General features: G+C 40.3%; 1 protein-coding gene across 1 annotated transcript; it reads left to right on the top strand.

Annotated features, from left to right (window-relative positions):
* Positions 1-19,915: 19,915 nt before the first annotated feature.
* On the top strand, positions 19,916-99,037 carry TXNRD3 (thioredoxin reductase 3). Its single transcript, XM_087431702.1, has 17 exons — positions 19,916-20,461; positions 28,819-28,866; positions 51,451-51,511; positions 52,517-52,626; positions 54,363-54,467; positions 55,519-55,591; positions 57,241-57,360; positions 63,260-63,402; positions 65,209-65,324; positions 66,151-66,376; positions 67,844-67,936; positions 76,076-76,152; positions 76,725-76,881; positions 81,263-81,370; positions 95,332-95,427; positions 97,873-98,002; positions 98,211-99,037. Exons 1-17 carry the CDS (start codon positions 19,916-19,918, stop codon positions 98,558-98,560), a joined length of 2,559 nt encoding a protein of 852 aa, XP_087287828.1. The 3' UTR covers positions 98,561-99,037.
* The last annotated feature ends 39,832 nt before the right edge of the window (positions 99,038-138,869 follow it).

Below are 138,869 nucleotides of genomic sequence, written 5' to 3'. Positions count from 1 at the left end.
TTCTATGCTGACCTTATATCTGGCTACACTGCTTAACTCTCTTATTAGTTTGTCAATTGACTGTCTTTAGAATTTTCTAGGTAAACAATCATATGGCCTGCAAATAATCTTAATTTTGTCCCTTTTCCCAAATATTAATACCATTTTTCCCTCGTATCATAGTATTGGCTAGAATCTCCGATAAAAAGGTTGAATAACACAATAATAGTAATATTGTTTCTTTTTATTTCATTATCAATTATGATGATTTCTGTAGAGTTCCAATGCCCTTTATATTAAGAAAGAAACTAATTTGCTGGAAGCTTTGTTTTTTATTGTGAAAGTATGTATGTTGAATATTTTCAAAAGTGTTTTTGTTCTCTATCAAAATAATTACCTGGTGTTTCTTATACTCTAATAAAACAGTGATTTAAACTGGTAGATTTTTTTCTAAAGTTGAGCACATACTTGCATTTCTGAGATGTCTGCTAATATACTGCCAAATTGAAATTGCCTATTTTTAAAAAATAAAAACTCAATCAATTTACTTTTAAAAGATACTATAAAAATGGTCTGTTTGGGGCTAGACCAGTGGCATAGTGGTTAAGGTCGCGAGCTCCACTTAGGCGGCCTGGGGTTTACAGGTTCAGATCCCAGGGGCAGACCCAAGCACCACACATGAAGCCATGCTGTGGCGGCATCCCATATACAAAATAGAGGAAGATGGGCACAGATATTAGCTCAGGGCCAATCTTCCTCAGCAAAAAGAGTAAGGAGCACATTCAATTAATAAAATCATAACATTTGATTATTTTTGATATTTTTACCAATTAAGGGAAAGAAAGAGAGAAGAAGAAAGATAAAAACAAAAGTGGAAAAAGAGATACTTTCACAGAAACATCTGGACACAAAGAAAGAAACAAAAAATGTAAAACTAAACAAAAAAGAAGATTACAGAAATATGGCCAAGAGACATACAAATAAACATATACAGAAAAGATACATCTGGAAAAAATGAAAAATAGATGTATACACAATCACAGAGAGAGAGAGGGAGACAGACAGGGAGAGAGGGAGGGAGAAGACGGAGAGGGAGGAAGAGGGAGAGAGAGAAAGGGAGAGACAGAGGGAGAGAGAGAGAGAGATTGAGAGGGAGAGGCACACAGAGAGAGAAAAATACTCTGAGACTGAAATAAATACATATAGAATGATTCTTAGAGAGTGGCCTTGTTGGGTGACACCCCATCCTCTGCACGGCCCTTCAGATTTCTGTTCTGTGTGGTGTTTTACTTAGGAGTCTTGTGTCTATGTTTATGGGGAAGATTGGCGTGCAGCTTTGTTTTCCTAAGCTGTCCTCTTTTGTCTCTTGAAACATCTATTTCGTTGATCAATTGCATTGTTTTGTTTGTACTTTATTAATTTCTACTTTAATCTTAATTCTATCATCCTACTTTTTTGGAATTTCTAAATGGTTTTTTAATAGTTTCTTGAGTTGAAAATTTAGTTCATTTATCTTCAAACTTTTTTGTTTTCTAATAAATGCATATAAGCCATACTTTTTCCTTTGAGTACTGCTTTGGCAGCAAAACAGAGATTTCGTGATATGGTGCTTCTGTTATCCTTCAGACATAGATAGATTGTTCATTACATATTTTTATTTTCCCTTTAATTCAAGAGCTATTAAAATGTTTTAACTTCTAATTTTATTGCATTTCAATTGGGGAATATGGCCTAAATAATAGCACCTTTTTGGAATTTATTAAGATTTTCTTTATGGCCTTGCATGTCCGTTTTTCAGAATATTCTATTTGTGGTAAAAAGAATACATAATCTCTGTAAGTTGAGCAGAAAGTTCTTTGTGCGCGCATGCACGCGCGCACAAAAGATTAGATCAAGCTCACTAATTGTTTTCGATAATCCTCTTTTTATTTATTTAATTTTTTGAGTTTTATCAAAATTGCCCAGTGAGAGCTCAGGATTTGTTTTTTTCTCCTTATAATTCTGTCAGATTTCTGCTCCATGTATTTTGAAGCTATGAAGAATAAAAGATTATTATTTGTTACCCTGTGATTGTTCTCCTTTTCAATATGGCATATCCCTTTCTTTGTCTTATTAAATGCTTTGACTCTGAATTGTATTTCATCTGAATTTAATATTATCATCTTTCTTTGTTTTATTAACATTTTCATTCCTTCAATTTTATTTTTTCTGGATTTTTTTTTTAAATATGTCTCACATAAAAGGAGTACAGCTGGAGTTTGTATTTTTATCCAACCAGAGTCTTTTTCTTTTCATTGACTTCAACCCATTCATGTCTAATGTGATGACTGATATTATTAGAACTGTTCCTTCCATTTTGGGTTTTTTTTGGTGTATTATGCTTTTGAATTGTTTCTTTCCTCCTTATTTACATTTTGTTATACTTATTGAAGTTTCTTTGTTAAATTTTTTTCACCTTTTAAAAATGTAAAATTAAAGTTATATTTAAAAAACACTATCTGTAGTTAAGTGATCCCCACAAGCAGTCAAGCAACACAGTTCTACTTCCCTCTGCTCCATTTACCACTTTGCTAGAATTTTTGTTCCGTGATTATTTTATTGTATGTTTTCATTAAAGTATAACACACATGTAGTAACATGCCCAAATCTTAAGTATACAACTTGCTGACTTTTCCCAAGGTGAACACACCCCTGCAAACACTACTTAGAGGAAGAGCAAGATACAGAACATGACCAGGACTCCAGATGCCTTTGTTGAGTCTCCAGCCCCTTCCCCCATCACAGGTGACCCACAGTGCTCACTCCCGTCACCATAAACCCATTTGTCCTATTTCTCAACTTTATGTATTCAAAATCATAGTAGCTATTCCTTTGTGTCTGGCTTCTTTTGCTTGCCATTATGCCTCTGAGACTCACCCATCCACACAAAAGTATATAGCACGTGCTTTTCTTGTGCTGTATAGTATTCCACTCTGACTATATCACAAGTTATCTGTTCTACTGTTGATGAATATTTGTGTTGGTCCCAGTGTGTGGGTGTTGCAAATAATGTTGCCATGAACATTCTAGTACCTATCTTTTTGGTACAGATGTCTATGCACTCCCTTTGGATACATACCCAGGAACAGAACTGCTGGGTCATAGAATATGCATATATTTAGCATTTGAGGATTTTCCAAGTAGTGTGCCTGTGTTGTTATTTAAAATTTCTTATTTCAAACAATCAATATTTATTTACTCTTAAAAAATAGTTTTTATTGTTTTGTTTGGTCATCATCGTTTTTTGTACCCTTTTTTGTTTTGCATGTCGTCATTTTTCTTCTTGTTAGAGCTCATCATTTAGTATTTCTTTTTTTTCAGGAAGTGTCTGTGGGCCTTAAATGTTTGGCTTCTTGCGTGCCTGAAAATATCTTTACTTCACCCTCACAACGAATGGTAGCTTTGTAATAGTTAGGCTTGGTATACAGTTACAGGCCAAGCGATTTTCTCTCAGAACGTTGAAGATATTGCTTTGTTATCATGTTGATCTCTTGAGGGGCCCTGTCAATCTCAGCATTCATGTATTTCTTCAGTTTGGAGAGAATTTCCTCTATTATTTCGTAGAAAATTTCCTCCTTTCCATTCTCTCTATTCTTTGTTTCTAGAATTATTATTTGATGGCTGTTGCAATTTCTCTATCTACTCTCCCAGGCCCCTTAACTTTTTTTCATGCTTTCCATTTCTTTGTACTTTTATGACAACTCCTTGGTTAGGTTTTCTAGATTACCAATTTGATCTTCACCTGTATTCATGCCATTTTTCAGCCCATCTACTGAGTTTTCGTTTTTCCAAATTTAGCAGTCAAGTTCTTAATATCCTTACTTTTGCATGAAGGCAATATCCTTGTGCATCACTCTGAAGCCATTAATTATACTTATTCAAAATTCCTGCCCTGCTTTCCCTATTAAATCCGATTCCTCAGATATATTTTTTTGTTGATGGAATTTGGTGACTCTTTCATAGTATTACCTTTTAGAGAACATGGTGGAAACACTTTCTCATTACTCATGCTCAGTTTCCCAAATCATCTCATAGATTTGCAAACAGATCTGAGCAGTTAGGAGCACTGGTGCCAAAATGGAGATGATCAGAGGTGTTCACTACAGCTGTGTCTGGGGAGAACAGTGGCAGCCTTGGAGGCCTACATACCTCTGCCCTTCCACCCTCCTTTCTCTTCCCTTCCCAGGCACCTCTTCCCACTGCTCCAAAATGCTAACTCATTGACCCCTCCTTTACAGGTTGGTTTGATGGGTCCCATTAGGGAATCAGTTAGTGAGTCCTTGGGAGTCAAAGCTAAGTTGAGTTGTCCTCCCTAGGTGGAGAAAGAGGAGGAGGAAAAAGCCAGGAAGTGTGAAAATTCCTCCAAAGTGCCAAGGATTCAGCCAAGAAAATAAGATCAGTTGAGCAATCCAATATGCAGAAGTGGCTGAAAATGGAAAACGGAGCCTAGGTGAAGAATCAATGTGGACACAGATGAATGTGGCAGGCAGGTCAGGAAGTCTGCCCCCGGTGGTTTCTGTTGAGTGTTCACGGCTGGCCTTGCTGGGCCATTGGGAGATTGAGAGTGGATGGGTTGGGTTGGCCCAAAGGTTCTTGGCGGGATGGACAGAAACTTCCAGCTGCAGCCCCTCTCCTGCAGGACAAGTCTTGGAATCCCACTCGTTGGACTCTCGAGTCTTCCTCTTCCTTCTTTCCATAAGAATCAGGCTTTGTGTCTTTTGTTTCCCTGTGACTGGGATAAATACAGAATAACCCCAAATTCACGGACTTTGTAAGTGGAGGAAACTCAAGATCCTCCTCCAAGCCCAGCCTTGATATCTTTGCAATTTAGAATTTCAGTCTTGTGCTTGTTATAAACATCTTGTCTGCCAAACCTAAGAAATTCACCCCTACTCCCTGACTGTTGAGTTTTCCTCCCTGAGTCTATAGATATCCTTCATCACAACTTGACAAAAGAGGGGTGCTTTAAGGCCTGTTTTATAGGTTTTCTAGTCTACAGGTTTGCTGCCCATTACTATCATCTGTCAGATTCATACAGCAGTAGTATGTATACATTCCTGATGGTTGACTTTATTTAGACACTAATTCTTGTAGCCGTTAAAAAGAAAGGAAGGCAAAGATAAGAGAAGCCCACTCAGATCTCCTCTCAGAACAATCTCAGGCATCACAGTTTAGAATGAGAAGTATAAATAATGCTGCAAGATAAGTAAATAGAGATAAAACTACAAGGATTCTAATAATCAACAATTACTGGCCTCCCAAATTAGAAGCTGGAAATTGTAGGAACCAGTCACGTCTCCAACAAGGAACACTCTGTGTCTTTAACCAGCAGACAACACTTCTACGGTTGAGGAATGAAATAAATTCTTGTAGGTGAAATGGTTCCTGCCTGTGAATAGGAACCAAATCAGAGAGGCCAACGTGCTGGCTCCAGCTTTATGAGGCGATTTCCCAGTGCCTGGGAGAAGGGGAAGAGCAGAGACTCTGAGATGCAGTTGCGGGTGATTCCTGCTCCCCCACACTGCCCAGGTAAACAGCCAGCTCTGTCACCTCCTGGTCATGTTCCTGAGACAGCCATTCCAGTGAAATTTCACAGCTGGAAAGCCGCTAAGGCCGCATCAGAAAGGATGTAGCCCCAAAGATATTGTTGACTTCATTTGTTCTTTTCCTCTGAACACTTTCTACAACCAACCAGCATCCCTCCAGCTCCTAAGTGCTAAAAGAATACATCATATTCTAGGAGAATCAGAAGGAGGGGCTGAGACAAAAGAGATGATTGTGCAAACCGCACCTCCAAGGCCCCCCACTCTGCCCTCTCCGCAGGGTCGACCTTTCTGCTGTGTTTCATTTCACTCCTACCACTCATGAGTGTCAGCTATGTGCCAGCATGCGCTCAGGTGCTGATGACACGGTGGTGACACACAGCATGCTTCCCGCCCTCATGGAGTTTGCCATCTGGGGGTGGGGTGGGGCGTGCCACACATTAATGGATAATCACACAAATACAGCTTTATAAACTGTGGTGGACGCAAGGGCTCTGAGAACGGTAACAGTCTGGGCTGGTAGGAGAGTGTGGTCCAAAGCTGTCTGCAAAGGGGAAGGGCCCTGGGCCCGCCTCCCAGAGGGCACAAGGCCTCCCTGCCCAGGCCTCTGGGGAGAGGGGCCATCCCATGCTGGTGGCCTATGGCTGTGGGCTGTGGCAGGGGTCCCATACCGCCCCCAGCAGGCATCCTTTTCCCCCCTTTCCCTGCCCCTCTCTCACTTTAACTGGCTCCCTCCAGTGTCTGGCCCCATCCTCCACCCTACCTGCTCCCTATTCCCATTCTCCATCCCCCTTGGCCACTTACTGAGATGTGAGCTCCAGCAAGTCACAACTTCCCTGGGCCTCAGTTTCCTTATCTGAGAAATGGGGATAATCAAAGCAGCTCTGGGAGAATCAGAGGGCTGTGGTGGGTTTCAACGAGTCAATACACGCAAAGTGGTCAGCGTGCTGTTTTTATTGTTCCGTCCTTACAAGGTGGGCTTTGGAACTTTTCGCCTTTCACAACCGTCAAAATGCCTTCCTGCCCAGGACGGGGTTCTCAGGAGTTGACCCAGAACATTCCTTAAGAGTGGTGTGCCTCGCCTATTCTTTTCCTCAGTGTCCACAACAGGCACCTCTGCCCCAATCTTTTAGAGTTCACATTGTGTGCTCACATTCATTCGTTCAGTGAATCCCTGTCAGGCTCCCGATATCCTTTAAGAGGAAATCAAGACCGGGAGCGGTGGAGGCATTGAGCGGGGAGACGCTTTCCGTGGGGTGCCTGTGGAGACCGACCCACAGTGATCCAGCGACACGTGGGAGCCCCTCCCCCGGCGCCCAGGTGCGCGGCGGCCACGGGGACGCACCTGCGCCCAGGCAGCTCGGGAGCGGGAGACCTGCGCGGCCCGCCTCCCGAGAGGCCCACTGCCACCTAGTGGCCGATCTCGGAAGCGCACGCCGGGCCCCCAGGGCTGCGGTCACTACCGCGTCCACAGCCGGCTGCCCTGCGCCAGCGGGAGGAGCCCACGCTTGGGAGGCTACTCCGCCGGAAGTGGAGAAGGCTCTGGAGCATGGTTCGGAATGCACTGAATTCACGCAAGAATCTTCTAATGATGCCAGGCCCTGGGCCCTGCTTATGGCGGAGGCAGAGAGACGACTAGGGGCTTGTGGCAGAGCAATAACTGCGCCCGCCTTAGCTCTAGGGGATCCCAGGGGACAGGGGAGACAGGCGGAGGGACAGCCTCCACGGGAGGCCCACTGTATTGAGCGCAGAAGTCTGAATGCGAAGAGCTCAGCCAGTCCATCCCCACAGCACAGCTCTTGTCCAATGTTCTGCTTTAATCCTGGGCTTGCTCCAGTCGACAGAGATTCTGCGTTTCGGGCTTGAAACCTTCCCCCTCAAATTGTTTAAGAATCCTCGGTGCTGTGCGGAGACAGCCCTCCCCCCGGGACTCTAAGCTGAAGGTGCGGCTGCAGGAAGGGCCAAAGCCTGGGTGGCACCCTGTGGAGGACCCTGTGGCTGGCATGGCTGGGCAGGCCACCTGCCACCCAGACTCTGCCCTTCTTTCACAGAGAATTACCCTCGAGGGCCGTGGCCACCCTTTCCTGCTGGGGCACCTCGGGGAGGCCACACCAGTCTCTGTGAGAGGGTCTGGTTCCAATAAAAGCAGAGCTCAAGTTCCAAACTCCTTGTTCCAAGCAGGCTGGTGTTCCCTGTGTGAATTTGCCACTATCTCCTCCCTGGCTTTGTATGTTAAGGACTCTCCGGAGGGGAACGCATTTCCAAGCCAAAGAAAGTGAGAGTGCATTTACATTCTTTCTCAAAAAAGAGCAGTGCCAAGTTGCCTTACCTTTATATAACTTAAGGAAACTCAAAAGATAATAAGGCAAATCTGTTCCCAGGTGACTTAAGGTCTCCATTCATAGACAGGGGAGCAGCTGCACAATGTTCAGTTTCTGCCTGAGCAGGCACTTCCATTACCCTCAGAACCTCCACGGCTGGTTTCTGGAAAGATCAGCTCCAGGAGGGAAGGAGGGCACTAGCTTTTCCTTCCCTTGAGAGCCTCAGTCTGACCCTCTGCTGCCTCCAGGCCTTGGAGGAGGAGAGCGAGTCTCCCCCTTCATACTCAGCTCCAGTGGTGAACTGAATTCCACTCTGGTGGTGTCCCTTAGCTCAGAGGAGCCATACTGGGGCTGTCCAAAAGCTTCTCTACATGTGGAATATAGGGAAATAAATACAGCAAAGTCTGAACTACACAGAACGCCTGGAGTTCTGATCCGGAACATGGTCCGTTCATGCCTAGGGCACCGAGGAAAGGAAAACAGATCCCATCTAGGAAAAGAGGTACCATTTTGCTACCTTTTAAAAATCCTTATTTTCTTTGCTCATGGTGGATTGCAAAAGTAGCCCCGATTTTTCACCCTTCCCTGTACCCATGTCCTCAGTGATGTGACTGTGCAGCTCCTCCCATCAAGATGTGCAATGTGTTTCCCACCCCTTGAATCTGAGCTGGCCCTTTGGCTTCCTTTGGTCAACAGAATGTGGCAGAAATGAAGGAGTTCTGTCTCTGAGCCTAGGCCTTGAGAGGCCTTGCATGCTTCCTTTCTCTCTTGGATCTCTGGCCTAGCCTGCTGCGGGATGAGAGACCACCTGGAGCCAAGTGAGCCAGCCCAGCTGTCCTAGCTGAGTCTCCAGACATGTTTTTCTTTTTATTCAATATCTTCTTTCTTTAACAACTTAGTTAAGATATAATTCACGTACCATACAATTCTTCCATTACAAGTGTAAATTCAAGGGCTTTTAGTGTATTCACAGAGTTGTGTATCAATCACCACGATCAATTTTAGAACATTTTCATTATTCAAAGGAATCAATCAATCTTCTAACCCTTAGGCATCACTCCCCATGCCCTCCTATTTTCTCTCCTGCTGCTCAGCCTGAGACAATCAGACTAATCGACTAATTATAATCTACTTTCTTTCACAATATCTCCTTGGCTCTGTCTGTCTGACTTCTTTTATCAGTCTTCAATTAATTAAGAACTTATAAGGGATAAGAGGTGATTAATTAAGCTATCTCCTGTCCTAAAGACATATATAGAAGAAAAGGACAAATATATGTTGAAAATAAAAGGATGAAAAATGATATGTATACAAATACCAACAAACGAAAGTATATTTGACCACAGTAATATTTGGAAAAAGTAGAATTTAAGGACTAAAGAGTTGACTAGGACAAGAAGGATATTTTATGATAAAAGATATAATCCATTAAGAAATTATGAGTCACGCATATGTGGAATATAAACTAACACATGGACAGAGAGAATAGTTTGGTGGTTACCAGGGGGAAGGGAGTTGGGGGGTGGGCACAAGGGGTGAAGGAGTGCATTTGTCTAGTGACTGACAAATAATAATGTACAACTGGAATCTCACAATATTATAAACTATTATGACATCAATAAAAAATGTGAAAAGAAAAGAAATTATGAGTCATGAATTTTTCTTGATTATAGCCCTGAAATATTTTTGTTAAGATGGTTTTCATTGCAGGTAACAAAAAACACAAGTCAAGCTGGCTTAAATAATGAAGGGAATTCATTGGGCCACAACATTCAGAGACAGGGCAGCTTTCAGGTGAGATCCGGTCCAGTGGCTCAGTGAAGCTTCCAAAGACCCCATTTCCTTCTCTCTCTCATCCTTGCTTTCAGGGCATTTATTTCACCTAAAGCAGTCTTTTCTCATGATCAGAGGATGGCTGCTGGTAGCCTCTGGAGTCAATTATTTCATCATTAGCATCTAGTTTGAGGGATATCTCTCCCTTCAACCATCCACCAAAGAAAAATCCTGGGCTTCATGGACCAACTTAGGTCATATGATCATACCTGAACCAGTCTGTGCAGCCAGAGGAATGGCAGCTAGTGGTTGGCTTACACTTGGCTTATGCACAGATTCTGAAATAAACGGAGCAAGGGGGAAAGCGTTCCTCAGTTACATGAGACCATCATGGCCTATCTATGGTGTCATATCAATTATGTCCCAAACACTGGGAAGTGACACAGTATGGAAGACATGGGACAAATCCTAGGGAGCCAACCACATGTTCAAAACTTATATGAGCAAATGGGTTGAATAAGTGACAAATCCACTATAATAGTGAGAGATTTTTAACATTCCTCTCCTGAATTGACATTAAGAAAACAAAAATAAGTAAGGATGCTACAATGTGAATTACACAATCACAAGCTTCTACTTTGTATACAACATACTGAAAATGTACATTCTTTTCAAACAGTCAAGGAGCATTGGCAAAAATTAATTGCTGTCAAACTATGAAGAGAATCTTAATAAATTACAAAAAGTAGAAATCAGAAAAGCCATATTTTTTGACCATAATATAATAAAATTGGAAATTTGCAACAAACAGCAGCATTAACAGTGACAAAAATCTTTTCATTTGGAAATACTAAAACACACCACCTGAATACCTGCTGTGTCAAAGAGAAAATTAAAACCAGAATTAAAAACTATTTAAAAATAAATGACAATGACAGCAAATAGATTGAAACTTATGGAATGTTGCCACAGCAGCATTTAGAGGAAAATTCATAGCTTTAAAATGTATTTATCATGGACAAAAGAAGAAAAAAGAACTTGTAGTCAAAGATGATGAACTAAAGTCAATTCTACTCTCTTCCCTCCCTCAAAATCCACCAAAAATAATGAAACATAGTACAGTGTTAATTCTGGAAAGAGCACTGCACCAGAGGTAAGTGAACTAGGATTCAAGTCTCAGTTCTTCCCCTTACGCTTATGTGACTTCAGGAAAATCTTGCTCTCTTCCTCATCCTTACTTTTCACTCCTGTGAGATGGAGACAGTAATCTCTTTTTTATAGGACTTTTGGACAAAGTCAATAATGACATTTCATACACGTACTTATTCAATGCTAACCATATGCCCATGCTACCCTAAGCACTTTACATTTATTGATTCACTTAAAATCCACACCAACCCTTTGAGGCAGAAACTGTTATTAGTGTCATTCTACAAATGTTACCTCAGACAACTGACTAGTAAGTAGTGGAGCTGGGATTTAAAGCCAGGCTGTGTGGCTGCAGAGCCTGTGTATTTTAGACCTTCATTAAAATACAGATTTTCCTATAAACAGTGTCATGATTCTGAAAAGCTCATCCAATGAAACTTCGATGGATCAACTAGACTTAAGGGCATGTGCAGTATACAAAGTAAAACAAGAAGTACCCAGAAGTGGGGGAGCAGAGAGAGAAATGTGTTACTCTTTCTCTCAGTGGCCTGGCCTCTGGCCAAGGAGACTACCAGAGGCAGAGGATGGGAGAGGAAGTGATGATAACTGAGTCACAGCACACAAAGGTTCGCATGATATCAAGGCCTGATTGTGAAGCTCTTGAATTTTGAAAACTAAGGTTAGATGCATCCTCTGGGCCAAGGAGATAACAAATTTGGCACAAGGGTATTGAGGACAATAAACCTAAGCTGAAGCTGTGGGCAGCCCTTTCTCTGTTTCTTATTATAATATTTTACCAGCATAAAGTCAACTCCATGGAAAGATAAGTGATACTTAGAAAAGAATCTGCAAGGTCCTGTGAGTAAATGGTTAACATCAGGTCTGGACTGGCCTTGGCCTACTTGGGAAAATGACCTCAGGTCACTCATCTCTCAGTACCATCTCCTTGGAAATTATAGAGGTAAGATAAGTATGTAACGTTGTGTCTGCTTTCTTTGCTGTTTCTCCCAGATCTATGGGTCCATACCTGGACTGGGGGAGCTGTGAGTTGGCATCAAGCCTTGGGGTTACATGACCAGAATAATATGAAAAATTGGTGGGAAACTGAGGTGACAGCTTTTGTGTAAGTTTTCCCACGTGTATTTTGTCTCTCTTCTGCAGCAGCTACACATGTCCCGTGTGGGTAAGGGGACATCACAAGCTGTGCACCTGGTAGATGTTGGGACCTTCAATAGGATGAAGAGGTGAGGGCCAGCCTCGATGGCCTAGTGGTCAAAGTTTGGTGTGCTCTGCTTCCAAAGCCCGGGTTTGGTTCCTGGGTGCGGAACCACACCACTCATCTATCAGTGGTCATGCTATGGTGGCCGCTCACATAAAAAAAAGAGGAAGATTGGCAACAGATGTTAGCTCAGGGTGAATCTTCCTCAGCAAAACAAAAAAAGATGAAGAGGTGGTACATGCTGAATATCCTGCCCTGTATCCTTCTATAAAGCTACCTAAACTATAAAGCTATCTAAACATAGTATTAGACTAAAGCTTATTGTGACTTGTGAATTTGATTGCCAATCTGAACCCATGATGACCATTGGTGGCACTACAGCATCTGTGCATAAATACTCCCCAAAAAGGGATGAGGAAAGGAGCATGTAAGCAAATTGTAGATGAAAAGCACACAGCACAGATGAATCAACCCAACGAGACATTGGAAGAATTCACACAAAGAGTTCTTTACAATTTCGAAGAAGCTAGAGAAAAATATAATCTGTCTTTTAAAAAAAGAAGGCAGGAAGCTCAAGAAAAATGGACAAAATTTCAAAGAAGAAATAATAAGCCCACAGAAGGTGACCAGATGATTAAAAGAAAGCTGGCAGAGCCCATAAAATAAATTAAAAAATAAAGGTAATATTAAAAGCTCAATTATCTTCTATACGTATGTAGTTGTGTATGAAACAGCACGTGTAGAATCATCACAACTGAAAACACAGTGAGGGACATGGTAAATAAGCTAGAAGAAACACAAACCAGCACAAAATGAACTGAAAACAGTAAGATTATAAGAATCAGTCTAGAGATAATAAATTTGAAAGCAAAGGAAATCCAACATGTCATAATTGTCTGAACAAAGAAAAACAGAACAAGTAAAATGGAAACGAGATCTAAAGATGTAACAGAAGAAAATTTTCTTAAAATAAAGATTTACCTGGATTTTCAGCTCAAAGATCACACCAAGACATAGCTGAGGGCCGGCCCTGTGGCTTGGTGGTTAGGTGCGCGCGCTGCAATGCTGGTGGCCCGGGTTCGGATCCCGGGTGCTCATCGAGGCACCACTTCTCCGTCCATCCTGAGGCCGAGTCCCACATACAGCAACTAGAAGGATGTGCAGCTATGACATACAACTATCTACTGGGGCTTTGGGGGGAAAAATTAAATAAATAAAATCTTTAAAAAAAAAAAAAAAGACATAGCTGAGTGATGTTTCCAAATTTTAAGGGTAAGTAAAAAAATAAGATAGGCTTTTATATAGAAAAAACAGGACCTGCTCTGTGGTAGTCTTCAAGACAGGCCCACAGATTCTTTGATGGAGTTCCCTTCGAGAGCTGGAGCTAATTCCTTCCCCCTCGAGTGTGGGCTGACTGCGTCACTCATTTCTAGGTCATAGAACACAGCAGAAGTGATGGGATGTCACTTCTGAGGTTAGGTTACAAAAAGATGTGGCTTCCAGCTTGGGTACACTCTCTTTCTGTCTTTTTAATCACTCATTCTAGAAAGTCACCTGCCATTAGATGTTCCAGAAACCTATAGAGAGGCCCCATGGGAGGAGCTGAGTCCTGTCAACACCATGTGAGCGAGCCTGGAGGCAGAGTCTTCAGCCCCAGTCGGTAGCCTAATTGCAACCTCACAAAGACTCTGAGCCAGAATCATCCAGCTAATCTGTTACCAGATTTCTCACCCACAGAAAATGTAAGATAATACGTATTTTGATGTTTTCAGCTGCTCAGTTTTGAGGTAATTTGTTCCATAGCCATAGGTAACTAATACATGATACAAGAAGTAAAATGTTGTTCTCAGAATTTTCTGGGGCAGGCCAGGTGGCAGAGTGGTTAAGTTCACACCTTCAGCTTCGGTGGCCTGGAGTTTGCAGGTTTGGATCCTGGGCGTGGACCTACTCACCACTCATCAAGCCATTCTGAGGCGGCATCCCACGTAGAAGAGCTACAACCCTACAGCTATGATACACAACTATGTGCTGGGGCTTTGGGGACACAAAAGAAAAAGAGGAAGATTGGGAACAGATGTTAGCACAGGGCCACTTTTCCTCAAAAAAAAAAAAGAAAAAAAGAATTTTCTGCCTCCATACTTTATTCCAGAAGATAGGGAACAAAATCTACAAAGTTCAAAGGGAAAGAAAGTATGATCCAAGAATTTCAGAGCTAGCTGAGTTGTTCACGTGTGTATGTAACAGACTGAAATTCTCAAGTACATAGAAATTCAGGGCAGACAACAACAGTGATCCTTTTGGAAAAAAAGTTACTTGAGAGAATTCAAACCAAACATGAAGAAGTGATTAAAATTCTAAAATTCAGGAATACAAAAGACATGGCAAGAAGATTAGTGTTTGACATCAAATCCACTTAAATACCCACTTAAATAAGTAAGACTAAATTGGGAAAGGTATATTTACCACACAGAATACAAAGGTTATAAACTTGACAATGTACAATAACAATATAATTCATAAAATTCATGAGTAAGAAGGACAGATAGGAGAATGTGTGTCCTAATTTCTTCATTTTTCTTACCGAGAATTAAAAATATACAGTTAAAAGTTTGATCGTGTTAAAAATTAATGACCTCGGGCCGGCCCCGTGGCTTAGCAGTTAAGTGCACGCGCTCCGCTGCTGGTGGCCAGGGTTCGGATCCCGGGCTCGCACCGACGCACTGCTTCTCTGGCCATGCTGAGGCCGCGTCCCACATACAGCAACTAGAAGGATGTGCAGCTATGACATACAACTATCTACTGGGGCTTTGGGGGGGAAAAAAAAAATTAATGACCTCAATCTCATTACTCATAATCATTTTTCTTTAAAGAGATCTTTGAGGGGCCCGCCCTGTGGCTTGGTGGTTAAGTGCGCGTGCTCTGATGCTGGTGGCCCGGGTTCGGATCCCGGGCACGCACCGAGGCACCACTTCTCTGTCCATCCTGAGGCCGAATCCCACATACAGCAACTAAAAGGATGTGCAGCTATGACATACAACTATCTACTGGGGCTTTGGGAGGAAAAACAATAAATAAAATAAAAAAAGAAAAAAGAGATCTTTGAGAAATTAATATCCTCTCTGGAAAAAATGTCTAGTAATTCTCACAATTTCACTTCAGCTTTTTTCTTAAAATTTCATTTACATTTTACTTTAATAGTAGCATGACCATATATTATAAAATTATATCTCTCTATATACTTCTCTGTGTTTAAATGTTTACAGAGACATCTGGAATGATGGTCATCATACATTAAAAAATAAATCTTTTTGTTTGTTTGTTTTTTGGTGAGGAAGATTGGCCCTGAGTTAACATCTGTTGCCAGTCTTCCTCTATTTTGTATGTGGGATGCCGCCACAGCATAGCTTCAAGAGTGGTGCATATGTCTGCACCTGGGATCCAAACCTGTGAACCCCAGGCCACCAAAGCAAAATGCGTGAACCCAACCACTACACCACTGGGCTGGCCCCAAAAATCTTTCTTTGTTTTTTTTGGTGAGGAAGATCAGCCTTGAGCTAACATCTAATGCCAATCCTCCTCTTTTTTTGCTAAGGAAGGTTGGTCCTAAGCTAACATCTGTGCCCATCTTCCTCTGCTTTATATGTGGGATGCTGCCACAGCATGGCTTGATGAGCTGTGTGTATGTCCTTGCCCCGGATCCGAACCTGCGAACTGCGGACCACCAAAGCAGAGTGTGCAAACTCAACCACTCCACCACCTGGCTGGCCCCAAAAATAAATTTTTTTATTAGCCTTTGGGATGATTATTATCCTATATTTAGTTTCATTCGTTCTACTTTTATATGTTGCTTGAGATTTTTTGAAAAAAATTGAGAATATATTTTTTTGCTAAATTAATATTTATTTTTATGGAAACAACAAAAGATAAATGAATTAAATGTACGACTTAAGGAATAGGAAAAAATGAAAAATGAGCTCCAAGAAAATAAAACAAAGGTGCTAACAAAAGTTAAAGCAGTTCCTCCCCACATGGGCCTCACTATAGGTTTCTTGAGTGTATGAGTGACTCTGGATGAGCAGGGTAAGAAGGAAAAGGATTTGAGATCCCAGCCTGTCACATGGGGCCAAGACAGGAAGCAAGTTACAGTAATATATATCCTGGTAATTTGTGACATGTTTGAATCACTCATTCACTCATTCATTCATTCATATGCACCTACTATGAGCCAGGCACTGTGATGGACTCTGGGGATAGAGCCGTGAGCTAGAATGATGAAGTCCTTCCCTCATGGAGCTCACATTTTGGTGGTGGTTACAGGGGAGGCAGGCACAGACAATAAAGAAGTAAATCAGTAACTATTGAATATAATGGCAAATAGCAACAAATATGTCATGAAGGAACCAGAACACCTGTGAGGTGGTGAAGACGGGGCTACTTCATTCTGGGTAGACAGAAAAAAGTTCTGTAAGAAGGTACCTCTTAAGCCAATACCTGGTTGACAATGTCAACTTAAACAGCAAATTTGCCTGTTATTTTATCTCAAAATGAGATTATTTGGGAATATCCAAAGGAATTACAATTCGAGATGAGCATGCTATGGTGAACCATAGGCAAATCCAGAAAACAAAGGAGAGGAGCTGCTTTTATAGAGAAAGAGGGGGAAGGAGGGGCTGTTCTAAAGGAAGGTCCCTTGGGGGAAAGCAGCAGCCAGGGCAGTAACGGCTTCTCATTGGCTGAGCTGCTGTGTCTCATTGGCTGGGCTGTTGCCCCATGGGGAGAGACGCCCTCCTTCAGTAGTAGTTTTACTTCCTGACAAAGATGCAAGGGCTGTCTTTTCCCAGTTTGTGTAATTGACAATGTGGGATAGGATGTGAGAGCTCCCCCTACAGGCCTTCCCGACTCCAATTTACTTAAGGTTTCTTTTATTAATTTCCATAAGAAGGAGCTTTATTTGCTGGAGGTGGGAGAACATCCTAGGCTGAGGAAGCAGAAAATGCAAAGACTCTAAGGCAGAAATGGGTTTGACATATCTGAGGGACAAAGAGAAAGCCAGGGTGGCTGAAGCTCAGTGATCCAGAGGGAGAGTTGGAGATGACATCTGGGAGGGACCAGATCATGTCTGCTGGTCTTGTGGTAGAGCCTCTCTCTTTATTGGGATTTCATTCGTTCAATGCAGCGCTGGGGGTGTAAGTCAAGGTGAGTAAGTTCAGCCCTGAGATCCCCCACCCACCCACCCACGTGATGGATACAGGACTCCCGTCTGGCACAGATGATTTCAGAGTCCCTTTGTTAGAGGTGCCTCCAGAATGCTATGTAGTAGCGACTGAGGGGTAGCAACAAAGGAAACTCATTTTAAAACTGCGTTGCAATAGGAAACTGTTTTGTTTTGGGGGGCAAATTATGTTCAGAGACTGAGACTGTCTTTGCCAATATTTTATTTCACACAGGTTCACTGTGGGATATAATAGTTTCATAGGCCAATAGCATACAGGATAATGTCTCTCAATAAGCCAATAAAGAAATAACATAACATACTCCAAAATAATGATAGATTAATCGCACTATTGTTCCAGGCAGGCGGAGATGACAGGAACAAAGTCCACATTTAGTTCAAGGTGTACCTTTTTATACAAGTAGACACTTGGGAGAGATGGTGTGACCAACCGAGAGCTGATGTCCAGCTGTCAGCGCAAAACACAAGTGAAAAGTCCCCTGTTGGTGGAGCACATTGCCGCAGAACGACGCTGCCGGTGTTGGTGGGCACGACGATCTTTGAGGGGCTGCTGCACAGTTTTGCCGCTGCCAGTAAAAGAGTTGCCTTTACCCTGTGATGGTGCTCAGGGCAAGCTGCCCCAGGAAGCACCACTCTGGTATGCGGATTATTTCGAGCTGAAGACAATAAGGATATTTGACCTCCCCCACTAACTGCCTAGAGAATCTGGCATGGTGGCTCATTCCTGGAACAGATCTTCTATCATGATGGCTATAAAGATAATGTAAAATAGATGTTGCAATGGGAGGGGCACCAAGCCCCTTTTATCAAAAAACTCTATCTCTCCCTGACCAAATTATCAATAGATGACCCTGAAAAGAATTGTCCTTCTGCCCTCTGAAGTCCCAGGCCACTACCCACCCCCAACACGTTCCTTCGCCTTTAGTTGCAATACTTAAGCAAGCAGCTTAGACAGAGGGACGAGTTGCTCATTTCTGAGTTTCTCCCATGTATACATGTTATTAAACTTGGTATTATTTTCTCCTGCTAACCTGTCTTGTTGATTATTTGGCCAGCCAGAAGAACCTTAAGGAAAAGGGCAGAGGGTGATTCTCCCTCTTCCCCCTACACCTGGCAGGAGCTAATGCCCCAAGGGACTTCAGAGAGCTTATTTGGGTCAGCAAAGAGCCGCCTTGCCCAGACGGAAACTCTCGGATATTCCTCACAAACTCTGGGTATTTATTGTCTAAATGTCCCCTGCCATAGTTGCTTCTCCACATGTTCTTATCGATAAGCCCCCAGAGGGGCCCCTCAGCAGCTGGGCTACTGAGTTCTTATCAAGGACGACAGATGAGATGATAACATCCTGGCACAACTTACTTCATTCTTATATGATAACAACAACTTTTTTGTTTTTTGTCATAAACAAGTGGATTAAAACAACTTCACTTAAGTCATAAACAAATGGATTTGAAATCATATCAAACCAATACACAACAGAAATGTAGTACTGTTACCAGATACATACCCAGGTTCTTTACCCGCCACACAAGATGGGCCAAGTAAAAACTGGAACGCCAGCCTTATGGCAGGGAAAGAGTTTTTATTTTGGGTGACGTCAGCCTGGAGACGAGAGCTCTTAAATTTGTCCTGTCTCCCCAAAAGATGGGAGGCAAGGGGTTTTAAAGGTTTCCAGGGAGAGCATGTGCTGGGGTTTTAGGTAGGGGAGGGGAGCATGTGCTGGGGTTTTAGGTAGGGGAGGGGAACATGTGCTGGGGTATTAGGTGGGGGGCATGTGCTGGGGTATTAGGTGGGGGCATGTGCTGTGGTTTTATGTAGGGGAGGGGAGGATGTGCTGAGGTTTTAGGTGGGGAGGGGAGGATGTGCTGGGGTTTTAGGTGGGGAGGGGAGGATGTACTGGGGTTTTAGGTGGGGAGGGGAGGATGTGCTGGGGTTTTAGGTGGGCGAGAGGAGGATGTGCTGGGGTTTTAGGTAGGGAGGGGAGGATGTGCTGGGGTTTTAGGTAGGGAGGGGAGGATGTGCTGAGGTTTTAGGTGGGGGAGGGAGGATGTGCTGAGGTTTTAGGTAGGCGAGGGGGAGCGTGTGCTGGGGTTTTCGGTAGGGGAGGGGGAGGATTGCTGGGGTGTTAGGTAGGCGAGGGGGAGGGTGTGTTGGGGTTTTAGGTAGGAGAGGGGGAGCGTGTGGCCTTGCTGGTTGGCATCTTCCCACCAGCCTGTTTGGCGTTGAAGACTGAATTTCTTTTCCTTGACTGTCTGGACTTTTCTGGTTAGTTTTCATCTTCAGCCTGCGGTGGCCTTGTGAGGCTGAATCTTGACGTCTGGACCTTGACTTCCTGGGAAAGGCAGGTCACTCAAATACTAAGGAGGGACAGAAAGACCTGGTAGTTTTAAACAACAGTTGATTATGCTGAATATGCACAGCTGCAGGTAGCCAAGCTTATCTCAAAGTTATTGCTCTCTTCTTCTAGCCCCGGGAAGACTTTTTAACCTCTTCATGCTCGGTTTCAGTATTTTTATTTAGTTTGTGGGATATAAAGTTTAAAATAATAGCCATCTTTCCTAAAGATGGTTTTATTTATTCACACTCTCCGTAAGATCGAGACAGCTATCCTCATTGAAGAATATATATCTTTTTAAGGTGGCTTGAGGGGCTTCTGGAGATGACAAGGCGCGCCAAGACCTCCACAGGGGGCACTGCGGGGCGGCATCATGGAGACTGGTCAGTCGCCGGGCGCGCACACGAAGCTGGGATAACACGGGTCTGCAGCTTAGCACCCACCCTTCGCCAACGGCAGGTGACTCGCGCGGCGGCCCGGCAGCGGCCTAGTCCGCATGCGCGGGGCGGGGCGGCGGTGTGGCGGCGGGGCGGCGTTCGTGGTTCCTCGTCCCACCTCGGTGCCCGCGCCGCTGCCCGCCTCCGCGTCCCTGAGCAGCCCGGCCCGGCCGGGAGCGACGCCGAGGCCCTGGCGGAGCCGCCGCCCCCGCCGCGGGGGCAGACGTCGCCAGGCCCGGTGAACCGCCGCCCGGGCGGCGTCCGCGGCGGGCCCGTGTCGTCGCCGCCGGGGCGCCGGGCCCGCCTGTCGTCCCCCGGGGCCGGCCGCTCGTCCGCCGAGGCCCGCGAGGAGCTGCGGCGCCGCCTCCTGGGCCTGATCGAGGGCAGCCGAGTGATGATCTTCAGCAAGAGCTACTGTCCGCACAGCGCGCGGGTAGGCGGGCGGGCGGGCGGCAGCCGGGGTCTCCTGGACCCCCAGACCCGGGCGGGCGCCGCGGCCCCCGGACGCGCCCCCGGAGGCCGAGCCAGCGCTCGGCGGGCGGGATCGGACCGTTCCCGGGGGTGGTGACACGATCCAGGACCGGATTCTTTTGCTCGGCCCCTTGGCACCGCCGGAGACGCGGCTGCGCGGCCCGACCGCCCCGACTCCCCCGAACTGTTCTGGGACCGAAACCTGCGGGGTTAACCCCTCGTCCCCCCTCCTGCCTGTTAGCCCGATGTTGGCTTATTTATCAGGAGAGAGAGAAGAGATTTCTAAAAAGCTTTTCCCTGAATAAAGAGTAGTGCGAGGAGAAGCCACGACTGCGAGTGGGTTGGAGCCGGGTTCAGATCCCGCTTCCCAGCGCGGGACCTTGACCAGGTTACAGGGCTCCGCGGAGCCGGGGGGAAGGCGTGGGCAGGGCACGAGGGATGGGTCAGTTCCGCTGTATTGCACACTGCCTTCACTTTTGGGGGCTACTGGAAATCCAGCATTATTTTTGTGGGCAAATCTGTTCTGAGTTAAAAATAACCCACTTAGACATGAACTTTTGGAAGATAAATCCATCTATGTGATAGGGACTTTGAATATTTTGAACTATACTTCACATTATCAGAAAGTTGAAATAATACATGGAATATGCAAAAGCATAAACTCTTGGGTTAGGTTCTTAAAATTACAGGCTATGTTTTTCAGATTTATTTAAAGTTTACATTGCCTTATATATTGTTTCATAAAACATGTATATCGTGCATATACATTTTAAAGAATAGTAAAACAACACTAGTATTCTGGAAGCCTCTTTGGATGTCTCTCCCTGATTACATACTGCTCCCTGCCCCCAGGGTTAACCACTATCCAAAATTCCTTGCTTGTCTTTACAGTTTTACCAAATACATTTATATCTTTAAACAATATTTTGTTCCTTTTGGCTTTTTTGGTACTTTATGTAAGTAGAGTCATGCATATGTATTCTGCAATTTTTTCCTCAACAATTATGTTTTAGAGATTCATGCATGTTAGTATCTGCAGCTGTGGTTTCTTAATTTTCATTACAGTTATCCCTAGGATGAATCATACTACAGTTTATCGAGTGTACTGTTTCTGGTATTTTGCTCTTAAAAACAGTGTGGCTATGCCTATTCTTGCACGTATCTCCCAGGGCACATATGCAAGACTTACTTCAGAGTAGATATCTTGAAGCTGAATTCCTGGGCTGTAGAGGATGAACGACTTCTACCTTAACTAAGTGATGCCAAAACGTTTTTCCAAGTGGTTATACCAATTTACCCTCCCACTGGCAGTGTATAACACTTTCTCTTGCTCTGCATCCTTGCCAACAGTTAATATATTTAATTATTGCCATTCTGGCAGTTATGAAATGGTATTTCTTGTGGCCTTAATTTTGCATTTCCCTGATGAAATTTGAACATCTTTTCACGTGTTTATGGGTTACTTGAGTTTCCTTTTTTATGAAATGACTAGGTCTTTTGCTTATTTTTCTATTAGGTTTTATTTATTTATTTATTTATTTTTTGTGTGTGTCTTAAAAAATATTTCCCTTATTTTTTATTTCTTTATTAATTTTTATTTTTTTATTGATGTCTTAATAGTTTATAACATTGTGAAATTTTGGTTGTATGTTATTGTTTGCCAATCACCATATACATGTCTCCCTTCACCCCTCGTGCCACCCCGCAACCCTCTTGTGCCTGGTAACCACTGTACAGTTTTCTCTATCCATGTGTTGGTTTATATTCCACATGTGAGTGAGATCATGTGGTGTTTGTCTTTCTCTCCCTGGCTTATTTCACTTAATACCCTCCAGGTCCATCCATGTTGTTGCAAATGGGACGATTTTGTCTTTTTTATGGCTGAGTAGTATTTCATTGTATATATATACCACATCTTTATCCAATCATCCGTTGAGGGACATTTGGGTTGCTTCCACTTCTTGGCTATGGTGAATAATGCTGCAATGAACATAGGGGTGCATAAGCCTCTTTGGATTGTTGATTTCAGGTGCGTTGGATAGATTCCTAGTAGTGGGATGGCTGGATCATAGGTTATTTCTATTTTTAATTTTTTGAGGAATTTCCATACCGTTTTCCATAGAGGCTGCACCAGTTTGCATTCCCACCAGCTGTGTATGAGGGTTCCTGTTTCTCCACAACCTCTCCAACATTTGTTGTTTTTTGTCTTGGTGATTACAGCCATTCTGACGGGTGTGAGGTGATATCTTAGTGTTGTTTTGATTTGCATTTCCCTGATGATTAGTGATGTTGAGCATCTTTTCATGTGCCTGTTGGCCACCTGTATATCTTCTTTGGAGAAGCATCTGTTCATTTCCTCTGCCCATTTTTTAATCGGTTGTTTGTTGTTTTGTTGTTCAGTGTGTGAGTTCTTTCTGTATTATGGAGATTAACCCCTTGTCAGATATATGTTTTGTAAATATTTTCTCCCAGCTGGTGGGTTGACTATTCATTTTGATCCTGGTTTCATTTGTCTTGTAGAAGCTCTTTAATCTGATGAAGTCCCACTTGCTTATTTTTTCTTTAGTTTCCCTAGTCTGGGTAGACATGGATTCTGAAAAGATTCCTTTATGACCAGTGTGAAATAGTGTATTGCCTATATTTTCGTCTCAGAATTTTATAGTTTCAGGTGTCATTTTCAGGTCTTTGATCCATTTTGAGTTAATTTTTGTGAATGGCAATAGCAGATGGTCTACTTTCATTCTTTTGCACGTGGCTGTCCAGTTTTCCCAACAACATTTATTGAAGAGACTTTCCTTTCTCCATTGTATGTTCTTAGCTCCTTTGTTGAAGATTAGCTGTCCGTATATGTGTGGTTTTATTTCTGGGCTTTCAAATCTGTTCCATTGATCTGTGTGTCTGTTTTTGTACCAGTACCACTCTGTTTTGATTACTATTGCTTTATAGTATGTTTTGAAGTCAGGGATTGTGATGTCTCCAGCTTTGTTCTTTTTTCTCAGGATTTCTTTAGCTATTCAGGGTCTTTTGTTGCCCCATATGAATTTTAGGATTCTTAGTTCTATTTCCCGTGAAGAATGTCATTGGGATTCTGATTGGGATTGCCTTGAATCTGTAGATTGCTTTAGATAATATAGACATTTTAACTATGTTTAGTCTTCCAATCCATGTGCATGGAATATCTTTCCATTTCTTTATGTCATCATCGATTTCTTTCAATAATGTCTTAAAGTTTTCATTGTATAAGTCTTTCACCTCCTTGGTAAGATTTATTCCTAGATATTTTATTCTTTTTGATGCAATTGTAAATGGTATTATCTTTTTGAGCTCTCTTTCTATTAGTTCATTATTAGCATACAGAAATGCAACTGATTTTTGTAGGTTGATTTTGTACCGTGTGAGTTTCCTGTAGTTGTTGATTATTTCTAATAGTTTTCCAATGGATTCTTTAGGGTTTTCTCTATATAAAATCATGTCGTCTGCAAATGGTTTCACTTCTTTGTTGCCTGTTTGGATTCCTTTTATTTCTTTTTCTTGCCTAATTGCTCTGGCCAAAACCTCCAGTACTATGTTGAATAGGAGTGGTGAGAGTGGGCAGCCCTGCCTCGTTCCTGTTCTCAGAGGAATGGCTTTCAGACTTTCCCTGTTGAGTATGATGTTGGCTGTGGGTTTGTCATAAATGGCCTTTATTATGTTGAGGTATTTTCCTTCTATACCCATTTTGTTGAGAGTTTTTATTGTGAATGGATGTTGATCTTGTCAAATGCCTTCTCTGCATCTATTGAGATGATCATGTGATTTTTATTCCTTGTTTTGTTAATGTGGTGTATCATGTTGATTGATTTGCGGATGTTGAACCATCCCTGCGTCCCTAGTATAAATCCCACTTGGTCGTGGTGTATGATCTTTTTACTATAGTGCTGTATTCGCTTTGCCAATATTTTGTTGAGGATTTTTGCATCTATATTCATTAGCGATATTGGCATATAATTTTCCTTCTTTGTATTGTCCTTGTCTGGCTTTGGTATCAGGGTGATGTTGACCTCATAGAATGTGTTAGGAAGTGTTCCATATTCTTCTGTTTTTTGGAATAGTCTGAGAAGGATGGGTATTGAATCTTCTTTGAGTGTTTGGTAAAATTCCCTGGAGAAGCCACCTGATCCTGGACTTTTGTTTTTTGGGAGGTTTTTGATTACTGTTTCAATCTCTTTACTTGTGATCGGTCTATTCAGATTCTCTGTTTCTTCTTGGTTCAGTTTTGGGAGGTTGTATGAGTCTAAGAATTTATCCATTTCTTCTAGATTGTCCAATTTGTTGGCATATAGTTTTTCATAGTATTCTCTTATAATCCTTTGTATTTCTGTGGTATCCGTTGTAATTTTTCCTCCTTCATTTCTAATTTTATTTATTTGAGCCTTTTCTCTTTTTTTCTTAGTGAGTCTGGCTAGGGGTTTGTCAATTTTGTTCATCTTGTCAAAGAATCAACTCTTTGTTTCATTAATCCTTTCTACTATTTTTTTGGTCTCAATTTCATTTATTTCTGCTCTAACTTTTATTATTTCTCTCCTGCTGACCTTGGGCTTTGTTTGTTTCTCTTTTTCTAGTTCTGTTAGGTGTAATTTAAGGTTACTTATTTGGGCTTTTTCTTGTTTGTTGAGATGGGCCTGTATTGCTATGAGTTTCCCTCTTAGGACTGCTTTTGCTGCATCCCATATGAGTTGGTATGGTGTACTTTCATTTTCATTTCTCTCTAGATAGTTTTTGATTTCTCCTTTAATTTCATCAATGATCCATTGGTTGTTCAGTAGCATGTTGTTTAATCTCCACATTTTTGTCACTTTCCCAGTTATTTTCTTGTAGTTGATTTCTAGTTTCATAGCATTATGTATGGTCTGAAAAGATGCTTGTTGTGATTTCAGTCTTCTTAAATTTATTGAGGCTTGCTTTGTTTCCCAACATATGGTCTATTCTTGAGAATGTTCCATGCGTGCATGAGAAGAATGTGTAGTCAGTTGTTTTTGGATGGAGTGCTCTGTATATGTCTATTAAGTCCATCTCATCTAGTTTTTCATTTAAGTCCATTATTTCCTTATTGACTTCCTGTGTGGATGATCTATCCATTGATGTAAGTGGGGCATTAAGATCTCCTAATATATATTATTGTCTTGTTAATATCTCCTTTTAGGTTTGTTAATAGTTGCTTTGTGTACTTTGGTGCTCCTATGTTGGGTGCATATATATTTATAATTGATATGTCTTCTTGGTGGAGTGTCCCTTTTGTCATTATATACTGTCCCTCTTTGTCTCTCATTACTTGTTTTATCTGAAAGTCTGCTTTGTCTGATATAAGTATGGTGACACCTGCTTTCTTTTGTTTGCCATTAGCTTGAAGTATTGTCTTCCATCCTTTCACTCTGCACCTGTGTTTGTCTTTAGAGCTCAGATGTGTTTCCCGGAGGCAGCATATTGTTGGGTCTTGCTTTTTAATCCATCTGCCACTCTGTGTCTTTTGATTGAGGAGTTCAATCCATTTACATTTAGAGTGATTATTGATATATAAGGTCTTAATGTTGCTGTTTTATAGCTTATTTTCCAGTTCTTTTGCATTTTTTTTGTTTCTTGTCCCATGTGTTTTGGACTACCAATTCAGTTTGGTAGTTCTGTCTTATGACTCTTTTAGTTTTCTCTTTATTTATCATATGTGATTCTATTCTGATTATTTGTTTAGTGGTTACTTTGAGGTTTGTATAAAAAAATCTCATGGATGAGATAGTCCATTATCTGATGGCCTCTTATTTCCTTAGACTAAGTTGATTCGATCTCTTTCCTCTTCCCCTTCTAAGTTATTATTGTCACAACTTATTTTATCTTGTGTTGTGGGTCTGTGTTTAAAGTGATGAGGTTATATTTATTTTTGTTGTTTTTCTTCCTTTGATCTTTGATTTTGGTATTTAGGTGGTTGCTAACCTATTCTTATAAAGATCTACTATTTTTCTGATTTTGTCTACCTAGTTTTCTCCTTGCTCCAAGCTTTGTATTCCCTTTCTCTTCTTTTTTTCAGGCATGAGAATCTTGAGCATTTCTTGTAGTGGGGGGTCTCGTGGCCATGAACTCCCTTAGCTTTTGTTTGTCTGAGAAAGTTATTATTCTCCATCATATTTGAAGGGTATTTTTGCTGGATAGAGTATTCTTGGCTGAAAGTTTCTGTCTTTCAGGATTTTGAATATATCAGTCCAGTCTCTCCTAGCCTGTAAAGTTTCTGTTGAGAAATCTGCTGAGAGCCTGATGGGAATTCCTTTGTATGTTATCTTTTGTTTTTGTCTGGCTGTCCTTAATATTGTTTCTTTGTGATTGACTTTTGCTAGCTTTACTATTCTATGCCTTTGAGAGGACCTTTTCCTGTTGATATATTTAGGCGACCTATTGGTTTCACTTACTGGTATTTCCTCTTCCGTCCCAAGATTTGGGAAGTTCTCAGCTATTATTTCCTTGAATAGGCTCTCTGTTCCTTTTTCCCTCTCTTCTCCCTCAGGAATACCTATAATTCTTATGTTACATTTCCTAACTGAGTTGGATATTTCTTGGATACTTTCTTCATTTCTTTTTAGTCTTAGTTCTCTCTCCTCTTCCATCTGCAGCATATCTGTATTCCTGTCCTCAGTAATGCGAATTCTTTCCTCCATATTGTCAGCTCTGTTCTTTAAAGATTCCAGATTTTCCTTTATCTCCTCCATTGTGTTCTTCATCTCCATCAATACTGATTGGTTTTTTCTTGATGATTTCAATCTCTTTTGTGAAAAAACTCCTTGTCTCATTGAGTTATCTGTGTTTTCTTGTAATTTGTTGAGCTTTTTTATGATAGCTATTTTGAATTCTCTGTCATTTAGGTTATGAATTTCTGTGTCTTCAGGGTTTATTTCTGGGTACTTGTCATTTTCCTTCTGGCCTGGTGATTTAATGTACTTTTTGCATCGTGCTTGCTGTATTCGGTTTGTTTTTCCTCATCCAGGAAATATCTGGTTGCAGTTTCCACCTGCCGCCACCGGGTGGAGGTAAAAGGCTGTGTAATCGGAGCCCACTGCCATCCACGGCTGCTCTGACTGATCAGCTGAGCTGCAGTGCGGGCTGTGTGTGTGTGGGGGAGGGGGGGCTTCTGGTTCTTTTCTCGCTGTCTGCTCTCCTGGGGTGCTCAGATGTTGATGGCACCCCCGCAGCAGTTCTGACTCCTCCATGTGGGAGTTTCCCACAGGCTGAGAGAACTTGGAGAGCTACGGTTTTCCTGCCGAGGGCTGGCCTTCCCCCATCTCTGGGAGAACGCTGACCCAAGTCTCCAGTCCGATTGGGAAGGGGAGGATTTCTCCTTACATCTCCCCACTTCCTCCAGGGGCTATAGCATGTCCACTCTCAGATGTGCGGCTGCGTGGGTCTGTCCAATGTCCTTTTGTGCTGTGTGAGTGTCCTTTGTTGGTATGTGAATGTCCTTTTTGTTGCATCTTATCTCCGGGGAAGAGTTTACGGGAAAGCTCACTCCGCCATGATGTTGATGTCACTCTAGGTTGTTTTATTTTTTTGTACTGATTTGTAGGCATTCTTTGTATATTTTGGATACTAATCCTTTGGTGTTGGAAAATCTTCCAGATTTGGCTTTTCTTTTCACTCTCTTTATGGAATCTTTTGGTTAACTGAAGTTTGCAAGTTTAGTATAGTTGAATCTATCACTGTTTTTCTTTTATGGTTTGTGCTTTTTGTGTTTTATTTAAGGATACGTTTCTACTCTGAGGTCATAAAGATACTCTCCTGTTCTAGCTCCTGAATGTTTTAGAGTCTCCTTTTTACACTCACCTTCTTTATTCCATTCAGGTACTCTGCATGTGGTGGTTTTGTCCCTTTGTACCCGGAAGGACTTTTCCTGATTGTCATGTCCTGTGTTGGAGGGAAAGTGCATAGTGGTTGGAAACCATTTAGGTTACATTTGAGCAACAAGGAAAGTTAGGAGGGAGAGCTCTCACACCTCTCTTATTCAAAGTATACAGTTGTCCAAGGTTGAAAGCATTGGAGGTCATTTCAGATTGTTCAGCAAACATCACCTTTTAGGTATGTCATGTTTACAAAGGTTCAACAGGCAGTGTTTAAAAACAAGTACACAAAGCAAGATTAAGAACAATACAACAAGTCCCATTTGTATGATAGTTCTAAACCAGGAGCCTAGACCTGTGGGTAACCAGCTGAATAAATCAAAAGACAGTGTGTTATTGGGTGAAATTTGTTGCAGCCAATATACTTGTCCTCTAATTCTATGTAATTGGGTCTCTATTTCCCCAGAGTTTATTTATCCATGTGTTACTGCACAGACACTTCTCTGCTCAGCAGGTGAGTATCCAGAAGTGCCCTGGCCAATGAGTTAAGCAACCATTGTTGGGTTGCAACTGCTTTGACTGTGGAATATGCCAACTCTTCTAGTGTTAGAGATTCCTGATTATTTGTTCATTGGCACTCACTCTGATCCATGGGAAGAAGGCTCTTCCCACGGAGACAAATCCAGAATCATGCATGCCTCCTGGAAGTTCTCGTTTGAGGTGATTATACGAATTTAGTGGAACTGACCAATGAGAGGCTTCTGATTGGTTATGCAGGGAGAATAGGGTGATGTTTATGGCAAGGGCACACTGTCTTCATACTCTTCAGCTGTCAAGGCAATGAGATGGCCAAGCATAAAGGCTATTGTCGGAGCCTCCACATATGAAAATGTAACTGGGGGTATACGTAAGACTCCTACTTAAGTAACAGTATCCATGGACTCATTTATTGGCATAGAGGCATCACCACCATTTATCCAAGCTTCAGACATTGTGTTGTTACATATTGAGAGGTTGCATAAATATATGCATATATCAACAGGTGTACAAATGGTCTGATTTACAGTGGCCATACTATGGAATTCATCATACAAATATTCATAAGATTTTTTTTTTGTTCCCCAGGTTGGGTTAAAATTAAAGCAAGCAACAAAATTTGATGAGCTAAGTACCCTGACTATAAAATAGGTCTGCAAAATAATTTAAACTTACAATGGCATCTGGAATTCCAGTGAAATTATTTATAGGGTGAACTAGGGGTCATTATTGTTCTAAACAGATCGAGATTTCTGATGGCAAAGCCAGCAATCAGAGAGGTTTCCCCCTTTTGCAAGGGGTTGAGGAATACAGACAAGGCCATTATCCTTCCACAGAAGGGAGGAAGGAAACAAAGTGAGAGATAGCAGTGAAAGAGGTACACAGGCCTGGTCCAGACATCCCTGGAAAGCTGTCTGCCTCGGATGTCGGCTGCTTCTCTTCCAGCTGAATTTGATTTGAGGCCTCCAGGGTTAGTACAGGACTAGATGTCAGGCGGAACCTTCTTCAGCTGTGAGATGTGTACCCAAGGCTCGAGTCCCTGAGGTTTCGCTGCCATCTGAGTAGTGAGGAAGACCTAGTATAGTCCTTCCAAGGAGATTTCAAGGGTAGTAAAAATGGGAAATTTACTTGGGAGATTTGTAGCCAGACATTTAAGGAACCTAGAAGAATTTAGGATCCAGTCCAGCTTACAGGTATATAACAAAACCATAAAGATAATTAATAGGATTAGAATTTAATATCTACAAAGGTGCAAACATAATTTCTTTCTCCACAATTACTCCTATTTTTGTTAAAGATATGGGGCTGGCCTGGTGGCATAGTGGTGAGGTTCACGTGCTCTGCTTTGGCAGCCCCGGGTTCGCAGGTTTGGATCCTGGGTGAGGACCTACACACTGCTCATCAAGCCGTGCTGTGGCAGCATCTCACATACAAAGTGGAAGAAGATTGGTACTGATGTTAGCTCAGGGACAATCTTCTTCAAGCAAAAAGAGGAAGACTGGCAACAGATGTTAGCTCAGAGCCAATCTTCCTCACCAAAAAAGAAAAAAAAAAGGATAATCATAGTAAAACTAATATGTTTGTATTAAACTTGGCCTGATTATTTATATAAATGCAGCAAAAATAGTGATTGACCATATAAGCTCTTTTTAAAGATTGCTTTCTTGGAACCTTGTAAGCAAGGTACTAGGCCAGTTTTTCCAAGCATTTCCTTAAAGCTGGTCATTTCTCAGTCTATGTATATCTTTCTTGAGTATAACATTCTAGTCAAAGCCTTGGTAATGTAGCCAATATTTCCAATTGTGTCTTGTTACAAAGAGAACAAACCTTCATTGAACCCATGTGAAAACATATATTGTCATGAAAAGAATACTTAAGAGTTTCTGAATTCTGGAGGGGTCAGGTAGAGAAAAACATAAGTGTTTTAACCCTTGTTACAAGGATACACTTTGCCGAATTGCTGTAAATTATAAATAGCTTAAAGGAGAGGAGAGAAAGGGGTCCTTTACACCTGGAAAGCAAAACATCAAAGCAATCAGTCGTCGACTCGAGTTCCAGAAATTCCCATCCAGTTGTGTTATGATCTTAAAGTTATCAAAACCTGTATTCCAGAGTATCTGTCCAAGTCTTTCCCATGAATCTCTTTGAAAATGAAACATGTTTGTAAAAGTATCAGAGTAAAACAATAACTGTCTGTAACTGACAAAAGACTTAAAAAAAAGGCAATGGGCAAGTGCAACTGACAAGGAAATTTAGGTATTTTTGTGACATACATTTTGGTAACTAGAAGTACAGATGATAACATTATATTAGGACATATGAAATGTTCAGGAATTTTATACAATTTCTAAAACACTTTTTAGTAACATTTACCCATACAATATAACCTAAAAAGGTTTATTATCACTTATTTGACTATGGTTCTTATGTAATTTGACATACCAAATAAGCCTAATTAGTGTAATATCTCTCTTTTCACAAGCAGAGGAAACAAATCTTTTGAGATGTCCTAGATGCCCTCTGGAAAATCCCAAAGTTACCTTTAGGTTGAAAAGACTTCATTTAAAATTTGAATATTTGGGGAAGCTTGTCAAAAATACCAAAGGTTTGGACACTTGACCAAATAGGATTACAGATCATTATGAAATGGCACTTAAGCATCTGTTTGACCAAAGCAAGAGTAAAAGGTTTCAAATACAAAAGGACACATGGTTGTGAGAAAAACTTAACTCTAATACTGAGAAGACTTAGTTCTCTTAGGTAATTAAAGAGCTGATAAAAACAACGCAGGAAATTGCTTTGATAAAACACAAAATCTCTGTTTTCTAGGCATATTACATAAAGGTAGAGAAGTTTTCACAATCTTTTATCAAAAGCAGACCAATAACTGAAGAAAACCTTGTCCTTTCAACAGAAAAGAAAGCCAGTTTTTAATTTTGCATCAGCTTATTTTGGTATTAAAACTCATTTTAAAAAATTGATTTTAATCTTAGCCAGCTTAACCAAACATTAAAACTCCTTTTCCAAGATTCCTTTCCACACCTTCCACATTCCTTTTTACATTTAGATATTGTCATATGTTTCCCTCTTTCCCATTCCAAAATAACCAGCCTCTCTTTAGGACAAAATTACTTTCTTTTCCCTCAACAAAATGCATTTCCATTCCGTATATCTTTTATCAAAATACACATCCTACTTTCCTTGCATATGGAGATGTTTTCCTTTTATTACATATATTGATTAGAATCCTTGATTCCTAGTGAAAAACTAAGAAGCAATTGTGAACTATGTTAGCATTTTGCAGCTTGGTGAACTTATAAATACCTTTTATAAATTTCTAGAAATGTGCCTTTTTTTTTTTTTTTTTTAAAGATTTTATTTATTTTATTTTTTCCCCCCAAAGCCCCAGTGGATAGTTATATGTCGTAGCTGCACATCCTTCTAGTTGCTGTATGCGGGACTCGGCCTCAGGATGAACGGAGAAGTGGTGCCTCGATGCGCACCCGGGATCCGAACCCGGGCCACCAGCATCGCAGCGCGCGCACTTAACCACCAAGCCACAGGGCCGGCCCAGAAATGTGCCTTTTTTCATAGAAAATTTATCAGCATGTCATAAAACATGTTCACTAATAGACTCAAATACCTTTAGTTTCTATTCCTATTTGCAATATAGGAATAGAAAAAATTCCTATTTGGCAATAAGAAGCCAAAAGTAAATAAACCTATGTTCAGTAATTAATGTTTATTTAATTTGGAAATAATTTAGATACTCAGTGACATCCATTATTTAGTTTAACTTAGTATAAACTTTAATTTTATTTACATTTATTTAAATTACTTGCTTTTGACAATCATGCTTGGATTAGACAGTAAATAGCCAATCATCATTTTAAGTTACTTTCTTAATAACAATTTTTTAACAGAGATAACATAAGCTTAATAAACCCAAATAGAATGAAAGTTGTGTGTCTGCATTATATTCAGCATTGATAACTCCGAAGGCATGCCTGTTTCAATTAAACCAACAGCCTTAAGCTAGCTTTTATTTACAAAAGATTAATCCTAGATCATGTAAACTTGAAAACATTTGGGTTAGTTTCCATTATAATTTCTGACATTTAGGAATACTTAATTTATAACTGCTTAATTTCAAGCCAATTAAACAGAGCTCTTTCTTTTACAAACCAATCTTAGTAATACCATCCAGAGGTAGAAAAATATCACATCTCTATAACTTACATACATAGACAGATGTAAATTCAGATTTTATAGCTTTCATTTTAAAACTTCAGTTATGTCTCAGGTACAATAATATGAAACTTAAAAGAACAGTTGAATCCCAGTCAGTTGAATCCCAGTCGTATTTCTGGCAGATGGACTAAGTTAAGGTTACTTGTTCAGATGGCCAAAGCCTTTTACTAAAGATTTTTATTTGCATGCTGAAAGGATCCTTTTAGGACTGCTTTTGCAGTTATTTTGTCTGTTATCAAAAGTCTAGGTTAATTGCTATTGAAATTTTTCCTTCTACTTTTTTATTTCTTCCAGTTAACCTAGAAATAGCAATTAGGGGCCCAGTATTTGAATCCTCTGAGGGTCTGATTTTAAAGGAGCAGGTTTTCGCAGAGGGGGAGAGAGGAAGATGGCACTGGGGGTGAAGTCGGAGACAAAGGAGTCTGGGAAAACAAACAAGATGGCGCCTGAGACAAAGGAGGAGGAGGGGAACACGAGGCTCCAGAAGCCATTTTGTTCTCCTTCCGTTTTCTAGTTGTTTTGGTTAATTTAGACAAGGTATCTTGTAATGAGGTGTTTTTAGAGCTGTGTGCGCATCCAGAAGCTTCCAAATACCAATGAAAATAGGCATACCATTCATTTTGCTTAATTTTAGAGCTATGGTCTTCCAATTTGGTTTTAAGAAAAGCGAATTTGGGGAGATCAAAAGTTCCACATAATGGCCATTCTAATTCTGGACTGCTCTTGGTCAGTTTGGCCCAGTTGGTTAAAAATGTGCATGTAGGGGACCCAAAGTTCTCAAACGTAAACCCAGCTAGGGTCCCTGTGTTACCAGCACCGGTCAGATCGGTGCGGTGGGGTCCCAGGTTCTTGGTCCACAGACACAAAAGAATTTGAGAGTGGACACACAGCAGAAGTTTTAACAGAGGAAGATTTATTAGCAAAGCGAAAGTACACCCCCAAGGGGAGGGGCGGGCAGGCTCGAGGGAGCAGCTGCACCAAAGTTGTGGTGGTCAGTGGTTTTGGAATGTTGGTCCGGGGGTGGGTGAGGGTCTCAGAACGTGTGCCAGTGGGAGTACTGTTTCTACCTTCACGTCAGGAGGGGGAGATTTTTTCCTTACATAGGCATCTCCAGAACTGTCATGGCGTGGGGGGCGGGGGGGCAGTCAAAACCACAATGTGAATGAGGGTATAATGAGGCTTGGGGCTACTCTCGCTCAGGGTTGGGGTGAGTCCTGCGCGTCAGAAGAGTCGCTGCTCAGCAATTAGGATGCTGCACCTGGTGGAGTGTCCTTGCTCCCAGCTCATATCTAGCTTTCTGCCTATCTCACCCGAAGGAGGGTTTCCCTTAGAACATTTAGATGACTGGGATTCCCATTTCTGAAATTTCCTTTGAGGACCCAAGAAAGTTTCTAGAGTCCTAGCCCTGATCGCTGGAGGAATCTAAAAACAAAAGAAAGTTGTTAGATTCACAGCCTTGATTCCAAAAGAAATCTGAAAACCAAAGAAAACTCTTGGATTTTCAGCAAGCCTGAGTCCCAAAAAGAACTGTGGTACCTTCAAAAAATAACTGAATACTCACCACGGATGATGCCTTGAACCCAAGGACAGAGCCTTGAATGAGGAGGACAAAGTCCCTCCCCCAAGCCTCTGCCGAACCCAAATAAAATTAGAAAGCTCAGAATGCAAGGGGAGCAGAGCTTGGAATCTGAGAGGAGACTCACCAAACTGAAAGTAGGCAGCAACTCACGGAAGTGATGAGCGCAAGGGGCCCAGGGCAGGTACCTCGCTCGATTCACGGGGGTTGTCATCCCTTGGGGGTCACCTCCTTTGGATCCCACTTTCTGAAACCATATATGTCAACCTTAAAAATAAAACAGCCAGTTATTTCCCAGCAAAACGAGTTTATTTGGGAATAGCCAAAGAATTGCAATTCAGGATGTGTGTGCTAAGGCGGACCATTGGCAAATCCAATAAACAGGGTAGAGGAACGATATTTTACAGAGAAAAAGGAAGAAATTGGGAGGGGTTGTTTTGAACAAGAGTCCATTGGAGAAAAGCAATTCAGGGTGGTGATGGTTTCTCATTGGCTGAGTTGCTGGGGTAGTTGATTTCTGTTGGGGGTGCAATGTACATTTCTTCTCTAAGTAAGGATTCTTTCTTGTTGATTTCTGTTGCTGTCTGTAATTGACTATTTTTCCTGTAATTGACCTTGAGTGGTAATGCATGGGAGCTCCCCCTGCTGGCCTCCTGACTCCATTTTAAATGAGGTTTGTTTTTGTTAATTTTCACATCCTTGAGGGATAAGTTGGATGTCTGTAGGTGAGGAAGAGTATCTAGCTAAGGAATTAGTATAAGCAAAGGTAGATGATGATGAAATGAAAATAGAGTGGCTGAACATAGACTATATGAAAAGAAATAAAGAGAGTAAATTGGAAGATAGCTGGAAGTTTAGTTTCAAAGTCATATTGAGGAGATCTTAAAATGCTTGCTGGTAAGTCTGGACTTAATGATGTAGGCAAAGAAAAGTCATCTCAGACTTTTGAGAAGAGGCGTGAAAGGGTCTGACCTGTGATTTGAAGTCTGGTAGTATGAAGGCTAGACTAAGTGGCAGATAGGCTAGTCAGGAAGTTACTGTTACAGTCCGATACAAGATAATGGCCCAAACTAAATAGTGAAGAAAATGCCCTGGTTTTTTTTTTAAACCCCTTCCCCACATTAATTTTAAGCCATGTTTCCCCAATCCTGAATTCATACATTTGTGGATTAAAAATTTATACTTCCATTTGTTAGCTTTTTTTTCCTGTAGTAAAATATACATAACATAAAGTTTACTATTTTAACCGTTTTAAGTTAAGTAGCATTAAGTACATTTACATCGTTGTGCAACCATCACCACCATCCATCCACAGAACCTTTTCTATCTTTCCCAACTGAAACTCTGTACCCATTAAATTCTAACTCCCTAATCCCCCTCCCCCCTGGAAGCCACCATTCTACTTTCTGTTTCTATAAATGTGGCTACTCTGGTTGCCTCATATAAGTGGAATCATGCAATTTTGTACTTTTGTGCCTGGCTTATTTCATTTAGCGTAAGGTCCTCATCTACATCATAGCATGTGTCAAAATTTCCTTCCTTTCTAAGGCTGAATAATATCCCATTGTATATATAGACCACATTTTGTTTATTCATCTGTTGATGAAGACTTGGGTTGCTTTCCCCTTTTGGCTATTGTGAATATTGCTGCTGTGAAGATGGGTGTACAAATACCTGTTTGTGTCCCTCCTTGCAATTCTTTTGGGTATATACCCAGAGGTGGAATTGCTGGCTCATATGGTATTTCTATTCTTAATTTTTTATTTTTAGTTTTCCATAGTGACTGTACCATCTTACATTTCCCACTATCTGTACAAAGGTTGCTATTTTTCCACATCCTTGTCAACACTTGTTATTTTCTGTTTTTTGTTCTATTTTGTTTTGATTATAGTTATGTGTGTGAAGTGGTATCTCATTGTTATTTGATTTGCATTTCCCTAATAATTAGTGATGCTGAGTATCTTTTCATATGTTTGTTGGCCATTTGCTAATGGCCAGTATCTTCTTTAGAGAAATGTCTATTCAAGTACTTTGTCAATTTTTTCATTGGGTTACTTTTTTGTTTGTTGGGTTTTAGAAGTTCCCAATATATTCTAGATGTTAATCCTGTATCGCATATGTAATTTGCAAATATCTCTCTAATTATGGGAGTTGCCTTTTTTTACTCAGTGGATAGTGTCCTTTGAGGCACAGTTTTTAATTTTCATGAGGTCCAATTTGTCTATGTTTTGTTACCTATGTCTTTGGTGTGATATCCAAAAAATTGCAAAATCCAATGTCATGAAGCTTTTGCCCTGTGTTTTCTTCTAAGAGTTTTAGCTCTTACACTTAAGTCTTTGATCCATTTTGAGTTGATTTTTGTATATTGTATTAAGTAAGGGTCCAGCTTCATTCTTCTGCATGTGTATATCCAGTTTTCTCAGCACCATTTGTTGAAAAGACTGTCCTTTCCTCGATGAATGGTCTTGGCACCATTGTCAAAAATTGTTTGACCTTATGTGTGAGGTTTTATTTCTGGGCTATCTGTTCTCTTCAGTTGATCTGTTGTCTATCTTATGCCAGTACCACACTGTTTTGGGTACTATAGCTTTGTAGCAATTTTTGAAATCAGGGCCTGTAGACGTCCAACTTTATTCTCATTTTTCAAGATTCTTCTGGCTTTTCAAGTTTCTCTTGAGACTCCATATGAATTACAGGATGGATTTTTCTATTTCTGCAAAAGTCATTGTAGGGATTTTGATAAAGACTGCACTGAATCTGTGGATGGTAGTATTGATATCTTAACAATATTAAGTCTTCTAATCCGTAAACATGGGATTTCTTTCCATTTATTTGTATCTTCTTTAATTCTTTCAGCAATGTGTTGTAGTTTTCAGTGTACAAGTCTTCTCCTCCTTGGTTAAGTTTATTCTTAAGTGTTCTTCTTCATGCTATTGTAAGTGGAATTCTTTTCTTAATTTATTTTTGGATTATTCTTTGTTACTATATAGAAAAGCAGCTGATTTTTGTGTGTTGATTTTGTATCCTAAACTTGGCTGAATTTGTTTATTAGTTCTAACAGTTTTTTTGTACAATCTTTAGGGTTTCATACATGTAAGATCATGTTGTCACTGAACAGAGATAATTTTACTTTTATTTCCAACTTGGTTGCCTTTTATTACTTTTATTTCTTGCCTTACTTCTCTAGCCAGGACTTCCAGTACTATATTGAATAGAAATAGTGAAAGTGGGCGTCTTTGTCTCGTTCCTGATCTTAGAGGAAATGCTTTCAGTCTTTCACATCAAGTATGATGTTAGCTGTGAGCTTTTCTTATATGTCCTTGATTATGTTGGAGGTAATTTCCTTCTATTCTTAGTTTGTTGAGTGTTTTTGTCATGAAAGGGTGTTAAATTTTCTTAAATGCTTTTTCATCCATTGAGATAATCATGTGGTTTTTTTCTTTCATTCTGTTAATGTAGTGTACTACGTTGATTTATGTTTGTATGTTTGAACCATCCTTGTATTCTAGGAATAAATCCCATTTGGTCATGGTGTATAATACTTTTAATATGCTGTTAAATTCATATTGCTAGTATTTTGTTGGGAATTTTTGCATCAATATTCCTTATGGATATTGGTCTGTAGTTTTCTTGTAGTGTCTTTGATATCAGGGTAATGGTATACTCATAGAATGAGTTTAGAAGTATTCCCTCTTCAAGAGTTTGAGGAGGATTGTTGTTCACTCTTCTTTATATGTTTGGTGAAGCTATCCAGTCCTGAGCTTTTCTTGTTGGGGGGCTTTTGATGACTGATTTAGTCTCCTTACTAGTTATAGGTCTATTCACATTTTCTGTTTATAGATGATTCAGTCTTAGTAGGTTGTATGTTTTTAGGAATTTATCCATTTCATCTGGGTTATCTGATTTGTAGTGTACAGTTGGTCATAGTACTCTCTTGTAATCCTTTCTGTTTCTGTTAAAACAGTAATAATGTTTCTCCTTTCATTTCTGATTTTAGTTATTTGAGTCTTCTGTATTTTTTTCTTAGTCAGTTTAGCCAAAAGCATGTCAATTTTGTAGATCTTTTTAAAGAACCAACTCTTAGTTTCATTGATTTTTCTATATTTTTTCTATTCTCTATTTTGTTTATTCCTGCTCTAATCTTTATCATTCTCTCCTTTTTGCCAGCTTTGACTTGAGTTTATTTTTCTAGTTAAGGGGTAAAGTTAGGTTGTTGATTTAAGAACTTCTTTTTTTCATTTTATTGAGATCATAATAGTTTATAACTCTGAAATTTCAGTTTTACATTATTATTTGTCGGTCACCATATACATGTGCCCCTTTACCGCTTATGCCCACCCTTCAACCCCCTTTCCCTCTGGTACCTACCAATCTGTTCTCTTTGTCCATGTGTTAGTTTATTTTCCACATGTGAGTGAAATCATACAGTGTTTGTCTTTGTCTGGCTTATTTCACTTAACGTAATACCCTCCAGGTCCTTCTGTGTTGTTGTGGATGGGACGATTTTTTTGAATGGCTGAGTAATAGTCCACTGTCTGTATATACCACATATTCTTTATCCAATCCTCAGTCGATGAGCACTTGGGTTGCTTCTGCTTCTTGGCTATTGTGAATAATGCTGCAGTGAACATACGGGTGCATAAATCTCTTTGAATTATTGATTTCAAGTTCTTTGGATAAATACCCAGTAGTGGGATAACTAGGTAGTGTGGTATTTCTATTCTTAATTTTTTGAGGAATCTCCATACTGTTTTCCATAGTGGCTGCACTAGTTTGCATTCCCACCAGCAGTGTATGAGGGTTCCCTTTTCTCCACATCCTCTCCAACATTTGTTATTTTTTGTTTTGGTGATTATAGCCATTCTAACAAGTGTAAGGTTGATGTCTTAGTGTAGTTTTGATTTGCATTTCCCTGATGATTAGTGATGCTGGACCTTTGTTCATGTGCCTATTGGCCAGCTATTTATCTTCCTTGGAAGAATGCTCATATCCTTTGCCCAGGTTGTTTGTTTTGTTGTTGTTGAATGGTGTGAGTTCTTTATATATTTTGGAGATTAACCGCTTGTCAGATATATGATTTGCAAATGTTTTCTCTCAGTTAGTGGGTTGTCTTTTTGTTTTGTTCCTGGTTTCCTTTGCCTTGCAGAAGCTCTGTAGTCTGATGAAGTCCCACTTGTTTGTTTTTTTCTTTTGTTTCCCTTGTCGAGTATACATGGTATTTGAAAAGATCTTACTAAGACAGATGTCAAAGAGTGTACTGCCTATATTTTCTTCTAGGAGGTTTATGTTCATGTCTTACTTTCAAGTCTTTGTGTGTGGTGAAAGATAATGGTCTACTTTGATTCTTTTGTGTGTGGCTGTCCAGTTTTCCCAAGACCATTTATTGAAGCGACTTTCCTTTCTCCATTGTATGTTCTTAGCTCCTTTGTTGAAGATTAGCTGTCTATATATGTGTGGTTTTATTTCTGAGCTTTCAGTTCTGTTCCACTGATCTGTATGTCTGTTTTTGTACCATTACTATGCTGTTTTGATTACTATAGCTTTGTAGTAGATTTTGAAGTCAAGTATTGTGATGCCTCCAGCTTTGTTCTTTTTTCTCAGGATTGCTTCAGCTATTCGGGGTCGTTTGTCGCCCCATATGAATTTTAGTATTCTTGGTTCTATTTCCATGAAGAATGTCATTGGGCTTCTGATTGAGATTGCATTAAATCTGTAGATTGCTTTAGGTAGTATGGACATTTTCACTATATTTATTCTTCCAGTCCATGTGCATGGAATAGCTTTCCATTTCTTTATGTCATCATTAATTTCTTTCAGTAATATTTTATAGTTTTCACTGTATAGGTCTGTCACCTCCTTTCTTAAATTTATTCCTAGATATTTTATTCTTTTTGTTGTGATTGTAAATGGGATTGTGTTCTTCAGTTCTCTTTCTGTTAGTTTGTTATTAGAGTATAGATATGCAACTTATTTTTGTAGGTTGATTTTGTACCCTGCAACTTTGCTGTAGTTGCTGATTATTTCTAATAGTTTTCTGATGGATTCTTTAGGGTTTTATATAAAATGTCATCTGCAAACAGCGAGAGTTTCACTTCTTCAGTGCCTATTTGGGTTCCTTTTATTTCTTTTTTTTGCCTAATTGCTCTGGCCCAAACCTCCAGTACTATGTTGAATAAGAGTTGCAAGAGTGGGCACACTTGTCTTGTTCCTGTTCTCAGAGGGATGGCTTTCAGTTTTTCCCCATTGAGTATGATTTTGACTGTGGGTTTGTCATATATGGCCTTTATTGTGTTGAGGTACTTTTCTTCTGCACCCATTTTATTGAGAGTTTTTATCATAAATGGATGTTGGATCTTGTCAGATGCCTTCTCTGCATCTATTGAGATGATCTTGTAGTTTTTATTCCTTGTTTTGTTAATGTGGTATATCACATTGATTGATTTGCAGATGTTGAACGATCCCTGTGTCCCTAGTATAAATTCCACTTGATTGTGGTGTGTGAGCCTTCTAATGTATTGCTGTATTCAGTTTGCCGATATGTCATTGAGGATTTTTGCATCTATGCTCATCGGCGATATTGGCTTGTAGTTTTCCTTCTTTGTGTTGTCCTTGTCTGGCTTTGTGATGAGGGTGACGTTGGCCTCTTAAAATGTGTTAGGAAGTGTTCCATCTTCGCCAACTTTTTGGAATAGTTTGACAAGGATAGATATTAAATCTTCATTGAATGTTTTGTAAAATTCTCCAGAGAAGCCATCTGGTCCTGGATTTTTATTTTTTGGGAGGTTTTTGATTACAGTTTCAATCTTTTTACTTGTGATTAGTCTATTCAGATTCTCTGTTTCTTCTTGGTTCAGTTTTGGGAGGTTGTGTGAGTCTAAGAATTTATCCATTTCTTCTAAATTGTCCAACTTGTTCACATATAGTTTTTCATGGTATTCTCTTATACTCTTTTGTATTTCTGTGGTATCTGTTGTAATTTCTCCTCTTTCATTTCTAATTTTATTCATTTGAGCCTTCTTTTTTTCTTGGTGAGTCTGGCTGAGGGTTTGTCAATTTTGTTTATCTTCACACAGAACCAGCTCTTAGTTTCATTGATCCTTTCTATGGGTTTTTTGGTTTCAATTTCATTTACTTCTGTTCTAACTTTTATTATTTTCCTCCTTCTGCTGACTTTGAGTTTTGTTTGTTGTTTTTCTAATTCTGTTAGGTGTAATTTAAGATTGCTTAGTTGAGATTTTTCTTGTTTGTTAAAGTGGGCCTGTGTTGCTATGAATTTCCCTCTTAGGACTGCTTTTGCTGCATCCCATATGAGTTGATATGGTGTATTTTCATTTTCATTTGTTTCCAGATATTTTTTGATTTCTCCTTTAAGTTCTTCATTGATCCGTTGGTTGTTCAGTAGCATGTTGTTTAGTCTCCACGTATTTGTCACTTTTCTGGCTTTTTTCTTGTATTTAATTTCTAGTTTCATAGCATTATGGTTGGAAAAGATGCTTGAGATGATTTCAATCTTATTAAATTTATTGAGGCTTGCCTTGTTTCCTAATTTATGGTCTATCCTTGAGAATGTTCCATGCACGCTGGAGAAGAATATGTATTCTGCTATTTTTGAATGGAGTGTTCTATATATATGTAGTAAGTCCCTCTGGTCTAGTTTTTCATTTAGTTCCGCTATTTCCTTGTTGACTTTCTGTTTGGATGATCTATCCATTGATGTAAGTGGGGTATTAAGGTTTGCTCCTATTATTGTGTTGTTAATATCTCCTTTTAGGTTTGTTAATGGTTGCTTTATGTACTTTGGTGTTCCTGTGTTGGGTGCATATATATTTATAAGTGTTATGTCTTCTTGGTGGAGTGTCTCTTTATCATTATACACTGCTTCTCTTTGTCTCTCATTGCTTTTGTTATCTTGAAGTGAACTTTGTCTGATATAAGTATGGCAACACCTGCTTTCTTTTGTTTGCCATTAGCTTGGAGTATTGTCTTCCATCCCTTCACTCTGAGCCTGTGTTTGTCTTTAGAGCTGAGATATGTTTCCTGGAGGCAGCATATTGTTGGGTCTTGTTTTTTAATCCATCCCGCCACTCTGTGTCTTTTGATTGGAGAATTCACTCCAGTTACATTTAGAGTGATTGTTGATACATGAGGGCTTAATGCTGTCATTTTATCATTCGTTTTCCAGCGGTTCTGTATTTCCCTTGTTTGTCATCCTGTGTCTTTCAGACTACCAGTTCAGTTTGGTAGTTCTCTATGATGGTTTTCTCAGTATTTATATTTTGTGTCTCAGTTCTGATTATTTGTTTAGTGGTTACGATGAGGTTTGTATAAAAAATCTCGTAGATGAGATAGTCCATTTTCTGATAGCCTCTTATGTCCTTAGTCCAAGCCAATTCCATCCCTTTCCTCTTCCCCTTCTCATTTATTGTTGTCACAACATATTCCATCTTGTGTTGTGAGTTGTGGTTAAAATGATGAGATTACACTTATTTTTGATGTTTTTCTTCTCTTTATCTTTAGTGTCATAATTAGGTGTTTGCTAATCTGTTCTGATAGAAAGCTGCAATTTTCTGATTTTGTCTGCCTGATTATCTCCTTGCTCAAGGCTTTGTAAACCCCTTTTTTTTCCAGGTATGAAAGCCTTCTTGATGATTTCTTGTGTGTGTGTGTGTGTGTGTGTGTGTGTAGGGGGTGTCTTATGGTGATGAACTCCCTTTCCTTTTGTTTATTTGGGACAGTTTTTATTTCTCCATTATATCTGAAGGATATTTTTGCCAGATAGAATATTCTTGGCTGAAAGTTTTTTCTTTTAGCATTTTTAATCTATCATTCCACTCTCTCCTAGCCTGTAAAGTTTCTGCTGAGAAATCTGCTGAAACCCTGATAGGGGTTCCTTTGTAATTTATTTTCTTCTGCCTTGCTGCCCTTAATATTTTTTCTTTGTCATCGACTTTTGCCAGTTTTACCACTATATGCCTTGGAGAAGGTCTTTTTACATTGATAGATTTAGGAGTTCTATTAGCTTCTTTTACTTGTATTTCCAGCTCCTCACCCAGCTTTGCAAAGTTCTCAGCTATTATTTCTTTGAAGAAGCTTTCTGCTCCATTCTCCCTTCCTTCTCCCTCTGGAATACCTATAATCCTTATGTTGCATTTCCTAATTGAGTCCGATATTTCTTGGAGAATTTCTTCATTTCTTTTTAGTCTTAGTTCTCTCTCCTCCTCCATCTGAAGCATTTCTATATTTCTGTCCTCCAGATTGCTAATTCTGTTCTCCATAATATCGGCTCTGTTATTCAGGGATTTCAGATTTTTAAAATTTCATCCATTGTGTTTTTCATCTCCAACATTTCTGATTGGTTTTTCTTTATAGTTTCAATCTCTTTTGTGAAGAATTTCCTCTGTTCATTAATTTTGTTCCTGATTTCATTGAACTATCTGAATTTTCTTGTAACTTGTTAAGTATTTTTATGATAGCTATTTTGAATTCTCTGTGATTCAGATTGTAAATTTCCATGCCTTCAGGATTGATTTCTGGGTTATTGTCGTTTTCCTTCTGGCCTGGAGTATTAATATATTTCTTCATACATTCATGACATGGATTTGTGCCTTTGTTTAATGATAATATGTGGTCACAGATTCCACCTGCTATCACTGGGGTGTTCAAGAGCTGTGTATTCTGAGCCCGCCGTGATCTCTGGCATCTGTGCTTGTTCTTTGGAATCTGCTGACAGGGCCCGTTTGCGATTGCCAGCTCGCCCCCTTGTGGCTGCTGCTTTTCTAACATATGCATGGGCGCTCTGGCCAACCGGCTGAGCTAAAGCGCTGGGCAGGTAGAGGGGTGATTTCTTTCACATGTGTAATCCCAGGGGTGTTCTCTCCCTGACCTCGCTATATGCTCTCCTGGGGTGCTGGCTTGATGAAGACAACCGCGCAATAGCTTAGCCTCCTCTGTGTGGAGGTTTCCCCTGGGCTGTGAGGGAACTTGGAAAGTGAAGGCGTTCTTATGGAAAGCCACCCCTCTCTCCTCTTTTCTCAGAGCTGCGTGTGGTCCTGCACCCTAGAACACTGCCGGGGAGGGAGAGGAGATCCCTTTACCTCCTTCCATTTCCTGCCGGGGGTCCAGCACCTCCACCTTCAGACGTATGGCTGCGTGGGTCTCTCAGACGTCTTTTGTGTTGTGTGAATGTCTTCTGTTGGTTTATTAATGTCCTTTTCATTGTATCTTAGGGGGGAGAGTCTAAGGGAAGAGCTCACTCTGCCATGATGCTGATGTCACTCATCCCAAGAACAGCTTTTTTTTTTTTTTTTTTTGAGCAAGATTCACCCTGAGCTAACACCCACGCCAATCCTCCTCTATTTTTTTGTACGTGGGACATCTCCACAGCATGGCTGGTGAGTGGAGTAGGTCTGCACCCAGGATCGAACTCGTGAACCTGGGCTGCCAAAGAGGAGTGCACAAAACTTCAACCACTTAGCCATGGGGCCAGGTCCCTACGAACTTCTTTTTTAATGTAAGCATTTACAGCTATAAATTTTCTTCTTATCACTAATTTTATTGCATCCTATAAGTTTTGGTATGTTGTTTTTATTTTCACTTGTTAAGATATTCTCTGATTTCCCTGGTGACTTCTTTTTTGACCCATTGTTTAAGAATGTGTTTAATTTCCACATATTTGTGAATTTTCTAGCTTTCCTTCTGCTCTTGATTTCTGGTTTCATTCTACTGTGATTAGAAAAGATAGTTTGTATAATTTTCATCTTTTTATTAAGACTTATTTTGTGACCTAGCCTATGGTCTGTCCTAGAGTATATTCCATATGTACTTAAGAGAAATTTGTATTCTACTTTTGTTGGGTGGAGTGTTATGTAATAGATCTGTAAGGTCCAGTTTGTCTATAGTGTTCTTCCAGACCTCTGTTTCCTTATTGATCTTCTGTCTGGTTGTTCTATCCAATTTTGAAATTCAAGTATTAAAGTCTCTTACTATAGTTATAGTTCTCTCAGTTTCTCTCTTCAGTTTGGTCAGTGTTTGCTTCATATATTTAGAAGCTCTGAAGTTTGGTGGATATATTTTTATAATTGTTATCTCTTTTTGGTAAATTGATTCTTTTTTCATTTTACAATGTCCTTTTTAGGTTTTTATAACAGTGTTGATTTAAAGTGTTTTGTTTTATATCAGTATGACCCTTCCTGCTCTTTTTTGGTTACTATTTGGTTACTTTTTTGGTTACTATTTCTATCCTTTCACTTTCAACATATGTGTATTCTTAGCTCTAAAGTGATTCTCTTCTAGACAGCATAATATTGGATCCTATGTTTATCCATTCTTCCAATCTACGTCTTTTGATTGGAGAGTGTAATCCCTTTACATTTAAAGTAATTATTGTTAGGGAAAGACGTACTTTGGCCATTTCGTTGTTTTCTGTATATCTTATAGTTTTGTGTTCCTCATTTCATTTCATACTGCCTTTCTTGTGTCTGGTTTTTTCTAGTGACACTTTTGTTTCCTTTGTGTATATTTTTGTGGTTACCATGGGGATTACATATAACATCCTAGAGATATAATCTATCTTAAACTGTTACCAATTTAACTTCCATTGCATATAAAACTCTACTCCTTTACAGTTCTGTCCTCCTTTATGTTGTAAGTGTCAGAAGTTATATCTTTATATATTGTATGCTGTTAGTATAGATTTATAGTTTTTTTATGCTTTTGTCTCTTAAATCCTATAGAAGAGTAAAAAATATAATTATGAACCAAAATTTTCATAATACTGGTTTGTATGTTTGTCCATGTGTTTTCTTTTATTGGAGAACTCTGTATGTTCATATGGCTGTGAATTTTTGTCTAGCATTCTTTCATTTCAACTTGAAGGACTACCTATAGCATTTCTTGAGGGCAAGTACAGTATTAACGTACTCCCTCAATTTTTTTTTATCTGAGAAAGTCTTAGATTCTCCCTCATTTTTGAAGGACAGTTTTTTGCCAGATATAGAATTCTTGGTTGATAGTTTTTTTCTTTCAGCACGTTAAACATATCATCCCACTGCCTCTGGCCTGCAAAGTTTCTACTGAAAAATCCACTGATAATCTTATTGAGCATCACTTGGATGTGATGAGTTGCTTTTCTCTTGCTACTTTCAAGATTCTCTCTTTGTCTTTGGTTTTGACAGTTTGATTATAATGTGTCTTGGTGTGAGTCTCTGGGTTTATCCTTGGAGTTTTTTGAGCTTCTTGTATTGTATATCCACATTGTTCCTCAAATTCAGGAAATTTTGGACATTATTTCTTCAAATAAGCTCTCTGCCTCTTCTTCTGAAACTCCCGTAATGTGTATATTGTACCATTTAATGATGTCTATCAAGCCTCTTTCTCCATGTTCATTTTTCTTCTTTCTTTTTCCTCCTTAGGCTTAATTATTTCAAATGGCCTGTCTTCAGGTTCACTGATTCTTTCTTCTGTCTGTTTAAGTCTGATGTTGAACTTCTCTAGTGAATTGTTCAATTCCTTGACTGTATTTTTCACATTTAGAGTTTGTGTTTGGTTATTTCTATCTCTTTGTTGTTGTTCTCGTTTTGTTTATATATCGTTTTCCTGATTTCCTGTAGCTCTTTGTGTTTTCCTCTTTGAGCATATTTAACACAGTTTTCACACCTCTGCCTAGTAAGTTTGTCAATGCAAATATTCCATAGTCAATCTATATATCAAAATTTGGGGTGAGATTATTATGAGTCAGGTTTCAGGACTGTAACCCAAGAGGTAAGGTGTACAGAGTGGTTATATACCGTCTTGGAACAAAGAGCACACATCACATGTGACAGGAATATCCCTTTTACAACAGTCATGAGATTGCTCTGCTAGCACAGCAGGTCAGTGGTCACAAGGTGAGCACAGCAGGTCGGTAATTAATCCTTAGTTTCCAGGAAGAGATGCTTATCCTAAAGAAATGCCAAAATGGGTGGGAAGCTACATGCCTATCTTTAAGGGCATCATTCTCATCTTTGGGACATTGTAAATGTATAAAGCAGATGTACAGTGCATGCTCAACAGGCCATGTTGGGGCTTTCTGGAAAAACAAGGTTAGGCCAAATTAGTTTTAAACCAAATGGCTTCCTCATATACTCCAATATATCCTATTGCTTTTCATTTATTTATCAAGTATAAAGTCTGTATTTGTTTAGCAACGTTTTGGAGATTTATTTTTTCCTTTGAATGGGCTGTGTTTTCCTTTTTCTTTGTATGCATATGATCTTTTCTTGAAAATTTGGCATTATATAAAACAGCCACTTATCCCAGTCTTTGCAGACTGGCTCCATGCTGGGAAAGACTGATCAGCGAAGCATGACGACTTAAGATCTTCTCAGGCCTTTTCTGGGCACTCGTCTTCCTTGGGCCTCTATGTGTGCTTTTCACCCCTGGGCCCAGTTCTCCTGTATATGTGGTTGCTTTAAAGTGTCTTAAATTCCTTAAGAGTCTCCCCCTTGCTTCTTCTTGCGACCTTAGCTGTTATAGTATATTCTTCTGCTTGTAATTTCTTACCCCTAAGTGTCTGCAGATTTGGTTTTCATGAGCCACATCCCCTGCTTCTCATGACTTCCTCTAGCCTAAGATTCTAGCTACTTTGGGCCATTTGAAGTCGGAGTTAGGCATCACAGAGACCAGTCCCTCAGACAGCCTTCAGACAGGATAGAATGTTGCAAAGTTGGTCTTATCTGCTCTCTTCACTTTGTGGCCCAGGCTGCTGCTCTCCTCTTATTGTGCCATGCAGCACTAGGGATTGGGTGGTGCAAAGGAGGCTAAAAATGCCACCACTTCAAATGTGGCATTTTCTTTATTGAGCATTCACCTGGTTGCTGTAGATCTTTGACCAGCTTCCAGAGCTCATATTAACTCATCTTACTTTGAGATTGTTTATCTTCTTGGATATGTAGATTACTGTTTTTCATCAAATTTGGGACTTTTTTTGGACATTTCTTCAAATATTTCTTTTGTTCTTTTGTTTCTCTCTTTTTTTGGTATTCACACTATGTGTATCTTGGTGTGCTTAATGGTGTCCCATATTTCTCTAAGGCTCTGTCCATTTTTCTTCATTCTTTTCTCTCTGTGGCTTGAGATTGCATAGTCTCTATTGATCTATTCTAATGTTTGGTAATTGTGTCAGTTCAGATCTTTTGAGGCACTCCAGTGACTTTTCATTTTCATTATTGAACTTTTCATTTCCATAATTTCTACTTGGGTCTTTTTTATAATTTTTATCTCTTTATTGACATTTTCTACTAGATGAGACATTATCATCATACCTTTCTTTATCTCCTGAAGCGTAGTTTTCTTTAACACTTTGAGTGTATTTACATTGACTACTTTGTTGTTTAGCATGACACCTGGGCCCTCTCAGAGGCAGGTTCTCTTGCCTGCTTTTTTCCCTGTGTATGGATCCACTTTCCTGTTTCTTTGTAGGTCTAGTAATGCTTTGTTGAAACCTGGGCATTCAGATACTGATCCCCTCCTCTTCTGTCGTGTGTTTTTGTTTGCTTGTATATTTCTTTATAGCAAGTTGGCCGCATTATTTTAGGAAAGTTTATTTCCACCTTAAGGTGGAGCCTCTGATGTCACTCCTCAGAGGGTGCAGCCTTGGGTATGTACACAGTAACTCTGAGGTGACAGGGATTTTAGCATGGCTCTCATTGACTGTATTATATTGTTTGTCTCTGGTGGTGTCATACCCAGACCTTAAGCTCCACTAATTGCAGGCTAGTTGCTCTACTGTTTTTGATCACACCCTGGGGTGTAAATTGCTCCATACTCTGATCCAGTTAAATCTGGGCCCCTTTGCAGGAGTAGCTTTTAAGGCAAGTTTGAGGTTTGTCCTGACCCTAGAAGGGCTCTTCTTAGCTGTTTCTTTCCCTGGTTCTCTCTGGTAAACTAGCCGGCTTACAGGTTAGCTTGTTACTTTAATGGAGCTGCCAGCCTTCTCTTAATTCCTTACCTCCAAAATCTCCGTTGTTTTCAAGAATGCCTTTAGACTTGGACTTCCTCACAGGTTTTCAAATAAAGTCAGTTTCTTTGAGTAGAGCTTTGGAGCTTTCTGATCTTATGGTTTACCTCTTCCCCTGAGAAAAATCTCTGAGACCTTTCTCCAGAGCTGGGGGTGGGGACAGTGCCCTGATTCTCTTGGATTGATAACCCTGCTTTATGAGCAGGGCTCTGAGTGGGGGCAGTAGCCTCCGGTCTTCTTAGCTTGCCTCTCCTAGCCTGGAACCTCACCCTACAAGTGGGCTGGGGTGAGGGTGATCTGGACCCTAATATTTTTGCTTATGACTTGGGGCTGGGTGGAGGAAGGGAGCCCCTGTGTTTTTGGCTACACTCACCAGGAATTTAGCCTTTGCCACTCAGAGCTATGGGGATACTGAGAAATGATGGTGGCTTGTCCCTTCTGGTCACTGAGATTTCAGGCACTAGGAAGCTTCATTTTCTTGGCCACACTCACTTGAAGTGGAGCTTCTGTCAGACTGTTCTACAGCTGGGGAGGGAGGATGCAGATCATGGCTTAAGTGCCTCAGACTCTCACTGTTCTTGTTGACAGGTTTTCTTTAATAATTATATTTCTTCATTTGCTGTGTGCCCTCAGGACAATTTCCGGAGACTTTAAAGGGTTGCTTTTTAGTAATTTTCACCAGTTGTGGGTGTTTGCCAGGGAGCAGGTCTGCCAAGCTCCTCATGCTCCATCCTGGCCCTGGAAACTCTGGGCTTTATCTTGAGGGTTGAGGGCACTGAAGGGTTTAAGTAGTGATGTAAAGTCGGCTTTGAAAAAATCCACTTTAGCTGTAATTTAGAGAACTGGAGGGGCAAAACTGGATGCAGAGAGAATTCTTAGGATGTAACGGAAATTCCAGTAGTACATGTTGGTGGCTTAAATTAAGATAGCAACTGTGAGGCACTAGAAAGATGAACTAGTTCAACATAGGAAGTTGTTAAGGCTTAGTAATTAATTGGACAGGTGGGAAGTTCGTGTGTGGTAGAAAGATGTTGTAAGAGAGAAGCATTAAAATGACTCATCATCAGTGCTTTGCAAAGTTGTCAAATTCAGATTCTCATCCAGGGCCTGATTCTGCATGTCTAGCAAGCTCCTAGGAGATACCCATGCTGTAGGTCCTCCATGCCCTATTTAAGTAACAAGGCCCTAGGGTTTCTTGTTCTCTTCAGGCAACTGGTGAACTGTGGCAGAGTGAAATTGTCAGTTTACTTGTCTGTTTCCCCTACTAGAGGGCAGGGATTGTCTTGGTCATTGTTATATCTGGAGTATGTAAAACAATGGATGACCCATAGTAGGTGTTTGATGGATAAATATTTGTTGAATGATTTAATGACTGTTGAAAGTAAACACAGAAAGAGGAAAAGGTATGTGGAAAAAGATGAATTTCATTTTGGGCATGTTGCATGTGAGATGCCTTTGGATACTCAAGTGGAGAAATATATATTGCCTGTCTTGAGTTCAGAAAAGGGATTTGGGCAAAAGTTATAGATTTGGAAGTTAAAGATACAGATTGTAAAAGAAGGGAAGAGATGGGCTGAGGTTATTCTGGGAAGATATGGAGAGAAAGGGAGAAAAAAACGTAGGCCAGAGCTCATATTCCTGAAGAACATTTATTTTGGACCTCACTTATTACTGTGTCCATATTTCATTACTCTGTTGAATCTTTGTGAGAGTAAAACTTAGGTAAATTTTTGTTCCAGGTTAAAGAACTCTTTTCTTCCTTGGGAGTTGAATGCAATATCTTGGAACTTGATCAAATTGGTAAGTAGAATGGTTAGCACGTACTGTTGTTTCTAATAAATGTCAGCAAAATTGACTTCTGTCCATTTGCTTTGTTCAGCTCGATTTACTCTTGTCTCTTTGGGTTAGATGAGCTGTTTTTGTTTACATTCAGCCATGCAGAAAATGAACCTCTACATGACAAAGAATTTGGTGTAGATTTTTTAATTTATATATTTGTTGTATTTGAAGGGAGGGAGTGGGAGGAGGATGTATAAGCTTGTAACCTTAAAGTACTTCAGGCATTTCAGATACATCTGCCAACTTTCTAGCAAAATAGATTAAGCTGTAATAAATGAAAAGAATCCTCCCCTATTTCCTGATTGTATTACCCACGAGGGGAACCACATTAGTTTTTTAGCTTTATACTTTTGAGTTTTTGTCATCCATGCATCCACTGTCTAATATTAATTGAGCACTTTACATGTGCATGAAAAGTGTGATCTCTACCTTCACAGGGCTTTACCAACTCGTTTTAGCCAAGTTGCTTTAATGAATGAGATGTTTTTGAATCTTTGAGACTTTTCTAAAGAATATACCAAATAGGGTAGTCTTAAGTAGTCATGGCCCAGTTTTATTTTTAGGGATGGAGGATGAATTTTGGACTGTGATCATAAAGATTGTTCAAATCTAATTGTAGGAAATATTTTCTGAGTTATTACTGTTGAAGCAGATTTTATCTTGATATTTGCTCTTTAAAGAGGATTCTTATCTATTGTCTTGGTATCGTATTGAATTATAAATCAAAATCTAATTTAGAAGAGTTTATTTTAAAAGGAATCAGTAGATTGGTCTTTATTCTTTAAGCTTTCCTTTGAAAACCTGGGTATTTTCCCCTCTTGAGTCATCATTTCGTAAAGTTATATAAGACACTGATCTTCCATGGGTGTGTCCATGTGAGCATTTGAGAGTTGTAACACTTTAGTTCAACTCACAAAGTTTGGAACCCTTTTAATGTTTTTATATATTTAATTTTTTATTCTTTAGATGATGGGGCCAGTGTTCAAGAAGTGCTGTCAGAGATCACCAGTCAGAGAACTGTGCCCAATATTTTCGTGAATAAAGTGCATATGGGTGGATGTGACCGAACTTTCCAGGTAATAATAGTATTATATGTTCTTTGATGCTGTTTGTTCAAATTTTGTTTTTAAATAATTAAAAGGGGAGAAAATGGTTTTTAGAAGTCTATTCATTTGTCTTTTGGAAGTTGTAAAATTGAAAAGCATATAGCATGGTTATCAGATAATGTTGATTACTTAAATGAAATTAGGTTTTCTACCAGCTCAAACTTCAGAAGCTAAGAAGGAGAAGGTTTTGAGTGAGGTTGCCAGGACAAACAGGTGGGCCACCTTGGGGACTTTCCTGGTCTCTTCCTCCTGATGGGGAGAGAAACAGGGTTGTTCCCTCTTTAAGTTTTAGTAAAATGAGGTCAACACTAACATTCTTGTCTAGGGTAAGCAGAATTCTTCTCAAGGATGGTAACCCCAGGAGTTTTGCAAAGGCCCATGGCCTTTGATTTTTTGATTCCTAGAATGCAGAAATGAACAGGAATCATTCAGTTAGGTATGATAGATAAAAATTTATTTAAAAAGTTCCTTATTTTATAACTAATTATTTGCTTTTATTAAAATTCTGCTCTTGTATCTTTTATATATGTATACAAATGGTAGTAAGCAGTGATTGATTAAATACTTATATTTGAGATTTTTAATTAAGGATTGTATTTTTGTTGAGAAGACATTTTGTTGTATGTTAATCTATGATTAGCATCGTTATCTAGTAACAACCTACTGTATTACTTCTAGGAGCTATAACCCAATTCACATGGTGGTAAGTATGCAATTATAGCCCCTAAACACCTTTGGAAGTACTGGTCTTGCCAGTCCTAACCTGGAAAATGATGTCAGAGGGTGAATCTGGAGATACAAAGATATCAATTCTATTTCAAGACTGAAAGATGTTTCCTTGGATAGCAGATGTTTAGGAGACAGATTTCCCTAAAGCCACCTAAAAGTAAGGAGGACAAAAGAGTCCTTTCAGGATGTGCCGAAAGCCTCCACGAGCACCCGTTCTTCAGTGGCGCACGGGACATCTGCTGAGCTCCCTATCATGTAGCACTTTCATTGTGCTTCCCAGGATGAGCTGGTTCCATCCTGGTGTCTCTAAAGCCGACATAATTGGATTGAGCAACCAACTTCGCATAAGGAAAACTATTGTTAAATCACGTATTGAACCTGTGGCCCCATCTAAGCTACTTCTGATCACAAGGAGGGCCGAATGAACACGAGAATATGGTCAGAGCCAGCCTCATTGCCACTGCTGAAAGAAAAGCAAAATGTTTGTGTTGTATAGGAAGTTCACCAGTGAGCTGCAAAATTTAGGTCAATTTATGAGAAACCATGAAAAAATTTGAAGTGCATGTCCTGCTGATGATGCATGAGAATTGTTTTCAAAATGAAGCCTAGCTCAGGTGAACAAAATGTAGAGGATCTTGAAAAATGGCTCATGGCTATTTTACTGCACTTGCTTATAATATTTTGATGATTAGACCAAGGAAAATGACCTCGTCTGACTTAGATATAAAGCCATGACCTCGGTCATTTGACACATGCCTAGCTATCAGGTGATAAACAAAAACATGTACTTTGGCATACGTTCTGAGTAGTTGGACCCTATTTGAATAACATCCAGATAAATTTGCAGTTTCAACTTTTCATGAATTATAGATTGTTTCTAAGATTTTATAAAAGAAATCCATGCTGATAAAAATAGCATGCAAAGGAACAGTTTTAAAACAAGTCATACCATATTCTCTCCTTTCATTAAATCATAGGCATATCAGAGTGGTTTATTACAGAAGCTCCTTCAGGGAGATTCAGCATATGACTATGACCTCATTGTCATTGGTGGCGGTTCTGGTGGCCTTGCGTGTGCTCAGGTATGAAAAAAATGAAACTCTGTTACCACACCAGGTCCGTTTTTGCCCGCCGCCCAGAAAGCCAGTCACCGAGATGACAAGATTGCAGAGAGAGAGAGGGTTTATTCATCACAAGGCAGCCAAGTGTGGAAACGGGAGAATGAATCTCAAATCCGCTTCGAAAATAGGGACTCAGGGATATTTATAGGGTAGGGAGCAAGGTCATCTGAAACAGTGGGAGGTGAGGAGAGATGAGGTAATTGATGATCTGTGTTCACAGAATGGCGGTGTTAGCCTGTCCTGAGGGTGAGGTTTTAGTCTCAACTGGCCTGAAGTGGACAAGTGGTTCCAATTCCTGAAAAAGATAGCTCAAACACCCATTACCATGGTGACCCATGCTCCAGGGAGTAGTTATCTATAGGAACCTAATGGGAATGAGATAGCAAATTGCCTAGACAGCACAGTTAACAGTGGGTAGGTTTATCATGCAGATTTAAGTCCTTGCCTTCCGTTCTGATAAGTTTCTAGGTAAGGCCATCCCCCCTTCTTCCTGGTACTGGGAAGAAGATACCTTTACAAGTGGAGATTTCCTTTGCAAATGTAAATGTCTCTTACAAAGAGTAACAAGAACTAAGAATGGGCTTAGCAAGGACTCTCCCAGATACCCAGAGATGTCTGTGGTGATGGCTTGTTCTGGGGGCAGACCTCCCGTCGCAAACTCCTTTGGTCATTTAGTGGGGGTGGGGGCCAAAGTGTCTTTCAGGCAGAGACATATTTTGAGGTGGCCAATTCCGATCCCCCATAGTTACTAGCTGCTTAATCGTCAGTGACTAACTGTTTGCTGGTTTCAACTCGAAGATAATTTTCCTAGTGATTGCTGTAAGCATTTCTTCTGCTACTTGAAAAAAAAGCCAATTATGATGTTACAATCTAAGCTTTTATTGTAATAGCTGGTTTAATAAAGAGAAAAGTCTGTGTTTTGACACAAACCCAGTCTTTTCATCTAGGGGAGAGAAAAGTTGGGGGAGTGTCAGGAAAATGACAAGATCTTTATATGTAGCTTTTTTTGTAGGAAGCTGCCATTTTGGGAAAGAAAGTTATGGTGCTAGACTTTGTGGTCCCGTCCCCTCAGGGCACGTCCTGGGGTAAGCTGTTTTTCTTTGTTGCTGTGATTGTTATTACTCTCTGCTCTTTGTATACTTCCTTGGCTTTGTTCAATCTCGTTTAAGCCTCACAACAGTCTCAAGAGATATAACTAGCCTGTTTCATAGGTGAGGAGACTGAGTCTCAGTGAGGTTAGGTAACTGGCCTAAGATCACATAGTTAACAAGTGGAGAAGTTGGAAAGATAATATAAAAATAATTGAGGAAGATTTTGCAAAAAGAAAAAAATTCCATCACGCCATTGTTCCAACACTTCTGCCATAATAATTTTTGCACGCACACACGAACAGTTTCACATAGTTGTGGTCACAGTGTATATACTATGTCCTGCTCACCTAACTTTGCCATACCGTTTTTCTGTTTCTGCATCGATTTCGTAACTGACTCTACTGGCTGCACGATGGTCAGTCGAGTTAGTGTGTGTGTGATCATGCCAGGTCAGTTTAATAAAGCACACAGTGAGCTCCCTGTGACTTTGCTGTAGAGGAGAGTGCTCGCCTTCCCGTGTTCTTTTCACTATAAAATAGAACATAGATTTTGTGCTGGATGTTTGCTGTTTATGCTTCAAGTCCATTCTCAGGTGTCTGTACCCTGCACTCTGCCCCAGAGGCTGATGAATTGGCAGCCTTGCCCTCTGGCTTCTGGTTGGACGTGGCCTGTTTTCGGTAATAGGAGAAGAACAGAAGGAAGGAGGAGAGAGGAGTTGGGGTCTTCATTCCCCTGGCTCCCTCCCTGAGGGTCGCTGCAGGCTGGGTCTGTCCCCTTGTGGAAAGCCACAGCCCCTGTCATGGCTGTCCCCATTTGGCTGTGGCGCTCACTTCATGTGGGGTTGGTGATGGCCCCACTGTTCTGTCCCTCCTTCTCTTCCTGCCCACAGCCCTCTAATAATTACTCTACAAGCTCTCCTCAGTTACCCAGCTTGAGGGTGTCATCTGCTTCCTGCCAGAACCCTGACAAAATATGACAATCATTTCTTAAAACTCAAACTTACTCAAAAAATTTTAGCCTAGAATTTCACATAGTGAAGCTCACCTACCTTCATTTTTCTCATAATATTTGTATGGTTTGTGTACACTTGTCTTTTTTTTCCCTCCTCCTTTCTCCTTCCCTCTTCCTTCTTTCTCTCCTGCCTTCTCCCTGTCCTGTCCAGAAACAGCCTACTTATCTGGCTTACCAGAGGAGACTGTGATCAAAGAGGGAATCTTTAGACCCATTCTGAGCAGGTGTTACCAGGCAGCTTGCAGTGGGTCTACCGTTGGCTCAGAGAAGGAGTCAGAGTTACAGAGAGTAAAGGCTGGAAACTGGGCTTCTGGCCCTTGGTATAGTACATATCTAATGAATCTAATACAGTTCTAATCCCTTTGTAGGTCAGACTCAAATCAAAGTTTTGGACTCTGTTCAAATACATATTGAACTGTTCAAATACATATCCATATTTTTGCTCATCCTTGGGCCTCCTTCACAAGCCCTCAGTTAAGCAATTTGGATTAACATTGGTGTGTTATTGTGGGGTGTGATGTTGACCCCACAACCATTCAAGTTTGTTGTTTCCACATTTTAATAACACCCACTCTGCACGTGTATAAAACCACACACACACAAAACATTAAAACTATTATTTTCTCTCTCAGGTCTTGGTGGTACTTGTGTAAATGTAGGCTGTATTCCTAAGAAATTGATGCATCAGGCTGCCCTTTTGGGGCAGGCATTAGTTGACTCAAGGAAATTTGGCTGGGAGTATAATCAACAAGGTAGGTAATAGTTTATAAAAATATAGATTGGGAGAAAAGAAGAAAGAATGAGTTTCTTAGAGAAATACTTGCTATTTATATTTCTATAATTGAGTTTGAAATTTGTTTAATAAATACTCCTTAGGAGCCCACTCTGTGCCAGCCAGGACCCGTAGATAATCAGTTTAAACCTGGCCCTGCTCTCATGGGCCTTAGTGTCTAAGGAGGGAATTGTTGCAACTATAGCCATTCCAAACCCTTAGCAGAATGTGAGAGAATAATCACTATTTTCAGATTTCTTTTAAGTATATAGAAAGTAGAATAGCAAGGGTTATTATTTGGATTTTATACATTATTGCAATAATATTTTCTGTTTTATCACTGGTTATGTATGTCTTTGGTTAATGAAAGATGGAAAACAAATTCATCCAATAAACTGTTATTGGTTAGGCTCTGAGGATACAGATATGAGGAAAATCTAGTTCCTGCTCTTTAGCAGCACAGTCCGTTGGAAGAGAAGAGAAGAGAAGCCATTCAGTGCACTATAATTCATGGTGAAGTTTTGAGCATCAACTTCAGGGGCATTTAATGTAGCATTGAGGGTCAGAGGTAGTGGAGGTGACCCTTGAACTGCATCTTGAAGGTCACAGAGAAGTAGGACATTTAAGACAGGAAGCAGCTTGACCTAAACTGTGGAGATGTGAGAAGACATGGTATGTCTGGGGGTAGTGAGTGGTTGGGGTAAAGACTGGGGAGAGATGTTGGGAGAAGTGAGATTAGAGAGATAATCAGATCATGGCTCTTCAAAGCCATCTTAAGCAGTTAAAATTTACCCCCAAAGGTAGTAAGAGAGCTGTTGAGAAGTTTCAGCAGGAGAAGAACATGAACCACAGTTTGGATTCTGGATCCCTCTGATGGCACCAAGGAACTTAGAAGGCTGGAGGCGGGTGGGGAGGGGTCAAGTCCAAAGACAAGGAGGTGAGGTGGGGCACTGTTGCATAACCCAGAGGAGAGATGACGAGGCCTGAGCAAAGACTGAAGTCGGGCTGGAGAGTACAAAATGAATTTAAAAGATTTAAGGCATGGAATTGACAGGTTAGATGTAGAGTAGTGATTCCATTATCACTAGAATAATGTGTGGAGTTTCAAAAAAATTACTCCTTGTCTCTTCCCCCAGAGATTTTGATCCAGTAGATCTGTGCATGTGCATGTTTAAAGTTTCATAGATGATTCTGATACTTAATAGGTGATTCTGCCAGGCTATCCAGGTCATCAGTAGGGTAGAGGGTGAGGGAGAGGGATGAATCCAGGACGAGGGACTGGGTGAAAGTGTAATGCATTCCTTGAGATGGATAACACAGGCAAGTATGGGATAGTGGCTGGGTGTGGTGGACTTTCGCATGAGTTGAGGCTGGACAGATGTTCACAGTCAACTCCATGGTGAGCTTTTGGTCAAACACAGACTGGTGGTAAATAAAATGAGGTCTCTCCACTTGGCAGTTTAACTTCTGGGTAGTCTTCACTTTCAAGAATCCTTTTCCCTGGCTTCTTCGTCTTGTGTGGATATTCCACTTACAGTCCCTTTGGAACATCCTCGTGGAGTTAGATATCTAGGGATGGTTTTTGCTTGAGAGAAGTCTGGGCAAGGCCTGGGTTTAGAGTCATAGCATGGAGGTGATAGTTGAAGTCTTAGGAATTGCTGAGATGGTCTAGGGAGAACATATGGATGGAAAAGAATAGAAGACAGAGACAGAATCCTGAGATATGCTAATACCTAAGGTAAGTGGGTGAGGAAGAGGAGGAAAACCAGGAGACTTGTGTCATAGAAGCCAAGAGGGGTTAGATTTTTAAGGGCAAGATTTAGGACTTAGGGAGTCTTAAAAAAGAACTACTTGAGTGAAACATTGCGGAAAGGCTGAATGGAATAGGATTTGAATTATGTATGTTTTGGATTGGTAGTTAGGTAGTTAAGGAGCCTCTTTTTAAGATTAAAAATGTTCAAACCTTGTTTCTAAAATAATCAAGTCCAAGTGGGGAGGAAACAAGGAATGCCTCTATGGTGGGGAAAAGACCATGAAGGACAGAACTGCACACTCGGCCTGTGACAGAGGGGACAGCCAGGCACTGTGGTGTGTGGATGACACCAGACGCAGGGTTCCCTATGAGCTGATGACTTCTGGATGTGTCAGCCTCGCTGTGCCCACTGCCTCCCACTGTTGGGGCTCTGCGCTTCCAGGGAGGGCACAGTGGAGTATATGCTGGCCCCATTCTGCCACACCTGAGGGGCCAGGTGATATTCTTGAACTCTTCTAAGTGCTTAATATTTCTAAATAACTTTTAATTTCCTTGAGTGGGTAAAATCTTGTTAGATTCCTCGAAGGTCCCCATATACAAAATGCTTCTAAGTTAATTTTGAAGTGGCATACTAAGAAATACCTAGCAAGCCATCACGTGGAATTTGGGGCTTAGCAAGTTTTAGGTGTAGGTTCAGTGAATGACCAAGAGAAGTCAACAGGATCTGAGAGGCAGGAGAAAGGAAGTAAAAGCATGCTGAAATCTTGTTCTGGGAGAATGTTGTAGATACTTTCATTCTTGATGTTGATAGAGAAATATAGATTAAAATAAATTTAAAATGTATACATAATTTCCAGATTAGAAATTGAGTGTAGAACTTTCAAGTAAAAGAAAGGGAAAGGGAAAATGTACGAAGAAACAGCATGAAACTGTAATTTAAAACAAATAAAAAAGACCAACGGGAAATAAGATGCAGACATAAGAGCAGTCTTTTACGTGTTAGAAAAAGCTGAATGGGTCAGATTCTCAGGCTGAGTAAACAGCAAAATTCTTCCACATGCTGTTTACAAGACACACACCTAAAACCAAAAAAGATAATTGCTGAAAATATAGGAATTTTTGAATTTTAAATATATGGGAAAAGCTATATCAGGGAAATGCAAACCAAAGCAATGCCGGTGAATAGCAGATGTTGGACCACAAGGCAAAATAACCCAAGCAAATCCCAGGAATTAACGAGTGAGCATCTCCCCAAAATAGAATTGATAAACAAAACAGAGAGTATTCAAAAATACAAGTAAGCTAGGCAGACCTTTGGCAAATCCAATCAAGGGAATAAGGGGAGAAAATTCTTAGAAATACGCAACATTAGGTGTGAGAAAAGAAGTATAACTACAGATAGAGAAGCAGTAAAATAAATTCAGTAGACAAATTAGTGGTAAGAATTTTAAATATCTCGATGAAAAGGAGTATCTTCCAGGAAAGTATGAATGACCAGAATTGATTTGAATTATCAAAGAAACCATTGTCTAAGAACAACCTGTTCCCCAAAAGACACCATAGATATACAAGTAAATTTTCTCAAGTCTTCAAGAAACAGACACTTTCTCTGTAATTTAACGTGTTCTAAGAACTCAGAAAAAGATCTAGAACTCAGATAACCTTTTTTTTTTGTCTAACAATAATACAGAAAGATAGTATAAAAATAGAAAGCTATAGCCCATAGAGGTACCAAAACTCTAGAAAAAGTATTAGCAAATCCTCTCCAGAGTGGACTAAAAAAGAACGCACTGTAACTTAATGAGCATTCTTTGTGCAAGAGTCTGTCAACATGAGGAAGTCGCAGGAGGAGTGCATAAATCCACGTGATGACCTGGATGGCAGCTCCAAAGGCAGCTGATAAAAATCTTGCATCCATTCTTGCTTTTTAAAAAAACTCAGTAAATCTAAGCAAAGAAATGGACACTTCCTTCACATGATGAGAAAAAGTCAGAAGCAAATATTTAATGGAGAAGAGCATGAGGCATTTTCATTAAAGTCAAGAATCAAACAGGGAGACAGGGTGCCCACGTCCACTGCTAACACCCTCGCTGTTCCGGTGTTTCTGGCCTGTGCACAGAAAGGAAGAGGAGGAAAGAAAAAGTTTACATATTTGAAAAGGAGGAAGAAAAAGATGTTTTAAATTTATGATATGAACTATATACAATATACCTACAATGTGCAAGAGATTGAGCTAAAAATGTTAGAACTAATAAGAGTTCGGTAAGTTGACTGCTCGTAAGATAAATGTGCAAAAATCTATAGGTTTCTTACATAACAGCAACAACAAGTTAATAATAGAATGGAAAATTACAACAAAAATGATAGAATGACTTGGAATAAATTAACTAGGAATGTACAAAATATGTAAAGAAAGACTATAAAAGCATAACAAAAAATATACTATGATCTTGGAGGGAAAGTCTCAATATTGTGAAAACATTATCTCAAAATTAATTTATAAATTTTATGTAGGTCCAGGGAAAATCTCTAAATTTTTTTTCTTTTGGAACTTGACAGATTATTCTAAAGTTTTTATTGAAAAATAAATGTGTGAGAATAGCTTTGCAACCTCTGAGAAAGTACAGAGAGAGTTTTCCCGTCAGTATTAAAAATTATGATATTGTTGTAGAACTAAACAGATTAACAAAATGGTAGAGCAAGTGGCTTCAAAATGCCAGTCCATAGACTTGCAACATCAGAATGTCCTGGGGGAACTTTTTAACTGTGTGGGTCCTGAGCTCCACTCCTGAATCCATAGGTTTTGTGGCATGTCCTAGGATTTGTATATTTCCACATGATTCCCAGGGGGTCCTGATGTGCGGCCCTATTTGGGAACCTCTGATACAGAATGTCTTTTACAATAGGAACTAGAAACAAAAGGACATGTGAAATGTGAGTTTAACTGACAAGGTCCTTGAGATAAATAGTTCTCTAGGGGTTGGAAGAGTAGCTTTTCTTGGGGAGCGGGGAGGATGTATCAGGATAGGAGGCTATGTGCCAGACAGAGAGGGTCATCACTGCTGGGCCGTAACCTCCTGGCGTCACGGGATGGGTAATGTGGTAAGAAGAATGACCCTTCTGGATTGCAGAGTCTTAGGAGACTTGTACTCTGGCATCCTAGGAAGCGTGGTGTGATGTCAGCCATAAACATTTACGTTGGCTGAGCCTCTCAGTGCATTGTGGCCTCTTTCCCTTTCCTGCACTGTAACATCCCACATCCCCTGTAAATGGTGGGACTCATCACTCATGGAGAGTGCTAGATGGGGTGAGTCTCCAGAGGGTGAACTCTCGCTGGGCTGGGTTAGCCTTTGGGCGTCTCATCCAGTCTGACGGGAGGCCAGGGCTGCCCTCTGTGTCTCATAAACAGAGTGCTGCACAGGGACTAGTGTCTCCTTCAGGGTCCAGCATCAATAGATGAGGTGAACTCCAGGAAATAAATCCCACCTAGCAGATACAGGGATGATGAGAAATCCGATGTCATTGAATCCCACCCCAACTTCAACAGGAAGTGGGTAAACATTGTACTATAAATGGTGGGCAACAGTGAGCACTAACCACATTTACTGTAAAGAAACATAGAATATTTACTCTCTGAAACCACTGCCAGGTGAACTGGATGGGAGTGGACCACAGTCTGGTGAGGCAGATGTGCAGTGCTCACTGACTTGAGACCTGCTTCCCACGTGAACATTCCCTTCACATCTGGGAGACCGCACACGTGAAACAGGCCCTCACAGCGTGAAGGTGTCCTGGGTATGCTCCCAAGCAGAGATGGTCTCCCTGCCTCAGAACACTCCGGGCACTGCTCTAGGAGGGCCGGTTTTCCCCATTCTCTCCTTTTTGGATTCTTTTCCCAGTTTTCTTCCTTCGAGAGCTCTGGTTTTTGCATATGTTTTGTTTCATAATATAAAATAGGAAGAAGTATAAACCATAACTTCATAAAAAAGATTTAAGTTGCTAATTATTTTTTGTTCACTTCTTAATTCTTAAAGAAATATATAATATGGATCATGTTTGGTTATATATAATTGACCGTTAAAAATAAAATTCCCTTTGTGCTTTCACTCTGGTTATTTATTTTCAGTCAAGCACAACTGGGAGACCATGACAGAAGCGATTCAAAACCACATTGGATCTCTAAATTGGGGCTACAGGTTGTCTTTGAGGGAGAAGGCCGTGGCCTATGTCAATTCCTATGGAGAATTTGTCGAACATCATAAAATAAAGGTACTGTTTGAATATTTTGTCTTATTCACTGCTTTTCCTTACTATTGCTTGCACTTGCTTTGAACTAAAATTCTGTGTTGTGTTGTGTGTCAAGGGCTATAGCTGGTGTGTGCATGTGCACACGGCTGTGCATGCACGTGTATTCTCCCATTGTTTGTTGATTCCACGTTGGCTAAATTGAAGAAATTGCCTTTTAAAGAACTCTTAAAGTTATTATGTGCCTTTCAATTTCATTGCCATCTTACAAAATATTTAGACTGAGTTCAAAGTTCAAAAGACTAAAAAGATAAAAATTTTAGCAGTGTAATTATTTTTTAAAATGACACTTTAACTAGAACTTTAATGTATATTATTCATAAAAACATTAATAAAAGTATAATCAAAAATGAGTGTTTTTTATAAACTTACATTTGTAATGTTTATGTGTTATAGTGTCAATATGTAAGGAAAATGAGAACATTTTGATGAACCCAAAAATTTTAAACTGAATTTATGAAAGACAGTCAAATATTATCCTCAACATCTAGTTGATTTTTGTACTATGCTTTCATAGCACAGTGTGCGATGATCTTGACAGGATTTGAGGTTATTTTGTAATCATTTGTTATCTCTAGAAAGATGTGAGGTGGTCCATTGAAAGCTGCTCCTTTGAAACCATCCATGGGCCAATTTGAATTACATCATTCATATGAAACATAATAGAAATACAAGTCAGTTCGTTTTATTTCTCAAATTGTAGTATGCCCAGCACGGTTGGTTGAATAAGCCGACCATTGCCAGCCAGACTTGCCTCTTCTGTGCTTCCATGTTTAGTGATAGCAGCGTCTCCTCGGTTGCTCCAGCTAGAGCTTTCGGGTTCCCCCCACTTCACCCCCACAGCATGCACTTGTTTGTCTTTTCAGGACCCTCCTAAGCAGGTACCTGTTTCCAGGCTGCCTTCCCTCCATCCCACTGTTTAAACCACCCTCTCGTTTAAACACCTCCACTGGTTTTTGAATTTTTAAAAATGAAAATGTATTTATGATTTACTTGTATGATTGAAAATAAACAAACAATGAACAACCTTTATTGGTTCCCCATAACCTAAATTTTTAGGACGGCATGTAAGGGTCTTTATGTTTGGCACTGATCTGTCTCACTTCCATGTGACACGTACCCTCCTTTCCTGTCACTTCCTGGACACTTGCTGTCCCCAGATACCAGCTGCTTTCGGGCCTGTGTGTCTTTATATGTCCTGTTCTCTTTTAGGTTAACATTCCTCTCAAGTCGTTTCACATTTCTCATCCCCAGCTGAAATATCACCTCCTTGGAAGCCATCCTTGGCTGCCTTCCCAGTCCCCCTACTCTACCCGCACTCTGCTCTTTTGGTTACTATTTTTATTTTTTATTTTTTGTAAGGAAGATTAGCCCTGAGCTAACATCTGTTGCCAATCCTCCTCTTTTTGCTGAGGAAGATTGGCCCTGGGCTAACATCCGTGCCCATCTTCCTCCACTTTATATGTGGGATGCAGCCACAGCATGGCTTGATAAGCGGTGTGTAGGTCTGCACCCGGATTCAAACCTGTGAACCCCGGGCCGCGGAAGTGGAGTACACGAACTTAACCGCTATGCCGCCAGGCCGGCCCTGGTTACTGTTTTATAAAGACTTCTGTTTTCTATGCTGGTGCTTATCACAGTACGTTATTATTTTTGCATGTCTGTTCCTTTTGAATGGAAGCTCTGTAAGGGTAGTAACTAGTGTGTCCAGGGTGTCTGATACCCTATAGTGTCTGTTGAAAAGGTGAAATTTACTTTTCTTTTCTCAAGGCAACCAATAGAAAAGGACAGGAAACCTGTTATACTGCTGCAAAATTTGTCATAGCAACAGGTGAGAGGCCACGGTATTTAGGAATCCAAGGAGATAAAGAATACTGCATTACTAGGTAAGGTGAAATAGTCTGTTTTAACTGTAAATTGCTGTGTGTTTGTGTTTCCAATTTATTTATTCCCTGTCTTACTTCACAAAAGATTTGAATTGATGAATAAAAGTACATATAGTGCAAGGCACTAAGTAGTTAACATAATGGAGCAAAGAGAAAATAAGGCTAGGTAAATAATAAAGTCAGATTTATGCACAAAAATATGCTGTATGTTTCTAGGTAACTGCTCTGGGAGTTGGTCTGGGAATTTGGCTCTAAACTTCCTAGAGGCCAATGCAAAGAAGCGAATACAGTTAGCTTTAGGTTCTAGTATAGTCTGTATAGTAATAATGAACCAGTTGATCAGGAGAAGCATGGCTGCTCCTAATGTGAAGTTTGATATGCATTTCCTCGACAGTTATAAAGAAGACACTGTGTAATGTAGTACAATGACTTTCAAACATTTTTGACCAGGTGCCCAGTAAGAAATACATTTTTCGTTGCACTGGTGTTCAAGTGAACACACACACACACACACACACACACACACAGATCCAAGACAGACAAAACAATATTTCTTATCACATATAATGTAGTCTAATATTTTATATTCTATTTTATTTTTTAAAAAACTTTGCTTGTGATCCACTAATTTGACTCTGAAAAAACTGAGGTATACTTTTTACTCCACTGTAGACACTATTACAAACTCCAAAAGGCTGTTTCTTTTAGTGTTTCTTCAAGCACTAAATTGCAGTTCAGCCAACAAAAGACCATTATACATGGAAACCTAAATAACTCATTTCATTTTTATTACCTAGGTATTCTTTTCTTTATTTTTATTTTTCAGTGATGACCTTTTTTCTCTGCCTTATTGCCCTGGCAAAACCTTAGTAGTGGGTGCATCTTACGTTGCTCTGGAATGTGCAGGATTTCTTGCTGGCGTTGGCTTAGATGTCACAGTTATGGTGCGCTCAATCCTTCTTCGTGGCTTTGATCAAGAAATGGCAGAGAAAGTGGGTTCCTACATGGAACAACATGGTGTTAAGTTCTTAAGAAAATTTGTGCCTGTGATGGTAAGTCTAGGTGACAGTTGGAATTCATTTTATTTTCTCTTTACTCTCTCTTTTATCCCTCCTTCATTTCATTAAATAAATTAGTCTGTACTCAAGAGGAAACTTTAAAGATAGTTTCCCACCCCAGATCTGTGAAGCCGACCCCCACTTGTCCCTCTTCTCCTCTAATATGGAGGTGTCCTTGCTCCTCTCAGGCTGTGTTTCCTCTTCTCATTGTTCCTTTCACCTTTTCAGGGACGTCCCATCTCCAGTTAGTTGTCTTCTTTCCCCCTTTATCATTCCCTTCAGTGTTGCTCATCCTTTTTTTTTTGGTGAGGAAGATTAGCCCTGAGCTATTATCCATTGCCAATCTTCCTCTTTTTGCTGAGGACGATTGGCCCTGGGCTAACATCCATGCCCATCTTCCTCTGCTTTATATGTGGGATGCCTGCCACAGCATGGCTTGATAAGCGGTGCCTAGGTCTGCGCCTGGGATCTGAACCCGTGAACCCCAGGCTGCCAAAGCGGAGCACGAGAACTTAACCACTGTGCCACCAGGCCAGCCCGGGTGTTGCACATCTTTAAACAAATAAGCCCTCCCTTCCCCTCTCTGCCTTTCTGGCTGGGTCCCCATTTTTCTTCAGTGCTTTACAAGAAAACTTCTATACGTGCTACTTCTGATTTCTTGCCTCCGTTTTACACTTCAACCTTCTCTCAGCTTCTTCCATCCCTGCCACTGCTTTGAAACTGCTTGTTGGGGTCTGTGGCAAACTCCGTGTTGCCAAAGCCAATGGTGACATCCCTGTCCTTATCTTCCTGGGCGTCTGGGCAGCATTCGGTGAAGCTGACATCCCTTCTGTTTGAAACACTCTCCTTTCTCTGCTTCTATGGCCCCACAGCCTTTGGTTCCACATCTATTCAACTGGTAAATATCGGAGCACCTGGTGCCTCTTCACTTCTCTGCGCTTTTTACCTGGGCAGTCTGCTTTAGGCCCGTACTTTATTATCTCAATGCTCTTGGCTCTCAGGTTTATGTATCTTGCTCAGGCATCTCTCCTGAACTCCACACCCATTTATGCTGCTGCTCACCGGATATCTCCACTTGAATTCCTCAAGAGCATTTCAAATTTAACAAGACAAAAATGAAATTCTTGGTATTTTACCTAAATGTATTCCCCAGCTAATCTTTCTGACCTATCTCAGTACTCAGTAAATGGTACTACAGTCCCCACGATTTATAAAGCCAACACCTAGAAAGCATCCTTTAATTCCTCCTTTTATGCTACCTCCAACTAATCCATTAACTTGTTTATGCCTCCAAATTGTATCTTGTATTGTATCAGGCCTCTTTTCTCTGTCTCTACTTAGTACAAAACCTAAATACACACACCCACACATACTGGGATACACTCACACACGTATACACCCTATAATCGATTTATTTCTGTCACCTTTAGATAGAATCAGTACATTATTTATCCTTACTAGGTTCAACAGTTGGAGAAAGGTTCGCCTGGAAAGCTGAAAGTAGTGGCTAAATCCACTGAAGGACCAGAAACTATTGAAGGAGTATATAACACAGTAAGTTTTTATTTTATAAGCAGTAAGTGCTTGAACACACTCATAAATTGGCACAGATGAAGCTTATAGGAAAGTTATACTAGGCTTAACTATTTTGATTCTTTGTAAGAGCATAATAAATATGGAAGGTAGTTGGGCTGTTGACATTTAATAGTTTTCAGGGTACATGAAGAATACTGTGGTAAAATATATGTGCATCTGTAACTATGCACAGAATAAAATCTGGAAGCAGATCTATCCAACTGATAGTAGTGCTTATTTCTGGGGAATTAGATATCTTATACATTTCTGCATTTGAATATTTTTGCAGTAAACATTGAATATATCTTATAATCGAAAACAATAATAAAGATATTTTCTTCAAAAACAAACAATATAAAATTTCCAAATAATGTGACTAGTCCATGGATTGTTTTGGTTGGCAACAGTTCTAATTTAAACTGATGATATTTGGACACAAAGGTTTCTTTTGTAAACTATAGTTTATAGTTTTAACATAAACTATACATTTATATTCTATATGCTCATATACATGATTTTTCTTTAGTTAAAAAAAAGTAAACAATGTAGAGAGGATTAACAAAGCCAAAAAATATATAGCAAAACCAAAAAAGAAAAATCAACCCCTGTTGAGATTTTGATTAAGATTTCATTGGATTTATAAATCAATTGGAAACACTTGGCTTCTTTGCAATATTCAGTCTTTTAATCCATGAACATGGTATATCTCTGTTCTTTAATTAAACCTACTTTAATGATTTCCAACAAACTTAATACATTTCTCTGTAGAGATCAGGAACATCTTCTGTTAGATTTATTTCTAGGTACTTATGTATTTTTATGTAGTTATAATTGATAATTTTTTTAAAAATGTCATTGTCTTTAACTGTTGCTCATGTATAGAAATGCTGCTGATTTGTGTGTTTTGATTTAGTATTCAATAATCTTTGCTAAATTCTTATTTAATAATTTATCCTTAGATTATTTTGGATTTTCTTTGTACACATTCACCTTACATGTGAATAACAACAGTTTTGTTTCCTCCTTTGCATTCTTTTCTTCTTTATTTCATTTTCTCGAATGAGTGCACTAAGAATTCCGGTACTGTGTTAGCAGATATGGCAGTGGCAGGTGTTCTTGCCTTGTTCTCAGTATCAAAAGGAAAATGTTCAGTGTTTCATCATTAAAGAGTAATGTTTTCTATACAGTTTTGTTAGGTATTCTTTATCAAGTTAAATTCTTTTCTATTTCTTGTTTGCTAAGTATTTTTTGGTTATTTGTTTTTTTGTTGTTTTTAAAAAACCATGAGTGGATGTTCAGTTGTAACAATGTTTCTTTTGTAGCTCTTGATCAAAAAAATTTTTTCTTTAATCTGTTAATGTGTTGAATTACATTGATTTTCTAATGTTCAATCAACTTTGTATTCCTGGTATAAACCCAACTTGATAATGGTACTTTTTATATTTTGTTGGATTTGGTTATTTATAATTTTTGCATTTTTATTCATGAATCACACTGGTTTATAATTTTCATTTCACATTTTGAACTTATCAGATTTTAGTATCAAGGTTATTCTAGCTTGTGAAAGAAGTTTGGAGTATGTTCCCTCTTTTTCTGTTTTCTGGAAGCATTTATGCAGTATTAGAATTGGTTCTTTATAGATTTGATAGAATTCACTGATATAACCATCTGGGCCTAAAATTTTCTATGGATATATATATTTGACCACTGATTCAATGTCTTTAACAGTCAGAGGACTTTTAAGGTTTTCTGTATTTTTTTTGAGTTACTTTTGATTAGTTATATTTTTCTAGGAATTTTCATTTTCCATTTCATTTATGTTATCAAATATATTGGTATAAAGTTGGTCACAATATCTAAATTCATAAATTGTTTATTTTTGTAATGAGGGATAATTTACATGCAGTGAAACGCACAGATCTTAGATGTACAATTCATTACATTTGACAAATACACATGTTCAAGTAGTCCACACTCCTTTGAAGATAACAGAAAATTTCTGTGAGTTCAGAAAGCTTTCTTGTGTCCCTTCCCACTCCCTGATCCCAAGCAACCCTGTTCTGCTTCTGTCACCATAGACTGGTTTTGCCTATTCTAGATGTCGTAGAAATGGAGCCATGCAATATACACTTCTCAGTGTCTGCCTTAGGATTCATCCGTGTTGTTGTGTGTATCAGTAGTTAGTTCTTTTTATTGTATGAATTATATGAATATACCGCAGTTTGTTTATTTTCCTGTGGATGGTCACATAGGCTGTTTGCAGTTTGAGCTATTGTGACTAAAACTACTGTGAAGATTTCTTGCGTAAGGCCTTTTATGGACATAGATTTTCATTTCTTATGGGTAAATACCTAGGAGTGAAATTGCTTGGTCATAGGATAGTTTCTATGTTTAACATTTTGAGAAACTGCCAAAGACTTTCCAAATGATTGTATAATTTTATATTTCCACCAGCCATGTATTCAAGTTTGGTTGTTCCATATCCTTACCAACATTTGGAATTATCAGCTTTTTCATTTAAGCCATTTTAGTGTGTGTGTAGTGGTATCTTATTATAGTTTTAATTCGCATCTTCTATGACTAATGATGTTGAGAATTTTTCATGTGTTTATTGGCCATTTATATATTTTCCCTTATGAAATGTCTGTGAGTCTTTGGCCAATTTTTGGTTGGGTTATTTGAAGTTTTATTCTTGAATCGCAAGAGTTCTGTGTATATCTTGGATATATTCCTTTTTCAGATGTATGTCTTGTGAATATTTTCATCTCATCTGTGACTTGCCTATTTGTTTATTTCTTGGCATCTTTTGACGAGAAGTAGTTTAAAAATTTTTATGAAGTCCAATTTATCGATTTTTGGTTTTATGGTTAATACTTTCTTTGTACTCTAAGAAATATTTGCTTACCCAGAAGTCATGAAGATATATATTTTTTTTATCTGAAGCTTTATAGTTTTATCTTTTATGTTTAGGTCTGTAATTCATCTTGAATTAATTTTTGTTTGTAGCATGAGGTAGGAATTAAGGTTCGTTTTCTTCCATATGGATATCTGGTGCCATTTGTTGGAAAGACTTCCCTTTCTCCATTGAATTGCTTTGATGTCTTTGTTGAAGTCATTTGACTGTTTAACTATGGGTCTGTTTCTATACTCTTTATCCCATTGACCATTTGTCTCCTTTCACCAGTACCACATTGTTTTTATTATTGAAACTTTATAGTAAATCCTACGACTAGGTAGAGTAAGTCTTCCAACTTTGTTTAGGTCCTTTCCATTTCCATATAGGCTTTAAAATAGCTTGCCAATGTCTACCCCACAAAAGCCTACTGGGATTTTGATTGGGATTGTATTGATTATATGGATAAGTATAGAAGCACTGACATCTTAACAATATTGATTTTTCCAGTATATGAACTTCATATATCTTTCCATTTATTTATGTGTTCTGTAGTTTCTCTCAGCAGTATTTTGTTTTGCTCTAGAGATTTTCATGTGTTTTGTTAAGTTTATCTCTAAGTATTTCATGTTTTTTAAGCTATTGTAAATGATATTTTAAAAATTTTAATTTTCAGTGGTTAGTTGCTAGTATATAGAAATACAAATGATGTTTTTGTTTTTGTTTTTTATAATTTTATTTATTTATTTTTTCCCCCGAAGCCCCAGTAGATAGTTGTATGTCATAGTTGCACACCCTTCTAGTTGCTGTATGTGGGACGCGGCCTCAGCATGGCTGGAGAAGCAGTGCGTCAGTGCGCGCCCGGGATCGAACCCGGACCGCCAGTAGCGGAGCGCACGCACTTAACCGCTAAGCCACGGGGCCGGCCCAAATGATGTTTGTATATTGATCTTGCCATAGCTTCTTAGGATATGTGTCTACATATAAAACCAGTTTTGTTTTTTCTTTTCAACCTGCATGCTTTTTATTTTTTTTTCTTGCCTTGTTATATGAGTTAAGACCTCCAGTACAATGTTGAATAGAAATTGTGCGAGTCGGCATCCTTGTCTCGCTCTTATCTTAGCACTCAGTCTTTCATCACTGCTAGGATGTAAGCTGTAGGTTTTTTACAGGTGCCTTTTATCAGGTTGGGAAGTTTTCTTTTATTTGTAGTGTGCTGAGGTTTTAATTAAAATCCTCTGGTCAATGAAGAAATCAAAGGAGTAATAAAAAAATACCTGGAGACAAATGAAAATGAAAATATAACATACCAAAATCTATGAGATACAGCAAAAGAGGTACTAAGAGGGAAATTTATAGCAAGATGGGCCTATCTCAAGAAACAAGAAAAATCTCAAATAAGCAATCTAACATTATACCTAAAGGAACAAGAAAAAGAAGACTAAATAAAGCCCAAAATCAGTAGAAGGAAGGAAATAAAACTGAAAGCTGTCCCTCTAAGAACAGGAAAAAGACAAGGATGCCTACTTGCACCATTCTTTTTAACATAGTATTGGAAGTGTTAGCCAGAGTAATTAGGCAAGAAAAAGAAATAAGAGAGATCCAAATTGGAAAGGAAGAAGTAAGAGTGTCACTATTTGCAGATGACATGATTTTATACATAGAAAACCCTAAAGAATCCACCAAAAAACTATTAGAAATAAAAAACAAATACAGTGAAGTTGCAGGGTACGAAATCAACATACAGAAATCAGTTGCATTTCTATACACCACAAATGAAATAACAGAAAGAGAAATCAAAAATACAATTCCATTTACAATTGCAACAAAAAGAATAAAATGCCTAGGAGTAAATTTAACCAAGGAGGTGAAAGACTTGTACACTGAAAACTATAAAACATTGTTGACAGAAATTGAAGGAGACACAAAGAAATGAAAAGATATTTTGTGCTCATGGGTTGGAAGAATTAACATAAAGTGTCCATATTTCCTAAAGCAATCTACAAATTCAGTGCAATCCTTATCAAAGTCCCAATGACATTTTTCACGGAAATAGAACAAAGAATTCTGAAATTCATATAGAAAAGCAAAAGAGTCTGATTAGCCAAAGCATCCTGAGAAAAAAGAACAAAGCTGGAGGTATCACACTCCCTGATTTCAAAATATACTACAAATAGTAATCATAACAGCATGATACTGGCAGAAAAACAGACACACAGATCAACAGAACAAAATTGAGAGCCCAGAAATAAACCTACACATCTATGGACAGCTAATTTTTGGCAAAGAAGCCAAAAACATACGACAGAGAAAGGAAAGTCTCGTCAATAAATGGTGTTGGGAAGACTAGACAGCCACATGCAAAAAAATGAAAGTAAATCATTATCTTACACCATACAGAAAAATTAACTCAAAATGGATTAAAGACTTGAATGTAAGACCTGAAACCATAAAACTCCTCGAAGAAAACATAGGCAGTATGCTCTTTGACATCAGTCTTAGCAGTGTCTTTTTGAATATCATTTCTCCTCACCAAGGGAAACAAAAGAAAAAAATAAACAAATGCGACTTCATTAGACTCAAAACCTTCTGCACGGGAAAGGAAACCATCAACAAAATGAAAAGACAACCTAGCAATTGGGAGAAAATATTTGCAAATCATATATCTGATAAGGGGTTAATATCCAAAATACATAAAGAACTCACACAACTGAAGAACAAAAAAAACAAACAATCTGATTAAAACATGGACAGAGGATCTGAAGAATCATTTTTCCAAAGAAGATACATACATGGCCAACAGACTCTTGAAAAGATGTTCATCATCACTAATTATTAGGGAAAGGCAAATCAAAACCACAATAAGATATCACCTAATGCTCGTCAGAATAGCTATAATTAACAAGAGAAGAAATAACAAATGTTGGAGAGGATGTAGAGAAAAGAGAACCCTCGTACACTGCTGGTGGGAGTGCAAACTGGTGTAGCCACTATGGAAAACAGTATAGAGATTCCTCAAAAAATTAAAAATGGAACTACCATATGATCCAGCTATTCCACTTCTGGATATTTATCTGAAGAACACAAAAACGCTAATTTGAAAAGATACATGCACCCCTATGTTCGTTGCAGCATTATTCACAATAGCCAAGACTTGGAAACAACCTAAGTGCCCATTGATGGATGAATGGATAAAGAAGACGTGGTATATATACACAATGGAATACTAAGCAGCCATAAAAAAGACAAAATTGTGCCATTTGCAACAACATGGATGGACCTGGAGGGTATTATGCTAAGGAAAATAAGTCAGATGGAGAAAGCCAAATACCGTATGATTTTACTCATGTGGAAGATAGAAAAACAATCACCACCAACAAACACATAGACACAGAGAATAGATTGGTAGTTACTAGAGGGGTAGGGGGGAGGGGTGAGAGCGAAAGAAGTACACACTGCACGTGTGTACAGTGGTGGATGACAGCTAGACTTTTGGTGGTGAACACAATATAGTCTTCACAGAAATTGAAATAGAGTGATGTACACCTGAAACTTACATAATGTTATAAACCAAGGTTACCTCAATAAAAAAATTGAACAAACAAAATCCTCAAAGGGTGTTAAGTTTTGACAAATGCTTTTTCCACATGTATTGAGATGATTAAATTGTTTTCTCCTTTATTCAGTTAATATGATGAATTACATTGATTGATTTTTGCATGTTAAACTAAAGTTGTATTTTTGGGACAAACCCCACTTGGTCATGATCAGTTATTCTTATATATTGCTATATTTGATTTGCTAACATATTGTTAAGGATTTTGCATCAATGTTCATGAGGAGTATTGGCTTATAATTTTATTTTAATATCCTTGTTTGATTTTGGTGTCAGATGTTTATGCTGACCTCATAAAAAGCAGTTGGGAAGTGTTCCCTTCTCTTTTTTTTTTTTTCTCTGCAGGGAAGGATTCGCCCTGAGCTAACATCTATTGCCAGTCTTCCCCTTTTTTTTTTTTTCTATTCCCCAAAGCCCCAGTACATGGTTGTGTATCCTACTTGTAAGTCCTTCTAGTTCTTCTATGTGAGCTACCACCACAGCATGGCAACTGACAGATGGGTGGTGTGGTTCCACTACCAGGAAACAAACCCGGGCCGCCAAAGCAGTGAGAACACTGAACTTTAACGGCTAGGCCATCAGGGCTGGCTCCCTCCTCTTTTTTCTGGAATAGTTTGTGTACCATTAGTATTATTTCTTACTCAAGTTTTGATAGACTTTACCAGTGATGTCATCTGGGTGTGGGGTTAATTTATGGGAAGTTTATAAATTGTGAATTCAGTTTCTTTAATGTGTATAGAGTGTTAGTCTGCTAGGGCTACCATAACTAAGTACTGGGTGGCGTGGGCGATGGAAATATAGTTTCCCACAGTTCTGGCGGCCAGAAATCTGAGATCAAGGCGTTGGCAGGGCTGGTTCCTCCTGAGGCCTCTCTCCTTGGCTTGCAGATGGCTGTCTTCTCCCTCTGTCCTCACATGATCATCCCTAAGTCTGTGTTGTCTGTGTCCTAATCTCCTTCTCTTATAAGGACACCAGTCAGATTGAATTAGGGCCCACCCTAATGGCCTCATTTTACCTTATTACCTCTTTAAAGCTCCTATCTCCAAATACAGCCATGTTCTGAAGTATACTGGGGGTTAGGGCTTCAGCGTGTGAATTGGGGGGCGATGGGGGTGTAATTCAGCACGTAACATAGGGTTATTCAGATTTGTCTGTAAGTTTGGTAAATTGTGTCTTTCAAGGAGTCTATTTTGGGGATGTAATGTAGAGCATGGTGACTGTAGTTAATAATACTGTATTGTATACTTGAAAGTTGCTAAGAGAGTAGATCTTAAAGGTTCTAATCACAAGAAAAAAATTGTAACTGTGTGGTGATGGATGTTAACTATATTGTGGTGATCATCTCGCAATATATATAAATATTGAATCACTGTTTTGTGCACCTGAAACTAATATAATGTTATATGTCAGTTATCTCAATAAAAAATAATAAAACACGTATTGCCCTCAAAAAAAGGGGAATCTGTTTCGTCTAAGCTGTCAAATTTATTGGCATAGGGTGTTTCTAATACTGTTATTATCTTTTTAATGTCTGAAAGATCTCTAGTGATGTTTCCTCTTTCATTTCTGATATTGATAATTTGTATTTTTGATCTCTGTCTAAATATAGGTTTTGTTAGCAATTGGTCGTGACTCCTGTACAAAGAAAATAGGCTTGGAGAAGATCGGTGTCAAAATCAATGAGAAGTAGGTACATGTGGGATCATTGCACTGTTGCTGCACAAAGCAGTGTTTTTGCGATCTCCTCTTGGAAATTCTCATTCAATTACTAAGATGCAAAATTTTAATCCTTTAAATTTACTTTACAAGTACTGGCCAGCTCTATATTATCAATTTTTTCATTAATCAATCAGTAACTCTTTATTGTTTGCCTTAAAGAGCTCATGCATTAAACAGTGATTTAAAAAAATAATTGTGGAAATATAGTCACTCACTGTCTGTTTTAGAGTGAATTTTTATATCCTGGGTCAGGCAAGGAGAAAAATTTCAAAGCTCTAAGTGCAACTCTGCAGGGAATCTGGAGATACCCTCGGCATCCACAAAACGAGCCAGGTTTCACCATCCGGAAAGGTGTTTTTCTCTTGAAGCTACAGAAACCCGTGTTATCTGAAGCCATTGGTCTTATAGACAGTTGATGACCTGAGGGGCATGCGTTCTTAGAGGGAGGTCTTTCTCTGGGTATTTAGTCTTCTCCTCTTGCAGTTGCGTTAGTCATCCAGCAGTACAGAGTTAGTCATAATATATTTTTTTCCTAATAGGAGTGGCAAAGTACCAGTAAATGATGTGGAGCAGACCAATGTGCCCTATGTTTACGCGATTGGGGACGTTCTGGAGGGGAAACTTGAGCTCACTCCTGTCGCCATACAGGCGGGCAAGCTGCTGGCTCGAAGACTTTTTGGGGGCCGTTTAGAAAAGGCAAGTTGCTTACTATTGTTTTTGAGATAATATCTAAATCAAAATTATGACTGAAAAATCAGTACAAATAACAGTTGTGTGCTAGTTTTGCAAGTAAAGGGTTCCTCAAGATACATCATTTGCAAGTGACTTATTTACCAGTGGTTTTCAATAAATATTTTTTGAGTATCTGCGACACTCAAGATGTTGTGCTGGGTGACATACATAGATTAGCATGGTTCCAGCCCCAAGGGCTTCCCGGGTAGGTGGGGGTCATGAGTAAGACAGGAGCAGTTAATTCTGACAGAAGGATGGGAAAAGGTGTCCCCGGTGGAGGGTGGCACTGTTGCTAGGGTAGGAGGGGCAGTCCGTGTGGATCGGGCTGCTGGCCCTGGCATCAGAGTCTGCTTGGTGTGTGAACTTGTCAAATCCTTTCACTTCTCTGGGCCTCAGTTTCACCATCTGCAAAGCTAACGGTGTGAATCAGATGATTTCTACAGTCTCCCTCACCTTTCGTAGTTGTGGATCAAAGATTTGGGATGGGCTTTGTAGGATGAGTAATTCAGAACTGAGGAAGCAGAGGGCTTTTCTGGTAAGTAGAGAGTGTGAAGGAAAGCACAGAGCTCTGCAGTGCTGGCCTTGTTCTGGGGACTGTGATTAGTTTCAGGAGTTTCAGCCCAGGGAGGTCTGCCCACTCCATCAGGAGCACTGCATGTGTGCAAGTGTTGGCAGATGAAGGGCCCCTGCGGAGACGGCTCTACCACATTAGTAGATGGGGGTCAGGAATGCTAACTGCACTGTCCCACACAGGACTGTCCCATCCACAATACCTGTAGCATTTGGAGTACATATGGGCAGAGCAGTTGGTGGTACAGGAGCACCACTGGGAATGAGGTTGGAAATTTTAATTGGGTGGCAGATCATCAAAAATCTGTGATGCCACAATAGAGTATTGGTGTGGCCTTCTCTAGCCAGCCCTGGTGGTCTAGTGGTTAAGATTTGGGACTCTCACTGCCACAGCCTGGGTTCCCTTCCTGGTCAGGGACCATACCACATATCTGTCGGTTGTCACACTGTGGCAGCTACATGTCACTGTGATGCTGAAAGCTCTGCCACTGGTTATTTCACATACCAGCAGAGTCTCCCACGGTGGACAAGTTTGAGCGGACCTTGTAGACTAGACAGACTAGGAAGAAAGACCTAGCCCCCTACTTCCAAAATAATTGGCCATGAAAACCCTATGAACAGCAGTGGAGCATTGTCTGAGAGAGTGCTGCAAGGTGAGAGGATGGCACAAAAGGACCGGACTGGATTCCACTCTGCTGTCCACAGGGTCGCTAGGAGTCAGAATTGACTGGATAGCACTCACAGCAATGGCCGTCTCTAGGCAGTGGGAACTGTTGAAGACCTTTATTTCCCCTAAGTTTTTATTTAGAAAGATGTCAAACCACAGAAAGAATAGTAACAGTCACCCATATTAACCTTTCAGCCATATTCTGCGGTTATTCACATTGTGTCATTCTCACTCTGTCTCTTCTTTCTGAATACTATATGCACAATACATATACCTTTTTTGCTGAGCTTTTTAAAGTAAGTGGCAGACTTCAGTGGTGTTCTGCCCCTGAACACTCCAGCATGTATCTCCTAAGAACAAGGATGCTCACCTCCGTAACCACAATTCCATTGCTGTAGCTGAGAAATTCAACAAAAATGCAATAACATTCATATTTCCTCAGTTGTCTGTTAAGTCTGTGTGTGCACACGTTCTGATTCACAGTACGTTTGGCTCTTCTAACTCCAAAGTCTCTTTTAATCTGATACAGTCCCCTGCCTTTATTTACCTGTTTGTTTTATTTTTCATGATTTTGATTTTTTGATGAGCCTAGGCTACTTTTCTTGTAGAATGTCTCACGTTCTGGATTTCTCTGACTGATTTTGCATGATTAGGTTCAGGTGAAGCGTTTTAGGCACATCTTCTTCATAAGGGATGCCGTGTGCTGCTTCTTTCATCACCCCAGGTGCCTCGTAAGGTCCTGAATGAAGACCTTTTGGACACATGAAAGTGTTGGTGGATGAGGAGCAGCTGGGGACGTGGCTCTCTGGCATCAGCGGGTGGAGCCGGGAATGCTAACTGTGCAAAGAATTCTCCTATCCAGACTGCAGATAGCAAATGTATGTGGTAGCGTCAGTTGCCTGAGGCTTTAAGAAGTTCATCGTGGTGGCTGTGGGGTGGAGAGATTGGAAGACAGAGCAGTGTGTTCAAGAAAAAGAGAGGTTGAAGGTACAGGACTGAAAGGAAGGCTGCAGGTGGGGCAAGATGCAGTTGAGTGCAAGGGGAGGAGACAGTGCAAGATGTGGAAAAAGTGCTTTAAGTGAAAGAGGGGAAAGCTGAGGAATTTCCTGTTGATTTTTCTTTTTTTTCTTTCTTTTTTTTTTTTTTTTGTGAGGAAGATCAGCCCTGAGCTAACATCCATGCTAATCCTCCTCTTTTTGCTGAGGAAGACTGGCTCTGAGCTGACATCTATTGCCAATCCTCCTCCTTTTTTTTCCCCCAAAGCCCCAGTAGATAGTTGTATGTCATAGTTGCACATCCTTCTAGTTGCTCTATGTGGGACGTGGCCTCAGCATGGCCGGAGAAGTGGTGCGTCGGTGCGCGCCCGGGATCCGAACCCGAGCCGCCAGTAGCTCACGCACTTAACCGCTAAGCCACGGGGCCAGCCCTCCTGTTGATTTTTCTTAATTGATATGAAACAGGAGACAAAGGCATCTGTTGAAAATGAGTCCTGCCCTGTAAGCCATGGGATATGGGGCCAGTAAATGGATTGACGAGCCTTTGAGGGCCTAAAGGATGTCAGAAGATACTCAGGCAGTCCACGTGGTTGTGTGGTTTTCTCTAGCCATGGTGGAGAAAAGGACACACATGCTTGGCTTCCCGTGACATGCAGGTTAGCAGACGTGAAGTGGCGTCAGAGCACATTAGTTACAGAGTCTCGGCTGACGTGCACTGTGCACCGATTGCCTCACTGATGTAGGGATACCTGGTAGTGTTGTGATTTGTTTTTCTTTTGGGTCACAGACAATAGAAACTCACTCAAACCAGACAAACTGAGGGAGTTTCTTATGAGAGTCACACGGATTGGTAAGTGGAATTGCACAGTAATTAAGAACAAGAACCGTGCTGGGGCTGGCGCTGGGTTTGTGGCTGGTCTGGGGCCCCGGCCCACGGCGGGCTTTCACAGGGTGCTCTCCCTTTAGCCTAACTTGGCTACAACTCTGCAGGTGTGTTTCTTCCTGTCCCACTACCACCTGGGGGATTCTTCCTTTGCTGCCAGTTCATTTTCCTGCAGAAGAAAGAATTTGATTGACATAGTTCATCTTTTTCTGCATAGATTTCTGGGCAGTTATGCATTGGCTTTCTTTGGGTTAGATGTCCACCCTTGACCTAAGCACCTGTCATCAGTTGGCAGGGATTGGGGGGACATGTAGTGCTGTGGGCAGTGAAGCCCCTTGAAGGGGCTCTGGGTGGGCAGGCAGAGACCTTCATCTCTGGTTGTCCCCTCCACCCTTTCTCGGCCCTTGCATACTGCTTTCTCTCCACACACAGTTTTAATGATGCTTCTGCCAACGCATTCCAATTCTTCTCCACACAATCACAAAGACACTGTCTCCTCCCGGAGGGATGCCACGTGGGCTCAAGCTCGCTTTCCCATGGACAAATGCTGGAGCTGCTAGAAGGCTGTGTGTGGGGCTCAGAGTCTGCAGTCTTCCTGTGATGTCCACTTATGCTCTGCCTTAGTCTGATAAGGGCTCTCAAGGGGTTCCATCATAATCACAGGACTTAAGAGATCCTTGCCCCTGTGTTATGTCCCCCTCACCCTCAGTGCACATGTGCCGTCTCCCCTTGATGGTCTGGGACAGTCAGTCAGTCCAGCACTGCTGAGTGGCTTCTTTGCCCATCCTCTCAGCAGCACAGTTACACGAAATGGCCAAGGGTGTTCTCAGCTTCCAATGAAATAGCATAATTCTTGGTCACCCAGTTAAGGTGCTCCAGGGTCCAGAATCGTGGGGATGGAGAGGAAACATTTTAGAGGGTGTCTGTAGGGGCAACAAAGTGGCACCATCTCCACCTCTACCACTTGGTTTTCAGACCTTACGTCCGAAGGTGGGGCTCTGGGGGAGCCAGTCCCATTCGTAGGTCACTGGCCAGTGTGTGGTCTCTGCCCTAGAGGCGGGCCTCACCCCATCTGCTGTAGTGTCACTTAGAATCCCCTGACAGGGTGATGTGGAAGAAGAGGTTACACTGAACTGGACTTATTTGTTTTCTTTTTATAAACATATGTAATATAGTTTTTTGCTGTAAAAAGTGTCACAAATAAGAGAATGTAATTTGTTTATCTTTCAGTGTGATTATATTAATGTTCCAACTACAGTGTTTACTCCTTTGGAATATGGCTGCTGTGGATTATCTGAAGAGAAAGCTATTGAAGTGTATAAAAAGGAGAATCTAGAAGTAAGATTGTGTTTTTATTGTTTACTTTTTAAGAATTTCTCTTTTAATGAACTATTTGTCTTCACAGTCACTTCACAGTCACATAAATTGCCGTTTGGAAGTTACTCTATGGTTATATTATAGGACATCATATTTCTATTTTAGGAAAATTAGAAATTAAATAATGTAAACCCTGCCTCTCTAGCAAACTAATAATAATAATACGGTTGAGGAAAGAGGGACATATACTGTGTGCATTAGGACTTTTGAATTACACATAACAAACGTCTACTTAAGTGAGCTTATACAAGGAAGCACAAGTCATTGTAAGATCTTTTGGAGATGCAGGAATGTATCAAGACCTTAGGAAGGGATAAGAACCAGGAATTGGAAGACCATCTCAATTCTTTCTTTTACTTGCTTGGGGTCTATGTATATGTTTGTGTGTGTGCGTGCAGTTCATTTTTCTGTTTCTGCAGACAGACTTGATTTGCCCCTGGAATGCACATAGCAGCCAAAATAAGACCTTTCTTCTGCTACCAAGTTTATCCAGTAGTTCTGGTCTTTGGAGGAGCAGACTGACTCACTGTTCCTTAGTCTCAATTGCAAATTATGTGAGAGGACATTTGATGCTTCTCAGTTGCGTCAGCTATCCACCCACTTCCATTTGGCGTGGAAGTAGCCAGACTCATCTCGCATCAGCATGGCTCTGGGAGCGTCTACTATTGATGGGCTGGAGGTGGGGAGGGTGTTCAGTTCCCAGGGTTGTTGGCCTATTGTGGGCTGTGGGCTATCAGACTCCCCAAAAGATGTCCTCCACACATGTTTATTTCCACCTCCCCTTCACCCCTCCCCCACAACCATATGCTTATAAATATTTTCTTACATTGTATTTTGGTGAGTGGTTTCAGTGGCTTTGTTCTGCATACCCTCCCAACATAGGAAGGATAGGGAGAAATAGAGTTGGAAGATTATTACTACTTGATGTTTTAAGCAAAAGAGAATTGAAATCTCAGTCCTCTCCCTTGAAGACATTTTAATTTATTACTGGGAATTCCTTTAAGCCCTAGCACTGATGTTTCTAGTTAAATGGCCTAATGACTTACTGAAACTCTTATTTACATTTCTTGTGTTGGGAAAATGTATGAGTAAAGCTTTATAATGTTATTTTAGATGGCTGTTTTCAATGAGAAATTTGTTTTAGAGGACATTATTTGATCAGAGTTTACAATTAACTCCTTGTAATAACGAGCCACCGTTTTTGCAGTGTAAACTTTTACTTGGGTCTTGGAAAATTGACGGTAACAATTATGGATTTAACACTTTGTTCTAAAACTTTCTGAAATTAATGAGAAATTAAGTTAGAAAGGCAGGCTCATGAGAAGAAGAAAGTAGGTCATACCCCAGATAAAAGGAATGTCTTTGTAAGAAAAAAGTTCCCCAAATTTCTGGGATTACTTTAATGTCTTTTTCCTAAGGTTCACTGCAGATCAACTCACCTATTTTATATATATATATTTTTTGCATTTGAAAGGACTAAAAATTTGATCTATTAGTATTTTTTAATATAAAAGAGATTTGAGGAAGTCTCTCAAAAATACATTTTTTTTTAAAGTGAAGAAATCAAGGTGATAAGAAAATGAGGGTAGAAAAAATATGGTGGTGTTAGAAGAAATGTAATTTGTTGGGTCACAAAATTCATGCCATATAGTCCTATAGATCTGCTTTAGGATTAAGCTAAATATTTAATTGAATTCTAAGTTTCCTACTACCTGACTGGAAGGCGGAGAATTGAGAGCTATTTCTTCGAGTTCCTATAAAAGGGTGATTGAGATTTGGTGAATAATATCCTTAAAATAGCCCTTTAGTAAATTCAATAATGGGTTTTATAGAGCTTTTTCTAGGACTTTTTATATAGCTGTTACTAGATCCAGAAATGCAGTCCCATGGCATAACGCCAAAAGTAATTCCTGAAGGGGCCAAAATAGGGCTGTGCTAGTGTATTGCTCTTTGGTGGCCTGACTTAATACCAACTTTTATATTAAAAATGAGTATATAGAACCAAAGTTTTAACCTGTTCTAGTATGAATTCCTTTGAGAATCTAATGAAATCTTTGGTTTCCAGGAAAAAAACCCTATACATGCCAATATACCTGAGAATCACCCTTAATTCCTCCCTGTAGTCACCATCTATGGTCAGTTCACCAGGAAGTCCTATCAGTTTTACCTTCAGCATGTGTCTTGTATGTATCTACTTATTTCTGTTTCCGCCTTCACCATCCTGTTCCAACCCACCATTATGTCTTATCTATACTTCTGCTATATCCTTCCTCCTGGTTTCCCTGCTTTCACTCTCAACCCACTCCAATCCAGTCATCACACATTAGGCAGAGAGATCTTTTAAAAATACAAATCATGTATGCCATTTCCCCACTTAAAACTCTTTAATGATTTTCCCATGCTCAAAAAATACAATCTAAACTCCTTTCTATTTGCCATAAGATGCGTTAAGTAATCAAGCTGTTCATGGTACTACTCTCTGACTTACTCATAATGGTCCAGTCACACTGGCCTACTGTTTGTTCCATAAACTCACCATGTTCTTTCCTGTAGCATAATCTCTGGGCTTCTAGTTTCCTTTGCTTATCACTATAGATGTGTGAAAAAGCAAGGCTGATCAACACACCTGCCAACACTTGGGAAAATGTTCCTCAAAGGAGACGGATAAAAAGCAATAGTATGTTCTTCCTCTGCTGTAGTAGTTCCATACCTGATACTGCCACTTAGGAGAAGAGACAGAGAGGAGAGAAAAAGAAATGTCAGGATTTCTCCTGAGAAAAAAGGCCAGGCTTTCTTCCTGGCGAATACCTGTTACATGGAAGGAGCAACCAGAGATCACCGTGCACTGATTGTTAAGGTCAAATTGAGAGTCAAAAACACTGTTATCACTGAACAAACAAATACATTGGAATCAAAAGAAGCACATGACTGAAAATAAAGTTAGTTATATAGGAAAGGTTGAGATAATTACATTTTAATGTGGAAGAAAAAAGACAAAGAAAAAAGATGATAGGTATGGGTAGGCAAAGATGATCCAACATAAATATAATTCATACCCTTCAGTAGAAAGCCTAACAGATGGTACAGAAGTAGTGTTCAGAAATATGATAAAGAAAACATTCCTAATATTAAAGAAGAACTGAATCTGAAGATTGAAATAACTTACCTTATTGTAGGAGAAGTTGATGAGTGATTGGCAGAGACATGTCCAAGTTAAGCTAGTCATCTACAGCGAGCAAAGAGTCAGCCTGGCCTCAGGGTTTTTCATAGCACATTCAGTGCCAGAAACTTAGAGCGATGTCTATACTTTTGAGGGGAAGGGATCTGCATTTAAAATAAACTCTCAAGGATGGGGAAGATAGGAGAGGACACAAACAACAATGAAATTTCGGGGAAAAAAGCAGATAGATGAATGTTAAGTAACCCAGCAGATCAAAAAAAAAAAAAAAACTTCTAAGCAGGTATGGGAGAAAGTCAAGATACCAACCTGGCTTTACACCAAAGTCATCAAGGCTCAAAAATCAGTGACACCATGTACCTCTGCAGGAGGGCGTGGGGGCAGTTAAGATAGATTCTTTGAAACCATCTAAGAAGCAGCGAGTCTCACCTCTCACCACTCTGCAGAGCACTTTCCACACACTGGCAAATGTCTGGAAGGTTGTTTTGTAGAGAGGGTTAAAACCAAGCATCTCTTGACCAGGGGGCACTGGGTTCGTGTGAGGACACGGGTGCTCTGCCAGTACGGTATTTGAGTGAGCAAGTACACACTGAATTCTGAGACCTCTTCTCCCACTCAGCTCCCAGAACTCTGGCAACCAGCCCTTCACTCTTCTCTGGCCTGAGGTTGGTAGAGTCTTATTTCTCAGGGGACTCGGGCGAGCCCATAGGGAAAGACCTAAAGCTACTGAATAAGGGTCCCCAAATAAACTTCCCAGTTAGGCAATCTGACAGTGGAGCTCAAATTCAGTAAGCCCCAAATACAAGCTCAGAGCTTTCAAACTTTAAAAACTTTTTTTTTAAATTGAGGCATAATTTACTTACAGTAAAATGATTTTTTTAGATATACAGTTCTATGAGTACAAACACAGTTGTGAAACCATTATAATCAAGATGTAGAACAGTTTCATCTCCCCCAAAATCAGACATTTTTAATCTCCAGCACTTAATATGAGCAGACAAAGATGATGAGACCTGAAAGAAACAGATGATGCCAGTATCCCCAGAGATAATGTATTATAATCATGAGAAGAAAATAGGACATACTGTCAAAAGTAACATTCAGAGGACCAAAAGACAACTATCAGAAATACTAAATATTATAGCAGAAATTAAAAACCCAATGGATGAGTATTTAGCCCAGAGAAATGAAAACTTGTGTTGATCTGTATGTACACAAATGTTTATAGAAGCTTTATTCATAATAGCCCCAAACTGGAAACAACTGAAATGTGAATGTGACAACCAAAGGCGAATGAGTAAACTAACGGTGGCACATCCGTACCCTGGAATACTACTCAGCAATGAAGACGGATGAACAGGAGTGACGTTACAGAAAATGGAAGAGAAGAAACCTCTAGGAATCCACCCCACCACCAAGACAACAATTGAACTGGCAATAAGTGTTTGAAGCAATTCTTTTGGAATCCTGGAGTTTAGTCAAATACTTACAGCATCCAGGGGGAGCTTGATGAAGAGGCTGGGAATTTCAGTGTATCCAGTAGCAGATGACATTGTTGTAACCTCCACAAGCTGAAGTGGCTTCCCTGCTGCAATGGGATTTCAAGAGACAGTCCTCCTCCACCCTCCCCATTTTGGGAGTCAGACATTTAAGGAAATCTCATCAGGTCAGAAACCACAGCAACTTCACACAACAATGAATATACACCGTACAAAGACAGTTTGGAAAAGTCACACCCAGATGAATCCAGCTCTCAACAAGCAAAAATCAGCAATCTCTGAGACATGGGAATAAATAATTTCCAGAGTTACCACATTATAATATTCAGAACATGAGGCTCAAGAAAAAATAACAAAGCATATATATTAGTTTGCTAGGGCTGCCGTAACAAAGTACCACAGGTTGGGGGCTTAAACCACAGAAATTTACTGTCTCACAGTTCTAGACGCTAGAAGTCTAAGATCAAAGTGTCGACAGGGTTGTTTCTTTTTTGTTTCTGTGAGGAAGAATCTATTCCATCCCTCTCTCCTAGCTTAGTAAATTGTATCAGCAGTTGTAAATTGAGTCATGAGTTTGACAGCTGGGTGGTTTGTATGTGCTTTTCAGTTTAGCATATTAACAAGTTCCTGTAATCCTTATGTTCGTTTTTGTATTTTTTAAAAACTGAGCACAATGAAATACTCTTTTGAATTCTTTATCTTCTGGATTGTAAAAATACAGGAGGAAAAGTGCTATGAGGAATTGAAAACAATAAATAAATTAAATAAATAAATCTCCTAGCTTCTCATGGTTTACTGGCAATTTTTGTCATTCTTTGCCTTGTAGATCTCTACCTTTATCTTCACATGTTATTCTGTGTGTGTGTGTGTGTATGTACATCCAAAATTTTCCCTTTTTATAAGGAAACCAGTCACATTGGCTTAGGGGACCACCCTACTCCAGTATAACCTCATCTTAACTAATTACATTTGCAATAACACTGTTTCCAAATAAGATCATGTACTGGGGGCTAGGACTTCAACAGGTGAATTTTGGGAGGACACAGATCAACTGATAACAACATACAAAGAAACAGGAAAGTGTGGCCCATTCACAGAAAAAAGAATTCCACAGAAACTATCCCAGAAGAAGCCCAGACATTGGATTGGCATTATTAGTCAGAGATATTACATCAACTGTTAAATCAATGTTAAATATATTCAATGAGCTAAAGGAGACTGTGGACAAAGAACTAAAGGAAATCAGAAAAATGATTTTGGAACAAAGTCTGAATATTGGTAAAGAGTTAGAAAGTATGCAAAGGAACCAAAGAGAGATCTTGGAGCTGAAAAGTACAGTAACTGAATTGAAAACTCACCAGAGGGGGTTCAGCAGCATATTTGAGCAGGCAGAAGAAAGCATCAGTGAACTTGAAGATAAGACAATTGAAATTATCAGTCTGAGCAGCAGAATGAAGAAAAATGAAGGCAGCCCAAGAGACCTGTGGGACACCATGAAGCATACCAGCATATGCATTAAAGGAATCCCAGACGGAGAAGAGGAAGAAAATATTTGAAGAAGTAATGGCCAAAACTTCCCAGATTTCATGAAATACATGAACATACACACCCAAGCAGCTCAAGGAATACCAAGCAGGGTAAACCTAAAGAGATCCACACCAGCACACATTATAGTCATATTGTTCAAACCCAAAGAAAAAGAGATGATTTTGAAAGCAGCAAGAGACAAGTGACTTGTCATCTAAAGAGATCTTCAATAAGATAAATGGTTGATTTTTTCATTATAAACCATGGAGGTCAGAAGACAATAGCATGACATATTTAAAGTCCAGAAAGAAAAAAGCTGTCAACCAAGAATTCTATATACGGCAAAGCTGTGCTTCAAAATGAAGGAGATCAGGCATTTCCAGAAAAACAAGAGCTGAGTGAATTCATTACTAGTAGACCTGCCCCCCCAAAAATGCTATAAGGACTCTTTCAGGCAGAAATGAAAGGACACCAGATAGTAATTGGAAGCTATAAGAAAAAACACAGGACACTAGTAAAGGTAACTTCATAGGCACATGTGATAACCAGTGCTATTGTACTTCTGGTTTGGTTTGTAACATCTCTCTTTTGCCTATTTGATTTAAAAGGCACATACACAAAACAGGGATTATAAATCTACGTTAATGAGCATACACTGTATAAAATGTGATCTGTGACAATAAGAATGTAAAGGAGAGGGGATGGAGATGTATAGAAGCAGAGTGTGTATTATTGAAACTAACTTGGTATTATTCAAACTAGATTATTATAAATTTAAGATGTTAATTGTAATCACCAAAGTAACCACTATGAAAATAACTTTTAAAATATACAGAAAGGAAAGAAGGGAATCCAAATGGCATACTACAAAAAATAAACTAAATACAAAAAAGACAGTAGTGGAGGAATTGAGGAATGAAAAATATATGATTTACAGATAATGAATAGCTAAACGTAAAAGTAAATCCTTCTTTATCAGTAAGTTAAAAGTAAATAGATTAAGTTCTCCCATGAAAAGACAGAATTTCTCAGATTTCATTTAAAAAACTAGGATCCACCTATATGTTGTTTAAAGAGACTCACTGTAGATATAAGGACACAAACATTGAAAGTTAAAGGATAGGAAAAGATATTCTATACAAATAATAACCAAAAGAGAGCTAAGGTGGCTATATTATTGTCAGACAAAATAGAATTTAGATAAAAAACGTTACAGTAGAGAAAGAAGGGCATTATACATTGACTTAAAAATTCATTAGGGCAAGAAAGGGTAATTATAAACATATAGAGCCCCAAAACATATGAGGCAAAAATTAACAGAATTGAAAATGGAAACAGATAGTTCTACATAGTAGCTGGAGACTTTAAAATACCCTATCTTCAGCAATGGATAAAACAATCAGGCAGGATAAGGAAATGGAGCACTTGAAAAACACTATAAACCAATTAGACTTAATAGATGTGTACAGGACACCTGAATAACAACTGCAGAATACACATTCTTCACAAGTGCAAGTGGAACATTCTCTGGGATAAACCACATGTTAGACAAGACAAGCCTTAATAAATTTTAAGAGATTGAAATCATGTAAAGTATCTTTTATAATCACAGTGGAATAAAACTAGAAATCAATAACCAAAGGAAAACTGGAAACTCACAAACGTGGAAATCAAACAAAACATTTTTAAACAATGAGTCAAAGAAGAAATCACAATGGATAATAGAAAATAACTTGAGAGAAATATAAAGGAAAACACAACATGCCAAAACTTATGGGATGTAGTGAAAGCAGTGCTTAGTGGGAAATTTATAGCTGTGAACACATACATTAAAAAAGAGAAAGATCTCAAATCAACAACCCAACAGCATACCTTAAGGAACTAGAAAAGGTAGAACAAATTAATCTCAAAGCTAGCAGAAGGAAGGAAATAATAAAGGTTAGAATGGAGAGAATTAAAATAGAGAATAGAAAAACAACAGAGAAAATCAATGAAACCAACAGTTAATTCTTTGAAAAGATTAATAAAAATGACATACTTTTAGCTAGGTTAACCAGGAAAAAAGAGAGAAGACTCAAATTTCTAAAATCAGAAATGAAAGTGAGAACATTACTTCCAATTTTACAGAATTAAAAAATTATAAAAGAAATACTATGAATAATTTTACATCAGCAAATTGGATAACCTATCTAAAATTGACAAATTCCTAGAAACACACAACCCAAACTAAGTCATGCAGAAAAAGAAAATCTGAATAGGCATGTAACTAGTAAGGAGATTGAGTCAGTTTTGAATCAAAAACCTCTTGTCAGACAAAAGCCCAGAACCAGATTGCTTCACTGGTGAGTTCTACCAAACATTTAAAGAAGAATTAACACCAGTAATTCTTAAACTCTTCCAAAAATTTGAAGAGGAGGGAACATTCTCTAACTTCCCATGAAGCCAGCATTACCCTTATACCATGGACAGACAAAGACACGACAAGAAAAGAAAACTACAGACCAACATCCTTTATGAATATGGATGCAAAAATCTTCAACAAAATACTAGCAAACCAAATTCAGCAGCATATTAAAAGGATTATATATCACAACTAAGTGATATTTATTCCCAAAATGCAAGGATGGTTCAACATATGAAAATCAATGAGGTATACTATATTAATAGAATTTAGGGGAAAAACACATGATAATTTCAATTGATGCAGAGAAAGCATTTGACAAAATTCAATACTCTTTTATGGTAAAAAAAAAAAAAATTCAGTAAACTAGGAATAGAAGAGAACTTTCTCAACATGATAAAGGCCATATATGAAAAACAGAATTTTATTTTCTCATAGTTCTGGAGGCTAGAAATCTGAGATCAAGGTGTCACAGAGTTGGTAACCTCTGTGGGCCATGAGGGAAGGATCTGTTCCAGGTCCCTCTCCTTGGCTTGTAGTAGGTTATCATCTCCCAGTGTCTTTGCTTTGTCTTCCCTCTGAGTGTGTCTGTGTCCACATTACCTTTTCTTGTAAGAACATTAGCATTAGGGCCACCCTAATGACCACATTTTAATTTATTTACCTCTTTAAAGACTCTGTCTGAATATAGTCACACTCTGGGATTTTAGGGGTTAGGACTTCAACATTTGAATTTTTTTTTTTTGAGGGAGTGACATAATTCGGCCCATAACAGAGATACACAAATTCAGCATAGTTGCAGGATATGAAATCAACACACAAAAATCAGATGTATTGTTATATACTTGCAATGATCTGTCTAAAAAGGAAATTTAAAAACAATTACATTTACAACAGCATCAAAAAGAATAAAGTTAGAGAAAATAAAATTAATAATCAGCATAATTTGGGATAGTTACCTTTAAGCAGGAATCTGAGGGCAACAGGTAGAGACATGAAGGAGGATTTTAACTATTGGTAATGGTCTATATCTTAGACTGAATGGTGGATACATGGGTACTCCTTCTGTTGTTCTCTATATAACCTACAAACTTTTCTACTATTAGCAATGTCAAATGGTTTAAGACAATAAAAAATTCTTAAGCTTTAAAAAATATATATTTAGAAATAATTTAACCAAGGAGGCAAAAGACTTGTACACTGAAAACTTCAAAACATTGCTCAGAGAAATTAAAGACCTAAATAATTGGAAAGACATCCATGTTCATAGATTAGAAGATTTAATATTGTTAAAATCTGGGATTAAATTACAACTGTTACATAGAAAATGAAGTCTCTGACAAAACAAGATACTCTTCAATTCCATAGAAAATTAAAAGTTCACATGTATAAAATAATCATAGTTTACCATGTGACTCAGCTGTGAATAGCTTAATTTTTAGAAAATAATAGCTTTACTGAGATATAATTCACATACCATAAAATTCACCACTTAAAAGTGTACAAGTCAATGTATTTGAATATATTCACCAAGTCGTGCAGCCCTTACCACAGTCAAATTTTAGAACATTTTCATCATTCTGAAAAGAAACCCTGTGCCCATTAGCAGTCACCCCCCATTTTCCTCTCACCTTTTGCTCCAGGCACCCACTAATCTACGTTTAGTCACCATAAATGTGCCTATTATGGATATTTCATATAAATGGAATCATTCAATACGTAGTGTTTTGTGGCTGGCTTCCTTCCCTTAGCATAAGCTAGTTTTCACGATTTCGTCCGTGTTGTAGCATGTACAGTACTTCATTTCTTTTTATTGCTAATAGTCCATTATATGGATAACACCACATTTTATTTATCCATTCATCAGTTCAGGGACATATGGATTGTTTCTACTTTTTGGCTATCATGAATAATGCTGCTATGAGCATTCATGTACAAGTTCTTGTGTGGACATAATCTTGTCGTTTCTATTAGGTATACATGTACCTAAGAGTAGAATTACTGGGTCATAGGGTAAATCTATGTTTAACTTTTTGAGGAACTGCCAGACTGTTCTCCAAGGTAACTGCACCATTTTACATTTCTTGCAACAATGAATAAGGGTCTTAGTTTCTCTACATCTTTGCCAATGCTTGTTATTGTTATTTTCTGTCTTTTTTGCTTATAGCTATCTGTAGTGGTTGAGTGATGACTCCCAAAATGATATGTTTGCAGCCTAACTCTTGGAACCTGTGAATGTGACCTTATTTGGAAAAAGGGTCTTTGCAGGTGGAATTAAGTTAAGAATCTTGAGATGAGATCATCCTGGATTTCTTGGGTGGGCCCTAAATCCAAGGACAAGTGTCCTTTTAAGATACAGAAGAGGAGAAGGCCATGTGAAGACGGAAGCAGAGGTTGGAGTTATGTAGGCAAAAGCCAAGGAACATTTGGAGATACCAGAAACTGCAAGAGGCAAGGAGAGATTCTCCTTTTAGAGCCGTTGGAAGGAACGTGGCCGTGCTGACGCCTTGATTTCAGATTTCTGGCCACTAGGACTGTAAGAATATAAATTCCTTTTGTTTTAAGCCACGAAGTTAGTGGTAATTTGTTAGAGCAGCTCTAGGAAACTAATACACCATCCTAGTGGTATCTCATTATGGTTTTGATTTGCATTTCCCTAATGACCAGTGATATTGAAAATCTATTCATGTGCTTATTGGCCATTTGTATATCTTCTTTGGAGAAGTATCTGTTCAGATCCTTTACCGTTTTTAAAATTGGGTTATTTATCTTTTTATTATTGAGTTGTACAAGTTCTTTATATATTCTACATGCAAGTCCCTTATCAGAAAGATGATTCATAAAAATTTTTACCCATTCTGTGGGTTGTCTTTTCACTTTCTTGATGAAGTCATTTAAAGCAGAAAAGACTTTCATTTTGATGAAATCCAGTTTATCTTTTTTTTTGTTGTGCTTTTGATGTCACATGTAATATATCATTGCCTAATCTAAAGTTGTGAAGATTTATGCCTTAGATTCTTCTAAGAGTTTTATAGTTTTTAGCTCTTACATCTAGGTCTGTGATCCATTTGGAGTTAGTTTTTTTCTATGATGTGAGGTAGTGGTCCAAGTTCATTCTTTTGCATGTGGATATCCAGTTGTCTGTGAACAGCTTTTACCTATGAAGGGAACACCGGTATTGATCTAGCTACCAATATAACTATAACTGGGCGGATGGAGGGGTGGAGGGCAAGGGGGATGGGCAGGAAGGGGGCGAGCCGAGTGAGTGGTAGGGGCCCGGTAAGAGAGAGAGCTGACTCATCCTCTTCAACAGAGGCAAGTCAGAAATAAAGCCTAAAGTAGAAGTCAAGGAGTAGGTATATAAACATGTTACTTAGAAACGTGGAGGTGAATAACAAAAGAGGTGAAAGTGGTTGCCTCTGATTGATTGAAATGGGCAGGCAGGGGATGTGGCAGAGATTGCCAGTTTTCATAACAGCTTCAAAAATTTGTAATTACTGTGCATAATTTGATAAAAAATTAAAAGTTAAAAAAAGGACAAGCAAACCAACACATGGACAAAGAACACTGTACTGTGGTTACCAGGGGCAGTGGGGGTGGGGGTGGGCACAAGGGGTGAAGGGAGACATGTATATGGTGATGGACAAACAAAAATGTACAACCCAAAATTTCACAATGTTAAAAACTATTAAAACATCAATAAAAAAAAAGGACAAGCAATAATAGGGAGATTCTGAATGAAAGTCAGCCCTATTAGATATTAAAATTTATCATATAGTTACAGTAATTAAAATTGTGCTCTAGTGGCATACAGATGGACAGAAGGATCAATGGAACAGAATGTGAAATTCAGAAATTGATTCAGATGCTTAGAAGAATTAATGTGTGATAAAGCTGGTATTTTAAATCAGTGGGAAAAGACATTCATCTAAGCATGCTGGAATAAGTGGATAGCCGTTCAGGAAAAACATCAAGTTGGATCCACACTTTACACCCACTTTGATCCGGGAGAGTCAAAGACTTAAGTAAAATAAAATCTTCAGAGTACTAGGAGGAAAAGAACACGCCTAACAAAAACCAGGGAAGGAGTGAAAGGGTGGTGGGAAGAGGCATGAGTGCACTTCCCTCCTCTCTGTGGCGGGAGCGGGAGAGGTGCGGGCGGGGGCTTCCCTCCACCCCTGGCAGGGCGTGGGACATGTCCAGAACAGAAGCTCACACTTTTAGAAATCAAGTTTAAAACCTCAGCGTTTTCACCATCTCTTTTCTTAACCTTAGAGGTGTATTTTAGGAAATAATATCTTAAGATAAAGGAAACATTTATGTTCTATTCCTAATAGCCACATAATTTGAAAAGTTTGCATTAAAATATGCAGAAGCGTTTCTCTTTTGTTAAATACAAGTTAAATGGAATGTTTTTTGTTACAAGTAACTGTGTACTGTGATACCTTTTAAATAAAAATTTTGTTTTGACTACATATGCACCAACAATCGATGCTTCCCTAACATTTAAAATGGTTATTTCTGGATGGTAGGATTCTTTTCTTTTTTTACTTTCGTTGTGATTTTCTGCACTGCATTATTCTTATAATAACCTTCTATCATTTTTATAGAAACAATAAAAATTCAAAATATAAAATATATAATCCTGTTAAAGAGCAAAGAATCCATATTTAAATCCTTCCATCATGGATTATAGTTTAGAATACCTTTCTCGTCCTGGCACCAAACAGTAATTCATCCTTCTGTACGGAGTGATTAGGGGGAACAAGACTGGGAAAATGGAGCCTCGCCACCAGGATGGAGGGCGGTTCTTAGCCGACTGAGCCAGATTGAGGAGCCTTAGAGGAGCACGCAGGGTGCGGGAGTGAGGGCTTTCAAGTAGCAGACGTAATGTTCTTAGTAACTTTTAATGGCTGGAAGTCCTTTATTCTGCTTTTTTTAGATTTGGTTTGAAAATGAACCTTACAGGATGTAAACTGGTTGAAGGCTGGATGTAAGTCAGCCCACATAGGGGCTAGTACTCTAGTACTCACGGGACCTTGGGTAGTAGTACTCTTAGTGTTTGAAAGTTGACTTTAGTTAACAAGACATTTTTTTGGACTAACAGCAGAGCAAAGCAAAGGTGAACACACCTGTGCAGCTGGCATTTTAGGAGCTCTGGTCCAGAGGCTCCTGTGATACATGAGGTTGGGATCATGGGACTTAAGTTTCTGAACGTTGTTATAGAGATTATCGTCTTTGTAACATTGAAGAGCATACCAAGGAATGGTTTTCATATACACTAATCTTGGGCTCCTTCTCTCTCCTTGTTTTCCAGGTGTATCATACTTTGTTCTGGCCTCTTGAATGGACAGTCGCCGGCAGAGACAACAATACTTGTTACGCAAAGATAATTTGCAATAAATTCGACAATGTATGTGATATGGTTGGAGGCTAAAATGCAATAATTTGTAAATGTAGCTTTTATGCTAGTATTTGGGTTTTTATAATTTCTTTAAAGATAGCTCTCAGGGCAAGGCAGAAATCCTTCCAACTGTTACCCAGTTAATGTGTTGCAGAGGTTGAACAAGTGACAGATTGTAATTGAGGCTTACCAACACCTTCCCAAAATAATCCTTGAAAGTTGTCTTTTCCCAGAGTTATCTAACTTGGCAGTTTAGAACTAGATGATCTATGAAAAATTTTGGTCATTAACCAATAAAATATAAGGTGTTGTATGTATTTTGTAAATAGACCAAATGTGTGTCAAAGCCTTTAGAGGGAGATGCTTACACAGAGTGAGAACTCCAGTCAGTTAACTAATTCCCAATGAAGCCTTTCATTAAAGAAGAAGCAGTGGGATAGATAGCCCATTGTCGGGGCTTTCTGCCTTCCCCGTTATTGAGAGAGTGTGAAATTGGTGACAGACTCCCTCATTATCATAGTGTAAAGCACAGCTTATTTATGTCTTGTTTATGAAGAACACTGAGTGTGGAAAACAATGTTAGGACTTAGTTCCTCCCTTTTTAAGAATTTATAATCTATCTGGGGAGATAAACATATAATTAGATAAATATGAACAGCAACAGCTGACATTTATTAGATAAATATGAACAGGAACAGCTGACATTTATATAAAGTTTACAAAGTAACACAGCCATTATCTTGTTTAATTCTCACGTCTCTGTATTCATCTTATTCTCAGTATAACAGAAAACGGTGTTACAGGCTCATGGCCAACTAGCATATGCCCCATTGCCTGAATGGCGAAGGCACTGGCTCTCTAGGACTTAGGCCCTTGGCAGTTGCACAGGTCTACAGAGCAGTGACGGGGATATTGATCAGAATGCCCCTGAAATGCCACAGAGCTGTGACAGGTTCACAGCTGTGCTCCTGAGGGTGATGGTGGTGGTGTGTAGTGTTGTTCTGACTCCTTGGAAGTGAGTAACCTGAGGTTACTATCATGACAGTTGTGGGCGGCCTTTCCAAAGGGAGCAGGTGGAGCCTGCATGCACTGCTGGTCCTGCATGCACTGCTGTCCCTGCATGCACTGCTGTCCCTGAAGTGAGCAGGAGTGGGGGTTGGTTGGTAGAGCCACTGCTGAAGCCAAGATTCACAGCCTTCATTTTATTTCTGACCTCTTGACAGAGGTGTTGACTGGCTTTCGGGCTTGAGGCAGAATTTCAGTCTGTTTACCCACTTTGCCCACCTGCTCTATCCCTTGTCACTCCCTCCACTCACCCTCAGCTGCCCCCCACAGTCCCCAGTTTGCCCTCACACTTGCTTGCTGTCCACGGCGGAGCTTGCCCCTTTCTTTTACGCCTGTCCCAATGTCTATTTCTAGAGTATCACCCTAGTACTTATGAAAGGGAAATATTTTACTGTCCTATATGGTAACAATTTGTGAATGAGGTTCTTCCACTCACGGAACCTGCCTTCATTTTCTTTAGTAAGTGAGCTTTTCATCAGATGTCCTTACTCTCTCGGGCTGCCCCCCTTTTCCCACTTGGCTATATGATGCACCTCGGAGATTTCAATTCAGTAGCCTTCTGTGGGGCCCTGGGAACTCCCCTCTTTGCCCACAGCCCCCGTGGCCTCTGCCTGCCCTCAGAACCTGCTCACAGAGCTCTCCATTTGAGCACCTGCGGGTAGATGTGCATGAAGTGGCTGCTGTGAACTTTGTTCTTTCTCCAGAGTGTAGGTAGGCAGAGATTTCTGCCAGCCCGAGGCCTCTTCTGCCCTTTTACATTCTCTCTTTATCTGTTGTACACTTTTACTATTGAAGATGAAAATGAAGAATAGAGTCTGACGTAAAAACATTGACAAAAGGACAGCCTAAAATGCAGTGTCACCTTGGAAATACACTGAATCTAGCTTCCTTTCTCGGTGGGTCTGCTCAGCACGTGCACCTCGCACCTCCCAACATGCAGTCCTAGGGAAAAGCCCCGCGCTGGGCGCTCCTTGTTCTCTGCTTAGTTACGTTAGGAGCCGGGCCAGGAACCACTGCAATTCCAGTAAAACCTGCTGCCTTAGAATTATTCCAGTGTTGGACTTTAATTCAGATTAATTATGTTGTTGTTGAGCACTATCTCAGCATAATTTGGAAACTTACATCATACTAATGAACTCCTTCGTGCAGTGGGTAAATGGCTTGTTCTAGTAAATTTGAGTGCAAATTAACTCAGGATGTGCATTTACTGGCTCATTTAACAGATTCTCACAGTGGCTCGGTTTCATGGTAATGTTCTCTGCTCAGTTCAACATAAGTTCTTTTTCTGTAGTAGATGCTGTAAATTTTAACTGTGTACTTGCAGTGAAGAGATTCCTATTCAGACCATTAACCTACTGGGCTTCCCCTTGTTTTGTTTCCATATTAAAGGATCGGGTGATAGGATTTCATATTCTTGGACCGAATGCCGGTGAGGTTACCCAAGGATTTGCAGCTGCAATGAAATGTGGGCTCACAAAGCAGCTGCTCGATGACACCATTGGAATTCACCCCACATGTGGTGAGGTGTGGAAACGGGGCTTTTTAAAAATTGACTTCAGTTGATGTAGTTTGAAAACCTATTATAATGCACATTGTCAGAAAGATTTTGTATTAGTAACTACTTTGGGATAATGTAGATTGTGATATTCAGAATGTGTTTTCTTAAAGCAATACTGAAATATTGATGGCTAGATATAAGTGTGTTTTGTTGTCTTCTTTCTGAACAGGTGTTCACAACGTTGGAAATCACAAAGTCCTCGGGACTGGACATCACGCAGGAAGGCTGCTGAGGCTAGTCCCGCTGCTGCTTGCTTTCCTTGTCCTGTTCCCGTTTCTTTCTTCTCGTCTCAGAGGAGGCGGGTCTGTGCTCATGGCGCCTGCTCTGTGGTGCAGGGACAGCGCAGGGCTTTCCCTCACAGAGGGAGACCAGCCAGTAGATGAGGAGACAGGACAGCAGCGGGCATCTGCTCAGCAGGCTCCTGACTGGCAGAGGCAGTTACACTGCTTCCTTGACGTTGTAGCTCGGAACCCCATCACGAGGGGAGCTAAGACCGACGCTCTTCCAAGTCAGAATTGAGCTTCCATCTGAAAGACCTTGTCATCGCACAGCTAATCTAAGTTAACTCTTCTGGTTGCTAGTGTTTTTATTCCCTTGCTTTGTTGTTCCTATGAAAATATTTTCTGTTATGAAACTGACTATAAAGTGGTGATCTTCCCGTGTGTGGGCCTGGAATTTGCACGTGGTCGCTGGTGAGTGCTGTCTGTGGAAATGCCCTCAAGTAGCTGGCTGCAGAGGTCAGGGTGCGTTAGTAGAAAGCTGCGCTCACTGTATAGAGTTTAGTTAGCTGTCTTCTCCTTTGAGTACAGTTTTACCCACAGTCAGAAACCTGCCTCACCCCTCAGCCGCTCCTGGTTTCCCGATGGTCGCCACCCTGGAGCCGTTCTCCTCTTACTGTCTCTAGACTGCGTAGGATATCTTCTGTCAGAGAGAGGTGCTTGAATTTCTTTTTCATGTTGATCTTAAGAGTAATATTAAAAAATTTTCAATATTGTATTATGTGAAATCTAATTTAAAACTATTTCAAGTGATTCAGTCCACAGTCTATTTAATTATAGTCAAGTTTAGTAAATGAACACTGATGTTAGGAGAATCCATTTGAATTTACACACAGTATTTCAAGACGAAATACTAGAAATCAAAAAATGAGGAATGCCTTTGATGGGATCATCAGTAGAGTGGACAAGGCCAAGGAAAGAATCAGTGAGCTTGAAGATGGGTTGATAGAAATGTCCCAAACTAAAATGCAAATAGAAGAAGAATGAAAACAAAAACAAAACAACAGAACATCCAAGAACTGTGGGACAATTTGATTTGGGATTTCAACAAAAAGGGATTGGATCTCAGACTTAGCACTGGACTTCCCTCATTATTGCAGACAAGGAAACCCCAAGCAGGGAAGCTCAAGGGGCCTCAGTGGAGTGCCGACTGAGTCAATGGTCTTGGGCTGTGACTGTGGTGGGTCCCTGCTAAACTTCCTTGGAGCATCCACGATTGTCAAAGCTCACAAAAGGTTACTTAGGAAACCTGTTCGTCATACATGCAAAGCTGGGCTTATCAGACTTAGCAAGGGAGAGCACTACCTTGGCAGAGTCTCAGTATCACCTCAAATGGGAGTTAGGAAAGGATACGATTCAGGGGGCTAGGGTTAGTCAAGGGGTGGTTATACGGCGGAGCTTAGTAAGTGGGTCTGGGCAGCAATTGGTCAGAATTTGTAAACTAGCCTAGTTGCTGAAACAGTGTCAGTGGTCTTTGGAATTTGGGATGTATGAGACCATACTGAGCTCCTGTTACTGTAGTGTTCTCTTGCAACATGGGTCTCAAGGAGCTAGTGTTAAAACAGTTCAAGCTTTGAAAATTCGTTGTAGGATGTACTTTAGTACACTTTATATGTTTTTGAGTAATACAGTTTTTCAAGATGTGGTTTGTTTTATTTTCCAATGGAGAACCGTCTAGGCAGGGAGTGACAAGGAGACTTGTTAGGAATTTATTTCAAGAGATCATAAAATACTTATTGACACTTATGCTTCCAACCATGCTGGAATCACGGGGACTAGACTTATCCCTCCATAAGCAAACTGGAGGAAATGTGGAACAACTGCATTCAGACGGAACAACAGACAGTGCACGACTGTGATGCCTGAGAGAAGGGAAACAAATAAGGTGATCCCTACGATTGCCCTAACTTTCTGCATGGAAGTAATTTTCAGACTACAGACACAAGGGAGAACCCAAACAGCCTGGCAATCTTGCTAAGGTGAGATGGAGATTGGAGTTCAGGGAGGTTGAGGCAGCTGGAAGTTGTGGGGGAGACACAGGTGGGAGCTATGCAGAGAAGAGCTCCAGGAATCTGCAACAGGATCTCCTTGAGTCTTTGCTGAATACTAAGCCACACAACCTCAGAGTAAAATTCTGGAAGGTCAGGCAGGAAATGACAGAGTTACAAGTCGAACAATTGCCACAGGTCTCAGAAGGTGAGGAAAAATTCTACCTCTGACCAGCAGAGGAGAGTCCTCAGTAATCCCCCCAATAATTAAGTGGAGACCTCATAAGGAGTCATGATTTAGTGGTAGGGTAGAACTATCCCTGGAAGTCTACTGTAGACCAAACCTAACAAAGTTTAAAAATAGAACTTAATAGGATCAGTATGACCCAGAAGTCTCTGCCTGCAAAGGAAAGCACAACATTCTTTAAAGGAAGACAACAAACAATGTAATAACCATAAGGTCCAATATCCAATCAAAAATTACTAGACGTGCCAAGAAGCAGGAAAATGTGACCCATAACAAGAAGAAAAATCAGTGAATAGAAACAGACACAGAAATTGATTGAAATAACACAAGAGGATATTAAAACCACTATGAAAACTATGTACAAGTATTTAAAGGGAAACATAAACATAATGAAAAAAATGGGAGATATTTAAAAGAACCAAAGTAACTTGTAGAGATGAAAAATACAATACCTGTTTCAGGGAGTCCCATGATCATTAACTAGTTTGGTAATTTGCTGGAAAGACACATAACTCAACATAAAGTTACACTCGTGCCTAAGGTTTATTGCAACAAAGGGTAAAGTGCAGGAACAGAAAAAACAAACAAACCCATAGGAAATGTTACCTCATGTGCAGGCTTTCAAGTCCTTCCTCTCTCAGAGTCGTGTAGGGGTACTTTTCTCTCCAACTGTGAATTGCAAAGATACGTGATATGTCTCCACCCAGAGGAGCCCACTCAAGTCTTGAAGTTCAGAGTTCTTAAGGGGACTTGTCACAGGTGTGTGAGCATCCATGGTGTGGACCCCAAATCATGCACTAAGTGCAAATTGTAAATCTTCATATTTAAACACTTATAGCCTGGTTCATCTTGAGCCACTGCTTGAGGCATATATAACAATGTCATTAACCAGCAATTATGTGAATATTCCAGGAATTTAGTTCTCAGGGCTTGGCTAGAGATCACTGTTCTGGCTATAGAGTTAAGTAAGAGTGAGTAAAATAGGCCTACTTCATTAACCATTTACTCATAATACCAGAAAAGAATACTTCATTGGATAAAATCAGCAGATTTGACACTATAGAAGAAAAAATTAATGAATTAAAGACATAACAATAGAAACTATCCAAAGTAAAAGACAGAAAAGAGACTGAAAAATATTAAAAGAACTTAGACTCAGTGAACTCTAGAACAACATCAAATAGTTAAACATGTATAATTAGAGTCTCAGACAGGGAAAGGAGGCGAGGGACAGAAAAATATTTTGAGAATTTTATAAATCTGATGAAAACTATAAGCCCACAGATCCAAGCTTCATAAATGGAAAACCTCACACTAAAGACCTGTTTATCTGTTGTTTTAACCCAGTACATCATGCCTGGCTTTCAACAAAAAATTACAAGCCATCCTCTTCAAAGTTTGAAGAGACAGAGCAAGCACCAGAATCAAACTCAGATGTGGCAGAGATGTTGGAATTACCACACCAGGAATTTAAAATGACTATGATTAATATGCTAAGGGCTCTAATGGAAAAAGTGGATAACATGAAACAACAGATGGGTAATATAAGCAGAGAGATGGAAACTCTGTGAATCAAGACGAAATACTAGAAATCAAAAAATGAGGAATGCCTTTGATGGGATCATCAGTAGAGTGGACAAGGCCAAGGAAAGAATCAGTGAGCTTGAAGATGGGTTGATAGAAATGTCCCAAACTAAAATGCAAATAGAAGAAGAATGAAAACAAAAACAAAACAACAGAACATCCAAGAACTGTGGGACAATTTGGAAAGGTATAACATATGTGTAATTTAATACCAGGAAGAAAAGAAAGTGAGAATGGAGCAGAAGAAATATTTGAAGGAATAATGGCTGAAAACTTTCCAAAATTAGTTACTGACACCAAACCACAGATCTAGGAAGTGCAGAGAATATCAAGAAGGATAAGTACCCCAAAAAACGACACCTAGGCATATCATATTCAAACAGTAGGAAATCAAAGACAAGGAGAAAATCTCAAAAAAAGTTGGGTGGGGTAGGGGGGCCTCATCTATAGAGGAACAAGGATAAGAATTACAGCAGACTCTTTGTCAGAAACCATGAAAGCAAGAGGAGAGTGAAGTGAAATATTTTACATGTTGAAAGAAAAACCAACCTAAACTTCCATATCTCTTGAAATTATTCTTCAAATATGAAGAAGTAAAGACTTTCTCAGACAATGTGAATCAATTTAGTGTTATTTAAAAGTTAAAAATCTGTATTGGAAACCCTCGCGCAATCACTAAATTTCAAAAAGTGGTATAATTAACATGCAAAGAGAGGAGCTAAAATGGAATCATATAAAATGCTCAGTCAAAACCAGAGACAACAGAAAAAGGGGGCAAAAAGCAACAGAATGGATGCAACAAGAAGAAAACAGTTACTAACATGGTGGATATTAATCCAAGTATATCAATAATCACTAAAACTGTGAATCAAAAAATGTCCATTTTTTGATGTATGCTAATGGCTTCTAAGCCTTACCCCTCCATCTTTCCCTTCCGTTCACATCTGGGCAAGCTGATGAGAAAGCCCAGGTGTTCTCTTTGTTGCCATTGGGAAGTTCAAATCATGCAAGTCCCAGCCCATGCATGGGAATCCTCTCCTCAGTTCACAACCTAACCCTAATACCTCATACCCTTTTGAGCTGTATTCAAAGTCATCAGTCTCAACAACTGAACCACATTTTGGGTGGAGGTTCATCCTGTCTCTCTGAGGTAGCCATCCCCATAATTGGTGCAGCAAGCAGAGTGTCTAGACAGTGATGACAGCCACTGGGGAGTTTGTTTGCTTTGGCTTGCTAACTGGCTTTGTTATCTACTGGTGAGCATGTGCTTTGAGCTCTTGCTTGCTTGTAAGCTGCACGTTGAGCTGTGCTGCTTTGTGATGCATTTGCTTAGTTCTACCTAGCCTCTGTTAAAGGTTTAACTGACCTAAGTCAGAAGTTCTGATAATTGGAATTTAGGGACAAGAGTATGGGAGTGGGACTCTCCTTAAAGCAGATCTGGATCTGTGTATTTCAGATTAAATCATATGTCTCACGCATAAGCCATAACTGAAGCTAGACTCAGGCGAATGACTCTTAACTTGTGACCATTGGTTGTGTGTCTCAAGCAGGCGTTAGCCCCCATTCTATAGAGCGCTCAGTGGAAAGACTGATACCTTTTGCAATATATGGGCCCATCGATTGGTTGCTTGTCTGGAGGAAGAGCAGTTACTGTGTGGCATCTGAGGTCACACTCACACACTACAAAATGCATTTGCTGCTGCTGCTTCTCTGCCTCTATTACCAAAAAGGATCTGATCCTCAACATTATAGGAAAAAATCACCCATGGCACACGTGTGGCACAGCCAAGGGGTTAATTCCATCATTGCTACACACGAGGCCCCAACCCTAATGATACTGATTGAGGGTCTTTGGAGGAAGAAGTGTATAAATATGAGCATGATAGGGAGGACCCCATTACTGAAGTATAGCAAGTAACCACCATAAAGAAAGAGAGAGAGGGAAGAAGAGAGGGAGGAAAGAAGGAACCTGAAGGAACCTTCCCTGAAGGGAAGAACAAAACTGAACCAGAGATACAAAATTTGAATCAATTGGAAATCTAAAGTTTACTTAAAAAATATACAACAAAAATATTCAAGGGCATTGATTGGCTTTTTTCTTTTACCATTTTCACCATTTTAAGTGTGTAATTCAGTGGCATTAAGTATATTCACAGTGCTGTGCAACCATCACCACTACTCATTTACAGAACTTTTTCATCTTCCCAACCAGAAACTTTGTACCCAAAAACAATAACTCCCTATTCCCCCTTTCCACCAGCCCCTGATAACCTCTATTCCACTTTCCATCTCTATGAATTTGCCTATTTTAGTACCTCATACAAGTGGAATCATACTATATTTGTCCTTTTGTGTCTGGTTTATGTCATTCAGCATAATGTGTTCAAAGTTCATCATGTTGTAACATGTATCAGAATTTCATTCCTTTTTATGCCTAAATAATATTACATTCTATGGACATACTACATTTTGGTTATCCATTCATCTGTTGATGGACCCTTGAGTTGTTTCCACCTTTTGGCCATTGTGAGTAATGTTGCTATGAACATTGTTGTGCAAGTATCTGTTTGAGTCCCTGCTTTCAGTTATTTTGGGTATATACCTAGGAGTGGAATTGCTAGATCGTATGGTAATCTATGCTTACCCTTTTGAGAAACTGCCAGACTATTTTCCACGATAGCTACGCCATTTTACATTCCCACCAGCAATTCACAAATGTTCCAATTTCTGCACATCCTTACCAGCACATGTTATTTTCTATTTTTTTATAATAGCTATAATGGGTGTGAATTGTTATCTTATTGTGGTATTTACTTGCATTTCCCTAATGACCAAAAAGTCTAATAAGAAAAACATCAGACAAGTTGCAACAAAGTACATTCTACAAAATACCTGATCAGCACTCCTCAAAACTGTCGTGGTCATGAAAAACAAGGAAAGTCTGAGAAACTTTCCCAGCCAAGAGGAGCCACCTAAGGAGACATGACAAGTAAATGTAATGTGATAACCTGGAGGGGATCTTGGAACAGAAAAAGATGTTAGGTAAAAAATAAATCAATCTGAATAAGGTATGGACTTTAGTTTATAATAATGTATCAGTATTGGTTCATGAATTGTAATGTGTACCAGACTAAAAAGGAAACTGAGAGGGTGTATGAGAACCCTGTACTACCTTCTACTTTTCTTTTTTGTAACTCTAAACTGTTCTAAAGTAGAAAGCTTTTTTAACAAAAAAGATCCTACAGACATTAAAAACATAATAGAATATTTTGAACAACTTTATCCCAGTAAATTCAACAACTTAGAGAAAATGGGCAAATACCTGGAAAGACTCAAATTACCAAAACTGATTCTAGAAGAAATAGAAAATCTGAATAGCACTGAAAGAAACAGAATTTATATTTTAAAACTTTCCTACAGTGAACAATCCAGGACCCGTTGGCTTTGCTGTCAAATGCCATCACACATTTAAGGAAGAAAAAACAAATTCTACACACATTTTTCATAAAATAGAAGAGGAGAGAACACTTCTCTACTCATTTTATGAGTCCAGCCTAATACCAGCTTGCTGGTACCAAGCACTGACCAAGATTTTGAAAGAAGAGATAACTATAGACCAATATCACTCATGAAAGTTGATTCAAACCTTCCTAGGAAAATATTATCAAATTGAATCCAGCAATATATAAAATGGATGATACATCATGACCGAGTTTATCCCAGGAATGCAGAATTGGTTCAACATATGAAAAAAGAAAACAATATAGTTATCTCAGTAGATGCAGAAGACAAAATTTAATTCCTATTTATGATATAAACTCTCAGCAAACTAGGAACAGAATAAAACATCCTCAATCTAAAAAGGACATCTACAAAGATAAACTACAGCTAACATCATACTTAATGGTGTAAGATGATTGAGAACATGGCAAGGATGCCAGCTTTCACCATTTATATTCAGCATAGTAGTGGAGGTCCTAGGCAGTGCAAAAAAGCAAGAAACATAAATAAAAAGCAAACAAATTTGAAAGGAAGACATAAACTGTCTTTATTTGAAGATGACATGATTGTGTATATAGAAAATCCTAAGAAATTTACCAAAAAAACTATTAGAACTTCTAGGTGAATTTAAGAAGTTAAACAATAAAAAGTCAATATACTAAGTCAATAGCATTTATAAGCACTAGCAACAAACTATTGTGAATTGAAAATAATATTATAACAGCATATAAATACGAAATGTTTAGGAATAGATTTAACAAAATATATAAAATGTTAAGACCTGTATACTGAAACTATAAAGCATTGTCGAGAGAAATTAAAAACCTAAATAAATAGAAAGATACCATTTTCATAGATTAGAAGAGTCAGTATTGTTAAGTCATTCCTTTCTCCTCAAATTAATTTTTAGATTCCCTGCAACCACAATCAAAATCTCAGCAGGCAAGAAATCCTCTCAATTTTCTTTCATCTGAGAATGTCTATTTCGTCTCCATTCCTAATGGATATTTTTGCTGGATATAGAATTCTGGGTTAACAGTTCTTTTCTGTCAGCATTAGAAAAAGTTCTGTGCCAATTCCTTTTGGCTTCCATGGTTTCAAATGAAAAATCTGCCATAATTTGAATTGTTCCTCCATAGGTAATGTGTTGATTTTCTCTAGCTGCTTTTAAGATTCTTTCTTTTGTCTTTAGTTTTTAGCAGTCTGAGTATGAGACATTTAGATATGGATTTTTGGGGGGCGTTTAACCTGTTTGGAGTTCACAGAATTTCTTGACTCTGTATGTTTATATCTTTTATCAAATTTGGGAAGTTTTCAACCATTATTTCTTCAAATATATTTTCATCCCTGCGCTCATTCTCCTCTCTTCTGGGGTTCTGAAAACACAAATATTAGATCTTTTATTATTGTCCCACAGTTCCCTGGGGCTCTGTTCATCTTTTTAAATCTTTTATTTTTTCCTCTCAGTTGTTTAGATTGGACAATTTCTGTTGATCTCTCTTCAAGTTTACAGACTCTTTTCTTTGTCATACTCATTTTGCTATTGAGTCCAATAAATTTTTATTTTGGCATATTTCAGTTCTAAAATTTCCATTTTTTAATGTCTTCTATTACTTTCCTGAGAATTTTTTTTGTGTGAGTGTGAGGAATATTCGCCCTGAGCTAACGTCCAATGCGAATCCTCCTCTTTTTGCTGAGGAAGATCAGCCCTGGGCTAACATCCGTGCCCACCTTCCTCTACTTTATATTATATGGGACACCACCAGAGCAGGGCTTGACAAGCGGTGCGTTGGTCCGCACCTGGGATCTGAACCTGCGAACCCCAGGCTGCTGAAGTGGAGCATGCGCACTTACCTGCTACGCCACCGGGCTGGCCTCTTCTGAGAATTTTTTTTTATCTTTTTATTCATTTCAAGAGTGTTTTCTCTTACTTGTTGGAGCATATTTTTAAATTGATGTCGTAATAGTTTATAACATCATGAAGTTCCAGTTGTACATTATTATTTGTCAGTCACCATATAAATGTGCCCCTTCACCCCTCATGCCCACCCCCCAGCTCCCTTCCCCCAATAACCACCAAACTGTTCTCTCTGTCTGTGTGTTAGTTTATATTGGTTGGAGCATTTTTATAAGAGTTGTTTTAACATCTTTGTCAGCTAATACCACTATCTTTGTTATCTAGCATAGGCATCTATTCATTGTCTTTTCTCATGCAAATACAGATTTTCCTGGTTTTTCATATACTGAGTTATTTTGTATTGTATCCCAGACATTTTAAGTATTGTTTCTTGAGCTTGTTTAAATCTTACAGAGAAGATCGACATTTTTGTTTCATTAGGCAATTCACCTAATTGGGTTCAGTCTGCCTGTTTGAACCAGCATTCTGTGTTGTGGTTTCAACATCAGTTCCTTTCCCAATTCTCCTGCTACTATTTACTTTCCAGAAGCCTCATATTGCTACTCTGCATTCTGTCCAGGTTTTATAGCTGCATTCAGTGGCAGGGATGTGGTGTGGGCTAGCTTTTTCTTGCCTAGAACTGGAAATTTCCTGCAGTCTTTCTTTAAAAATAAATTATGAAAAACTGAATTTAAGATTTATATGAAGATGCAGTGGATTTCTAGATAGCTTAAACTGTCTTGGAAAATAATGGTTGGAGGACTTACATGACTTCATTTCTTCACTTACTATAAAGCTGCAGTAATTAAGACAGGGTGGTATTGGAATAAAGATACATAAATAGATCAATGGAAAAGAGCAGAGTCCAGAAATAGACCCCTAAATATTGGTTAACTGATTTTTGACAAATGTACCAAGGTAAATCAATGGGGTAGTGATCATCTTTTCAACAAAATGAAAGGTGTTGCTGGAATGATAGGGCATAAGGAAAAAAGATGAACTGTGACTCTTTCCTCAAATCAAGAGCAAAAATGAACCGAAATGGATTGTAGTAAATGCTAAAACTGTAAAACTTCTAGCAGAAATCATAGGAGAAAACCTTCATTATCTTGGGGTAGACAAAGATTTCCTAGCTTACAAAAAGTATGAACCGTAAAAGAAAATAATAATCAATTGTACTTCATCAAAATTAAAAATCTCTTTGAAAGATAGCATTTAGAAAATGCAAAGGTGGGCCGGCTCCGTGGCTTAGCGGTTAAGTGCGCGCGCTCTGATGCTGGAGGCCCGGGTTCGGATCCCGGGCGCGCCCCGAGGCACCACTTCTCCGTCCAACCCGGGGCCGAGTCCCACGTACAGCAACTAGAAGGATGCGGACCTATGACGTACAACTATCTACTGGGGCTTTGGGGGGAAAAAAATGAATAAATAAAATCTTTTAAAAAAAAAAAAAAAAAGAAAATGCAAAGGTAAGCCACAGATTAGGAGAAAAATACTTAAAATTCATATATCTAGCAAAGGACTTGTACTGAGAATATATAAAGTTTCCTTACAAGTCAATAATAAGAAGAAAAACAACCCAATAAAAATACAGGCCAAAGATTTGAGCAGACAATTCTTCACACTTGGCCGACAAGGTGCACACTTGACCCAAAAAAGTAACATAAAAAGATGCTTTACATCATTGGGTATAGAGAAATGCAAATTGGTGGTGGTGGCTACAGGATTTGGCATGAATTTGTCAATTCATCAATCAGTCATAAGTCAAATATGTGCATTTTATTGTATGTAAATTATACTTCAAAATTGATTTTTATTCAATGCTCAAATACAGTCATGTGCCGCATAAAGAAGTTTTGGTTAACGAAGGACTGCATATTACAACAGTGGTCCTATAAGATTAGTACCAGATAGCCTAGGTATGTAGTAGGCTGTCCCATCTAGGTTTAGTGTAAGTACACTCCATGCTGTTTGCATAACAACAAAATCGCCTAACAACGCATTTCTCAGAATGGAGCCCCGGTGTTAAGCAATGTGTGACTGTATTTATTGAACATTTACTAAATGATAGGCACTGGCTGGGTGAGAAAAATACATATAGCAAGAGGGACCAAGGATGTCTTGAATGTTTCTAGCTAAGGTGGCTGAAAAGAGGATGAATGAAGGATGATAAGAATCCAGGAAGAGGGGCAGGTCTGAGGGGTATGTGTGTGTGTGTGTGATCCTGAGTTGGCATCTGTGCTCAGAATTTGCCCATTAGTAGACTGGTAGTTTTATGAACTCCCCTGATTAGTCAATATTGTGTGGCATTAGTACAGACAGCCTGCCTGGGGTTTAACTCTTCAGTCCCAGTGTGACACTGGCCCCTGTGAACGGCATCTAGGAGAGACGTGTGGGATTAGCACCCAGCTCTAGTGGCGGCTTTATTTCTGCTGTTTGCACCACCTGCTCTGAGCTCCTATGGACTAAACCAGGTCACCCAGATTACTTCCTTCCTTCCACTTTCCCCCCAAATTTAAAAGTGATATGCGATTGTCACAATTCAGGGAGCAATGAAATTTGTTTCACTTCTCTTTTGTCAGGCCACCTGCCAAGTAAGTGGAAAAAAAATTAAATTTATTGTGGCTTTATCAAGAAGGAGTTTCTACCTCAGAGGTGAATGCAAGATGACAGCTTTGTACTTGTTTGCTCAGTGATGTAAATCTTGAGGTGAAATCACTGCTGGATGTTAGTGATGCTGTGCAGTTGGAGTGGGCAAATGCACTTAGTGCACCCACTCATGGCAAACATGCTGCGACTCTATTGCCCCAAATTGCCTTCTTAAAACACAACTGTTTCCTCAGTAGGTTTCCTCTGTGTGATATTAATGACCATAGACTATTGAGTCAGCTCTTCCCTGGAGGCTGGCTGATTATACTAGGTGGAAAAATTTTCTGCAGTGTTTAACTTGCCTTCTTCCCCTTGTAAGGCTAACACCCTTCAGAAGCCTGTGATGACTTTATACGGTGGTATGCATACGACTCTCTCAACTTAAACTCAAAGCCAGAGAATTCATTTACTGCTATTGACAACCGTCAGCTAGTCCCATGGACTTGCGAGGTTAGGTGATCTGTGTAACTACTACAGTGTTGTTACATCACCCTTGTTTGTTCAGCCGCGGATGGGGCACGTTGTGGCTTTGACCCAGCGTTGCAAGGGCTTAGACGTGGTCTCCAAAGAGTTTACAATCGAGTGGAGATACCAGACACAGATAATAGTCAACTGTACAAATTATTTTTGTCATCTACAGGGAAGGGAATGACTATTAAGTTCTACAATAAACCAGAGTTATGCGTGGTTCATACATTTACCTAATGTAATCATCTCAGTAACACTACAAAGGACAGACAAGGAAACCTGTCCACAGGGAGAGCAGCCAGTGGAGCCAGGTTTCACATCTAAGCATGACTCCAAACATACTCTTTTTCCACTGCATCAAAGCAGCAGGAAAGAATGTTAATAAATTCACAGATTAGGGCTCTGCTTATGTGTAGTATGAACAGGAAATTTTACCTTTTTTACAGGGAGGGGCATAATTTGTCTACTATCTTCCACTCATTAAAATTGCCATGAAAAATAAATACTTAAGTTTGAAAAGTATGCACATTCAAAAAGACTCATCCTCACTTAGAATTTCTTCTGCTGATGCAAATGGTAGCATCTCAGCGTGATCAGAGACCATGCTGTGGTTTTCAAGCAGTTCAGACAAAACCCTCAGCTGCAGTTGCTCGGCCGTCAGGGTGCTCGCGGCCATCCACACCAGCCCAGCTGTTCCCCAGTAGGGTAAACACAGCTTCTTTGGGAAAACAGGTTTGTCTCATCTGCTCTTGAGCCATTTCATGCCGCAGGCAACTATTTGACTCTATCTGTCTCTCTTGGGAACTCCTGGACCTCAAATTGCTCCCCTGCTGCTCTCTGCCTGGCTCTCTGGGCCACCTCTCCTCTCCACACCTCTCCTAGGGGAAGGCCACACACCTCCAAACTAGGCTCTGGGGCCCACATTTACATATTCTGATTTCTAGGAAGTGAAGCCATTTTCCATTTGTGTTGCAAGTGAAAAAAAATCTGACTCAGTTTTATCTGTCTTGGAGCTTCTTTTAGCATTTCTCACAGGTCTTCTAGAGACTAATTTCCTCAGTTTTTGTCTACCTATAAATGTCTTTATTTGAATTTTGAAGAATTGGGTGGGAATTGATTGCTTTGATGTTTTGTTTTCCAGATGTAAAAGACCCCTTTTTCTCCTCTTGTATCTTTTTCTCTCTACCTTATCTCTCCAGAATTTGGAATATCCCAAGTATTTTTTTATGACAATGTATGTATTTGCATGGGTTCAGTGAATGTCTGTTCTCCTTAAAGGGGACACAGTTGGAAACACGGGCTACATTCCCAAGGCTTTGATTAGAATGTCATATTTAAGAAAGATGTATGTAGACTCAGAAATGACCAGACAGCTGTAACTGCTTGAAAAATCAGCCTAGTACCTTGCTTACAAGGTTCCAGCAAAGCAACCTTAAAAAAGAGCTTACGTGATCAATCACTATTCTTGCTGCATTTATATAAATAATCAGGCTAAGTTTAATACAAACAAATTAGTTTTTCTAGGATTATCTTTAATAAACATGGAGGTTATTGTGGAAAGAGATATTGTGCTTGCACCTTTGTAGATACTGAATTCTAGTCCTATTAATTGTCTGTAAGGTTTTGTTATACCTGCAAGCTGTACTAAATTCTTCTACTTTCCTTAAATGTCTGGTTACAGTACTGCAAACTGACATTTCTACTTTTACTGCCCTTGAAATCTCCTTGGAAGGGACTATATCAGGTCCTCCTCACTACCCAGATGGCAGCCAAACTTCAGGGACTCGAGCCTTGGGTAAACATGTCACAGCTGAAGAAGGCTCCACCTGACGTCTGGTCCTGAACAAACACTGGAGGCGTCAAATCAAAGTGACCAGGAAGAGAAGCAGCCGCCATCTGAGGCAGACAGCTTTCCAGGGATGTCTGGACCAGGCTGTACACCCTCTTCCCACTGTTGTTTCTTACGTTACCTTCTCCCTCCCTTTCCTGGAAGGGCAGTGCTCTTGTCTGCATTTCCCAACCCCTCACAAAAGGGGGAAACTCTCTGATTGCTGGATTTGCCATCAGAAATGTTGGTCTGTCCAAGACAATGATGACCCCTTAGTTCACCCTATAAGTAACTTCACTGGGATTCCAGAAGCTGTTGTTTGTCTAAATTGATCTGCTGGCCCCTTTTACTGACTCAGGATGCTAAGCCTGCCTAAACTCATTCCTTGCTTTAATTTGACCCCGACTTGGAAGAGGAAAACAAGACCTTCTGAATATTTATATGAAAAATCTCTGTGGGGCCACCAATGCAACCCTGGACATCTGTAAATTTCCTGATATACTCATGTATTTAGGCAAGCTCTCAGTATGTAACAACATAGTGTCTGAGCCTTGGTTACATAATGCTAACAACTCTTTGCCAATGAATGAGTCTATAGATGATATCACTTATGTGGGAGCCTTATGTGCACCCCATGGTTACATCTTCATCTGTGGAGGTTTCAGTAATGGCCTTTATGCTTGGGCAACTCATTGCCTTGACAGCTGGAGAACACAGGGACGGTATGCCCTTGCTGTATTCACTGTCCTGTGCTCTCTGTATAACCAAACAGAAACCTGTCATTGGTCTCCCATTGACTCTCCATAGTTACCCTAAATGAGAACTCCAGGAGGTGTATGTGACTCTGAATTTGCCTCTGTGGCAAGAGTTTTCTTCCCATGGATCAGAGTGAGTGCCACCAAACAACAGGAATCTCTCCCTGATATTAGAAGAGTTAGCTGACTCCACAGCCAAAGCAGTTTCAGCTCAGCAACGATTCCTTAACTCACTGGCCAGGGTAGTTTTGGATAATTGTACGGCCCTTGATTATCTACCTGCTGAACAAGGAGGTGTCTGTGCAGCGGCAACACCTCCTGTTGCACATGGATAAATGCCTCTGGGGAAGTAGAAACCCAATTACATAAGATTAGAGGGCAAGCACATTGGCTATAACAAATTGCACCTCACAATCTACTGTCTTTTCATTTATTCAGCTGGTTACCTTCAGGTCTGGGCTTCTGGTTTAGAACCATCCTGCAGGTTTGGCTTATAGTATTGCTCTTAATCTTATACTGTATACTTGTGGTGAAGTTCTGTATCTATCGCCTGTCAAACTTCTGTAAAAATGAAGTACCTAATAAGGTAGCATTGACTCAAAAGTTTGAAATGATCTCCAAAGCCTATGATCTTGGAGAAATATAGACTTTAGATGGCAAGTGCCTGAGAATTCTCCCTCTGAACCTTCCTTGTTACTCACATGTGGCCTAAATGGTTTCCAACTGCTATGTACTTTCCCTCCAACACGGGACATGACAACCAGGAGAGGTCCGTTCTGGCACCGAGGGACAAAACCATTACATGCAGAGAACCTGAATCTTAATCAGCGATACTTTCAGAGAAAGATCTTGATCAAAAGGGTAAATGTGGAAATTAATAAAAGAAACCTTAACTAAACTTGAGTCAGGAAGGCCTGTGGGGGAGGCCTCACACCCTGTCTTACATAGTCAATTACACCAAACAGGAAGAGAGGGAGGCTTATGTGTTGGACAGGAAGTACAACCACTTTACTACTAAAGGAAGATTTCTCTCCCCACCCGGCAACAGCCCAGCCAATGAGAGATGCTGCAGCTCAGCCAATGAGAAGCCATTGCCACCCTGAACTGTTACTTTCCCCCAGCGGACTTTCCTTTAGAACAGCCCCTCCCTACTCCCTCTTTTTCTTTATAAAAGCAGCTCTCCTCCTGTGTTTTCTGGATTTGCCTATGGTTTGCCACAGCATGCACATCTCAAATTACAATTCTTTTGAATATTACCAAATAAACTAATTGTGAGGATAAAATAACAGCAAATTTGCTTTTTTAAGTTGATATTTCTTACACCAATTTTGGAAAAATTCTCAGCCATTACCTCTTCAAATATTTCTTCTATCCATTCTCTTTCCTCTCCTCGAATTCCAATTATAGATGCATTAGACTTTTTATTGTCCTACATATCTCAGACTCCCAGTTTTTTTCCTCCTTGTATTTCAGTTTAGATCATTATAATTCAGTTGGGATACTGACTTGTCTTCAGGTTCACTGATTCTTTACTCTGCTGTGTCCAATCTACTGTTAAGCCCATTGAATGGATTCTTAAGTTTACGATTGTATTTTTCATGTGTTCACACATAACATCCATCTTTTCCTTTAGATCATTTACCGTATTTACCATAGTTTTAAGGCCTCTGTCTGTTTCTAACACCTGAGCCATCTTTGTGTCTACTTTGATTGAATTTTATGTCTTGTTGATTGGTTACATTTTGTTGTTTCTTTGCATGTCTTCCAAATGTGTAGGTTGGGTATTGTGTATGAAAGAACAGTAGAGGCTGAAGTAAATAATACTTAACCTCAGAAAAGAGTACTTCTCTTCTGTCTGTCTGTTAGTGTGAGAAGCATCGTCAATCTAAATGTAGTCAAGCTGGGTTGGGCTTCCTTGTGGCTCTAGTTAAATTCTCACAGCCTCAGAAGTGATCAGGGTGTGATCAGGACTTAACCCTTTAGTAGGGCTTAGGGTCTGAGCACTGGTGAGACTCCAGAGATCTCTTTATATTTCACAGCCTATCCCCTCTTTCTGAACCGTACGAGAGCTCTATCAGCCTTACAGACTGGCTCTTAGCTTTTTGGGTTGCTGAGGCCTTCTCCCTCCTCTCCAGTCCTGCCTCTGTCATTCCACACCCTAAGAGACCTTTTTCATCCTGCTATGTGGCCTCCAGCTTTCACATTTGGTGACGGCCTAGAGTGTCTCAGAGGGATTTCTTGCAGACTTTGGCATAACTACCCTGTGCTTCAGTGGAGGCTCATAGTGGGTAGGTGTAGGCTTGCCCTGTGGCTAGGGCTCTCTGGGATTCTAATCCATCACACAACTCCCATGTGACCTTAAAATTCTGTTGAGAGTTTGGCTGGCTTCTCCTTACCCTCATCTAGGTGGAGTCCTCTGTGTCCCACCACTTCACCTGGGGGAAAGCAGCTTCAAGTCTTCTCTCCTAGGAAGGGATTGTCACTTTCTGGAATTTATTTTAGTTAATTTCTTTTACACTCTCAGCTCTCTGGTGCATTAAAAACACACAAACAATCATTTTGTAGCTTAGGCAGATAGTTCCTGTTGTTAGGGTAGAAGTGGTGGTTTTTGTTACTTCCTGCGTTCAACAAATATTTATTTGCCAAAAGTATCCTATTTTACATAAATTGTTCCTTACAGAGCACTGGATTTTATAGCAGAATCTTAGCCCTTTGATTTCCTATCTGTGTGTCCATGGTAATTCACCTCCCTTCTCTGAGTCCTGGTCTCCCCTTCTGAAGAAAGCAGGCAGTACAAATCAAGCATGAGTCCTGGGCTTTGAGCTGTTCTCTCAGACACTGTTCTGCTTGTGGCAGGGATTACCCCAAGTGACCTGGCCAGTGCTCCTCTGCTAGCTTACCTGCTGAACGAGCACACAACCTGCATTTCCTCATCATGGTAAAATAGGAATGGATCACACTTATCACAATATTTTAAGGTGAAACACTAGGACAATTCCTATTCAACGACACAATAATAGCTGATATTTATTAAGCTCCATGCCAGACACTTTATGTGTTTATCTCATTTAACTTCATCACAACTCTATAAGGCAGGTACCCTGTTTATCATCCCCATGAGACACACAAGGAAACAGATTCAGATTTTTAAAACTTGCTCAAAGCTCAGAGTTAGTAAGTGGTGGAACTGAGGTTTGAACCCAGGCAGTCTGTTTTCTGATCCCACATTGCCAACCCTTGATCAAGGACCCTCCCCACCTTAGCTCTGGTCCCTGTTTGTGGGAGGACAGGAGATGCCACCATCTAAGGGAGTGGGAGAGGATGAAGAAGAGCATTCCAGGTGATCTCGAGAGCCAGAGGCGGGATGGGGAGCAGAGCCTCAGTAGCCAGGTGTGGCCTGTGAAGGGCAGGACGTGGGGAGGGGTGGTAGAGCCTTCCACAGGCACTATCTCCGGTCAGTCCCTTCTCCTGTAAAGGTGATATGTATGAATCTCATTAAGACTATGAGGAAGGGACTCAGAGAAAGCAATGTGAAACAAGACTGTGAGCACCTGGCAAAGGTGTTCAGGGGCTGGAGCCCTTTCGGCAACTCATTTCCTGCTCCCACCCCCCAAGCTGGACTCTTCTGAAGGCACAGGGGCTCCGGAACCCTCCTGAGTGCAGGAACAAGGGTTCCTGGGGACGGCATCCCACACTCTGAGGCCCAGCGAGGGCAGTGTTCTCCCCTCTCTTGTGTTGCTGGGTGACTGAGCTAGAAGGCGCTGAGCTGGGAACCATTCTTGCCTCCTTTAATCTCACAACAACTCTGCAAGGTGGTACAGAGTGTTCCTGATCTCCATTTGAGAAAACTGAGGTCAGGGAGATGAAGGACTTCTCAAGGTCACACAGCATGTAAGTGGCAGAGCCTGAGCAGACCCTGTGCAGGCCCAAGCCCGGATCTAGTCCTCCAGCTGCCCACGGGGAGGCCTTTTGGGCCCCAGAACTGGACTGTGCTTTGTTTAATTTTTATGCAGAGCCTTTTGCCTCTGACCAGACCAGGCAGGGAGGGCCCACTCCCAGGGCCACCAGGGACAGGACCTGGAAGAAAAGGCTGAGGACAGGGGTGTGGGCTGCCTTTGTGGAGTGGTGGTCCTGGTTCATAGCTAAGGGGTTGGGAGTGGGAGAGGGTGGAGGGCTGCATCAGGCCTGATGATTGTGGGAGGGGGCTGTGGGTGGACTGGTGCTTTGGGGATTGACTTCTGAAGACGGAGCTAAGAGGCTGGTGGGTTGAGAGCCTAGAGCACCCCGTGGGTGGCGGGCTGGCCTCAAGGCCTGGAGCAGTGCTTCTCACCTGGGGGGAGGGTGGGGTGATTTTGCCTCCAGGAGATGCTTGGCAGTGTCTGGAGAGTTTGATTGTCACAACTGGTGAGTGGGGAGCTGCCACTGGCATTGGGTCGGTAGAGGTCAGGGATGCTGCCAAATGTCCTACAAGCACAGGAGGGCCCCCACAACCCTGGCCCCTCCTCACCCCTCAGTCCTCTCTGTACTGCCCTTCCCAGACCACCACCCATGCCATGGCTCCCCTTGTTCACCCATTTCAATCTCCAGTCTAGAGCTGAGCCAAGAGCTACTACTGTGAATTAATATTGAATGGCTATAAAGAAATACACTGTGCTAACAACTCCTCCTCCTCTCCCTCTTCCATCCCCCCCCTCCCCTTCCACGAGAGGTGCTGAGATGCTGCACCAACCGCTGGGCCTGGCAGCTGTGAGGGTGTGTGCTCTGACTGTGCTTTTACAGAGAGCCACCTGGGCACGAGGAGGTCAGGAACGCGTCCAAGGCAAGGCCACACAGCAGGGTTGACTCCAGGCCCTCACACCTCTCTGCCCGACCAGGTGCAGCTAGTTGTCTTAGGGTGATGGGTTAGGGGATGTTTTAATTTCTCACATTCTATAGTATCCCGAAGTTCTATACTGACCGTGTGTCGCTTGAAAAAAGAGTTTTAATAACCCTGTTTTGCAGTCTCCCCTTCAGCTGAGGTATGCTGCCACCTGGTGCAGCAACGTCCCTAAATGTCCCGCAGTCTTCCTCCTAAGCCCCGAGACACCTGCACTGCACACGAATCGTCCATGCTTTGTTATAATCACATAGACTTTTTAATCTAGGCAAGGTTAAATTCACATCCAAGTCGATGTTTTTGAAGCAAACATTCTAACAACTTTATTGAGGTATAATTTACATGCTATGAAATTCACCTTGTTTTCAGTGTACAACTTAATGATTTTAAAGAAATTTAGAGTTGTGCGACCATCACCACAATCCAGTGTGAGAATCTTTTCATCATCCCTAAAAGATCCCTTGTACCCATTGGCAGTCAATCCCTGTTCCCACCCCAGCCCAGGCAACCACTAATCTGTCTTCTGTCTACAAAGTTTGGCTTATTCTGGACATCACATATAAATGCAGTCATATAATATGTAGGTATAATATGCAATGTATAATATGCAATCATATAATATGTAGTTTTTATGCATTTGGCTTCTTTCACTTAGCATAATGTCCTCGAGGTTCATTTGTATTACAGCATGTGTCTGTACTTCATTCCTTTTTATGGCTAAGTAATATTCCATTGTCTGGAATATTTAGTAGCACATTTTATTTATCCACTCATCAGTTGGTGGACATTGGGTTGTTTCTACTTTTGGCTATTGCTAATAAAACTGCTATGAACATTCACGTACAAGTCTTTTTGTGGACCTGTGTTTTCATTTCTCTCCCGAGAAATGAGGAGAGGAATTGCTTGGTTGTATTGCCAGTTTACGTTTAACCTTTTAAGAAACTGCTAAACTGTGTTCCAAAGTGGCTGGACCAATTTATGTTCCCACTAGCAATGTATGAAATTTCCAGTTTTTCCTCATCCTTGCCAACAATTCTTTATTATAGCCATCTAGTGGGTGTAAAGTGGTATTTCACTGAAGTTTTAATTTATAGTTTTCTAATGACTAACAATATTGAGAATCTTTTCATGTGCTTATTAGTCAATCTAATACCTTCTTTGGTGAAAATGTCTATTCAAATATTTTCTCCATTTTCTAACTGGGTTGTTTGTTTTCTTATTATTAGATTGTAAGAGTCCTTTATATATTCTGGGTACAAGTCCTTTATCGTATATATGGTTTGAAAATATTTCTTCCCAGTTTGTGGCTCATCTTTTCACAATGGTATCTTTGGAAGCACAAAAATTTGTAATTTTGATGGTCTAATCTATCAATATTTCTGCTTATGGTAGGTGATTTTGGTATCTTATTTAAAACCTGTGCCTAACCCCAAATCATGAAGATTTTTCTCCTATTTTTTTTCTAGAAGTTTTAGCTCTTATATTTAAGTTTATGATCCATTTTTAGTTAATTTTGATGTATGCTGTGAAGTAAGCATCCAAATTCATCCTTTTGCCTATGGATGTCTGCTTGTTCCAGCACCGTTTGTTGAAAAGACTACCCTTTGCCCAGTGACTTGCAAGGCATCTCTGTCAAAAATCAATTGGTCATAAATGTAAGTGCAGAAGGGCTCTCAATTCTGTTCCATTGCTCTGTATCTACCCTAATGCCAGTAACACACCGTCTTTTTTAATGTTATATTTTTTAGATGTAATTAACATATAATATTATATTAGTTTCAGGTGTACAACATAATGATTCAATACTTGTATATATGGTGAAATGATCACCACAATAAGACTAGTTAACATCCATCACCACACAGTTACAAATTCTTTTTCTTGTGACAAGAACTTTTAAGATCTGATCTCTTAGCAACTTTCAAATATGCAATACAGTATTGTTAACTATAGTCACCATGCTATACATTACATCCCCATGACTTATTTATCTCATCACTGGAAGTTTATACCTTTTGACCCCCTTCACCCATTCCTGCCATATATATCTCTCTCTCTCTCATTTTCTGTATCCATTCACCTGTTGATGGACACTTAGGCTGTTTCCATATCTTGGCTATTGTAAATAATGCTGCAATGAACAGGGGGGTGTAGATATCTTTTTGAGTTAGTGTTTTTGTTTCCTTCAGATAAATACTCAGAAGTGGAATTGCCGGATCATATAGTAGATCTATTTTTAATTGTTTGAGGAACCTCCATACTGTTTTCCATAGCGGCTGCACCAATTTACATTCCCATCGACAGTGCCCAAGGGCTCCCTTTTCTCCACATCCTCGCAAACACTTGTTATCTCTTGTCTTCTTGATAATAGCCATTATAAAGGTATGAGGTGATATCTCATTGGGGTTTTGCATTTCCTTTCCCAAAAGTGATGTTGAGCACCTTTTCATGCATGTGTTGGCCATCAGTACGTCTTCTTTGGAAAAATGTCTATTCGGATCCTCTGCCCATTTTAAAATTGGATTGTTTGTTTTTCTATTGAGTTATACGAGTTCTTTATATATTTTGGATGTTAACCCATTATCACATATATGATTTGCAAATATTTTCTCCCATGCCGTAGGTTGCCTTTTCATTTTGTCAATGGTTTTCTTTGCTGTGCAGAAGCTTTTTAGTTTGATGTAGTCCCATTTGTTTATTTATTTATTTGTTTGGTGAGGAATATTAGCTCTGAGCTAACATCTGTTGCCAATCCTCCTCTTTTTTCTGAGGAAGATTGGCCCTGGGCTAACATCTGTGCCCATCTTCCTCTACTTTATATGTGGGACACTGCCACAGCATGGGTTGATAGGCCACGCGTAGGTCCGTGCCTGTGATCCAAACCTGCGAACCCCGGGCCGCTGAAGTGGAGCACACAAACCTAACACTACACCACGAGGCCGGCCCTGCCATTTGTTTATTTTTGCTTTTGTTGCCTTTGCTTTTGGTGTGAAATCCAAAAAATCATCACCAAGATCCTATGTCAAGGAGCTTACTGCCTATGTTTTCTTCTATGAGTTTTATAGTTTCAGGTTTTATTTTCAAGTCTTTAACCCATTTTGAGTTGATTTCTACATATGTTGTAAGATAGTGGTCCAGTTTCATTCTTTTGAATGTCGATATGCAGTTTTACCAGCACCATTTTTTGAAGAGATTATCCTTTCCCCTGGTACACTCTTGGCTCCTTTGTTGTAAATTAGTTGATCAGCACACTGTGTTGATTACTGTAGCTTTGCAATAAGTTTTGAAAGTGGGAAGTGTGAGTCCTCCAACTTTGTTCTTCTTTTTCAAGATTGTTTTGGCTATTTTATATTCTTTGTATTTCTATATAGATTTTAGGATCAGCTTATCAGTTTCTGTAATAACAACAACAACAATAATAATAATAATGCCTGCTGGGATTTTGATAGAGATTGCATTGAATATGTGGATCACTTTGGAGAGTATTTCCATCTTAACAGTAGAGTCTTAGTATCCATGAACATGGAATTTATATAGATCTTTAATTTCTCTCAGCAATGTATTGTAGTTTTCATGGTACAAATCTTGTACTTCTTTTGTTAAATTTAGTCCCAAATATTTTATCTTATTGATGCTATTGTGAATGGAATTGTTTTCTTAATTTCGTTTTTGGATTGTTCATTGCTAGTATATAGAAATATAGTTGATTTTTATATATTGATCTTGAGTCCTGAAACCTTGCTGAACTAGTTTATTAGTTCTAGTAGTTTTTCTAATGAATTCTTTAGAGTTTTCTACATACAGGATCATGTCATCTACAAATAAAGGTGTTTTTACTTCTCCCTTTCCAATCCAGATCTCTTTGTTTCCCTTTCTTGATTATACTGGCTCTAGTACAATGTTGAACAGTGGTGGTGAGAACAGACATCCTTGCTGGGTTCCTGGTCTTAGGGGAAAGCATTAAATATTATGCTTTCCCCTAAGATCTCTCGTGATGATTATTATCACGATGATAATGATGATTATCTCTCATCATTAAATATTATGTTAGCAGTAGGTTTTTCATTGATGCCTTTTATTGAGTTGAGGAATTTTCCTTCTATGCCTAGTTTGTTGAGAGTTTTTATCATTAAAGAGTGTTGGATTTGGTCAATGCTTTTCTGTCTATTAAAATGATCATGTGGGCTTTTCAAAACAAACAAATTTAAAGATTTAGTTAGGTATCGTTTTTTACTTTCCTAATGATTACAAAACCATTGAATTTCAAAGATATAAGAAACCTTAAAATTCACTAAGCCCTGTGTTTTTACAACTGTCACTCATAATTTTTGCCATGGTCACTTTTCATGTGTACTATTTACTTAGTAATGTCTTTATAAATCAACTCACATTTTATAAATATATACTTGTCTATATATTTAAAAAGAAAACTTCATATTATTACCACAAATGGAAGCTAGTCTTATTTGCCTTAATTATAAAGTAATTATAATAGTAAAGACACTAAAAAGAAAAGACATTACAGCATAAAAATAAAATGGGTGTCTGGGTTAAGATGGTGGATTGAAAACAAATGTAATAATAGCCCCTACCCAAAGCTCTCTCAGAGTGCAGTAAAGGGATGCTTTACTGAAGCACAGACTCACAGGGAGGGGACCAGAGAGCCCAGTCCCTGCTGTGGGAGAGACCGCCAATGGGTAAGTGGTGCCTAACTCGGCTGCCTGGGGTACAGGGGTCTCTGGATTCTCTGGCCAGAGCTGGAGACACCACGGGCCCCAAAGGCTTGGGAACTGCCATCCTGGGACAGGGACTGGGCATGGAGGGCACTTGGAGAGGGCTGTGGAGAAGCAGTTACACCCTCAGCTAGCCCCCAACACCCCGCATCACTAGATGGTTAACCGCTGGTCCCCACCACTGTGGATGTGTGCTCTCTGGAGAGCATAGAACAAAAGGGTTTTGGATGGGGGGATCACCAGCCCCTGAGGAGGGACTGAGAGTCAAATCCAGATCTAGGCGATGAAGGCTGAGACCCTCTTCAGCTGCTCAGCTCCAGGCCTTTACCCTCCAGCCAGGAGACTGGAAAAGGTCTGAGTCTGAGCAGCTGGAAGGAAAGGCCTCGAGAAGCTGATTCTGCCCCTGGGGTAAAGCAAGGGATTAGAAAGGATGATACTTGCTCAGGTGCAAAATGTAAATAATGAACATTGATTTAAGCCAAAGTTCTCATGGAACTATTTTGGGGAGCTGAGAGGTGGCGGAGGGGAGCCTGTTTGTGGGAGCTGAGTCCTGACCGACAGATGGTCACTGAAGAGAAGAACTGAAAGAGCACCATTCCCAGATGGCTTAGCTGATGTAGACATGCTGGAAGCAACAGCCAAACCAGACAGCAATCGCTGCTCTGGGAAGGGGCCTTGGGGAAAAGGGGAGGGTTGTGCAGAGAGCTGTGGTATTTTGTGTAAGCCTTTGAGGGCTACTTGACTCTTTAAACTACATGCATGCATTACTTGTACAGAGTAATGCACCACATACAAACAATGAAACCCAAGAGCTGAGTCTGAGATTCACAAACACACATCATGGAAAATCATTCTCTCAGCGAGAAGGATGCAACTGTCACCATTAGCCAGTGAACAAGGGGCATTTAGCAGAATGTTGCCTGAGATGGTCTACAAGGAGACCTGCTGAGAGAAGTCTGGGTTTTATTTTGAAGTTGACCAGCAGGGAGAACCCCGCCTCACATGTGTAACGGAACACAGGGTGAAACACATCTGCCTTTCTGCTGAGAGTGAGTCCAGAAAAGCAAGTCCCTCAGCAAAATGAATGTGCTGAGTATTCTGTTTGCCCCTCCAGACCCTTCTCCGCCTGCTCTGTGCCCTGGGAGGTGACCTCTGGACCCCATCACTAGGAGCCCAGCCTCGGCTTCTGGCTGGGTGCAACCAGTGGGAGGCACGAGCAGGAGACATGTCAGAAACTAGAGGGGCTAGGAGCCTCGCAGGACTCCCCAAGTTGGTGGGGGCCGTGGCCCCTCAGCCTGCACCTCATCCACAGCAGCAGCCACCCCCCGCCCCCTGCAGTGCTAACAGCTCCCCACTGTGACCTCTCGGTCCAGTCCAAACTGCACCACCTTCATGAGTAGTCCCCTCCTGGAACTATCCCAGCCCCCTGGAGCAGGTGCCTAGTGTTTCCTGCCAGCACCTGATTGACAGGAGGGGAGAGCCTTCAGCTTGATGGTGTTTTAGTTCAAGAAGCCCTGTAGGGTGAGCTCTGGAATCTGTGCTTCCACATGTGTCCAGTTCTTTGGTAATATTTGCAAAGTGATGGAGAGTCCCTTCCAAGGAGATTTCAAAGGCAGTAAAATTCAAAACATCAGTTTGGAGAGTCATAGCCAGACATTTAAGGAAACTAGAAGAATTTAGGACCAGTCCAGCTTACAGGTATAACAAAACCTTAAAGACAATTAATAGGACTAGAATTTAATATCTACAAATATCTAAGCAAATTTCTGTCTTCACAATAACCCTCATTTTTATTAAATCTAATCATAGTAAAACTAACTTGTTAGTTATATAAATGCAGCAAAAATAGTGATTGACATACAAGCTCTTTTTTAAGATTGCTTTGCTGGAAACTTGTAAGCAAGGTACTAGGCTGATTTTTCAAGCAGTTCCTTAAAGCTGTTTGGTCATAACTGAGTCTATGTACATCTTTCTTGAATATAAAATTCTAGTCAAAGCCTTGGTAATGTAGCCAATATTTCTAATTGTGTCCTATTACAGGAGAACAGACCTTTGCTGAACCTATGCAAATACATATGTTGTCATGAAAAGAATACTTAAGAGTTCCTGAATTCTGAAGGGCTCAGGTAGAGAGAAAGAGATAAATGTTTCAACCCTTGTTGAAAAGATACACTTTGCCAAATGGCTGTAAGTTATAGATAGCTTAAAGGAGATGAGAAAAAGGGGTCCTTTACATGTGGAAAACAAAACATCAAAGCAATCAGTCCTCAACTTGACTTCCAGAAATTCCCATCCAGTTCAGTGTTATGATCTTAAAGTTACCAAAACCTGTATTCCAGAGTATTTGTCAAAGCCTTTTTCATGAATCTCTTTGAAAAAGAAACATATTTGTAAAAGCATCAGAGTAAAACAATAACCGTCTGGAACTGACAAAAGACTTTTTAAAAAGGCAATGGGTAAGTGCAACTGACAAGGAGATTTGGGTACTTTTGTGACATACGTTTTAGATAGTAACTACAATTACAGGTAATAACATTATATCAGACTTTTAGGAATTTTATACAATCTCTGGAACACTTTTTAGTAACAGTCACCCATGCAATACAACCTAAGAAGGTTTATTATTACTTATTTGGCCATGCTTCTTATTGGTAATTTGACATACCAAATAAGCCTAATTAGTGTAATATCTCTCTTTTCATAAGGAAAGGGAATAAATCTTTTGAGATGTCCCAGATGCCCTCTGGAAAGTCCCCAACTTACATTCATGTTGAAAAGACTTCATTTAGAATTTGAATATTTTGGGAAGCTTGTCAAAAATATCAAAAGTTTTGGACACTTGACCAAATAGGATCACAGATCATTATGAAATGGCACTTAAGCATCTGTTTGACTGAAGTAACAATAACAAGTTTCAAAAGCAAAAAGGAAAGGTTACATACTTGTAAGCAAAACTTAACTCCTTTAATACTAAGAAGACTCAGTTCTCTTAAGTACTTAAAGACCTCATAGAAACAACACAGGAAAGTATTTTGACAAGACACAAAATCTCTTTTCTAGGCATATTGCTTAAAGATAAAACACTTTCACAATCTGTTTCACCAGCAGACCAATAGACCAAGAAAACCTTGTCCTTTTAACAGAAAAAAACCCATGTTTTAAGTTTGCATGAGCTTATTTTGATATTAAAATTTACTCAGTCCAATCTTAGCCAGTCCTGACTGCTCATAGAATTCTTATCCCAAGATTCCTTTCCATAAACCTTCTACAACTTTTTACATTCAGATTTTGTCTTATGTTTTTCTTTTTCCCATTACAAAATAACTAGCTTCTCTTTAGGACAAAATTACTTTCTTTTCCTTCAGCAAAGTGTATTTCCATTCCTCCTACCTTCTTTTACCAAAACACGCATCCTGCTTTCCTTGCATACAGAGATGTTTCCCTTTTTGTTTCTAGTAGGTTTAGTTACATATATTAGAATTCTTAACCCTTGGAATCCCCAATTCCTAGTGAAAACTAAGAAGTAAGCAATTGTTGACTGGCATATTTATAAATACGTTTCATAATTTCGAGGAGTATATTCCCTTTTGAATAGTGCAATCTTTCAATGTGACACAAGACATGGTTACCAACAGACCCAAATTTATGTTTAGTTTCTTTGCATTGGAAGCCCAAAGTAGATAAACCTGTGTTCAGTAATCAATGTTTTAGTATTTTATCTTGTTTGGAAAATAATTTAGGTATTCGATGACTATCCCTTATCTAGTTTAACTCAGTATAAACTTTGATCATATTTACATTTATTTTAATTACTTGCTTTTAACAATCATGCTTGGATTAGACATTAAATAGCCGCCATCATCTTACTTTCTTGCTGACAAATTTTTAACAGAGACAGCAGGGGCCTACTTGGCTAGTTAACCCAGGCAAAGGAAAAAGTTGCACATTTCCATTACACCCAATACTAACAACTCTGAAGACATACATGTTTTAATTTACCTCAACAACCTTAAGTTAGCTTTTATTTACTAAAGATTAATCCTAGGTCATGTGAACCTGAAAAGCATTTGAGTTAGTTTCTGTTGTATTTCTGAGATTTAAGAATACTTAATTTATAAGCACTTAATTTCAAGCCAATTAAATAGAGCCCTTTACACATCAATTCTAGCAATACCATCCAGAGATAGAAAACTACTGCATCTCTATAACATGCATACATAGACATACATAACATACAGAGAGGCACACAGAGATCTCATAGCTTTCATTTTAAAACTTTTACCATTCCTCAGGTATGAAACTTAAAAGAATAGTTGGATCCAAATTGTATTTCTGGCAGATGGACTAAGGTAGGATTACCTAAGTCTTTTACTAAAGATTTTTATTTGCATGCTATAAGGATCCTTGTAGAGCTGTTTTTGGAGTCATTTTGCCTATTATCAAAAGTCTAGGGTAATTGCTATTTAAATTTTTCCTTCTAGTTATTTACTTGCTCCAGTTAACTTAGAATTAGTAATGAAGGGCTTAGCATTTGAATCCTGAGAGAGTCTGATTTTAAAGGTGACGGGTTTTTGCAGAGGGGGAGGGAGGAAGATGGCACTGGGGGTGAAGTCAGAGACAAAGGAGTCTGGGAAAACAAACAAGGTGGCACCTGAGACAAAGAAAGGAGGAGGCAGGGCCAGCCTGGTGGCGGAGCAGTTAAGTTGGCGCGTTCCTGCTTCAGTGGCCCAGGGTTTGGCGGTTCGGATCCTGGGTGCGGACCTACTCACCGCTCATCAAACTGTGCTGAGGCGACGTTCCACACAGAAGAACTAGAAGGACCTACAACTAGGATATACAACTATGTACTGGGGCTTTGGGGAGAAAAAAGAAAAAAAAGGAGGAAGATTGGCAACAGATGTTAGCTCAGGACCAATCTTCCTCAAAAAAAAAAAGAGAGAGAGAGAAGAAGGGCGAGGGGAACACAAGGCTTCAGAAGCCATTTTGTTCTCCTTCATTTTTTAGTTGTTTTGGTTAGTTTGGACAAGGTATCTTATAATGAGGTGATGTTAGAGCTTTGTGTGTGTCCAGAAGCCTCCAGGTGCCAATGAAAATAGACATACCATTCATTTTGCTTAATTTTAGAGCCATGGTCTTCCAATTTGGTTTTAAGAAAAGCTAGTTTGGGGAGATAGAAAGTTCCCCATAATGGCCATTGTAATTCTGGACCACTCTTGGTCAGTCTGGCCCACTTAGTTAAAAATACACGTGTAGGGGGCCCAAAGTTCTCAAACATAAACCTGGCGGGGGTCCCTGAAGGAGGGTTTCCCTCAGAACATTTATTAGATGACTGGGATCTCATTTCTGAAATTTCTTCTGAAAACCCAAGAAAGTTGCTAGACTCCTAGCCCTTATCCCCGAGGGAATCAAAAAACAAAAGAAATTTGCCAGATTCCAGCCCTGATTCCAAAAGGAATCTGAAAACCAACACACGTCTGGATTTTCAGCAAGCCCAAGCCCCAAAGGGAGCTGGGCTACCTTCAGAACACAACTGAATACTCACCAAGGATGACGCCTTGAACCCAAGGACACAGCCTTGAACCCGGGGGACAAAGTCCTTTTCCTGAGAGGACAAAGCCTCTTCAGATCCCAAATAAAGCTGGAGAGCTCAGAACGCCAAGAGAGCTGAGCTCAGAATCCGAGAGGAGACTCACCAAACTGAAAGCAGCTGGCAACTCCCAGAAGCGATGAGCACAAGGGGCTCTGTGAGTACTTCACTCGATTCCGGGGGGTCACCATCTCTTGAGAGTCACCTCCTTTGGATCCCACTTTTCTGACACCATGTATGTCAACTTAAAAGACAAATTTGCTAGTTATTTTACCCTCAAAATGAGTTTATTTGAGAATAGCGAGAAGAATTTCAATTCGGGATGACCATGCTATAACGAATCACAGGCAAATCCGGAGAACAAAGGAGGGAAGCTGCTTTTATATAGAAAAAAGGGGAGGAGCAGGGCTGTTCTAAATGAAAGTCCATTGGGGGAAAGTAACAGTTCAGGGCGGCAACAGCTTATCATTGGCTGAGCTGCAGTGTTTCTGATTGGCTGGGCTGTTGCTGGGTGGGGCAAGAACTCTTCCCTCAGTAGTGAAGTGGTTGTACTTCCTATGGGAGATGCAAGTGTAGGTCTCTTCCTATTTGGGATAATTGACAGCGTGTGACAGGGCATGAGAGCTCCCCCTACAGGCCTTCCCGACTCCAATTTAGTTAAGGTTCCTTTGATTAATTTCCACAGGGGCAAGGTACCAACCAGCATGCCTAGCCTCAGGGCCTCACTCAGCCATTGAGCCCACTGCCTTAGAAGGCTGAGTCAGAACCGGCAGCCACAGCCCTGCCTCCATCACCCCAGACTGCTTTCACCACTGGGGTCTTGGCTGCGGGCTATTCTGCTCAGCCATCCATAGCTTCTCTCTGTACCCTCCCTTGCTGGCCTAGCATCTTGGACTACCACCACCACCAAGCCAAGTGCAAGGATGACCCAACTGTCCCTGCTGGCCTCAGAAAACAAGCGAGGGCATATCCCAACCCTTTCAAGGGCCACCTAACTCTGGTGTGTTTGGGGAAAGAGGTCGGACTCCTGTCTTCACATATGGCTGGCTGTCTCCGTAGCTGGGGCCCTGGTTCTCATCACTGCCATGATCAAGAGGCAGGGTCTTGGAGCCACCATCCACCCCAGGGGATGCAGCTCCCACCACAGGCCCAGGCTGCACCAAGCACTGTGAACGCAGACCCAAGTTTTGAGGCCACAAGAGGACTTCATACAGGTAAAATGTCAAGAATATCAAACGTCCCTGCTCCTGCAGTCACAAGTCAGACCCCAGTTTGGGAGGGGTTCTCCCACTGGCCCCAGACTGCTGCCCATGGGACCCCCCTGCGGCCCCCCTCTGACTGCAAACACAACGTTCTACCCCCAAAGTTGAATCTGGGTCTCTGTACTTAACAACATGCAGTTTGAGTTTTCTCTTCGATGGACTCTCAGGCCTCAGATTCAAATTTTGGACAGGATTCAAGGTCCCAAGACCAGGTTGTGCTTGCTCCTCCAGGAGCCTTGTAGGTGGGGGGGGGAGGGGATGGTTGAATTATCACTTTAGATGTAAAACACATATAGGTTGAAAGTAAAAGAATAGAAGGAAATGTTCCATGAAAATAGTAAGCAAAAGAAAGATGGGTAGCTATATTAGTGTCAGATAAAACAGACTCTAAGTCAAAAAGGTTACAAGAGACAAGGAAAAGTATTAAATATTGATAAAAGAGTCATCCAATCAAAAATATATAAATAATATAAACATATATACAGTGAACAACAGAGCCCCCAAATTAACCAAACTGAAGAGAGAAATAGACAGTTCTACAATAATACTTGGAGACGTCAATACTCTACTTTCCATAATAGATAGAACCAGACAGAAGAGCAAGAAGAGACGGAGCACTTGAACAGCACTCGAAACCGATTAGACCTGACAGACAGACAGACAGAAAATCCCACCCAACAACAGCAGAAAATACATTCTTCTCAAGAGTACATGGAATGTTCTACAGGACATATTAGGCCACAAAACAAAGTCTTAATCAACTTAATAAATTTTAAAGGATCCAAGTCATATGAAATATATTTTCTGACTACAATGGAATGAAATTAGAAATCAATGATGGAAGGAAAACTGGGAAATTCACAATTATGTAGCAATTGAACAACACATTCTTAAACAGCTGCTGGGTCACAGAAGAAATCACAAGCGAATTTAGAAAATGCCTTAAGACAAATGAAAACAAAAATACCACATATCAAACTTAAAGAATGCAGTGAAAGCAGTGCTAAGAGGGAAATTTACAGATGTAAATGCCTACTTCCAAAAGAAAAAAGATCCCACATTAATAATCTAACTATACAGCTTAAGGAACTAGAACATGCAGAGCAAACTAAATCCAAAGCTGGTAGAAGAAAGAAAATAATAAAGATTAGAAAAAAAAAAATAAGGAATAGAAAAATAATATAGAAAATCAACAAAACCAAAAGTTGATGTTTGAGATGATCAACAAAACTGGCAAAACTTCAGCTAGATTGACTAAGAAAAAAAGACTGGAGATTTAGATTGCTAAAATCAGAAATGAAAGTGGGGACATTACTACTATTATACAGAAATATAAAGGATTATTAGAGAATACTATGAACAATTGTATGCCAACAAATTGAATAACCTGAATGAAATAGACAGATTGCTAGAAACACACAACCTATTAAGACTGATCACGAAGAAATAGAAAATCTGAATAGAGCCATAAATAGTAAGTAGACTAATTCAATAATCAAAAATCTTTTGAAAAGGAAAAGCCCTGGATCAGATGGCTTCAACAGCGAGTTCTATCAAACATTTAAGGAACTAATATTAATCCTTTTCAAACTTTTCCAAAAAAATTGAAGAATAAGGAACACTTCCTAACTCATTCTCTGAAGCCAGCATTGCCCTGATGCCAAAGCCAGACAAAGACACTACAAGAAAAAAAACTACATACCAATATCCATTATAAATATTGATGCAAAAATCTTCAACAAAATACTAGCAAACTGAATTCAGCAGCATATTAAAAGAATTATACAGCACGACCAAGTGAGATTTATATCTGGAATGCAGGGATAGTTCAGCACATGAAAATTGATCAATATGATACACCGTATTAACAGAATGAAGTGAAAACACCAAAAGGTCATCTCAATTGATGTCAAAAAAGCATTTGACAAAATTAAACACACTTTTCTGATAAAAAACATTCAACAAACTAGGAAAAGAAGAAAACTACCTCAACATAATAAAAGCCGTATATATGAAAATCCCGCAGTTAACATCCAACTCAATGGTGAAAGACTGAAAGCTTCTCCTCTAGGATCAGGAATAAGGCAGGGAGGCCTGCTTTTGTCATTTCTATTCAACATAGTACTGGAAGTTCTAGCCAGAATAATTAGGCAAGAAAAAGAAAAAAATCATCCAAATTGGAAAGAAAGAAGTAGAATTATCTCTATTCACAGATGATATGATATTATGTGTAGAAAACACACACACACACACACACACACACACACACACACACAAAGTAATAAACGTTAGAACTAATAAATGAGTTCAGCAAAGTAGCAAGATACAGAATCAACACACAAAAATTATTTGTCTTTCTATACACTAACAATGACCAATCTGTAAAGGAAATTAAAACAATTCCATTTACAATAGCACCAAAAAAAAAAAAAAAGAGAGAGAGAGAAAACTTAGAAATTGACTTAACCAAGTAGGTGAAAGAATTGAACAATGAAAACTACAAAATATTGATGAAATAAATTAAAGAAGACCTAAATAAATGTAAACACATCCCATGTTCAGGAATTGGAAGACTTAATATTGTTAAAAATGTCAATACTACCCAAAGCAATCTACAGATTCAGTGCAATCCCTATCAAAATCCCAACTACAATTTTTGCAGAAATAGGAAAATCCATCCTAAAGTTCATATGGAATCACAAAGCATCCTGAATAGTCAAAACAATCTTGAAAAAGAACAACAAATTTGGAGATCTCGTATTTTCTGATTTCAAAATTTGCTACAAATCTTCATTAATCAAAACAACATGGTACTGGCACGAAGATAGACATATAGATCTATGAAAGAGAATAAAGATCATAGAAATAAAGCCTTACATATAAGGTCAAATGATTTTTTTTACAAGGCTGCCAAGACCATTCAAGGGGAAAGGACAATTTTGTCAAGAAATGGTGCTGGGGAAACCGGATATCCACATGCAAAAGGATGAAGGTAGATCCTTGCCTTACACCATATGTAATAACTAACTTACAATGGATCAAAGACCTAAAAGTAAGAGCTAAAACCATAAAACTCTTTGAAGAAAAACATAGGGCAAAAGCTTCATGGCATTGGATTTGACAATGATTACTTGGATATGACCAAAAGCACAGAAAACAAAACAAAAAATGCATAAATTAGACCTCATGAAAATGTAAAGCTTTCGTGCATCAAGGACACTATCTACAAAGTAAAAAGGAAACCACAGAATAGGAGAAAATATTTGCAAATCACATATCTGATAAGAGGATAATATCTAGAATATGGAGAGAACTCCTAAAACACAACATAAAAACAAACAATATGACTTTAAAATGGGCAAAGAACTTCAATAGACATTTGTCCAAAGAAGATATAGAAATCACCAATAAGCACAGGAAAAGATGCTCAACATCACTAATCATTAGGGAAATGCAAATTGAAACCACTACAAGATACCGCTTCATGCTCGTTAGAACGGTTATTATCAAAAACAGATAACAGGTGTCGGCGAGGTTGTGGAACCCTTGTACACGCTGTGGGGAGTGTAAAGTGGTGCAGTACTGTGGAAAACAGTATGGCAGTTACTTAACAAATTAAAAATAGGACTATCACATGATCCAATTCCACCCAATTCTGGGTACATACCCAAAGGAATTGAAAGCAGGTCTCAAGGAGATATTTGTACACTCATGTTCAAAGCAGCATTATGTATAATAGCTAAAAGGTGGAAGCAAAGTGTCCATTAATGAACGAATGGTTAAACAAAATGTGGTCTATCCATACAATGGAATGTTACTCAGCCTTAAAAAGGAAGGAAATCCTGACACCTGCTACAACATGGATGAGCCTCGATGACGTTATGCTAAGTGAAATAAGCCAGTCACAAAAGGACAAAGACTGTATGATTCCACTGATATGAGGTCCCTAGAGTAGTCAAATTCAGAGACAGAAGGTAAAATGGGGGTTGCCAGGGGCTGGGGGAGGGGGAAGAGGGAGTAAGTGTTTAATGGGAACAGAGTGTCAGTTTGGGAAGATGAAAAGGGTTCTGCGGATGGATGATGGTGATGGTTGCACAACAAAATTAATGTACTTAGTAGTACTAAACTGTACACTTAAAAATGGTTAAGATGGTAATTTTTATGTTATGTGTATTTTATCACAATTTTTAAAATGCATTTTATTGTGTTTGCATTAAGGTATTACATTACACCTTAATAAAGGCGATTTAAAAAAAAACAGCAAAGAAAAGCCCAGGAGCAGATGGTTTTACTGGTGAATTCTACCAAACATTTAAGAAGAATTAACACCATTCCTTCTCAAACTCTTCCAAAGAAATTGAAGAGGAGGAAACACTTCCTAACTCATTCTGTGAGGCCAACATTACCCTGATATCAAAGCCAGACAAAGACCCTGCAGGAAAAGAAAACTGCGGGTCAATATCCCTCATGAGTATAGTTGCAAAAATCCTCAACAAAATACTAGCAAACTAAATTGAGCAGCATATTAAAAGGATTCTATGACATGACCAAGTGGGGTTTATCCCCAGAAGGCAAGAGTGGTTCCTAATAAGAAAATTAATCAATGTAATATCCCACATTAATAGAATGAAGGAGAAAAACCACATGGTTATCTCAACTGACGCAGAAAAAGCGTTTGACAATATCCAACATCCTATGATAATAAAAACGCTCAACTCCTCAACATGATAAAGCCATATATGAAAAATCCACAGATAGCATCATACTCAATATTGAAAGACTGAAAGACTTTTTTCTCTAAGATTAGGAACAAGATAAAGACGCCTGCTTTGCCCACTGCTATTCAACATAGTACTGGAAGTTCTAGAGAGAGCATTTAGGCAAGAAAAATAAATAAAAGGCATTCAAACTGGAAGGGAAAAAGTAAAACTATCTGTACAGATGACATGATCTTATATGTAGAAAACCCTAAAGAATCCACAAAAACCCTGTCAGTGCTAATACACGAGTTCATCAAGGTTGCAGGGTGCAGCGGAGAGTGGCTCTGGGCACGTGGCACAGGTAGGTTGCCGCACCACCTCCGGTTCAACGCCTCCACCTGCCCGTTCCTCACCCCTCAGTCTGCCGGCCGTGCCTCCACAGAAGCAGCTCTGCGTGAAGCTGACTCGCCCTTATTTTTTAGTACTCACCTTGGTGCACTCACTGAAGATAGTCAATTACTGCCGATACACCAGTGACACCCAAACCATTATTTTAAGCCCAGAACTCACCCGCCTGGATGTCAGCCCCGGATGTGGACCTGCCTAAGCAGAGGGACATCTCCTTCTGGATGTCTCAAAGGCATCTCAAACTCACTCTGACCGAGACTGAACTCATGGTCTCCCTCCAAGGCTTTGTCCAGTCCCATCTAGCGGCAATGAATGAAGTGCGGCATTGTCTTCGACCCTCCCATAGCCTCCCTCACCACACTGTTAACTTTATCTCCTAAACAGCCCTCAGATCCACCCGTCTCCCTCCATGCTCCATCACCACCTCATTCCAAGGCACCACCATCTCTCACCTGAGTTTCTCTCTTTGCTGGTCACCTGGCCTACTTGCACCCAGGCTTGGACCCACTCACCTTGTTCTCCACACTGCCACCAGAACAGTATTTTCACAACACATATCTAGTCTTGTTGCTTCTCTCTTTGGGCCCTTCAGTGACCTTCTAGAACAGTCTGTAAGACCTGACTCATCAGACCTTGGGACCCACCACTCTAGCCTCATCTTGCCCCACTGTGCTCTCGACACAGAGGCCTCCTGTCAGCTCTTTAGTGTTTGATAATCAGGCTGGAAAGGGAGGGAAAGATGTGTAAAAAGCAAAGATAATTGAGCCCCCCAGCTGGCCCCACAGGTTTGCCACTTCTTGGAGCAAAGCTCTTGTCCTGTCAGCATCTGTGACATTGTGCCACTGTGATGCAAGGAGCTTCGGAAAGTCCTCATCTCTATTCCACAGAGCCACCTGGCTGAGGGACTTTCTCTTCCTTTTAGAGATTTGGAAATTGAGGCTCAGAGAGGGTCATTGTTTGCCCAGGGCCACACAGCAAGTCGGGCAGAGGTAGTGTTCTCACCTACCTCTCCCCATTGCAAGTCTAGCCTTTTCACAGCCCCACCCACTAAGAACTCAAGGGGATCCCGTCTCCTGGGCAAACTCTCAATGCCCTTGGCCCCTACCAGTGCTGATAGCACCAGACACTTTCCTGCTGCTCATTTTAAGCCATTGTCCAAGGAGCTGGCAGAATGCTCTTGCCCAGAGAAGAGTCAGGGAAAACCTAAATTTAGGCTTAAGAATTTGGGCAGTCTGCAGTTCCTGCATAGCCCTGATTAGGTGCCCCGCAATATCCCACATCCCTTCCCTTGAAAACCTCCTGAGTTTCCTGACAGCGCAGCTGTCTCCCCAGGCCTCTCCCTCCCTCTCACTCACTGTCCCCCTCTCTAGCTGTTTCTACTTTATATTAACAGCAAGCTTGGCACCCCGCCCAGCCCCCCTTTACCAGGCTGGTGCGCCCAGCCTGCTGCCGTAAGAGACGCTGATAACTCCTGTTGCACCATGGAGGTGACACCCGCGGGCCCTACCCTCCTGCCGCCCAAGGTGGACAGCCCCAGGGCATAACAGGCCACCCGCCTCAGGGCAGGAACGGCTCTGGGGGCAGCTCCGCAGCAGAGCTCCCCAGGGACAGTGTCTAGCGCAGACTGCGTCCTCGCCCGGTTCTTCCCTGCACTGTCCTGTGTCCCTCCCTGCCCCTCTGCTGAGCGCCCTCCCTCAGCAGGGCACCTGACTAGAATCCCCATCTCGAGTCCTGCTTCTGGGGCCCAGACCTAACACAGGCTGCCCTACACTCGCACTCATGAATGAAGTCCCAGGACGTCAGGGCAGAAAGAGCTCTCTATTTTTACATCATTTCCTCCTTCCCCCACGTCTGAGGCCGTGGTCCTGACCGGTGAGGCTCTCCACCAGCTGTTCAGGCCAGCGTCCCCACACTGTGGAGGCCAGCAGGCCAGCTGCGACTTGGCCGGTTCTTAGCCTTGTGGGGCCTTCATGGGCACCAGGATTGTTCTGAGCACTCGACAGGCAGTACTCATGGTATCCCCTTTCAGGTGGGACTCAGGCACAGAGAGGCTGAGCCACTAGCCCGAGGCCACTCAGAAGGCAGGAAGTCAGCCTTTGGAGCCCTGAGCCCTAAACCACCACATTCGCCTGGGCTCAAACCCTCGCCCAACAGTTCCTAGGCCGTGACTGGGACTCTGCTCAAGGTCAGTCAGAAAAAGGAGCTTTTCTGCAGCCAAAGTGAGACTATAGCTATTTCTGGCCTTTCCTGTTTCCAGCATCTGAGTGGGGTGAGATCCCTGCTGTAGAACATGGAGATGTGGACGCTCCTGTCCAGTGTGCTTGGACCTGGGATGCCAGCCAGCCCTGGCCCACACACTGCTGCCTCTACAGCCACTCCCTGGGCCAAAGGGGCTTCAGGCCAGATTCTGAGCCACATGGCTCAGTAGCTGCAGTGTCACTGATTGTGACCTCATGGGCCTCTGATATTACAATGAGCCTGTAGGCTGGGCCACTGGAGCCCTGGGGCCAGCACTCCTGTGGTGGCGTGGCAGCCAGGACAGTGGCCAGCTTCTGCCCCTCTGGCATCACACAGGCCAGCCGGTGAGTCGCCTGCAGCTTGGGTGGGTCACTCGCCCCTCCTTTCTGGCTGGAGGCTCTGGGTACCGGGGCCTGGGCCTCTCCATGTCCCTGAGCCTTCCAAGAGAGCCCTGTAGCCAGACCCTGCCTCTATGAGTCCTCACCCTGCTGGGATCAGCCTTGGGCCAGGGGCAGTGGCTCTCACAGCCAGTGTCTTCCTGGGTAGGGGCAGTGCCAGGGCGCTCTGATCCACGCTCTGCTCATTGTCACTGCCAGGATTCAGGGTGGGGCAGCCTGTGTGGCTGCGAAGGAAAGTCCTACATCTGCTTGGGAAGCAGCAGTGGGATGGTGTTGGGACAGATGGCTGTGATGTCAGCGGGCTGCCCTGGGCCCTGCAGTGGCCTTCCCGCCCCCATGGGAAGCAGCCTCAGCAGGTTGCACCCACGGCTTGCAGGTCTGCAGGTGGGTATGCGGTGGGTGTGAGGGGCGTCCCACCCCTGCCTCCTCCAGACCCCTGGGTTTTGTGGCACTGCCGCTTCTTCAGGTCAGTCCTTGGTGTGGCCGCCTCTCCCAGCCCTCTCCAGCACTGTCTGAGGCCGTGTGGCCTAGAAGCCCACCCTGGACCCCATGTCTTCTGCCACTCGCCGTGAGGGTGGGGCACACAGACAAATCACTCAAGCTTGCAGAGCCTCAGCTTCCTTCCCTGAAAACGGGGGCGGGCCGTAGCCTGTTCTCCACCCGCTGGACAGCAGTATACGAGGGCCTGCACAGAGTGTAGCAGACACTTGCCAGGCCCGGAGCCTGGGCCTCACCCCGCAACACAGCCGCCGTCTCGGACCAGGGCCCTCGCCTGGCTCCTCAGGGCGAGGAGGGCTGAAAGCCACCAGCAGACATTAGTGACTTGCCCAGGTTTACCTAAGAGTAGAGGGCTGTGGGGCCAGGCCCATGGAAGGGACCCCAGTGTCCTCATAACAAGGTCGCGCGTTGGAGGCCACAGAGGCCCACTAGCCAGCGCTGGTGCAGACAGCTGCACCCTCAACAAAGCCCCTTGCCAGGTGGGCTCAGGGTCAGGAAGACTTCTTGGTGGGGCCAGCATTTCTGGGCCAGGGCTGAGTCCCCCTGGGCCCCAGCCGTGGAGACAGCTGATCTCCCAGAGTCAGAGATGGGGCAGCCAGGAGGTAAGTGGGGTGTGCTCGGCTCACAAGTTGGCCTTCTCCAGTGGCCTTGGCCTTGGGCTGGGGTGGTCTGTGCCCAGTGAGGCTGTCCAGCCTCCGTCCAGGGCCCAGGGCCAGTCTCCCACAACAGTGGGGCAGGCAGCACCCAGCTGACCCTCCTCCCCCAGGGCAAGGCCCCTCTCTGCCCACAGCAGGCGTTACAGCAGCCCTTGTAGCCCCTTGGGGTAGTGGGCAGCGTGGCCCATTTCTCCATCTCTCCCTTCAGGAGGGAGAGCCAAGTCCCCACTGGAGCAGCCTGGCCTGAAGTCCAGCGGCCTTCTGGGGACCCCAGAACCCC

The sequence above is a fragment of the Ceratotherium simum genome, chromosome 5 (genome assembly GCF_057802395.1).
Source record: "Ceratotherium simum simum isolate JZ-2026a chromosome 5, ASM5780239v1, whole genome shotgun sequence".
NCBI lineage: Eukaryota > Metazoa > Chordata > Mammalia > Perissodactyla > Rhinocerotidae > Ceratotherium > Ceratotherium simum.
This window is presented reverse-complemented; position numbering and strand designations above follow the sequence as displayed.

Bases quoted from the DNA above. Each gene is read 5' to 3' on its own strand.
- TXNRD3 (XM_087431702.1), top strand. From the start codon at position 19,916: ATGACAAGGCGCGCCAAGACCTCCACAGGGGGCACTGCGGGGCGGCAT. The intron at 20,462-28,818 runs GTAGGCGGGCGG...CTATTTCCCCAG, and splicing joins ACTGTCCGCACAGCGCGCGG to AGTTTATTTATCCATGTGTT. The intron at 76,153-76,724 runs GTAGGTACATGT...TTTTCCTAATAG, and splicing joins GGTGTCAAAATCAATGAGAA to GAGTGGCAAAGTACCAGTAA.